This window comes from Lactuca saligna, chromosome 7, assembly GCF_052625555.1.
Source record: "Lactuca saligna cultivar CGN05327 chromosome 7, ASM5262555v1, whole genome shotgun sequence".
Lineage (NCBI taxonomy): Eukaryota > Viridiplantae > Streptophyta > Magnoliopsida > Asterales > Asteraceae > Lactuca > Lactuca saligna.
The window spans coordinates 32142979-32287157 of record NC_136423.1 but is presented as its reverse complement, the minus strand read 5'-3'; the positions used below and the strand labels follow the sequence as shown (position 1 = coordinate 32287157).

Sequence of the window (144179 nt, the reverse complement as noted above, 5' to 3'; positions counted from 1 at the left end):
CTATAAGAGTTGTAAGGAGCTAGAGCTCAAATGATTATATCTTTCTTTATTTTCTAGAATTGAATGCAACTTATTTGTTAAATACATTGAATCTCGTTCACCGGTTGTATCATGACATTATATCTTTTAAGATTCATGGGTTGATTTTTGTTTTGTTTGTGTACTTTAATTTAAGGGGTTTTATATTGTTAATGGTGGAAAAAACTTTTGGACCTTGCAATAGTTTATCTTGGTAATGTTGTATTACTTTTTAAGTGGGGTTCTTTTTTATTTAAATATGCATCTCTTTTTATATTTAAAGGAGTGGTTCTAATGTTTAATGATGCGTTGTAATCTGTTTTTATGGAAGAAACAATTTGTTTTTAGGGCAGTTCTCATCATTCTTTGGTGTTGTTTTAGAACAACAACATTAATAATGGTATTTTTTAAGACAATATTTGTTTGTGCGGCTCAATATCCCCATCAATTAATTATTTTAACCGCATCAATAAAAACAAAAACTTTCTCTACTAGTGTCTCTACAATTTTCACATGGTTATTAAAATTATATTTAAACATTCTTCTTCTATTCACAGCTAGATGATCGATACTTTCATTCCAAGTGTTTTTTTTTCAACTTACCCTAATAACAAACTTATCTATATCTCATGTTCACACAATTAGTATCAATCCTTACGAGGAAGTTCCAATTGTACTGCTTTTAATTTGTCTAAATCGATGACCACCTCTCTCATGCTTGGTCTTTCCTTCACATTCTTCTTCATGCATGTCTTAGCAAGCTTGGTGACAAGAAGAATATCGTCCATCAGAGCTTCATCCAGAACGTGCTTGTCTAAAATTTCAAGCACGCGGTTATGTTTCACTAAGAACTGGAAACGTGAAACCAGACCTTCACTACAATTTATTGAAGATACAACTTTTCTTCTGGTTAAGAGCTCGGTAAGTACCACACCAAAGGCGTAAACATCACTTTTTTCTGTAAGTTGCCCCGAACGGAAGTATTCTGGATCTAAGTATCCAAATGTGCCTTCAATTTTTGTAGTTAGATGAGTTTTGCAGAGAGGTATTGACCTTGAAAGTCCAAAGTAGACACTACAGCTTTGTAGTTCTGATCCAATAAGATGTTATGTGGCTTAACATCCCTATGGAATATGGCTGGGGATGCATATGAGTGCAAATAGAATAATGCTCCTGCAACATCCCTTGCCACTCGCATACGATCTTTCCATGAGAATTTGGAAACCTCTTCCCCATCATGAAGATGTTGTGAGAGGGTGCCATTGGATAAATACTCATATACTAATAACGGGACTTCATATTCCAAACAGCAACCTAACAGTCTAACTGTATTCCTATGGTTTATCTGTGCAAGAATGAAAACTTCATTAACAAATCGTTCTACCTGGTCTTCATCTACTACGTTTGACCTCTTTATGGCTACAATGGTTCCATCTGTCAAGAAACCCTTATACACTGTACCCTGTCCTCCCTTGCCAAGTAACCGACTTTGACTAAAACCAATGGTTGCCTTCTCTATCACTTTCGCAGAATAAATTTTTAGTTTAATTACATGTGATTTATTAGCTGAGATATGCTGCGTCAATAGATATCCACCGTTCCTTTTAAAGAACTCCAGCTTGATCTTATTTTCCTTTCTTCTGCGGAGTTCTTTATATGTCCAATGACCAATAGCACCAATGGGAGTTATTTGCAAAAATGGGGCAGTTTTCAAAAAGGTTAGTAGAAACGGGGCTGTTTTGAATGCCTTTGTAGAAATGGGGCTCCTGGCCCACTAAATGAATACGTAAATATATATTGATCCTCACAGCTTACAACAATAGTCCTTAGTTTTTTATAATATGTTCAAACTTTATCCTTTTATATATTTTTTTCTACATTTTTACTACATCTTATTATATTTACTTATTATATTTACGTAAATATTAAATATACAAAATAGTCCATAAAAATATTCAACATTGACCCTTATTTTATGAAATATGTTACCACTACATCTTATTTTATTTTTTATTTGTATTTTATACATTTACTTAATTTAATAATATTTAATGTAAATATATTATTCAATTTATAACTAATGCTTATTAGTTTTCAATACTAAATATATCTCATTTATACATTTCCATTAATACTAATATTTAATATTATAACAATAAGAAATAAGAAAACACGTAACTAAGATTACATTACTAAAATTTAAAAATCATAATACAAAATCACACAGGAAATACAAGACCAATGAAACATGAAATTACAACACAATAAAACAAAAACATAGTTTACTACTCATTGAATCTTGGTTGAGAATTTGAACAATTTCTTCTATTATGACCTGGCTGGTGGCATAGTGTACATCTACGAGGTTCATCAGGATGACGAATGTCCATCTCATTATGAATTCGATTTGCACGCCTTCGTCCTCGATGAACAGAAAGTTTTGAGTAATCTGCTTCAATCGTCCAGTTTGAATCCAACCAATAATCAACATGAGGAAGTGGTACAAACCCAAAATTATATTGTTGTCTGTATGTCATAGTAGTGTACACATTGTTCACAATGGAAAGAGGGTTGTCCCCTCTATTCCGACAAACTGCAAGTGCATGTGAACATGGAAATCTCTCCATTTGCCACTTACCACAAGTACACATATGTTGAAAATAATTAACAGTCTATGTATTTCCTCCGATTCCATTTATCTGTGACCTTGTGACAACTCTGTAAACACCTTCATTGTAGTGAAACTCAGATAAAACATGACTTTGTGCACGAGTGTCACGTTTAAGAAAGAGACGCCACATACATTTTGGTAGAGGTGTAATGTAGTTCATTGCAATACCACTATGCTTTCTGAAAAGTTGCACAGTTCTATTGAATGTAAGGTCAATACACGCCCTAATTGGCAATTGTCTCGTTCCTCGTAATGCATTGTTCATACTCTCAGAGATATTGGTCGTTAAGAAACCCCATCGGTGATTTTCATCATATAAAAGACACCATTGACTTCTTTTAATTTCCCTCAAATACTGTCAAGCTTCCATATTGATTGCTTTTATTTCCCTTATATACTTAGTGAACTTCCTTTTTTGTGTGGTGCTACCCATAGACCAACAATTTTTTTTAAGGTTTACATTCTTGTACCTTTTCATGAGATTACTTCTGACATGCCTCAGACAAAAACGATGGTATGCTAATGGCTCTTTCCACTCTTCTAGATTTTCCATTGCATGAATGATTCCTTTGTGCCTATCAGAAAGAACACATAATTGTCTATTTGGAGCAACAAAATTTCTAAAATGACCCAAAAACCAACACCAACTATGAACTGTCTCCTCGTCAACAATGGCATAAGAAATTGGTAATATATTATTGTTAGCATCTTTTGAAGCAGCAACAAGCAATTTTCCTTTGTAAGAACCCTTCAAATGAGCACCATCGATAGAAATTACAGGGGGACACAAATGAAATGCTTTAATAGCTGGTCCAAAAGCCCAAAAAATATATTTGAATTTTGCCACTTGTGATGAGCTATTTTGGTTATGAAACCACTTGACAATTGTATCAGGGTTTGAAGCCTGCAAAGCTGCAATATACTTGGGTAACTCAACAAAGTTACTCTCCCAAGTTCCATAAATGGTCTCTATGGATTTTCTTCTTCCATGCCATGCCTTCCAATAAGAAACGTCAACATGAAAATGATTTTTTATATCTGCTTGTACATGTTTCACCGGGTAAGCAACATCTTTTTGAATTGAATGGAGAATGTATGAGGCAATAACTCTAGAGTTTAGATTTCTGTTATTATTTCCAATACAAGATCCAAAACAATTATGTTCATCCATCCAATGTGTAATCTGCCACATATGATTATTTTTCTTCTTAATTGCACGGATATGGTGCATAGAACTAGAGCTTTCTCCTTCACCCACCTCGGTCTTACATTTTGCTACCCATTTGTTATGTTTACTTTCATACACCTTAAACTCTCTATTTTGACTAATAGACCAAAGTATTACTGCATTTTTCACCTGCTGCTTACTTTAAAATTGCATTCCTAACCTAATTTTGTTTTCTGTTTCCTTCCAAACATCTATATGAATGTTGTCCTCTAAATTTTCTACGACATCATCTCCTATATTTCCAACATCATTCATAAAGTCTACAACTAATTTGTCACTCACATCATCAGAGTCTTCCTCAATATGGCTTAATGACTCACTACTGCATTCTGAGTTGGGATCATCAAATCCAAACTTATTATTTGGCTCAAATCTATCATCACTCGGCAAAGGAAATGTTACTTCAAAATTACGAAGGAGATCTACCAAACTAGTATTTGTAGGTATCACTATTTTCTCAATTTCAACACAAACTTGACCCCAATAATTTTCATCAGTCGCAGCTAAATAATACAACATGTCTAAGGTTGAATCATTTATAAGTGGCGCGATATTAGATCTCCCAGAATATTGGTAACATAATGACATATTCAACTTATATGAAGATTTTTCGACTCCAACAAGTGCATAAGCCAAATCTTGAAATTGTTCATACCGTATTTTTTGCCTAATAATGTCTGAAGCAGACATAGTTGATTCGTCGCCCTTGATGATTCCATTCTCATATTCAACATTGCCACCCCAATAGAGAGTAATCATAAATGGACGATTTAGAGCCATAAATATAACTGCAAGACAAATTGTATGATAACAGATGTAAATTAGTATCATATATATAGCGTTTTGACAAAAAAATATGCAAAAATATTTAGAAATTATATATACCTTATGTTTAATATATGAAAGAACTAATAATGTGAATATTATGGAAGCATGAAAGACTGAGAATGTATATTTGCGTGGAAACAATTTTGTAAGAATGATGAAGAACCTTGGCTCGTAAGATCAAATTTATAGCATCAAAAAGTAAATTTAGTTCAATTAAAACTTTTAGACATGACAGTTCATGCAGCTTTAGCTTTTTAAGAGTTTTCAATAAATAGTGACATTTTATTTTGGATAGAGTGTTGCTTTTGTTTTGGATAGAGTGTTTGCTTTTACAGATTCACTATTTGATTTGACAAATCATATATAAATATTACTATTTATTTTTTAATTTATATGATTCTAATAATATTTATATGTTAATTGTATTTGTATAATTAAAATAGTATATAATATTCTAAAATTTTGAAATATAAATGAGATCGTTTGTGTAGTAAGAATAATTAAATGCTATATATAAAATTTAATAATATATTTAAGCTACATAAATTAGGTAAATAGTTAGGTAAATGTAGAAAAAATATATAAAAAGATAAAATTTGAACATATAATAAAAAAGAAATGATCATTGTTGTAAGTTGTGAGGGATCCTTCATTTCAATATACATTTACGTATTTATTCTGTGGGCGAGGAGCCCCATTTCTACAAACACATTTAAAACAGCTCTATTTCTACCAAGTTTTCTAAAAAGTGCCCCCTTTTTGCAAATAACTCCACCAATGGCAAAGATTCCAATTACAGTAGCAATAATTCCTACATGGTGAAGTTGAAGTTGGTTTGAAAATATGTACGTGTATGCGTGTGTTTTTTTGTTTGCATATGTGAATCTGTTTGTGGCTATATATACACGATCAGAGAGATTGTAGGAGTGATTAATTACCTAAGATGATTGATATGTGACAATATGGGGAACTGCACTTGTAGCTCCCAGGTGTATTGATACAAATCTGATCCACTCTACAAGGATAGTTGCTGTGGTTTAGACACTCGTTTATATCTAATTTTGATTATCAAGAAAACATAGACTCGGTTAGATCTTAATTAGTGCTTGATGATCCCTTGATTGTATCAGGTATTCTGGTGATAATAGGGTCATTTTATTATTCCTACATGATATATAAACAGCTGTATGTAAGGTATTTTTGTTAAATGGAAGTTACCTTGACATCCGGTGGGAAGGTATGGGTTCCCAGTGTAACCTTTCATGCAGCGGCAGTTATGTCCCAGGCTGTGGGTTGAGTCAACGCAGCGACTGTTCTGGCCACATACATCGTCTCTTCTCAGGCGAGCTTGGTGGCAACTGGTCAATGAGATAACCCAATTTAAGATAACGGGAAGCCTGTACGTATATTCGTCCTCGAGTTTATAGAGATTTGGTACTATAACATATTCCTTTTCCGCAACAAGAACATTATTACATGGTGCCTCACTGGCATGATGTAAGATTACAGCCTGAAATAAACTTGTTTCTATTGGAATATTACTTTGGCAGCAACCATTTGAGCCATTACAAGTGAAAGATCGAGTAGCAGTAGCTGTTATACAGTTAGAAACGCATCCAACTTCTTTGAAATACCCGTAACCGATTGATAGAAAATGAGCAGATATGTTACATCCCGCTGCTATGTAGACATTTTTTTTATGTGAATAACTAAAGTGTAGGTCCAGTTGAACTACATGAGTTGATATATTTCCGGAATTATTACAATTGAAACGCGAATTACCAGTTACACGTACGGAATCCATGGATATTTCTAAAATGGGGAATTTATTCTGATTCACAAACCAAAGATGAGCAGCATCTGGTGATGATTTATTGCACGAGACTTCAAATGACTTGTGCATGTAACAACCGATCCCAATGCCATATGCCATATGGATATGGGACAGTTACGTTACCGCATGTCTCCTGGCAACCAGGCTTCGCTAGGGAGGCTCGTGCCTCGTGTACCCACAGCAATAATGATACAACAAGCATGAAAGATTTTGGTAGCATTTTGTATGTGTTTTTGGGTTTTGTTAGGATTATTGAGCAAAATGACTTAGAGATAAACGCTTATAGGCAATTATCTTAACTTTATTGTTTGGAAGTATCAAAATACGTATTCATTTGGAAACATTTTCTTTAATCTTCTCGTAGCAACATTGTTTATATTTACAATGAGCATAGGTAATGTGCTCCAAGCTTTGTGATAATCACCACTACTTTTATCACCTACAAGCATTCAAGAAGGCTAAAAGAGCTCTCCACGAATTTGATTTACATCCTTCGACCTCTATACACAAATTTCGAGTTATTTGCTAAAAAAAGGGCAGTATTCAAAAAGGTTGGTAGAAATATATTTGTTTTAAATGTCTTCGTAAAAATAGGGCTCCTCGCCACTAAATAAAAATGTATATTGAAATGAAGGATCTCTCACAACTTACAACAATGATCATTTCTTTTTTATTATATGTTCAAAATTTTATCTTTTTATATATTTTTTTTCTACATTTACCTAATTTTTGTAGCTTAAATATATTATTAAAGTTTATATATAGCATTTAATTGTTCTTACTACACAAACGATCTCATTTATATTCCAAAATTTTAGAATATTATATACTATTTCAATTATACAAATACAATTAATATATACATATTGTTAGAATCATACAAATTAAAAAATAAATAGTAATATTTATATATGATTTGTCCAATCAAATGCTGAATCTATAAAAGCAAACACTCTATCCAAAACAAAAGCAAACACTCTATCCAGAATAAAATGTCACTATTTATTGAAAACTCATAAAAACTAGAGTTGCATGAACTGTCATGTCTAAAAATTTTAATTGAATTCGTTTTACTTTTTGATGTTATAAATTTGATCTTACGAGCCAAGGTTCTTCATCATTCTTACAAAATTGTTTCCACGCAAATATACATTCTCAGTCTTTCATGCTTCCATAATATTCACATGATTAGTTCTTTCATATGTTTAATATAAGGTATATATAATTTCTAAATATTTTTGCATATTTTTTTGTCAAAACGCTATATATATAATACTAATTTGCATCTGTTATCATATGATTTGTCTTGCAGTTATATTTATGGCTCTAAATCGTCCATTTATGATTACTCTCTATTGGGGTGGCAATGTTGAATATGAGAATGGAATCATCAAGGGCGACGAATCAACTGTGTCTGCTTCAGACATTATTAGGCAAAAAATACGGTACGAACAATTTCAAGATTTGGTTTATGCACTTGTTTGAATATGTCATTATGTTACCAATATGTTGGGAGATCCAATATTGCACCACTTATAAATGATTCAACCTTAGACATGTTGTATTATTTAGCTGAGACTGATGAAAATTATTGGGGTCAAGTTTGTGTTGAAATTGAGAAAATAATGATACCTACAAATACTAGTTTGGTAGATCTCCTTTGCAATTTTGAAGTACCATTTCCTTTGCCGAGTGATGATAGATTTGATCCAAATAATGAGTTTGGATTTGATGCTCCCAACTCAAAATGCAGTAGTGAGTCATTAAGCCATATTGAGGAAGACTCTGATGATGTGAGTGACAATCTAGTTGTAGACTTTATGAATGATGTTGGAAATATAGGAGATGATGTCGTAGAAAATTTAGAGGACAACGTTCATATAGATGTTTGGAAGGAAACAATAACCAACTATTAAAGCATTTCATTTGTGTCACCCTATAATTTCTATCGATGGTGCTCATTTGAAGGGTTCTTACAAAGGAAAATTGCTTGTTGCTGCTTCAAAAGATGCTAACAATAATATATTACCAATTTCTTATGCCATTGTTAATGAGGAGACAATTCATAGTTGGTGTTGGTTTTTGGATCATTTTAGAAATTTTGTTGCTCCAAATAGACAATTATGTGTTCTTTCTGATAGGCACAAAGGAATCACTCATGCAATGGAAAATCTAGAGGAGTGGAAAGAGCCATTAGCATACCATTGTTTTTTCTGAGACATGTCAGAATAATATGATGAAAAGGTACAAGAATGTGATCCTTAAAAAAAATTGTTGGTCTATGGGTAGCACCACACAAAAAAGGAAGTTTGCTAAGTATATAAGGGATATAAAAGCAATCAATATGGAAGCTTGGCAGTATTTGAGTGAAATTAAAAGAAGTCAATGGTGTCTTTTATATGATGAAAATCACCGATGGGGTTTCTTAATGACCAATATATCTGAGAGTATGAACAATGCATTACGAGGAGCGAGAAAATTGCCAATTAGGGCGTGTATTGACCTTACATTCAATAGAACTGTGCAACTTTTCAGAAAGCATAGTGGTATTGCAATGAACTACATTACACCTCTACCAATATGTATGTGGTGTCTCTTTCTTAAACGTGACACTCGTGCATAAAGTCATGTTTTATCTGAGTTTCACTATAATTAAGGTGTTTACATAATTATCACAAGGTCACAGATAAATGGAACCGGATGAAATACACAAATTGTTAATTATTTTCAGCATATGTGTACTTGTGGTAAGTGGCAAATGGAGAGATTTCCATGTTCACATGCACTTGCAGTTTGTCAGAATAGAGGGGACAACCCTCTTTTCATTGTGAAAAATGTGTATAATACTATGACATACAGACAACAATATAATTTTGGGTTTGTACCACTTTCACATGTTGATTATTGGTTGGATTCATACTGGACGATTGAAGCAGATTACTTAAAACTTTCTGTTCATCGAGGACGAAGGCGTGCAAATCGAATTCGTAATGAGATGGACATTCGCCATCCTGATAAACCTCATAGGTGTACACTATGCCACCAGCCAGGTCATAATATAGAAGAAATTGTTCAAATTCTCAACCAAGATTCAATGAGTAGTAAACTATGTTTTTGTTTTATTGTGTTGTAATTTCATGTTTCGTTGATCTTGTATTTCCTGTGTGATTTTGTATTATGATTTTTGAATTTTAGTAATGTAATCTTAGCTATGGGTTTTCTTATTTCTTATTGTTATAGTATTAAATGTTAGTATTAATGGAAATGTATAAATGAGATATATTTGGTATTGAAAACCAATAAGCGTTAGTTATAAATTAAATAATATATTTACATTAAATATTATTAACTTAAGTAAATGTACAAAATACAAATAAAAAATATAATAAGATGTAGTGGTAACATATTTCATAAAATAAGGGTCAATGTTGAATATTTTTATGGATTATTTTGTATATTTAATCTTTACGTAAATATAATAAGATGTAGTAAAAATGTAGAAAAAAATATATAAAAGGATAAAGTTTTAACATATATTATAAAAAACTAAGGACTATTATTGTCAGTTGTGAGGGATCTAATATTTCAATATATATTTACGTATTGATTTAGTTGGCCACGAACCCGATTTCTACAGAGGCATTCAAAACAACCCTACTTTTTAACCAGACAAATTTCTCACCACTTTTTAACCAGGGAAGGGTTTATATTATTGCACGGGGTAGCCCGTGTAACTCCTCAAATTTCGTCTTGAAATATAAATTTTTTCATAAATTATTTTTTATATTGCGATGCTACTATGGTAAAAATTATAGGTTACCTTATATAATAACTCTATAATATTTAAAATCCAATTTAATAGACCATTCTTTTAAAATTGCCCAAAATATATAAGTCTAATCGTTTAATGATAAGAAATAATCCAATCCAAATCTTGTACCTATTTAATTAAAAAAAATGATGTGGGAAACAAAATAGCAGGCTCCATCGAACCCTGTTGCCTTCGTGCTTTTGCACAACCCTTCTCGGCATTCTCACTAGTAGAGTCTATCGGCGAACAATGAAGCAAGTATGTTAGTTTAGTTTATCAATTATGGAAGTTTCTTGTTTACCTACATGCAATTTGCTGCCACTTGATTCCAAGGAAACCCTAGGGCCGATTTTAGCATCTATTCCTTCTCTCTCATATTGCCTTCTTGCTTGTGTGGTGTTTGTAAGCCATTAGAGGAGTTACACTTGTGACTCTAAACTCCAAGAAGAAGAGGATCCAAGATTTTGAAGAGGTAAACATCTAGATCTGTTATATCTTGATATTTTCGAAATATGTATGCTAGATTAGGGTTTGTAAGTCTTAGATACAATGCATGTACAATAGAGAAACCTAGATCCAAGCATTAGGGTTTGCATGAGCACATAGGAAAGTTCTTGTGTGTAAAACCCATCAATAATAACATTTGATGGGTACAATATCATTAAATGGACTTGTTCCTTAAAAGAGAATAGGGAGAGAGAGAAAGAGAAAGATGAGAAATTGTACGTCATTAAAGATCCTATTTGTAAACCACCTTCATTGTATGATTTACCTATGCATGATGTATGGTGGATACACAAATGTGATTCTGATGATATCTATGAGACTATTATGGGTACATTCATTCCTAACTTTTGGAAATAGTTGGAAGTCTTGGATGCATTTCACATGTATCGTCAGGTTACAAAGATATTCCAAAGATGCAATGACATCTGTTATGAACCATTTCAAACATTAAAAGAAACCAAGGTTGAAAAGAGTCACCCTATGTGCTCTAATAGGCCTCATTTTTATGGTAGAAACACTTTAGGCCCAAGAAATCCAAGAAGACCCACATTGGTGGATCTTGTTTCTTTTGTGGAAAACTGTACACTAGAAGAGGAACTGCTTGTATTATCTAGAAAGAAAGTCTAGAAGAGACTAGTATTCAGGTATATACTAGATAGAACTCATACTTTTCATATAACACTCAAGTACTTGGTACTTAAATGTTAATACAATATTTGAAAATGGTGTGCATATATTTACTAAAGAGTAACCAGCTGAGCACAATCAAGTTAGAACTACACTCTTGGAGTTTAGTTTATTAATTATGCTAGGAACATAATGTATTCGTAATGTATCAAAATTATAAGTGAAATTTTTTCTTTAAATCGATCAAAACAACCATTCATTCAATTTAAAATCCTAACAGAGTATACAAATGTCATAAAATCATCTGAGTACAAAAAAAAAATCAAATCCTACGGAACGTTGGTGGATGCGATAAAATCATGTTGAGCTCTTCCCATTGGAACCAGAAGTACCTGAAACCATAAACATAAAACCATAAGAACAAAGCTTATTAAGTTCCCCAAAATACCCCATACCATACGTACATATCAACTCGAAACTATACGGGTCTATTTCACCCCCGAGTTTATATCACACCTGATTCTACTTCAAATCAATCGGTATTTTTCAACCGTATTGGTCTATTTCACTCTTGGGTTTATTTCACCTATGAGTCTATTTCAACTTAATCGGTGTTTTTCTACTGAATGGGTCTATTTCACCCAACATACATATAACTTATAGGCATATAAGTAAGAGTCATAAAGAAAACATGTACACAATAAACGAGTCTATTTCACCCCAGACACATAAGCATACAATCATATCAACCATAGTCACAAAGACTCCTAGATTCCTACACACATAATCTAGTGGACCGGCATTGGTGCTTTCGACCTACGATTATAGTGAAGACACTCACCCCTTAGTCGATAATCATCTGCTATGCTTTCACTGCCAAAAATATCGATGTTATGCACCACATATATAGTTACACGAGGTAAGTTCTAATCTCTTCTTCCAAAACTATGAGTTTGACCAAAATTCAACTTAAGCCAAAAGTCAATGGTCAACATTGACTTGAGTCAACTGCCATGTCTTAGCCATCCATGATCACATCGTGGCCCACATACGACAATACAACTAAGCATTTCTTAGTTGCCACGCCATGAGCATTGGGTTCGTACCAACTTAATGGGTTAAGCCATTTCTTCGATTCTAAGTGCTCCAAAGTTCATATCTGGTCCATTCTATGTTCTAAATGGATAAAGTTTCCAACTTTATCCCTTAAGACCCTCTAAGAGATCAAGATCTCAACTCCTAGGTCCATAAGGGCAAAAACATTACATAGCTTACTCATTAAGCACTTAATCTTGAAAGTCTCTTCTCCATCAATTTTAGAAGGGTTCCTAGCACGATTACTTACATAAAAATTCATGCTTTATAGATATTCATGTCTAATGCATGTCTTGAACTCCTATTAGGTTAAAACAAGGATTTTGTGACTATAATTTCATGAATGATACCAAAGTCCATTCATACTTCATATCCAAAACATAAAACAACCTAAATAGCCTGGAGATTCATCAAGTTCCAAACTTTATGATATATCACCACCCCAACCCATCAATACATGAAGAATAATGGGCAAAACTAGAGATCTAACAACTTAGCAAGGAAAAGGTTGAGTCTTGGACACTCGCCAAGGTACATAATATATGTTAAAGGATGAAGATGATTCTTGCAAGGTAAATCACCACATCAAAGGCTTCCTTCTCCTTAAAAGATCACCAAAAGTACCAAATGAGTTCATAAAATGCAATGGAGGTGGGGGTTAGGGTTTTTGATCTTGGGAGGGTGATGGAGGTTGGTTGATCATGAAATCCTATCAATAATGTCCTTTAAATAAGGCCCAAAGCCCAAGGATTACGGCTTTCCCCAAAAACAGCTGCCAAGTCGTGGCACTCATGGTCAGACCATGGCGGGTCATTTAATTCCTGCGATCATAAAATTATCATCTTGCTACGGTGAAGCTTAACATGCCATGGCCACCCAAATATGAAAAATTAACATTTAGAAACTAACTCAAGCCTGGAACAAGTGTTACAGCTCTCACCCACTTTAGTCACACTTCATCCTCGAAGTCTAATGTTGTAAACAAATCGGGGTTATGCTTGTTGGATTAATGTCTAAGTCCATAACTATATTTGGTATGTGCTTGACCCGATTAGCATGGTCCATTTGGGTTGGATGGCATCATGCATTTGGATAGACTAAAATGAGAGAAATAACACTTAAGGTTTATTAATATATTATAAGTTCTAATATGTTAATAAGATTATTTAATTAGTATTGATCAATAATTAATTTAAAATTAATTAATTGATCAAAAGGAGACTAATTAAATATATGGGTTGATTGTCTAAATCATCCATACTTGTATAGTGGGCTAATGCTCCATGGATTATCAAGTTGGGATAAAACCCATAGGATGCTCCATGGTGTTTTGTACATATGGATTATGGAAATGAAAGGCCATGACAATTAGGGTTTACATGGTGTAACCCTAATTGTAACACACTATATAAGCATCTTATTCTTCCCAAAAATCTGCCATTATGAAGGAATGGTGAGGGCTAGCCAATTTCATGAAGTGGTTCATTTGTCTCTAAGTTATTCCAAGTGCATTTGGTGTTGTGTGAACCATTTGAGGTGTCACACTTGGAGCACTAGGCTCTTAAGGTCCATGGAATCAAGCTACATCAAAAGGTATGTCTTCTAACTTATATTATTCCATATGAATCTATGTTTTGTATGCTAGTTAGGATAATACCTTGGAATATTCATATATGCATGTATAATAGAGAAAACATAGATCCAAGGTATTTAGGGTTTCATGTACACTTAGGAGTGTTAGAATGCTCAAAACCCAATAGTGGTATCAGAGCCTAGGCTTGTTTTCTTGTTATACTTGCAAAATTGGCTAAAAAATTGAAGTTTGTTGTTGTCTACTCAGCAGACTCGCCGAGTCCATGAAGGGACTCGATGAGTCCAAGGCTAAACTCATCTAACTCCCCAAGTTGGTTCATGCACTCGACGAGTTAGACCCCCATATAGCATATATTCGACTGTTTTGGTTGGAATTGGACTAGGAACATTACCCTAAGTTGTTTTTCAACTTATAAACCTGTTTTTGATGTAGTAAGGTTCATGCTAATCCAATTTCAAAGATAATTGTCAATAGATTCATGTTTTGTATTAGTTTAATGGTTAGGCTAATTACATGAAAGAGTTTGATTGAATTATCTTGTTCTTATGAGTTGCTTAGATTAATAGAAAATTTATGTGAAATTGTTGTTTTCAATCCAAATTAACCTAAGAGTTGGTGCTAAAATGTGTTTTTGTAACTTGTCCTCAAGTTATATTAAAAGTCACATTTAATATTCATAAAACTCATAAATATTTCCATAGGTTATGAATAAAGAAAAGTCATATTCATTTAATAGTTTAAAGTCTTCCATAACTTGTCCTCAAGTTATGGAACTTGAAGAGTTTTTTGAATTAAAACTACTTTAAACACATAAGTTATGGAATTGAATAGTTTTGAATAGTTTCAAAACTTCCGCTCAAGTTTTGGAATTTGTAAAGTTTTCCCTCATGAACACTTTAATTCCAAGTTAAGCCCTTAGAATTTTAAAAGTTAAAATTCAACCCTTATACATTATAGTATTATAAGTTAATATATATATATATATATATATATATATATATATATATAAAAGAACCAAGTCAGTCTACCGTTAGTAGGCCTCATTCACGAAGTCGGTCTATAAGGGGGGGGGGGGGGTTATAAGGTTAATGCCTATAAAATGGTAGTTTAATAGGTGTCCACTCTCACCCATCGCTTCCTTGACTGGTGGATGGTCGTTAGCCGAATGGGTAGGGCAAGGACTAGAATTCTCCCTTCATTAAAAGTATTAATGATAAATACTAAGTAACTAAACACATATGAATTCCCAATCTTAGTTACTTAGGAAAATGTGAATTTGGTACTAACCTACGAAATTACACTTTTCACTTTGCTTAAGTCAGTTAGCGGAGCACGTGTGGTAAACGATACACTAACTTGATTTAACAAGGTAGGCGAAGAGTAACTTAATATTTATCATAGTATCGGTGGAGCATGTGTGGTTAACCGGCACATCGATTGAGGGGTAAATATTAAAGGTTCCAAGTATATTTTCATGGTTATTCACACCTTGTTTTGTGATCATCGGCATCCTAGTCATAAAATTTGAGAGGGCACAATCGAGATTGAAACATGCAATTGAACAGTTCAATGAATCTCAAAAGGTCTAGGAGTTTCAAATCCAAGTAAAACATAATTAAATTATTTCATTTTCATGGTGGAAATTAGTGAATCATCATTCGCCTACCTTAAAATATTTTATAGCTTAGATTACGGCATCCCTATTCAAAGATATAAAAGTATTGTGTTGGATCCTAGCCTTAATATGTCATATTGGGTGTTATATTAAGGACTTTAGATCAGCTATCTTGAATATCTCCCAAAAAGATATATAATTTAGACATCTATGATCTTCCCAAATCTCTTGGAACTTCACTTCCTCCACCTCCTCCAGTTATTCTCCCTAACCCACAAGTTCAAGGTCACTCAAGCCCTATTGTCAAGCAAGGTCTATGTGTGATCGCATCTTGGAGATGAAGTCACATATTGACAATACGGGAGAGTTGGGTGTCAAAGTCTTAAGAAAGTTGGATGTTCAATCACTTTCTAAGTCACATAGTGAGTTCGTTTGGGACTACTATGGAACAGACTATGACATGACTCTTAATGGTCTTATCTATTTGCTTGGTGCTTCTGAATCAACAATGATTTGGAGGACTAGTAAAGAAAATTTGATTAGAAGATCAACTTCCCAAAAATCCATGGACTAATTGACAATGGTAACATTGGAAATCCAGAAAAGCTTTTCTTTTCCCAATGGAAAGGGATCAGCCATTGTCAACTCGGTTGACCAAATTGTAAAGAGAAAGGCTAAGTCTGAGATTGTCCCATGTACCATTACCAAATAGTCCATATGTTTTTATTCCCAAAAGGAAGGGGAATTGATTGCGAAGATGCCTATTTACCTGAAACATCATAAGGTTGATCAAGTCAAAAAGTTTGACTCTACTTCAGGTAAGATCCACTATCTAACTCTATTAAGTTTCTATTTTGATATTCTTATTACATGATGTGACTGGGTCACATGTTGATGTTTTAAGAATCAAAGAAAAGTGAAGAAACTTAAAGGAAGTATATGCTAATTCTGATCGCGAAGATGGATTTCGATCACATAGTTCGGTGATCAAAATTTTGAGTTGTTGCTTAGGAGTTATGATATATTGCTTAAGAATAGATAACAAAAAGTTTTTCATATGCTTTTGCACTATAAGGATAAGTTTTTCCGCAAAGTTTTAAAATAAAATGAAAATTTTTGATTTTATTAATTCTAAGTATCCTTACAATGGCATTTGTGAAAAATTGTTGCTTATATGATTCCATTGATAGCAATATTAGAAAATGGATTTGTTTCTTTCATTTGTGGTAATGTCTAATTTACCAAATAAGGAAAGATTCTCAACACCCAAGTTTTAATTAGACCGAAACTTGGAATCATGCAAGTTGTATAGTATGATGAGTGAGAATTTTTCATCTTTGGAAAATTAAGACTAATTCCTTGTTCACATGTATATGTGAGTCAAGTGAAGGACCGACATATCGAGTACACATTCTTGTGCACCGATCAAGTCCACCACAAAAGATCTATAAGACTATTCGTCATGATTTACCAAAGTTTAGTAAATATGGTTATACTTACAAGTTTAAGTATAATTCTGAAGCATTGCAAAAGTTTCGATGTATGGCAGAACGAATGAGAATAATCAAATTAGGTAGAAAGATAAAAGTTTCTCAAATCTGAAAAGATGTGAGAGTACTTTAGTATCATGTTTTATGATCATCTTAATGATTATGAAACCATATCACAATTAATCCTCTAGGGAAACCTTAATGCATTCTTATGGCTAAGAAGAGGAGTCGTGAAATGTTGAAATGGTTAAATCAAGAAGATGATTCATACTTCGTTCCAAAACAAGTCTTAGAGTCATACTCCAAGATTGTAACTTAAGTGACACATCTTAAAGAAGGTTTATTAACACTTGTCAAATGTAAGAGTAAAATGTTTTCTACTCTTGTACATTTGAAATTTGTAAGTTGTGATGTTTTGGATAAAACAAAGACCAACTAAGGCCAATTGTGTGAAGTGTTTGTCTTGATAAAGAATCGACACTATCTCTTGAATATTTGGCAAGATAGTCTTATATGTCAAGAGGACGGTGGGAGTCTTAAAGATCCTGAAAGAATTTCAAGATCTAATCAAGAATAAAAAACTTGTAGTTTGACACTAGCACATGACGTAACGTTTATAACCTATCGTATTGACATATTTCTATTTTTGTGCCCATTCCAGTTAAAGTCGACTTTGCATATAAGTTCTGAGAGTTCTCAATTGGCTGCATAACAACTTGGAAGCAATGGCAGACCCTTATGCTGCTAGGTGGCAAGAAATTAAGATTGAGTTCAGTCCATATGGGTTTTGATTTGTCATTATCCTTGTCTTGTGATTATGGTTTTGAAAAATTCACAGGGATAAGAACACATACACCATAAAATTTAAGTGTCATAAGGTTTCTCTCTGATTCATGAAAATGATGGTGAGGAAATACTTTCACTAAGTAGATTTTAAGTAGATAACAGTTGTGATATTTTCATTCTCAAAGTCGTTAGTGGAGCGTGTGTGGTTAACTGACACACTAACATCGACTTGTGAGAAATGGAAAATGTCTAAACAATTGAAACTATGATTACGACATCCCTTTTCATAGTTCTAAAAAAAATTTAGACACACATGTGAGATATCTAAGGAAAGGTGTGTGATTTTGATAAAGTCTTATCAAAACACCTCGTATCAGAAATCTGAACTTTGGTAAGAAAGTCAATAATGTATTGATTTCTAGAAGTTCAACTGATTTCTGGGTATATGTCAAAGCTAGTGGGAGCATAAGTGTTATGCTAATAATCATCATGTTAGTGGGAGCATGATAATTATTATTAGTATTGGAAGATAGCAATGTTAATCATAGAAAACAAAAGTTTCAATTCGTGAAGTTGCAGGGATTGAAAAATTGTTTTGCTATAGTTAAGAGAGAGGAAATTATATTTCATTTCAATTCTAAAATCTTAGATTGAGGTTTTAATCATCTTTTGTGAAGGATATATATATATATATATACATACATATATATATATATATGTATGTATATATGAATTTTGTGTTGGAATGGCTCAACATAAAGAAATTCTATATATGGGTCCATTATTTGCGTTCAAAAATTCGATTACGATTACGGCATCCCTTTTCATAATCTGAATTATGAGAACTTGGCAAATAGAAATATTGTAGCAAAAGACTGGTCTAGTATCATGTCTTTATGTGAGACATCATGAATCGTGTCCCATATGCTTCAGATATAGGATCGATTGCCTATGCTATAATATTCATCTTTTCTAAATTTTCCAAATGCTTAGGACATTAAGAGGGGAAAGGTCTAGAATTGGATATGACTAAATTGATTAAGCAATTATCGAGGACAATCTAAGGTTTATCAAAGATTGGTTGCTCAGGGACAGTTGGAAGTATAATGTTAATTTTGGAAGGGCCATATTGACATATTCTGAAAAGAGGCAACTCTTGTTCAGAAGTGATAGTCAAAATAGGAATATGGAAATGTTTCCATAGGTGGAAGTTATTCAGTTTGTGTAAGATTAGAAAAACTTAATGCAAGAAGGATGTTTCCATGGAGTTGATCTCCATTGGAATACTCTGTAATGTCTGTTAACAAGTCTTTGTGACTTTTTTGCATAATTATTAGAGAGGATATGCATATAAGTTTAAAATCTAACAGATTTTGGTAGATGGCAGAAATTTGGAATTCTTGCATTTGTGGTAAGAATTTGGGTCTGTGAAATGAGAATCATTGGAATTATGTTCAATCGATCTATTTCACAAAGTAAAGATCATATACAAACTTAGTATACATACCTGGTGTATGGTATAACTAATGTTTAGACACACATAGTGTGTTTACTTGGTGTATGGCATGACTAATTTTATGTTGTGGTTATTACATGGGATAGAAACATTTTTAGGAATATTTTGAATCAAAATGGCATTTACGTCTTTTGTACAAAACAACAGATCAATACCTTAGTTTCTGTCCCACATGATTAAACTTTTTGGGTGGGAAAAATGTTGCAATTTTTATAAGGTTAATATTTCTAAGGACATTTGTGATTATGAGAATGAGAATGACATAAACGTCTTTTGTCCCACCTTTTTGCTTGGGATAAAAAAGTGCTAGTTTTTACGATTGACATGAGTCTCGATCAAGTCTAATGTTTTCAAGGGTATTTATTAGTCTTTTTTTCAGATGAGTGGAAAGCAAGTCTCTAACCCCATCCTATTCCACTTTTTTTGTTGGACAAAAGATATGTATTTTTTCCCATTGAATGCGAAAATTTCAATAAAGCTGAATCCGGGTGTATTAATAAGTTTTGGCGGAGAAAATGGATGATTCATAAGTGTTGTTTTATTGTTAAATTAAATATTATAAAAAATATATTTATATTTATATTTAATAACAAATAAACCAATGAACATTTTTATTTACTTGTTCAAATAGAAAGTTTAGGTGAAACCGAGATGAGAAGTGAGATTATGGTAAATGTGGGGTGTGTTTTCTATTATTCAAAATTAAAAGAAAAAAGAATTACAAATATTAAAAAAAAAATAGAGTAAAGAGTTATGAAGTTTCATTTCGTAGCAAAGTGGCAACATAATTTAGTTCCGTATAAATTTTTGTAACAAAAGAGCTATGGATTTTACCACCGTAGCAATATAACTATGTAAAATAGTTTTATACCAAATTTTCGTTGCATAATAGCAATGGAATTTCATTCCATAGCAAAATAACTATGGAATTTGTTTTCGTAATTAAATTTCATAGCAAAATAGTTACTGATATCATTTTGTAAAAAAACAACTACAAAATTTAGTTTCGTGTTAATTTTCATAGCAGAATAGCTATGAAATTTCACTTTATAGCAAAATAGCTACGAAATTCATTTCTATAACTAAATTGTGTAGCAAAATAGCTATGGAATATCATTCTGTAGCAAAATAGCTACGAAATTTAGTTTCATAGTAATTTTTATAGCATGATAGCTATGAAATTTCACTTCGTAGCAAAATAGCTATGGAACTTGTTTTTTTAACTGAATTCAGTAGCAAATAAGCTACAGAATTTAGTTTCGTAGTAATTTAGTTTTGTGAAGTAAATCCACCACTTTTGATAGTATAATTAGGGAAACGGGCCATTAATTTAACAATTTGAACAAGAAATTTTGAAAATGCCATATTACAATTTGATAATAGGCAAACATGAGATCATTTGTTAGATGCATCTATTAGGACCATAAAGTATCTAAATGGTTTAGATGGTGGATGAATACGTATACAGATATCACCTTGAATTCTTTTAATAAATCTAGGTGACTCCCTTTTAATTTTCATTGGAGAATTTTTTATAAATAACTTTCTAAAGGAACCAAATGTACATAGTCTTATGATACTGGATTGAGGGAACTTATGATCCTTTACTTGGTCCCATGTGTTTTGTCAATTATCCTTTGAATCATTGTTAACCTTGAGTGGGCCAACCTATCATGTGATAAACTAGATGTCCTAATATAACAATATTTTTCTTTGACTATCATACTTGATTTAATCATATGTATATATGTATAACACAGACCATAATCAAGTGTTGATAGTTTTTCAAGCACATGGTTTTTGTCTATAATATACATAGATTTCTTATTTTCAAGGGTCGTAGTTTTTGTGTCATATCCTTTTAAATATACGTCATTGAAACTTAGTAAGTTTCTATTAGACTTTGGAGAAAATATGGCATTTTCTATACAAAAGCTTATACCATTTGGAAATATAAAATGGGATTTACCAGTTCCCTTTATTAAGTCTTCAAGACCTGATACTACATGCATGACTGTTTTTGTTGGTACAAAATTTGAAAAATATTTCTTTGATTTCAAAATAGTATGCATATTATCACTATCTTCTATACAAAATTTTCTCCAACCTTTTCTTGGTGTTATGCTCTAGTTGGACTCATATTAAACTTCACATATAAAAGAAATAATAAGCCAATAAACATAACCATAATAGTTATTATAAAGAAAGCTCAGTCATTGTAGGAAAGACATTACATGAAAAACAAAGGAATGAAAAACAAGTTCACAAGAACGATAATTTTTAGTTTATGTCTTCCTTGTCATTGCAAAAAGCAGCAATAGTTAATGGAATGCATTCAACATTATCTATGAGGTTTTCTTATTTTCCTTTTCCTTTTATGGACTCTTGATAAAGTTGACAAAGATGTGTAGGTGTGCGACATGTCCTTGACCAATGGCATGTGCTACCACATCTATAACATGAACTATCAGATTTATGTGATGTCCTAGCAACATGCCTTACCACTTTGGCATTGTATTTTGTATGGATATTGTTTCTTTGTGAAGATTGGTAATTATTCCGTCTCTGGCCGCGACCATGATTATTACTGTGTCCACGACCAGAATTATGGTTCTGATTATGTCTTTGGTTTCAGTTAAAATAGGCATGACCCTATCCTCGACCACGACCACACTCTTTTCCATGTGTATTTTTTCGATGACCATTAGTACTTATTGCATTTTATTCGGGAAGTGTTACTGATCCCATTGGACTAGATTCATGATTTTTCATCAAGCACTCATTGTTTTGCTCTGCAACAAGCAGGCATGCATTTCGTTTAGAATATATTGTGAATTCTGCAACCGATATTATTGCATCAATGTAATGTTTGTTGGAGGAAAAGTGGAGTAAGTTTTCTCCAACATATCTTCATCAGTAACTTCTTATCCATAATACTTGAGTTGTGAACATATTCTGAACAAAGCTAAGTTGTATTCATTTACTTTCTTGAAGTCTTCAGACCTCAGTGTTCTCCTTTCATGTCTATCATTTGGAAGTATAAGTTCCTTTTGATGATCAAATCTTTCTTCAAAAGATTCCAAAGAATACTTGAATCAGTAATATCAAGATATTGAAATCTCAACATTTCATCAATATGCTTACGAAGGAAAACTTGTGCTTTTGCCTTATTTTGTGCCAAGCAATTATTAAATCCATATATAGAATTTAAGATTTCTATGGACTTAATATGCACTTTTACATCTATCATCCATGACATATAGTTTTTCCCACTAACTTCAAGTGCTGCAAACTCAAGCTTTGCAATGTTGGACATGTTGTAACTATAACTTTTAAACAAAACAACAAGATGAAAATTAAAATTCATATATTTCAATATGTATTGCACAAAAAAAAGGGGAAGAAGAATAATCCCACACAAGACTAAGAAAAGGTAAAATAAATTGGGATAAAATACATCTTGTGCAAGATTGAAAATTAGGAAGCTAAGTGTTACAGTCATTATAGTTGCGAGAATCACAACCAGGTGAATCATTTTGATTTTGATAATCCTGAAAAGTGAGAATTTAATCCCTTTTTATGGTAGAAATACATATGATAATGGTGTTATTTATACTAGAAAATACAGTCATTGTTTTTACCGTTTATAACTGTTGCATATATATAGTAGTTGTGTGTGTGTATATATATATATATATATAATAAATCATTTAATAAGACTTATAATTAATATATACTTGGTGTAATTTTACAAATTAGAAACATAAATAAATAGGGTTTAGGTCATTTTTGGCAACTTAACTTTTGGTTTTGTGCTCATTTGGTCATTTAACTCCTTTTAAGTTTTAAAAGGTCATCAAACTTTTGGCCTTGTGCTCATTTAGTCACTTAACTTTTGGTTTGGTCATATTTAGTCACCAAACTTTTAAAATTGTGTTGATTTAGTCACTAAACTTTTTAAGTTTTTAAAAGTTCATTGACTAAATGAGGACAATTTTAAAAGTTAGGTGACTAAATGAGCACAAATCTAAAAGTTAAGTGACCAAATCAAAAGTTAAGTGACTAAATGAGCACAAAGTCAAAATTTTGATGACCTTTTAAAACTTAAAAAGAGTTAAGTTATCAAATGAGCACAAAACTAAAAGTTTAGTGACCAAAAATGACCTAAACTCAAATAAATATTAGTAAATGTTTAAATACAATTATGAAGAATATATAAAATATAAATAAATAAATATTGGTATCTACAAATAGATGTTAGTATACATAAATAAAAATTATTTACATAATTTAAATGTTAGTATACATAAACAAAAGTTAGTTGCATAATATAGATATTAGTATGTTTATTTAAAGTTTGAATACATAAATAATGGTTGGAAACTTAAATAAATATCATTAATTATTAATAATGAATAATTTTCTTAATGGATTATTTTAAATATAATTGTTGTTTTATAAAAAATACACCATTTTTTATTAAGTAATACATACTTTGAATAGGATAGATGTGATTTCCATTTAATTAGAGCTTTCGTGTTGATAACATGCTATAAATTCAACGTAACTAAAACTAAAACTAACAAAACTAAAATCAAACATAATAAAATAAAAGAAGGAGATTTGAGAGGATTCTTGAACACTTAGAATATTGTATGCACGATGGTGTGTTTTTCTCTTTACATTTGATGGGTATTTATATTGCATAACAACCTATTCATATATTATCAAAATAGTAATTCAATAGGTAAATGAAATTATTCAAGGGTAACATGCATTGTCCAACTCAATAATTTCATGTAATTTATAATATATATATATATATATATATATATATATATATATATATATATATATATATATATCCCAAAAGCATCATGTCATAAATAATAGTGCTCCATCCCTCACTCAGTGACTCACTTCTCACTAATTCTCAATCTGAAGAGGTAACCAAGGGGCTCATGAAACTGATCTCCTCCCTTCATCTTACTTTCCTTTCTTGAAATATTATCACTAGTATCATGGTTTCTACCTGCCCAACAGAAAGGTCATAACCTTTCAGATAACCATGTTATCCATAAGACATATGCTTCCTTAATCCCAACATCATCTCCAAAAGAAAAGTTATTAACCGATGGATATTCATATTACCTGATGAATTACGTAAGTACCCAAAGGAAATATGACTCGCTCGAATCATATATTGTAATACCGTAAATTTTCACACAAAATTTTCATTTAAAATCACATAGTTCTCATAATACATTTCACAAAAATCCCATTTATTTAATTTACGAAACACAACCCCATAATTATTTAATAATAATCTAGGATCCTCAAAACATAACTCCTTCTCTGGTGTGTACAATCAAGTCGGTGCCTTCCCGCGATCCTGAGAAACATTAGCCACCCCTTTCTTGAAATATTATCACTAGTATCATGGTTTCTACCTGCCCAACAGAAAGGTCATAACCTTTCAGATAACCATGTTATCCACAAGACATATGCTTCCTTAATCCCAACATCATCTCCAAAAGCAAAGTTATTAACCGATGGATATTCATATTATCTGATGAATTACGTAAGTACCCAAAGGAAATATGACTCGCTCGAATCATATATTGTAATACCGTAAATTTTCACACAAAATTTTCATTTAAAATCACATAGTTCTCATAATACATTTCACAAAAATCCCATTTATTTAATTTACGAAACACAACCCCATAATTATTTAATAACAATCTAGGATCCTCAAAACATAACTCCTTCTCTGGTGTGTACAATCAAGTCGGTACCTTCCTGCGATCCTGAGACAAGCCTGAAACACATAACACATAACACGGTAAGCACGAAGCTTAGTGTGTTCCCCAAAATACCACATACAACACATTAGCCACCCCAGTCTATAACTCTGTAAGACCCTCAAGTCTATGTGTCTCAGTGGGACCCTCCAGTCCCATAGCTTGTTGGACCCTCTGGTCCGGTCTAAGTGAGGACCCTCCGGTCTCACAGCTCATTGGACCCTCCGGTCCGGTTTGGTTGGAACTCTCCAATCCCATGGCTCGTTGGACCCTCTGGTCCGGTCTGGAAAGCTCCGCATAGCATAAATTACAAAGACATAATGCACAACATACAACATAAAACAGGATAACATAATACTCAATGTAAGCACATAAGACCCTCCGGTCACGCATAAGTACCACTCTAGGTAAAGTATAGTGAGAAGACTCACCTCGGATGATGAACAACCCTTATAAATATTGTTGCTATGCACCGACCTCTAATCTATGAGCCAAAATCACAATTAACCCAATTAGGAACTAAGTCCAGAATCTCACTCATTAGATCTAAAGGAAGACCACTAACCAGACAATCATTAGCGTAAAACCCAGTGGGCCCACCAAGGCCCAATAATAAATGGGCTCACTCGAGGCCCACTCTCAAAACTAAATGGCAAGCCCAACCCAAGGGTCGAAGCATGAATATATATATATATATATATATATATATATATATTCTCTAGTCTAATACTCTATTATAACAAGCCCAAACTCCAGGCCCAACACTCAAGGATGAGACTCAGCCCAAAAGTCCACAGTGAGGTTACGCGGTGCGTACCTCCCTTGGTACGCTCAGTGTACTCATGAATTCAGATTGGCCATCGAGGACACTCAGCCAGTCCATAGGGCGTACCGGAATTACGATCAACGTATGTCCATGATTGTTATCTCCACTCCCTTGGTCTTAATCCGTTAAGACCATAGCTATACTCTTAGATCTGGTCTCCATAAAGGCTCATACATAATAAAGCTCATGACTTTAAGCCTTTGCATGGAAGATCAAGTCCCAAACACAAAAACTCTTACTCTTTACTCTGAAAAATGCTCAAATCTTATGCATAAGGTGGTTCCAACATCCAAGGCCTCATTTTTATGAATCCTCTCCACTAGAAACACTTAAAGGGAGATATATTAGGCTTTGGAGTTCAACAACTCATAAAGCTTCAAGATTTGGGACCAAAAACCCTAAAATGGACTCAAAACAAAAACTAGCACAACAATAAGCAAGTTTCAAACTTGATACCTCTAGAAGATGCACCAACAAGAGAAGAACATAGATCCAAAAGCTAGATGCACAAGCTATTTTCTTTCAATGCTCCTTCTTCTTTAAAGGCTAAACATAACAAGTCGTCACCCCATGAGATCCACATGAGAAAGCCACCAAGATTCAAACTTTATGCTTTCTAGAGCTAGATCAATCCGATTAGGGCTTGGATCCACAAGCTCCAAGCCAAGCAATGCTTCCTCAAGGAACTTCTTCTTCCACAATATGCACCAAAAACTCGCTAAATCACCTAAAATGCTCAAGAATCACTCAAATGAAGGCTTAGGGTCAATTTATAGGGTTTAGAGGGATGGAGGCTGAAGATATTAGGGTTAAGTTATGAGATAAGGAGCTTAAATAGGGTCCAAGACCCTAAAATAGGGGTCAGGTCTAATCAGCGCACGCCCAACGTACATATGGTACCCCGGCGTACTCCGAAGAACATTCGTCACCACCCTTGGTCCGTACGCCCAACGTACTCCAAAGTATGCCCAGCGTACATCCTTCTTCACTAGTACTCCCAGCATACGCTTTGTGTAAGCCCAGCATACTCGGCTAAGCCTGAAACCACAAAACTTTTGAAGGCCATAACTGCTTCGTTATAAATCCGTTTCTGACGATCCTTATATCCAAGAAAATGTAAAGAGAAGCTCTACACTTATATCAACTTTATTCCTCCTGAAGCCCACTCGAACTCAGATCCAAAATTCATGAAAAACCCAAACCAACGCCTTTAGCAATACATTTGGGCTCTAAAGCACAAACCGAACTCTTTTATCACACAACCTACCTTACCTACATCCCAAAAGGGCCTAAACATTTCTCTTTCAAAGCCTCAAATCCTTCTCATACTCAGATTAAGGCCCACTGGCCTTAAATCACAAAACTATCCATAACAGGATGTTACACATATAGAATCGACACGAGTCACACAACAAGTAACGAGTCAGATAACGAGTCACACATGATTTCGCGTCGTATTATGAGCCGCCACTTTTAAGGTTCAAAATGGCTTGCCTCGTCACTCGTACAAGTTTGAAAAATATGTTTATAATTTTCTTAATACATCAGCTAATCTCTCTCTCTCTCTCTCTCTCTCTCTCTTATTTGTTCGTACTTCATACAGATTTCAAAGTGGGGTGAATGGATGGTAGTTTTTGCATAACCTTTAGACATCATTCACCAAATTATGGTAAATTATGTATCATACTAAAATGTAATTTACAACATACTCGACGTTTGCAAGTAATTAAACTGTGTAGTGCTTTCCTACCACATGTGTTTCTCACACTCATCATGAACTCACCAAATCATGCACAATTTAAACGTTGCTCACTGTTTGGTTATATTTAATTCATATCCAATGAATCTATACTTCATACTGTTAACTTAATTCAAATAAGAGGCATTTTTAGGAATAATGGTATTTTGAACAATTACCTTTTCCAGTAAACGTATTGCAGTTGGACTCGTTTTCATTCATTATAAATAGGGCCCAATGGTAGAATTACTATGGGGCTAGGGAGGCCATGACCTTCTTGGTTTTTAGCTTTCTTATAGCATTAGCATATTAACACTCCTTCAAAATTCATTTGAAAACCACTGATGAATACATATATTTTTGACAAAACTGCAAAATAGGTCCTTATGCTTTTCAAAAAATTATAGATAGGGTCCAAAAAAATTTCAAATTGCATGGAACGTTTAAAATCAAGTAATTTGTGTGTTTTTGGTCCCTGGACTACTTGAAAAAGACGGTTTTACCTTTTTATTTTCTTTTTTCTTTTTTCTATATTTACGTTAATACATGTTTTAATTAAAAAATAGTCATATCCCACCTTCTCACTCCACAGGTAACACACACCTTTCTCTACTCTCTTTTACACACACACACACACCTACAAATCAAAACACAAACACACACCTTTTACTCAATCCTTCATCTTTTTTCATCATCAAACCCACCCACCAAATTCTTTCTAGTATGTTCAAAACTCTCACTGCTTCCTATAATCTCCAAATTTTGAAGATGATTTCGAAGAAGACCCAGATTCATAAGATCTAGTGTCACCTGACATGAATGAGGAAGGAGAGAAAGAAAGAAGGAGGTGTCTCTGATCTACCAGCTCGCCCCACCATCAGCATCTCACCCGTCACCATCGACACCTTACTCATCACCATTTGCTCCTCCCATGGGAAAACCTCACCCGTCACCATCGACACCTTACTCATCACCATTTGCTCCTCCCATGGGAAAACGAAGGCGTTTGTTTTGGGGCTCCAAAACTCGAATTTTGCCTTTTTTCCTCATATTTGTTTCCTCCAAAAAAATGGTTTTCTAATTACAAAATTATCCATGTCTCTTGTTTATAACCATTAAAAGACAAGGGTCATTATACACTAAATGGTTATGTTTTATCAACAACCCCTAAATCAATTTTTTCACCAATTCGATTTTATCTTTCCGGATACTTGTTTCCTCCAAAAATGGTTTTCTAATTACAAAGTTATCCATGTCAAATTGTATGCTTGTTCTCTAATTACAAGTTACCCCTGAATCAATCAAATTGAAGGGTATAATTCAAAATCAAATACCAATCCGCCCAAAGTAAAGAAACCTATCTAATTACAAGTTACCCCTGAATCAATCAAATTGAAGGGTATAATTCAAAATCAAATACCAATCCGCCCAAAGTAAAGAAACCTAACATCCGAACGAACTATGTTAAATATTAGTATGTCTGTGTGTGAGTTATTCTCGTTTATTTCTAACATCCACAATATTCACAGCTACAATTCTAACATTCACAATAATCACAATTACAATTACAAACGCTTATTCATAATTACAATTATAAACCGTTACTAGGAAGGTCAAGTTGTACTACTTTTAATTTGTCTAAACCCATGACCACCTCTTTCATGTTTTGTCTTTCCTTCACATTCTTTTTCATACATGTCTTAACAAGCATAGTGACCAGAAATATATCATCCATCAGAGCTTCATCTAGAACTTGCTGGTCTAAAATTTCAAGCACACGGTTCTGCTTGACTAAGAACTGGAAATGTGAAACCAGACCTTCACCACAGTTTGTTGAGGACACAACTTTTCTTCGGGTTAAGAGCTCCATAAGCACTACACCAAAGGCGTAAACATCACTTTTTTCAGTAAGTTGCCCCGACCGGAAGTACTCTGGATCCAAGTATCCAAATGTGCCTTCAATTTTTGTAGTTAGATGAGTTCTGCTGAGAGAAATCGACCTTGAAAGTCCAAAGTCAGAGACTACAGCTCTGTAGTTCTCATCCAACAAGATGTTATGTGGCTTAACATCCCTATGGAATATGGCTGGGGATGCATATGAGTGCAAATAGGCTAGTGCGCCTGCAACATCCCTAGCCACTCGTATACGATCTTTCCATGAAAATTTGGAAACTTCTGCCCCATCATGAAGATGTTGTGAGAGGGTGCCATTGGATAAATACTCATATACCAATAATGGGACTTCAGACTCCAAGCAACAACCTAACAACTTAACTATATTCCTATGGTTTATCTGTGAAAGAATGAAAACTTCATTAACAAATCGTTCTACCTGGTCTTCATCTACTACGTTTGACCTCTTTATGGCTACAATGGTTCCATCTGTCAAGAAACCCTTATACACTGTACCTTGTCCCCCCTTTCCAAGTAACCGGCTTTGACTAAAACTGTCCGTAGCCTTCTCTATCTCTTCGGCAGCATAAACTTTTAATCTCATTACATGTGATTTATTAGCAGAGATATGCTGCTTTAATAGATATCCACCATTCCTTTTGAAGAACTCCTGTTTGATCTTATTTTCCTTTCTTCTGCCAATTTCCTTATATGCGTAATGACCAATAGCACCAAAGCCAAAGATTCCAATCACAGATACAATAATAACTGCATGATGAAGTTACGTTTAGTCTGCAAATATGTATATGTCTGTTTCTTTGTGTGTGCATGTTAATCTATGAAATATTAAATATTTTCCAAAGTTTTGTTCCTACTCGTCCTTTTATCCATGTTAAAAGGTGATCACGTGTTTTAAAATATTATTAATTTTTTTAAATGTAACACTTGTCATGTTTTAACATGGGTATCAATAAAAGGGAGCAGGATAGTTCATTTCTCTTAATCTATCTGTACGAGAGAATGTAGGGGTTGTTTACCTGAGACAATTAATATGTGGCGACGTGAGGAAGTGCACATGTAGCTCCCAGGTGTATTAACGCAAAGCTGATCCTCTCTACAAGGATAGTTGCCTGGAATAAGACACTCGTTGATATCTATTTTTGAGGATCCAGAAAACATAGACCCGGTTAAACCTTATGATGATATTAGAGAATTTAAATTACGATGTTATATTGTACTTAAAGGAGTATATGATTTGGACATGGACAATATTAATTGCTTGATTCCATGATTGAAGTGTGATCAATAACATATTGTAATCGAAAATTACCTTGACATCCAGTGCGAAGGTAAGGGTTCCCTCCGTAGCCATTCTTGCAGCGGCAGTTATGTCCCAGACCTTTGGCTGAGTCGATGCACTGACTGTTCTTGCCACACAAACAGCTTCCTCTTAGTTGAGTTCGGTGGCAACTGGTTAGTGTTATAACCCAATTTAAGACCACCGGAAACTGGTATGAACTTTCTGTATAGCCATACAAATATTTTTCTAGAGTATAGTTCTTTTCAGCGATGAATGCATGACTGCATGCGGCCTCGAGGCCATGATTGGAGATTACAGCTTTATATGCATTGGTTTCGACTGGGATACTACTTTGGCAGCAACCATTTGAGCCATTACATGCGAAAAATCCACTGGTAGGGGTTGCAATACAACGAGAAGCGCATCTAGCTTTTCTGAAATGCGAGGGACTCACTGTTTGAAAACTAGCAGATATGTTACACCCCACTGCTATGTAGACATTTTTTGTATGTGAATATCGAAAGTGTGGGTCGAGTTGAAATCTTTTAGCACTTGCTTTGGTTGTTGCGGTATAATTAAGACATGTGAAAGGTACCATACCAACTATACGTATGGAGTCCATGGAGATTTCAGAAATTGGGAATTGATCATTATTTACAAACCGAAGAGGAGAAATGTGTGGTGATGATTCATTGCACGAGACTGCAAATGATGTGTTCAAGAAACAACCGGTCCCCATGCCATATGGATATGGGACAGTTATGTTACCACATCTCTCCTGGCAACCAGGCTTCGCTAGAGAGGCTCGTGCCTCATGCACCCACAACAATAATGGTATCGCAAGCATGAATGATTTTGCTAGCATTTTGTATGTGTTTTCCGATTTGTTGCGATTATTGATGAGAACGAGTTACATGCGAAGAGTTATGGGACGAGTTACATGCGAAGAGTTATGGGACGATATTTTAAGTTTATTGTTGGGAATCTTCAAAAACCGTTTACATTTTTTAATCTTTAAGCAACATTGTTTTCATATAAAATGCGCTTAGGAAATGTGCTCAGCACGCTTTGTGATCATCAACGACCAACTTTTAGCAGTACGTGCATTAAAAAAAGGCCAAAATAGGTATCAACAAACACTTTACTTATATAATCGGGACTTACAAAGGCTTTGGCTTTTATCCGGTGTTAATAATTTAGAAGTAGTTTAACATAGATGGAATAATTTATAATTAATTTAGTATATATTTATATTTACCTTTCGAAAAAATAAATAAATAAATAACTTATATTGGGACTTGAAGATACTCATTTTTCACTTGGTTAATTATATTTCCCATTGTTTAATTTTAATCAACTAACTTATAAAATTACAGAAATATGTTTGATCTAACTTTTGAATAGTTGATAGGTTGTGTTTATGTGATTTCAAACAATTACACTGTTGATCCCTTTTATTGGATGTCGTTAAGACTCGGAAGTTAAGTCTGAGTAAGAGACTAATATACACCTTATTTTTTTATTTTTCCATTATTTTTATCAACGTTCTAAATAACGTAAGATGTGATTTGGTGTCAATGTCAAACCTCAAGCTTTTCTGAACCTTGGTGAGTCATGATGTTTGTAAGACGTGACTTAAGATGTTAATTTTCTATATAACTAATATTTTTATATGTATTTTCAACTATTATTCATTTTTATACACATATATGAGTTAAGGCGGCGTTTTGTCAAAGCTTAACGGCAGGTGCAAGCCTTGGAGCCGTGACGTGCCATGGCGAACTTTTTAGAACCTTGATTTTTATTAAACAAAACTATATGTGTACTTTGAAAAAAAAAACTTTAAAAATGGTCTATATGGTTTTTTATGTGGTTAAAATCCAAACATTTGAAAATTTGTAGATTTAGTCATTTTCAACAAATTTTGTTATGGTTTTAGTCTCTCTTCCGTTAACTTTAACAATTTGGCTGTTAACTCTTTTAAAATAACTAGTTTATCCTCAAGGACTATTTCTGCACAATGAACATTTATACATAATTTCTTTTTATTTTTACCAAATTACTATATATTAATAAATGTTATTTTTAATATATAATTATATACTATTTATATATTAATAAATATTATTTTATTAGTATTAATTTCTTTTAATTAATTTTTTAATTTCTTTATTATCGGATATTTTATTTGGAGAAGTATATACGAATAAATATTATTTTTAATATATTAATAAATATTATTATATTAGATTATTAATTTATTTTAGTTAATTCTTTTATTAGAATAATTATTTTTTATTGGCCTATCATATATTAATAAATATTATTTTAAATTTATAATATTTATATTTTAATAAATATTACATTATCAGATTATTAATTTTTGTAACTTAATTTTTTTAATTCTTTTTTTGGATTAATTATTTTTTATTGGAGTATTACTTTTATTTATTATTGTTTTATGTAATAAATATTATTTATTATGTTACTAATTTATTTATGTTATATAATATTATTCTTTTTAATTTTAGTTTCACCACAAATTTGTCAGAATACGCAAAACCGTCATCATTGGTTGTAAAAGGTTGGTGGGTTTCTATACGACCTTCGATGGTTTGTGATGATCCTGATGATTTTTAATGATGAAAGGCAACGCTTTCGCGTATTCTAGCGACTTTATGGTAGAACTAATAAAATCAAAAAGAATTAATAATATACATTAAAAATAAACTAATAAACTAATAATCAACCAAAATAATATTTATTATATAAAAAATAATAAATTAAAAGTAATATTTCAACAAAAATAAATTATTCCAAAAAATGAATTAAAAAAATAACTAAAAGAAATTAATAATCTGATAATGTAATATTTATTAGGATATAAATATTATAAGTTAAAAATAATATTTATTAATATACATTAATCCAATAAAAAAATAATTACTCTAATAAAAAGAATTACTCCAATAAACAATTAACTAGAATAAATTAATAATCCAATATAATAATATTTATTAATATATAAATATTATATATCAAAAATAATATTTATTCATATATAATTATCAAGTTAAAATACCGATATCAAAGAAATTAAAAAGTTTTAATTAAAAGAAGTAGTAATCTATAAAACAATATTTATTTGTATAAATAGTATAAATATAAAACAATATTTATTTCTATAAAGCCTCTAGTACGCTAGGCGTACTCGACCTTGCCCCCGCGTTCATTTACCCAATTACGCTGGGCGTAACCCAGCCTACGTTGGGCGTACCCAGCATGCTCCTTTTCTTCATACTTGGTCTTCCGTTTCCACTTTTCCCATTAAGAGCCACAATCGATATTATCTTCGAAATGTTGTAACTCCTCTACTCTAAACCCGCTCCTGATAAACTTTACATTCACACAAGGGTGGCGAGAAGCCCTATGCTTCTATCAACATACACCAGACCGAAACCTTCTCGGATAAAACCCATTTCCCATAAAAGGACCAAAATTATCCTTCCTCTTAAATCTCAGGGACTCATAAATAAATACTTTAAGAACGGGGCGTTACAAATATGTTGGGGTGAGGTCATTCAGCGAGTCATGGGGAGTACGAGGGTAGTACTCAAAACGACGAAATTAATTCAGCAGGTTCGCAGCAGACTTTAGACAGCACATAGCCATCATAAGAGTTACGCAAATAGATGTCGGTCAGACTTAGAGTTTCAAGTTTAGAATATGGCACTCCCGAAGGTGTCACCTTGGAAAGGTGTCATCGAATTCAGGAAGCAGGGTAAGCAATGCCCCATGTATATTGGTCCGTTTGAGTCTTAGCCCGAGTGGGCAGGGTTACGTATCTTTTGGATTCGTCGAAGGAGCTTAGTCAGATCCATATCAATGTTCATGCCTCTTAGCTACATAAATGTCTATTTGATGATTTTGTAGTGGTTCCATTGGAGGATATTCAGGTGGATGATCGCTTGAATTATATCGAGAGACTAGTGGTGATTCTTGATCGGAGGGCGAAGACTCTATGAAACAAGGTGGTGGATCTTGTGAAGGTGCAGTGGCAGTGCCGAAAGGGTTCTGAATGGACATGGGAGACTGAGGATGAGATGAGGGAGCATTACCCCGAGTTATTTGCGACATCAAACTTTGAGGACGAAGTCTAATTCAAGTGGGGGATAATCGTAACACCCGATTCAAGGTATTTTTCTTTTTTACCCTTGGTATAAATATAGTTTGCAAAATTGGTCCATAATGGTGTTAAATGAAAAATGTGGAGGACGTATGTAAACGTTGAGCGTACCTAGTCAGGCGACAAACTCTAATTTTTAGGGTTTGGACCGAATTTAAATTACCTTATTTTCAAGGTTCTCTCATTTTCCAGCCTTCACAACCCTTTTGAGCCTCATTTCAAAACCCTAACTCATTTAGAAAGATTTAACCCTTTGTATGTGCTTTAATGGGTGTTTGGTGAACCTTGAAGAAGAAGAAACTTATAGAAGGAGCATTGATCAATTTGGAGCTTGTAGATTTAGAATCTACTCTCATTTCTCAGCTTCATTAAGGTATAAAGCTTCTATTTTGATGAATCTATGTGTTAGATCTAGTCTAGGGCTTTTTTGAGAACATTTTGGTCCCATGTATGAGTACTAGTGGGAATTTTTCACTCTAGAAGTTATGAGTGCTCCTCTTGATGTTCTGAGGTCCCTGGTCCATAAAGTTTGCATCTTGATGGTTAATGTTCAACAATCCATAAGTAAATGCTCATTTTGTGGAAGTAGGATGCAAAACCTAGGGTTTGAGTCCATTTGATCCATGCAAAGGCATCAAGTTGGTAACTTTATTGTTTAAAACATCCCCCAATGTTTGGATCTGAAGAATGGACGTTGGACTGAAGACATTAAGAGCTTAAATGAAGTTTTGGTTTAAGGGGCGTATGTTAGGCGTACGTTGAGCGTACGCAGTTAAGACCCCGTAAGGCCTTGGTCGCGAAGTTGTACGTTGGGCGTACACAACTTATACGCTAAGTGTACTCATCAGAGGCCATTTGGGCTTTTTAATTTGAGCCACTTTTGCACTCTAGGGTTTTAGGCTCTTGTTGGGCCACCACTTTTTCTGTGTTGGGTCATTGTTATGCCTTAGGTCTTCATGTATTTAGGCCTATATTGGGCCTTGAGTGTCTTTAGGAATTGGGTCATTATTGGGCTTTTTGTGCCATTAAGTTTAGGCCACGGCTATTAGGCCAATTGAGGGAAGGGTAAAATGGTCTTTTACCCTAAGAGTCGGGATTAGTTGATTAAAGTCCCCATTATGGTTTGTGACTCAATTATTAATTAGGTGTTATTTGATTGATTAGTGTGGGGATTCTCCGGTTCAGCAGCTCGAGCATCTATTTGATTATTAGCCGACTGAGGTGAGTTTGTTCACTATATTGTAGGACACTAAGGATTGTATATGCTCGTAGTCTTTGTGACTCTTGTTGCATGTGTTGTTCGCTTGTGGGCATGTTTGCTATATGTTTGTGGGGTGAAATAGACTTGGTATAGCCTTGTGCTGACATATGAGTTGAAATAGACTCGAGGGTGAAATAGACCTGGTACAACCTTGTGTTAACATATGAGTTGCAATAGACCAGGATTGAAATAGACCCAGTACAGCCTTGGGCTGATATATTAGCTGAAATAGACTCGGGGTGAAATAGACCTGGGGTAAAATAGACCCGGTACAGTCTTGAGCTGACATGTGTATGGAATGCGGTATTTTGGGGGACTCGCTAAACTTTGTACTTACGTTTTTCAGTTTATGTTTTAGGTACTTTCGGTTCCAAGGGGAAGAGCTCGGAATGATCACATTAGACATACACCGTGATTTTCCGCTTATTTGACTCTGGTGTACTTTAGGGATGTTTATGGATACTCTCTAAATACTTTATGGTTTGACGAACTTGTTTGATTGATGGTTTATTTAATATAAAAACAAAAAAATGGTTTTGAGTTTTGGAACGTTACAATCATTGCTTGAGGAATGAACTAGGAAGAGAAACATTGACAAAAACTCAACTAAATAAATTATTATAAACAAGAAAAAACATATTTTATGAACTTTGCACAAACGCTAACATTAACAAAGAAGAAATTGAGAAGATTTTTACCTTCAAAAGCTAGATTACGAAGAGAAATGACCAAAGCTTTAGCAATTGAGCTTGAAACCTTCAAATCAACATGAAAATGGAGAGAAATCACCAAAGGAGAGCTCAAACTTCATATTTTTGAGAGAGAGAGAGAGAGAGATTATAAGTTTTGAATTATGAGCCCTATACTTAAGATTCTAGTCCAAACACCACCAAATCTAACTAAAACTCTCCCCAACCTCATATTTAACTAATATAACTTTAATAACATCCAATCCTCACATACAAAACACCATAGCTAAATATGATCATAGACTTAAAGTATAGTTAAATTCAAACTTTCTAAAAATATTTCCTACAAATCATCATACAAACCTTTTGTTTTATATTTTCCCTTCTAAAATGTTTATTTAAATAAATTTGGAAAAAAAAATACCGAAAAGCTCAAAACCTTTAGACCAAAAATATGAGTGTTATGATAATTACAAGTTTATTGTTGCTCGTGGGTGCTTAGCGAGATTATCCACGAGCAAATTTATGATGTTGATCGGATGTAAAGTAAATTAATCAAATGTCACCCAGAACACCATAGCGAGCTAACTTTGGAAAAATAGATTATCGGATCTTTTATTCATGATATTCATGGTTATTTTGGAATAAAAACCATTATATGTTCTCATAGTCTTCCAATATCGTTAGCTCTAAAAAAAAAATTAATTCATATACCTTTTGTTTCCAAAGTAAAAATAATTTATTCCAATGCAGGCCGGCCTAAGACGGTGGGTAATCTTCCATGACTTATCTCTCGTAGAGCCCTAAAAATTCTATTGCATGTATTGTTCTTAGACTATTGTCTAATTAATGTTCTTCCTTTAAAAAATAGTCTCATGAGCAAAACCTCATATATTGTACGAAATCAATTTTGTTTCATTGTTATTAAAACGATTACGCGAAGATCAAGACCGAATGAGAAATACATCACATTAAAACTCGGCATATATCACATCGGAACTTGGAGGTTGAAAATTAACAAAAGCTACCAAAAAGAAGAAACGACATGAAATAGAAAATCAACATCTCATACAACTCTAGTCATAATATGTTTTTGGAGTAAGTATTTTTCATAAGTTCATAGAATTTTGTGAAATTTACGTCTTTAAATGAATTTATTTTTTCTCTTGCTTCGGATATTTTTAGACCGACCTTGGTCCAATAACAAAAAGAATTTGGGTTATTTGTGTTGTAAGTCCAAAAATATATATAAATAAAACCACTTTAATATTATATAAAAAATAAATTATTATTGCAACAATTTTAATTCTTGTATCGTGGAAAATAAAACTTTAAACAGAATTTTACCCGTAAACACCTGAACAAAGTAACGGCGGCTTTTACTTTTGGTACACAATGAATTTTTCTTTTAATTTTATATGGTATTTTCCCTTTTTATTTTGGTTCAAATGGGGCACCTCGAGAATAAAATCTTTTCTCTAGATCTCTTTAGAGTCCCATGAAATAGTAAAAGGTTCAAGTTTACAAAAGACAAAGCAAAACCTAAAATACATATATAAAAACATTGATGGTTAAATATTATATAATCGACAAAATTATACAAATGGTCATCCTTGTGGTAAGGATAAAATATCATTGTAAATCTTTTTAAGGAATTTTTAAAATGGTTAGTCCCTTCATGTTTAAAAAACACACATGATGAACATTGCTTGTCATTTTCATATTTAAAACACTCATATGGGTCCTTGTGGTTGGTATAAAATGATATAAAGTGTACGTTTAAAACCTGAAAATAACCAATCATGTTAAAAATTCATCAAAAAGAATTGCAGTTGTATTTTCTATCAATCATTAAAAGGATTTGTGTAATTATGTCTAAATAATTTGATGGAGTTAATATGTTAGGTCGAGTTAAATATATATTTTTTATTGCATATTTTCCACGTAAGCCCACGATGTGTTTGATCCGGTACTTTTACAATTTTTACTATGAGCAAATTAATACATTGTTATCTTGATCATTTATAAACAATAAAACCTTTAATTGTTACATCTTTAGATCCCGAATTACAAATAGAAGATCCCAACATCATCATTCATTTATTTTTTGATACCTATTTGGGCACCTCTTCTTGCTTGTAGTTCCCAACTACCCAATGCCTCATTTGCCAAGTTTTCTCATATTCCATCCCCTCTTTCACCAAGAAGAAACCTTTGATTCTTCCCCAATTATACAAATACCCATTTAAGGCTACCAAAGATGCCTCCTTTCACTCTACAAATTTGCTTATCTTTCTTTTTTGAAACCCGAAATATAAACATCAATTATATACGCTCTATATATCCTCTCCAAAAAACAAAAAAAAAATACCAATACGAGTCGTTTTCGGTGATATGGGTCCAGGAGTTGTTTTGTATTCGATGTTCTTCGTACTTTCGCTTCTTCTCATTCCAGGTGACGTTTATATATTATTTTCATACTTGAATGATTTTCAGTCTGCAAAATATAAAAATCGGTTAAGATTTTATTTTCCTTAGACCTCAAAACTATATTAGAAGTTGATACTGATTGATACTGGTACGTTATGTAATGCTTTTAAGATCCTTAAATATTAGCTTTTACATAGTTGACACTTATCACATATCTCAACTATTGATTTTATCAATATATGTAACAAGTAATTTTCTAGAGGAAACATGCAATCATATTTTATTAAATTGAACATTTTATTATTTCATGGTGTCACCTTCTTGCCAATTTAGGCAACCGTATTTTGTTCTTTCATCAATTTATGCGAGTATCTTACAATTTTTTCCAGTTTCAAGACAAATTAACTATACAAACACATTTTAATCAATTAAACATGTCACTAGTAAAACATTACATCTTTTTATCCTAATATGAAACGTTGGTATCAACTATTGATGTCATTGTAATGATTAAATGATTTTTTTTTTTTAGTTTTAATTAATAACCGAACCTTTTGTATAAGGTTTATGCAAGCAATATATCATGCAGAAGCAAAGAATTATAATGATTTTGTTGGGGTTTTTTTTTTCTTCAGATTCAAGCTTTGGTGAGAAACCTCCATTGGAAGCAATCTCGCATAACAAAGTGCGACACCTCCTTCAACAAGATGACATCCCCATCATTCAACCGACAACTCCCACCGGAACTCCAAACACAGATTCCCCAACCACATTCCCGCCAACCACCACCACCCCCACCGGAAACCCCACATCTTTACCACCACCATCACCAACCGGCTTTCAACCAAACAACCCCACCCCATTTCCAACTACTCCAACCGGAACTACTCCAACATCCCCGATGGGCCCGTCAAATCCGATGGGTCCGTCTGTCCCAACCGCCCCGACAGGCCCATCTGGACCAACGGGCCCAACAGGCCCATCGGGTTCATCGAGTGGATCATGGTGTATTGCAAGTCCATCGGCTTCTGAAACCTCTCTACAAGTAGCACTTGATTATGCTTGTGGCTATGGAGGAGCCGACTGCTCAGCGATTCAACCGGGTTCGAGTTGTTACAACCCGAACACGGTTCGGGATCATGCTTCGTATGCTTTTAATGCGTATTATCAAAAGAATCCGGCTCCAACTAGTTGCTCTTTTGGAGGAGTTGCACAAGTTACCAACACAGATCCAAGTAAGACCGTATTTGTTTTTTAGTGTTATATGGATAAATGATATTTAAAAATATATTTTTTTAAATAATATTTTAATATTTGTTGTAGGTTCCGGAAGTTGTCGCTTCTCAGCAGCCAAATCATCAGGCATGATGACTCCACCAACGCCTCCTATGCCAACCCCACCCACCTCTCCCACGTAAGCAAAACACATCATTGCAATGTCACTGATCATTCAACTGTGTTATATTAGATTTTTCAATTATTAACAACACTCTTTCAAATTTATGTTTCCACTTGCAGAATAAGTTCGCCAATCAACCCGTATCCTACAACACCTACTCAACCGGGCGGTTTTTCTTCAGATCAACCAGGTTACACGTCATCAGAGCCAACAGGGGAGCCCAACTCAGCATCCATGATGGCTGCTAACTTATTCCTTCCATTGATGATAACTATTCTACTTGTATTTATAAACAGAGAAAAATGAACATCAAGTTAAGGAAACAAGATGGGAATTCACTTGGCTGGAATTCGTCACATGTCGAATTGAAGCAACCCCTATTCTTAGATAAGATCATTGCCATACTTCATGTTTAAGAATGGCTTTTAGTTGTAGTAGGAAAATTATAGAAAATGAAAAAAGAAAAGTAATTTATTGGGTTATCTACTTGTTACTTCTTGCAATTATTAGCAGAATAAAATTTGTAGATGAGTCGTATTTCGGTTTAGAATTGTTGTAGGGAAATACATGTTTAGAATAAAAATATTTATTGAAAAAATGATAACAGATATATGGAAGTACAATGCTATAACTGGGTGTAGTTCTAAAAGTACAATGATCACTTAATAAGAAAAAAAGATGAAAGTATAAAACTCCAATAAAAAGAAATAAAGTGAAGATTAAAGTTGAATAAACAATATCACATAGATCACAAGGATTCTCCCTTTTGAGTATTATATTCATTAACAGGAGCAAATATTCTTTACACATGCAAAAAACTATAAAAGCAGTTGAAGTACATTTAATAAACAAAAGTAGGAGTTATAATGATACAACTTGTTGAGATCTAACTCGAAATAGTATACAAACGATCACACATAATTGTTCAAGCATTTTTTTAAAATGATTGTTCATATTAAGAGCATGATTGGAACAGCAACAATAGAAAGTATGGCTAAGGTGGCAATGATTGATCCTTGGTCAAATGCTCCTCTTAAGTTGCCTAATCGTGTGAAATGTTGGAAAGCAAGAAATGCTGCAATGATCAAAGAAAGAGCCACCCCTTCTTGTCTTCCTCTACAATAACAAACATTCACATTACAAAATTACTAATGTTGCCATTTTTACATAGGACAGGGTTCATGGCTAGTACAGTTTGTTTTGTCTTGTGTGACAATAGGGACCTAAATGAGGAAAGGAAGAAAAGAAAAAAAGAAAAAAAAAAAAGTTTGTTGATGTGATGTATTACCTTAAGTTTGCAAGTTGGAAAGGAAACACAATTACCATTAGCAATGCTATAAATGGCAATTCAAGTTCACCTATAAGAAGAGACAAGACAAAGGAATTAAAAATAATAAATGGAATAAAGTGGCATAAAGTAACCTTGTTAGATATGTTTAGGTAAGTTTCCTATGTTTCCTAAATAGAATTAAAATAAAGTGAAAAATATGTCATTTCATCATTTTATCGATTTAGCTTTCTGTGATTAAGCCATTATACTTTTTTTACCATTTAAAAAAAACATTTTTCTAGGTTATCCAATTTTGAAAAAGGACAAAATACTGAAAAGCACAGTGTATTTTCACCATTTTATCGATTTAGCCACTAAGCAATTATTCTTCTCATAATTATTATATAACAGTTGGGTGGCTAAGTTGATAGAGAATAATAATTCAGTGGTCAAATCCATAAAAATGGTGAAAGTATGTTATGTTTCTCTATATTTTTCCCTGAACAAAATAAGTATTTAAATTAAAAAAAACAATATAATGGATTTCATCACCACGTTAACTGTGAAAGTGTGTTGTGCTTACTTTATTTCTTCCTAAAATAAATGGCAATATGGTCAAATTTGTAAAAACTATGAAGGATATAAGAGATTCCATATTTGATATGTACTATGAATTCTTTGTTTGTTTTTTTTGTTAAGGAAATCTATTTGTAGAGTGGTAGGTATACCAGGTATACTGAAGAAAAGGCGAACTAAAAGTGCCAAGAATGCTGTCAAAATCCCATATTCGCCCCTGCAAGCAAATTGCAGAACAAATAGGAAACTAATTAAATTGAAACAAAAAATATAGAAAGTAAAATTGCAACATTTGACAAGACACATAGTTTTATAAAATTGTTAAGACTACAACAAGCTTACTTGATCCAAGATGTAAGACTTGCAGGTGCTTGTAGAGCAAAAAAAGGAACAATAAATGATTTTTGAATTGCTGTGCCTTTTGCAAACATCAAAACCCTGTAGAGAAATTGATTAATCCTTTTGGTAAAATATATCAGTAAAAAAAAAAAAAAAAGACAGGTCCCATTTGATATAAAAATAATATTCTTGTATAATAGTTAATTGTGTATTGTATAGCATCTTGCTTTTATATTTCGTTGTATAATACATTCAAACATCAGCCCTAGTTGTTGCATGAATTCGATTTTGTCAGATTTTGATGGTTGTTTTATTTAATCTGCTTCTATTGCATTATATGTTTATGTTGTAAGTAACCATCAAAATCAAACATATCTAACTTAGTAAAATAATGTTTTGATTAAATAATAGATTTTTATGGGGTATATGTAAATCAAATCAATTGTGTAGTGTCGCAAGTACTATCTTTGACCTAAAACTCTTAAAAATCAAAATGTGTAACAGCTTTAATGAATTAACGAATTCACTACGTCGATGAGAGGCAAAGAGAATAGGGAGCATAGCTTACGCAGCAGATATTGTGCAGATCCATTGAAGGTTACTCGTGGTAAGAGGAGGAGAATAGCAAACAGGGCCAAACCCTCGTTTCCATTTCTGCTTCATCCCCAAATTACCTCTATTTTCCACAGCAGTTCTGCGAAATCCACAAAATTCAACAAATCATGATCACTAAAAATATAATACATCCCTCAATTTAACCATAAACTAATCAGATCAAGTTCAATCAATGTAATAACTGTTTACACAAATGAGTATGAAAGTAAAACATAATGAACCTGAGAGGGTTAAAGAGCTGGAGAGAAGTAGGAGTAGGGAGGTGGGCAGAGCGATGAGAATTGAGAGAGTGAACGTGGGGTTTGAGGCGACAGTGAAGGGTTGGGAATGAGGAGGTGGAAGTGGCGGAGGAGAAGAGAGTGTGTGTTAGAGTTAGCATCTTTTTTTGTTTGGTGACGTTTTAAAGCTTTACGGTGGCCGGCGGCGAAAAGAAATAGACGACGTCGGTGAGAAGGAATAGTCAAGTGAGCGAGCGACGAACACAAATTTATAACTCCCAAAACAATTTTAAAACATTTTGTTTTACAAATTTCTTTAAAAAAAAAAAAAAAAAGTTTATTAATTATATAATGAAACTTACAATTACATCAAAATCTATATTCTGGAATGTGGAGGTGATCAATAGATATTTTGGATTGTAAATTTATAAGGTATTTGATTTCTACCCTTAAATTGCAAACGGGTCAGGACCCCAATATTTTCACTCTTAGGTCTTTGCCTCTTGACTCCCATTCCTTCTTTAACGATCGAGACCTCGGTCATTGTAACAATAGTCAAGTTCATAAGAGATTCAACAACTCAAACAGATGATATAATATTAATCATTGATTCATTGTTATTGTTATATTCATGTGAATATACTAATAAAATGGAATTCTATAAGTTTTAAATAAATTTTAATTATTATATATGAAACCCCTTTGGCCCTTTCTATTCCAAATTCTAAGATAATGAAAACACACATATGTCCAGTCGTTAAGGACAAACTTGAAATTGGTTCAGAAATATCTAAAACTTGTCGACATAGGATATAGGATAAGATTGTTTGCTACTAATGTGTTGCACTCTTTAAAGGTCATATGCATGTTTGATTCTAACATATTATTTTGTTTTATATGTTTATACGGTATTATTTCTTTAGTTGATTAAATTAGAAAACTAAACTAAAAATAGACATCTAAATATTTATTAAAATGCTAAATTATCAACAACACCCAAAAAGTTTAAACACATGTTAAATCTTAGTTTGAAAATAAAGTACGTTATTACCTATCATTACATATGTCTTTGATAGGTGATTTTAGACCGAGGAGTGCGGTTTTATTGCACACTATGCCGAGCTTAGGTGGATCGTGATGGTCTGCAGTGAACATTCACCCGATCTTTTTCACCACTAGATAGAGACACAGAGACAAGGGACAGAGAGAGAAAAAAGTTTAATGATGAACCATATTTAAGGGAATAAACCAATCAACTTTTTATTTAATGTCCATGTACATATCCGTATCTAAAAGATTTGCAAAAAAAATTATGTGCATGTGCGTATGTATATTTTTTAAATGTGCATATATAAATAAATAAAAATTATGAACATATATCAATAATACAATTTTCTGAAAAAAAAATATTATATTTGAAAATATATACTATTTATTCGTTGAATTAAAAAAAATGTATTTTTAATGCATATGTATATTTGTTTTTGCATATGCATATGTAAAAAATGTAAGTATATACATGCATACAGTTTATTTGTTTTTTTGCAAATCTCTCATATATTCATATTTATATATAATATGCGTATCAAATTTTGTGTCAAAATCATATGTATTTAAAAAATTCATTGGTTCTCTTTCTCAATTTATTAATTATTTTTTTAGATAACTAAAATGATTGATCTACAATCAATAGGGATACATGCACAAAATAGATAATTAAATAATATAGCCATATAAAAAAAATATTATAAATAAATTAAAGATCGTAAGTTTATATGGGATGGTGTTATGATAATATAGATTTAAAGACGGTTTTAATAATTATTATTATTTTTACACATCCTTAATCATTTTTAAGTTCATGTTTTCATAATAAAAATGTTAAAAATCATAATTTGCTAATATAAAATAATTTATCATTTATCATTGATTATCATCATGTATTTCAAAATTTGGATGAATTATTTTCCAAAATATAATATTGAGGTGATACAATATCATTCATTTTTCTTATTTTCGCATTTTCACAAATTATATATATATATATATATATATATATATATATATATATATATATATATATATATATATATATATATATATATATATATATATATATATATATGGTGACACTTTACTTATAGATGTGGTTTTCGACAATGTGTTGGCCGATGGTCCTCATTTCTAAGCATTGACTACTCTCACGAAGATTGAAACATATCGTTGCATGTGAATTTGGTTTAAATTCAAGTGATATTTTATTTATTTATTGATTGCTTAGTGATTGCTTAGGTGTATTTTGAAAAGGACTAATATTCTTAAGGGAAATTGAGCGATTTAACCACTTTATAATGCAATTTACAAGAAAATAACTATAAAACTTTTATTTATGTAAAATGACCGCTATATCCGAAATAATTCATTGCGGACCCAAATTTTGTATTCAGTAAATGTGTATAGGATCTGACACGGTAATGTGGTCCCCTATAAATTGCATTTTGAACCTATTTTGAAATCACTTATTTCGGATATTATTTCGGACACCAATCTAATTGAAACAATGTATTCTTCTAGCAATGAAGAGTACGGTTTTTTATATGTAAGTTTCGATAAATGAGTCAAATATGACAATAAACTTCCAAGGAAGAGATCTAAGCAAATAGATGAGCAAGTTTCCAACTTTTTACCTCAAAAGAATAGCTAAACTCAAGGAGATTCTGGATCTATAGATTTCCATTCAATAAGGCACCACCAACTTCAAGCTCCTTAAAAAATGAGACCAAAAGAAGCAACTTGTAACCTCACACACTCAACTTGGGGTAAGATGCACAAATTCTAGGGTTTAGGAATAGAGGAGGCGATTAGGGAGGCCATTAATGGGACTTAAGGCCTTTAAATATGGTGAAACACCCTAAAAGTTAGGGTTTCATATTCAGCCACCAACTCGTTAAGTTTTCCCCTTCAACTCGTCGAGTTGGTCCAAAAAGATCCGTGACCCAAAAACTTTCAACACGTCGACTTGAGGCCATCAACTCGACAAGTTCCAAGGAAAATTAGCCTTTTTGATAAAAATTCTCATACCTGGGAATCGGGATGTTACACTTCTCCCCCACTTTAACTAGGCTTCGACCTCAAAGCCTATTGCGGTGAACAAATTCGGATAATGCTCCCGCATCTCGGCCTCCGGCTCCCAGGTGCACTCGGATCCCCTCTAATGTTGTCATTGTACCTTTACCAAAGGTACCTCCTTGTTACGCATAACCTTTACCTTCCTTTCCAGAGCAACCACCGACCTCTCAACATATTTCAGGCGCTCATCAAACTGAATGTTATCCAACAATACCACTGCATCCTCGTCCAGTACGCACTTTCGCAACTGCGAAATGTAGAAAGTGCTCTTAATCTGACTAAGCTCCTCCGAAAGATCCAATCCATACGTAACCATGCCAACCCTGGCAACAATACAGAATGGTCCGATATATCGAGGGCCCAACTCCCCCTCTTCCTGAAGCGAATCACACCCTTCCAGGGTGAGACCTTCAGCAACACCATGTCACCGACCTGAAACTCCTACTCATATCCATACCGATCGGCATAACTCTTCTGTCGACTCTGAGCTGTCTGCAATCTCTGCATGATCTGTTGAATCATGTATGTAGTTTGAAGAACCACCTTGGTTCGACCCATGACCTTGTGACCAACCTTGCCCCAACAGACTGGGGTACGACACCTCTGCCTATACAACAACTCAAAAGGCGGAGCACGAATACTAGAGTGAAAACTGTTGTTGTAGGAGAAATCTGCAAGAGATAGGTAGGAGTCCCATCTCCCATCAAAATCAATAACACATACACGTAACATATCCTCGAGAGTCTGAATGGTCCACTCGCTCTGTCCGTCGGTCTGCGGATGATAAGTTGTGATGAAATGCAGCCTCGTGCCCAGATCCTCATGGAACTTTGTTCCAGAAATGAGAGGTGAACCGAACATCACAGTCTGAAAAAATATAGATCGGAACCCCAGGGCGAGCAACGATCTTGCGAATATAAACATTGGCCAAATTCTCGGCCGACGAGCTCTCCCGAATTGCCAGATAATAGGCACTCTTGGTCAATCAATCCACGATGATCCAAATAGAATCAAAACCCTTTGTTGTCTTCGGCAACTTGATGATGAAATCATTCAAAATCTACTCCCATTTCCACATGGGAACCTCCAGAGGCTGCAAATTGCCATGCGGCCTCTGATGCTCGACCTTGACCATCCTGCATGTCAAGCATCAATCGATGTACCAGGTGATCTCTCTCTTCATGCATTGCCACCAATAACTCAACCTAAGGTCCCGATACATCTTGGTGACCCCCAGATAGATAGAGAAGCGAGACTTATGAGCCTCCTTCAACACGATCTGTCTGACCCCACCAGATACAGGAACCCACACCCGACCACAACATATCAACAAATCACGACTGTCCAAAACAAACCTGGTAATCTCACCCCTGATCCTCTCAATCTTCAAATTCTCCTCTCGAACACCCTTAGTCTGAGCCTCCCTAATCAAACCCACAAGTGAATAATCTACGAATATCCTCATACATGTCACCTCAACAGAAGGTCCAGTCGACTTGCAGCTCAGAGCGTCCGCCACCATGTTCACTTTACCCAGATGGTAAAGGATCTTGTTGTCATAATCCTTGAATATGTCCAGCCACTTGCGTTGCCTCATGTTCAGGTTCGGCTGATCCATAATATGCGTCAAACTCTTCTGATCTGTGTAGATGGTGCAACGAACCCCATAAAGGTAATGTATCCAAATATTGAGGGCAAAAACCACCGCCCCAAACTCAAAATCATGTGTGGGATACCTCATCTCATGCGACTTCAGCTGCCACAAAGCATAAGCTATCACTCGTTCTCTCTACATGAGGACTGCCCCTAACCTGGTGATAGATGCATCATAGAAAACCACAAAATCTTCAACTCCCTCAAGGAGGGTCAAAATTGGGGCCTCGCAAAGTCTCTACCGAAGGGTCTCAAATGTTGCCTGCTACTCAGTGCCCCACCAGAAATCCACCCCTTCCTCATCAGACGAGTGAGGGGTACTGCAATATTGGCGAAATCCTAAATAAATCTTTAGTAGTACCCTGCCAACCCCAAGAAACTCCTGATATCTGAAGGAGATTTCGGAAACTCCCATTGCATCACTGTCTCGATCTTGGTCGGATCGACCAATATCCTATCCTAGTTACTGAGGTGTCCAAGAAACTGAACCTCTCATAACCAAAACTCGCAGTTTGAGAACTTAACATAAAGCTATTCTCGCCTCAAAACCCCCAAAAGATCGCGAAGATGCTCCTCATGCTGCTATATGGTCTTGGAATATACCAAGATATCATCAATAAACATGTTAACCGAACGATCGAGCATCGGTCTGCATACCTAATTCATCACATCCATAAATATCGTAGGCGAATTGGTAACCCCGAATGACATCACCACGAACTCGTAACGCCCATACCGAGTCCAAAACGCAGTCTTCTCCACGTCCTCCTCCCTCACCTTGCAACTGATCAAAGAGATCATCAATCCGTGGAAGGGGATAATAGTTTGTCACTGTTAACTTGTTCAGCTCCCTATAATCGATGCACATCCAGTGCGAACCATCTTTCTTGCTGACAAATAGAATCAGGTCTCCCCATGGAGAACTGCTCGGACGGATGAACTGCTTGCCTAACAGCTTCTGCACCTGAGATGATAGTTCCTACATCTCAGGCAATGCCAACCGATACGACGCCTTGCAAATAGGGGCCGCACCTGGCACAAGGTCAATCCTGTACTCGACCTGCCTCTCAGGAGGCACACCGAGTAACTCCTGCGGGAATACATCAGCGAACTCCCTGACAAGCGGAACATCAGCAACTGACACCTGATCCCTAACCCGCGTATCCACCACATAAGCCAAATAACATGCACACCCGTGCTGAATATACTGTCAAGCCCTGACTGCCGAACAAAACCTTGAACCCAACCTGGTTCCCTCTCCATAAATAACCAATTCTTCGCCACTCGAGGCTCGAAGTACCACACGATGGCCCTCACAGTCAATCATGGCACTGAAACGGCTCAACCAGTCCATACCTAGGATCACACAGACATCCCCCATAGGAAAACCCATGTTGTTGGCGATAGAAACTCGCAATGGATACTCCAACTCCTCTATGGGTGAAGCAAACCCCCTACTAAAATATCAAGATACAAAGGACAAACTCGCACCCGAGTTAAACAATACAAGATCAGGCAAAGAGTTCACTAAGAACGTAAAACAAACATAATCAATAAGATAAGGGATAGAAACATACCGGTCACAACATCTGGTGCTGCCCTGGCCTCCTCCGTAGTAAGCTGGAAAGCACGACCTCAAGCCCTTGGGGGCTCCGCCTTGTCATGACTCCTGTCAGTGATCATCAAGGTAGCCGGCACTGAAGCCTGCACCGACGTAGAGGCTAACAAGGGACACTGGGCCTTCATATGCGTTGCGTCACTTGATCACAATGGTAACACAGTCTGATGCCTGAAGCTAGACTCAGTTTCTGATAATCCCTCGCAATGTGGCCATGCTTTCCATATTTATGGCAACTTGAAGAATACCGACAAACACTATCATGTACCTTGCCGCACTTCCCAAAAGTGCGACCCCTCTGATTCCCCTACCTGGAGTCAGCGACCCTGAACCGCTTCGATGTAGGTTGTGACAGCATCGGGGCAGGTCTCGACTCCCGAGTCTATAACTCAATCTCAATCTCACACAGCTTGGCGGCCTCCTGCATCTCCAGTAATGAACTGTAGCGCTAAGTAGAAACAAACTGCTTGATCTTCGTCTTAAGCATGCTCAAGTAACGAGTTATCTGAGCCTGCTCGGATGCATCAAACTCAGGGCAAAACATAGCTCTCTCCTAGGAATCGGGATGTTACAACTCTCTCCCACTTGAACTAGGCTTCGACCTCGAAGTCTGTTGCGGTGAACAAATCTGGATAATGCTCCTACATCTCAGCCACAATCATAGATCATGGTTACATAATTAGTAATTTATACACTCATACTAACCAATCATCTGAACATTCCAATATATAATAGAATCAAGAAGTTCATTGTTGCATTTTATGTAGCTCCTATAGGAGCCATCACACGTGAGACATGACTCGGTATCAATAATGTTCCAGCTAAAAATGAAGCATTTTTATTTTTATGTTTTGGCAAATGGTAGCTCTGCAACTACCCTTTTACATAATGTATTTTCAAACACGTGATGACACATGTTGTATGATTGTTATACATGTAGCTTCATATTACATATATAATATTAAACATTTTTAAATTTATATTCCGTTTTTTAAAAGATTCTAATTTAATTATCTCTCTAAATAATATTCAAAGATAAATACTGAAATTTTAATTAATTAAATATTCAAATTCAAAATCTTATTAAATAATAATTCAAATTAATCTAAAATTCGAATATTCAAATTTAAACAACTAAAATAATATTTTAGTTAAGTGGTAATTATCCAAATTTTGAAAAATATTCAAATTTACATTCCTTGTTGCATAATTTAGGAAACTTGTCAACCAAGTTAGGGTTTCGAAACCAATTGAGCCAAAACTTTGAAAATGTGACGCGCCCTAGAGGAGACGCGTCACGTCTATCAACTCGCATGTTTCTTTTCAGTTTCGATTTTAACTTTGGGGTTATGGTTATTAAACCTACGCTTTGGTGAAAACAAATAAAATTAACCACAAAAAAAAAATTATAAAAAAAAAATCGCACCCTAAAACTCTAAAAGCAAACAAGATTTCAATTCACTATATCTAGGTAGTAGGAGCAATCAAAATTTACCTAAGTGTAGATGCGCCTTAGGATCTAGGTATTACTAGTTATAACAATGTACTTTCAAAACTAATACTTAATACTACAAAGAGAGATAAGACTACAAACCTTTAAACAAAATAAAATTTGCTTCTTGAATCTTTGTAGATCTTAAAAACCTTTGAAGCTCTTGGAAGACTAGCACCCAAAGTAGAATGCCTCTAAAGGATCACACCCAAAAGACTAAACACCAGAAAATTATGAGAGACAGGAAGTGACTTGCAAAACTCGAAATCTGAGAATGCAAGAGTGTTATTGACGAAATTAATGAGGGCCATGATGGTCTATTTATAGCTGAGCAAACCTGCAGAGAAAATAGATTTGAATTAGTTAAATAATCAGATTTAATCCTACTTCAAATCCCTACCTTATCAGCAACTATAGACAAAATCCTTTAAGGATTTATTCCTTAAATTCGTCCACCCTCTTTAGGGTTCCAAAATATTCCAGTTGTTTAACTATCGGACAATTAATATTCAGTCTTTGTATCTTTAAATAATATCCTGAATAATTCTAATTAATTTTAAATCAATTCCAAATTAATTCAACTGCAACTAGTTTCTAATTAATTTATCAAACTATTAAAAATTAATAAACTATTTATCTCACTCTCTAAAATACTTTTCTAGTTATTTTAGCTTTCGAGGGCAACCTTAAAAGGATTTTGTTATTATTCCCAAAGTTATACCAATAAGTTATGACATTTGACACCTATTTTGAATAGTTTGTTCACATTTACGATTTTCTATTTTTTGTGATTTGATTTTGAATTGATATTATTGTTGTTGTTGTTCAATTAGTATTTGATTTTATCATGATTTTCAATCGATATTAATAATATTTTTTGTTTTTTACAGTTCAATTGTTGTATCATGTCAAATTTAAGTGATATTGATGTTGATTTCTATTCTTCAACTTTTGAGAAAGAAAAAGATTTTGAAGTTTTTGTGATTGAAGGTATGTTATGCTAATATATTAATAAACAATGCCATTTTTATTTCGTATATTAGGAAAATGTTTAGTTTGTTATGCTTAAAAATATTAGATTGTTATTCTTAATAATCATACGTGATTAAGAAATATATTTATAGTATATTATTATTATTTTTTAACTTTATTAATTTAGATGATGATTATGTAGTCATATATGAATCTCTTAATCTTAAAACTATTGTTTACTCATGATTGATCAACAAGAAAATTAAAAGAAGAATTACCGATTTCATAGAAGCTTGGAGGATTCTTATTTGACGGCCAATTGTGTGTGGTGGGCATCGATGCTCTATGACATTGGAGATGCAAGAAAAAGAGAAGGATGGAGGCAGGTGTTCACTAGATGCAATAAGAGAAAGAACATATAGGGTTAAGGGAAAAGAGGGAACATGTCATTTTTTTTTTCCTTTTTATATGAACATGAGTCGGATGGAATAAGTGCTAATTTTGGATTTATATGCCAAAATAAAATGTAATCAAACCCTTTTAAATCAGATAGATTTAGAGCTATCACTTAGGCTGAACGGAATGAAGTGGGAAGGGTGTGCGGGAGCCATTTCTGCTCGAAGGAACACCGCACCAACGGTGTGGGATAGGAGGTGCGGTGAGGAGGTGGGGGGAGGGGTTGTCGCACTCTCTCTTCTTGTGATTGGTTGTATTATTATTATTTATTTATTTATTTATTTATTTTTGAGTTTTCAGGTTCATAAAGAAGAGGTTTCTGGAAATGGCATATTTGGCCCCCATGTTTTGGTCTTATGGCGGAATACATCCTAACTTTGAATTCTCTTCACAAAAATAGTTTTCGAAAATTACAAAACAGACACTATATTTTAATATTCCAATTATCATTAAAATAATAAAATAAATTAATTTTATTTAAAAAAATAAAAAAGAAAGCAATGGGAGCTTCACGCACACTCCTTGGCTTTTGGTGAAGGAAAGAAAAGTGAGGAAAAAGGTGTTGTGAACTACAAAAAATGAGAGGAGTTTCCCCCACACACTCCAGTATTATTAAGATGCAATAAGAAATAAACAAACCGAACTTAGATCAATCACATATGGTATTTTTGTATTGAGATAATGACTTGAAAGAGTAACGAACTTTCGACTTTGTTCACATTTAGTCACTAAACTTTTTTTCATTATCTATTTGCCACTAAACAAATGAAACTGATTACTTTTACCCTTATGACCGGCTGTTACCGGTCATAAGGGTAAAATGTGAATAGTTTCAATAACTCAGTGGTAAATAGATAATGAAAAAAATTTAGTGATTAAATGTGAACAAGTCGAAAGTTTGTTTCCATGTCAAAAAAGTTTAATGACTAAATGTGAACAAACTTTCCTCTTGTATTATGTTTTAGCAAATTATGTATTTTTGTTAAATTTTAACAACATTTGTTGATGAAGAAATCTATGAAATACAAAAAAAAAGGTACAATAAAACGAAAAACGAAATCATTATTATATGTATAAGTTTTATGTTATAAAACTATGCAATATTATATGTATAAAAATTATTATAATATTATATGTATGAATTTTGTGTTATAAAATTATCCAACACATAAATTATCATACATTAAATCATATACGTTGTTATAAAAGAATACATACATACATTGATACATTATATATGTTGTTGTACTCCATGTATTGACATACATCATATTAGTATATTTACTATAAAAAGGATATCGAAAATGAAAGTCAAGTTGTTAAGAATTTAGACATTTTTAATTTATCCGGACAATTGATTTATATTTGAGATTGTATTTTCTTAAAACGTTTGAATAATTATTGAAATTTATGGTTATTTAACCAGACATATAGAGTTAAGTAAAATCGTTAACATGTTTTATGAAATGTTGCGCCCAAACCACGCAATCCATATTACCTTTACAAAAATATTTGTTTTTAAGAAAAAAAATAGCTATATATTCAACAATTAAAACGACGCTATGGTTGAGAATGATTCATTTTTTTTGTTAAACCAAAATCAGATTGGAAATTTTGATTTTTTATTTTGGAAAATACCAAACCATTGGTTTTTCGATTTTTTTAATATATTTTTTGAGGTTTTGTTTTTTTATTTCATAAATTTATTCATCAATAAATGTTGCTTTAACAAAAATAAATAATTTGCTAAAACATAATATAAGACGAAGTTTGTTCACATTTAGGCATTAAAGTTTTTTTTAGAGGGAAACGAACTTTCAATTTTGTTCACATTTAGTCATTAATTTTTTTTTTCATTCTTTGCTTGTCACTGAACTATTAAAATTGTTCACATTTTACCCTTTCGACCGGTAAGATATCAAGTATTAGAAAACACAAGTAATCAAACTAAGTCTTTGATTAATTGGAAAATAACTCAAAACCAATATTGTTTTTCTGTACAAATCATGACTCGGTATATATATATATATATATATATATATATATATATATATATAACATTCCTAGTCTACCAACTTGTAGAATAAGATTAGGAGACTAAAAGCGACTTGCTTAAGCCCCAAGATTCTTGGACTCCAAATCCTACGTGACTTAGAATTCCAACAATCACTTCTGAATCTCTAAGTCCTTCTAGAGAATTCTTCAATCCCGATCAAGCTCCGCATTTCCTTGAACTTGGTTCGAGCTAGTGGTTTCGTAAGAATATCTACCCTTTGTTCTTCACCGGGGATGTATTCCACCTCCACTTGTTCCCTTTCGACGCAATTACGAATGAAGTGAAACCTCATGTGAATGTGTTTACTTCTTCCATTAAAAATGGGATTCTTCGTTAGTTCGATAACCGATTTGTTGTCAACTCTAAGAATCACTTTCTCTTGCGCTTTGTTCATGATTTCTCCAAGCAAATCTTGAAGCCATATTGCTTGACATGCGGTTGTCGTGGCCGCCATGAATTTCGCCTCGCAAGATGATAAAGCAACTGTATCTTGCTTTTGCGAACACCATGTAATTGGAGATGACCCATAGTAGAAAAGGTGACCGGTTGTGCTTCTTCCATCATCCGGGTCAACATTGTGACTACTATCACTATAACCAATAAGTCGCCTTTGTCCCATCCTCTCGTACTTAATTCTGTATCCCCTTGTTCCTCGTAAGTACCTTAGAATGTGTTTGATTGCACCGCCATGTGATTCTCTTGGACTTTGCATATATCAGCTAACGACTCCAACCGCATATGCCATATCGGGTCTTGTTTGCAAGAGATATCTAAGACATCCTACCACCTTTCGATATTGTGTCGGGTCGATTTCGAGTTCATCTTCTGCCTTTGACAATTTATTTCCTGGTTCTATTGGTATGTGGGTCGGATTGCAATCATGTAAACTGGCTTCTTTTAAAATGTGTTGAGCATATGCTTCTTGGTTTATAGCAATCCCCGATTCTTCTTGCTTAACTTCAATGCCAAGGTAATAAGTCAATCTTCCAAGATCCGACATCTCAAAGTTCTTGGACATCTCTAATTTGAACCTCTTGATCATGCTCAAATTTGTACCCGTGACAAATAAATCATCAACATAAATTGCTAAAAGTAGCAAGTTAGATCCTTCACATTTCTGATACACTGATGGTTCTTTCATGCACTTTTGAAATTTCATACTCTTCAAAATCCCATCAAGCTTCGTGTTCCATGCTCGAGGTGCTTGTCTTAGACCATATAGTGCTTTTGTAAGGCGATATACTTTATGCTCGTTGCCTTTCTTTATATAGCCTTCCGGTTGTGACACGTAAACAGTTTCTTTTAATTCTCCATGTAAGAACGTTGTTTTAACATCCATGTTGTCACACCCCAAAATCGAGAACGGCGGAATACGTTATGGGGTGGAGGACGTCATGTCAAGTATCACAACATATGCAATATAGTAATCAAAGTACAACAACCATTGCATTAATAGTAATAATTTTACATAGGTTACATTTCATAGCAACATCAAAGTAAATACATAACATAACATAGTTGCAGCTTGGTTCTAGGCTGACTTCGCAAAAGCTCCCGGGATGTACCTGTCTATCGATGATATGAGAATACAAGTTATTTTGAAAGCGAGTATCAACATTTTATAATGTTGGTGAACTCATAAGTATTTAATGACATTAGTATAAATACACATTTTTATTCAAAATAACCTCATGAAAGATGGTAGTTTAGAATCTACAGAGCATTAGAATTCTTTCCAGAAAATCCTATATTTTCTAAATAAAATTAGTCTTCTACCAAGACCCAATTGTTTTGTGTTTAAACCAAGGAGTATCTCTATTAAGAGCAGTCTTCTACCAAGACCCAATAGTTTTATGTTTAAGGAGTAATTTCCCCAAAAGTACTATCATTATCAAAATATAGTTTTTACTTTAAAGGAATTGTGAGAAAGGTCACAAGTCAAAATAATAGGGAAAAATAATATTTTACCTCAGCAGAAACACTGCTGGCTAAAAGTGAATAAAACCTAGACTCCAGGCAGGACGCCTCGCAAAGCTTAAAGGTAAATAAATCATAGACTTCAGGCGGGACGCCTTGCAAAGTCTAAGAAGGTAAATAAATACGTAGACTCCAGGAAGGTATCGAATGGACAATACGCCTGGCCCAGTCTAAAGGAGAATAATACATAGACTCCAGGAGGGTATCGAATGAACAATACGCCTGACTCAATCTAAAATAGAATAAAACATAGACTCTGGAGGGTATCGAATGAACAATACGCCTAGAAAAGTCTAAAAATAAGTAAAACCTAGACTCCAGGAGGGTATCGAATGAACAATACGCCTGACTCAGTCTAAAGGAGAATAAAAGGGTGAATGTGAACTCGTATGTAACCATGCTGATTGACGATCGAATCCTTGATGACCATCCAGGTCACGCGTAAAGTTAGTAACATTATGTCACCCATAGGCCTTACCGGCTCGGATTGTAGCTAGCAGTCAGGATGCGGGAGTGTCTATCCCGTATAGATTTATACACATGATGTCCGCTCTCCCTCCAGGAGACCCTGGTTACACGGCGATGACGCTATGAAGCATCATATCGGGAAATAGTGCATCACATTCCATTTAAAGTATTATAATAATAGTATAGACTCATGAATGAACTGACTCATGAGTAATTCGTCGTACTAGAGAGGGAGAGAGAGAGAGATAGAGTGTGAGAGTGAAAGAGAGAGTGAGAGAGTGAGAGAGTGAGTGAGAGAGAGAGAGAGTAAATAGAATCTCCTAACTATTCCTATAATAGTTACTAGTGTTCTAGAACTATGAATAATGGAAGGATGCATTTGCTACCCAAAGGAGATGAGCTGGCTGAGAGATCTTTTATGACCATACATGTATACATGATATATAACTAATATTTAAACGACCTTCGGACGGATAACCGATACCCCAGAGCCACATCCAAACAAGGAAAAGGAGGTAGGGCGAGCTGGCCTTCCTAAGTCCTTTAAACATTACTTATATAACTATACATAAACGGACATGCATTTTATAACATAAAAGCATAAAAGAAAATTTGGTAAAAAACTTTGGAAAACTTATGAATAAGAATTTATAACTTCATATCCTTTTATAAAACAAGCTTTGAAAACCTTTGGAAAATCTTTAATAATCTAAAAGAGGATATTCATACTTTAAAGAGACTCGAAAACATTATTTGGAAACCTTTAGCTGGATAAAGCAGTTTAACATGCAAAAATCTATTTTGCTATACAATTATTAATCATATGTGATTGATTTAATAATTGTATAGTTCAACTTGTATTCCCTCCCATAAAAGCAGTTAAAATCATTTAAAAGGTTAATTCAGGGGTATGAACTCACCTGACGTGGGTGATTCGGATGAACGGACGGTATAGGATGCTAAGTGTCAAGTGAGGACTTGAACACACACACGAATCCTATTTAACATGTAATGATACATTTAAGTATCCAATTAGTCATTTAATAACTAATTATGCAAGTAAAGACATCCTAATACATGAAAACACCTTACCACAAGTGCTAGGAGTACCGAGGGTTGCATATAAAGGGAGTATGGCCTCACATGGAGTTTACTCCTCAAATGGTGGCCCTTAGGAGTGTTTACGGTTTTAAGACCATTTCCCCCATGAGTTTACGGCCGTAAACTCATGGAAATGGTGTCATTGGGTGCTCAAAGGTCTTAAACTACTCAAGGAATTATGCTAGACTCGAATCAAGGGCTATGGAAGTGATTGAGGCTCAAAATGGACACTTTTGGAGTTTACGGTCCTTGGACCATTCCCTTGGGAGTTTACGGTCATAAAAACATGGGTTTACGATCGTAAACACATGTTTATCCATTTCTTTCGTGGTTTGATGTTTCTAGGTTATGCATGCAAGGTTCTAGTCACTTATACGACGAGCATAGGAAGGTGTTAATGGCACTTAAACACCCTTTGGAGGTGTTTACGGTTTTGGGAGGTCCCCAATACGTAAACTCATGTTCTTGAGGGATTTTTGGTGTTTTCAAGTGCTAAACTTATCAAGGAAAGGATTTATGCTAGTTGTCAAGGCTTAGAATGAACTAGGGCACACTTTGGCACCCTTTTTAGGGTTTACGGTCCAAGAACATCTTGGACCGTAAACACCTTGTTCTTGGTGTTTCATGGGTGATTCCTTGATACATGGAAGTATAACACACCTTAATATACTCTAGGATAGAAGCACTTACGATATGCGAAGGTTGGGATGAAAGCTTGAAGATCCTTGGGAGAGAAATCGGGTTTTCTCTAGCTTGAAATGGAAGAAATGAAGGAAAATGGCCAAGTGCCATATATATAGCCTTTGGGGTTTGCGGTCCAAACTCCCTTGTTTGGCCGTAAACACGTAGTCAAGGTGTTAATTTATTTATCGTTATACAAAACACCTAACGGACACTTCCATTTAATTGTTCGTTCGACGAAAAATCTAAATAAAATACTCGAACGAGCTTAAATCCAGCCAAAAATGTTTTGGGATTAATTTGGCTATTTTTTTAATGTGCTTGATTGTGGAGTTTATACGAATGAAAATTTCGGGTTGTCACACATGTGGTGAAGCTCCCACCCATGAGTAGCTGCTAAGGCTATAAGAAACCGAATGGTTTCAATTCGAGCTACTGGGGAAAATACTTCTTGAAAATCAATACCGGGTTTTTGCATGTAACCTTTAACAACTAACCTTACCTTGTATTTATTAATGGTGCCATCTGCATTTTTATTCAATTTGAACACCCACTTGAGTCCAATTGGCTTCACCCCCATAGGTTTGTCATTGGTTGTTAGAAGGAGTTCTTCTAGATTATCAAGATCAAGATCATAATCTTGAAATCATCTTGGAGGTACTCTTGTTCTTGATGGTCTTTGATTTGTAGCTCCTTATTGAACATTATTATTACCGGACTTGGTTGTTCATTATCTTGTACTTCCGATTCTTCTCTAATCTCATGATCCAATTCAATTGGTTCAATTGGATCATTGTCTACATCGTTTCCTTTGTTGTTGTTCACATCATCTATCGGATAGTCCCATGGTATTATGAATGAGCCTGATTCTTCATTGTTGGTTCCTGCTTCTTTAATCCAATCCCACCCTTTGGTTTCATCAAAAATAACATCTCGACTCACGATTATTTTTTGTGTTACCGGGTTAAACAACCGATAAGCTTTCGTACCCGATTTGGAACCAACATGCACTAGTGGTCTTGATCTTGCATCCAACTTATTTAGATTAACCGGTTCAATTTTTGCATGTGCTAGACACCCAAATATACGAACATTTTCTAAATTTGGTTTTCTTTTATACAACTTTTCGTACGAAGTTGTATCACAAAGGACTCTTGTGTAAACGCGATTGATTAGATTTGTAGGGTGATTTACTGCTTCTCCCCATAAGTAGTTTGGAACATGCATTGCCTTCATTATACTTCGCGTCATGTCCATAAGTGTTCGGTTTCTTCGTTCCACAATTCCATTTTGTTGTGGAGAGTATGGGGCGGTAAGATGGCGTTTGACTCCGTTTTGTTCACCAAAAGAATTAAACTCGAGAGAAGTAAACTCACCTCCTCGATCGCTTCTAAACACTTTCAAAGGCTTGCCAATTTCATTCTCCACCAAAACTTTGAATTTTTTGAAGTGTGTAAATGCCTCACTCTTTTCTTTTATGAGATAAATCCACATAAATCGTGAAAAATCATCAATTAGTGTAAAAATATACCTATTTTGACCCTTGGTTGCCGGCGTGATTGGATCGCATAAATCATCGTGAACAAGTTCTAATGGTTGTTTCGCTTTGTATGTCGTCATAGTCGGGAATGACTTTCTTGTTTGCTTGCCCACCAAGCACGATTCACACAATTAATTCTCATGATCAAATTGAGGTAACCCTTTGACTAAACCCTTCTTGGATGTCGTTTTCATTGACTCGAAATTGATGTGCCCAAGTCTTACATGTCATCGCGACGCATCTTCACTTAGTCTCGAATGAAGGCAAATAGGGACACCAATTTGTAATTTTATTTTATAAAGGCAATTTGGTGATATTTGTACTTTCATTAATAAGCAATTATCGTCATCGTGCATGGTTAAGTAGTTGCCTTTCATTCGAATATCACACTCGGCTTCAGTTGCTTGTCCGAGACTTATAATGTTGTTCTTGAGATCCGGTATGTAGTAAATCTCCGTCATCAGCCTTTGTTGACCTTTCTTGCCTTGGAAAAGTATAACACCTTTTCCCTTGATTTTTACACACAAATTATCTCCAAATTTAACCCTCCCGGTTGTGCCTTCGTCAAGCTCAGAGAAAAATGACTGGTTCCCCGTCATGTGATTGCTCGCCCCATTATCCAAATACCACACATCGTTGTCTTGTGAGTCGTATCGAGACGGTATCAACTTCTCTTTGTTCAAAAACACGGTCTCGTGTAAAAATATGATCTCGTCGGTGTCGTCATATTCGGTAAAATTACTTTCTTGTAATTTTTTAATTCGGTCCGGACATTGAGACGCGAAGTGACCCGTCTTATCGCATCGGTAACATATAATTTTGGATCGGTCCTTTTTCGGTTTACTATTCGGATCAGAATTGGGATTGGGCATACTGTTGGATTGGTTAGTATTGGACCGACCATTATTTGGCTTTCCTTGGGCCTGTTTTGATTTAATTTTGCTTGGGCCAGCTCCACTTGATCCGGATCCACTTGAGTTATTAAACCCATGTGTTCTGTTTCCAGACCCGTGAGCTTCCATCGATTTCCCCTTTGATCTCCAGTTGCGATTCGAAGATCCACCATCGACGAACAAGGCTTTTGATCCTTCTCCTCCATCATCTGCTTCCTTCACCCTCTCTTCATACGCTTTCAACCGCCCGACGATGTCCTCAAACCCGACTATCTTCAAATCAAGAACCTGCTCAAGTGACGCCATGATATGAAGAAACTTTCTTGGTGCGGATTTTAGCAGCTTCTTCACCATCTTTGATTCTTCGATGGTTTCTCCCAGTGACGCCGATTAAGAGGCGATTCCTGACAATTTCCCGGCGAAAGAATCGATTGATTCTTTCTCTGACACCATCAATCTGTCGAACTCGGTATTTAGGGTTTAAAGTTGAGCTTCTTTCACCCGATCGGTGCAACATGCCTCGATTTGATCGAGTTCCAAAGGATTTTAGCTGATTCGATATCTCCCAACTACATAATCAAGGATTCCGGTATTGCTTGGTACAACAATCCGATTGCCAGGTAATTTTTTTCTTCATTCTCTTCTGTTCCAGGGTCAATTACACTCCATGCTTTATGAATTCTGATCACTACTTTCATCCTTAGTGCCCAGACGGTATAGTTAGTGGAAGTAAGCATTGGACATGCCACTGTGGTTGTCCCAACCTCTTTCACTCTCACCGGAGGAGGCCGTGTACCGTCTTCTACGTCTGACATATTGACCTAGCTCGTCAATAGGTAAGTAACTCGGTCTCACGACTTCTTAACTTAAGCTCTGATACCAATTCAAGTATTAGAAAACACAATTAATCAAACTAACTCTTTGATTAATTGGAAAATAACTCAAAACCAATATTGTTTTTCTGTACAAACCATGACTCGGTATCTTATATATATATATATATATATATATATATATATGGGAAAAGTGAATATACCCATAAGGGTATATAAGTTTAGGTACCCAAACACACCATAATACGTCGTTTTAAGTAATATATTCATTATAATGTTCTTAAACTTCAACCCCTAACTTGATTTAATTTCAAGATTTTCGAAATTTCACTATTATTTTCTCTTATGTCACATCTTTTTGTCGAACACTTATTAAGTTATATTTATTATAATTGAAAATGAAAATTAAGTAAGAGGAAGATAAATGTGTAATAAATAAAAATAATAGAAGTAAATCAATTTAGAAGTTAAATTATAAGAACATTGCACAATTATAATGTATTATATAATACAAAACGACGTAGTATGGTGAGTTTGGGTACCTAAGCTTATATACCTTAAGGGTATATTCACTTTTCCTTTTATATATATATATATATATATATATATATATATATATATATATATATATATATATATATAACATTCCTAATCTACCAACTTGTAGAATAAGATTAGAAGACTAAAACCGACTTGCTTAAATCCAATATTCTTGGACTCCAAGTCCTATGTGACTTAGAATTCCAACAAGGTAAAATGTGAATAATTTTAATAATTCAGTAACAAATAAATAATAAGAAAATATTTAGTAAATAAATTTAAATAAAATTAAAATTTTATTACCCTTTCAAATCATTATCTTTTGGATTTTCATGAATTAATTTTTTAAAATATATTTGAAAAAAAGGATTTAAAGCAACTGTCCGTCCTAGAATTTTCTTTTTTCCTTCTGACCGATCGGCAAAACGTTCCCACAAACAGTCACTATTCCAACTTCCAAGTTCATAAACGCAATCGGTTTGTCCTTGTAACATACGATCTAAGCACGATGAGATTTTTCAGCAGGAGCACTTCCAATGACTCGTCTCAACAATCACCGTCGACGCCGTCTTCTTCAACTCCTCTTTTTTCACCATCCACTTCCGTCGCTTCTGGCCCTGCCAGGCCCATTCGTCTCGTCTATTGCGATGAGAGAGGAAAGTTTCAGATGGATCCCGAAGCTGTTTCTCTTCTTCAGCTTGTTAAAGAACCCATCGGCGTGGTTTCAGTCTGTGGTCGTGCTCGCCAAGGCAAGAGTTATATCTTAAATCAGGTACTTTTCGATCTCTTTCAAGGGGAGACCTTGGGTTTTGGGTTTTGTAGAAATACTTCATGCCTGATTCCTTTCTTTATGGTCGTAATTTTGAAATTAGGGTTTTAATGTAACCATTACTTACGAAACTGGTTAATTCAGTATAAATGTAGTAATAAGTAGCTAATTGGCACCAGTTTTAGTTGTTACCAAGTAATGAGTAATTGAACCATGATTTGTGCATACTTAATTATTATGAAGCTAGGGTTTAAGGAGGACTATAGAATCATTATTGGGAAATTTGTTACGTTAATTGCTATGAGGTTGATTATAGGTTATGGAGATTAGTTGAATTGACCCAGTACGACAAATTTGGAGTGCCATCTATTTTATTCATAACAGTTCACTATCCATGCCTTTTTCCTTGCTTTGGAGCAAGTTTGATTGTTTTAATCAAAATTAATGATGCATAGCTAGTTAGCTACTGGGTTTGTGGTGTTTGAAGATTTTTTGCTTATTCTAGAGTTAGGGTTTTGGATGGTGTGGCTATGAAGTATGAAGAGCTGGTTACATAGGGCTAAGTTAATAGTAGAAGGTATAGTTTATTAAGAATGCTCTCTATACTTATAACACTTCAGATTTAGTATGCAGTATAGCTCTAGATGTTCGATGTAAGTTGTAATAAAGAACTGCAAAAGCTGTTGGCTGTAATGTAAATATGTAACACACTCTATCCTATTGATAATAAGTTTTAGGTCAAGAAGTGAAGAAATTATACACACAATCAAGACAGAATAAATAAAAATTAAGGGTAAAATCTATAGAATGTTTGATTCATCAGGGATTGTTTACCAATATGAAGGCAATTAGCATATGCCATTTAGTTAATCGTCTAACATCGTTTTCTTCATGAATGGAATTGATATTGCTAAGTTTTGATGAATGTTGATAGAAGTTCAACTACAGGAGTAGTCAAATTATTCAAAAAAATCAAATCAAAAATTGAAACCTTCTTTTCTGATACTTGTGAGGTTCCCAATATAAGTGAAATTCATCAGTTCAAAACGGGGATAGTAAACTTCTTTTTGAGAGACCATGTCCGATTTTACAGAAGCTATTAGCATCTTTTGTTACATAATAGTTAGAAACATGTTATATTGATAGATTAAACCTGCTCTGGTGCATCAATGATCTATAGCTGCAGGTCACACGATGACATAATTTGTAGTATATTAGCATTGTATTTCTCTATTTATGAAAAAAGGTTGACATTTTCACATGTTGCTTTATTGATCTGGATTTTTCGGTACATGTTACATCTATTAGTGCCATGTCCCTTTTATAACATGTTAGTTTCCACCTTCATGATAAGTGGCAAAGTTTATGAAGTTTATTCATACATAATACACTGCATTTTAATATTTGTAGCTTCTTGGAAGGAGTAGTGGATTTAAGGTGGCATCAACTCATCGTCCTTGCACAAAAGGGCTTTGGCTGTGGAGTACTCCTTTAAAAAGAACTGCCCTTGATGGAACTGAGTACAATCTTCTATTGATTGATAGCGAAGGAATTGATGCCTATGATCAAACGGTTGGCTTGACTTTTTGTAAAATATTTTAGAGCCTTTATGTTAAATTGTATGATGATATTCTTTATTTCCTTTTCTATCCATTTCATTTTACAGGGAACATACAGCACACAGATCTTCTCTCTTGCTGTACTCTTATCAAGCATGTTCATATATAACCAGGTTGGTTTTTTTGTTAATAACATTGATTCATTCTATGCATGGTTGTTATTTCATCTCATTGTTCATGTCTTTCTTTTGTCAGATGGGAGGTATAGATGAGGCTGCACTTGATCGTCTCTCTCTTGTAACTGAAATGACAAAGCATATTCGTGTCAGAGCCTCGGGGGGTAAAACCACAGCTTCTGAACTCGGACAATTCTCCCCAATCTTTGTGTGGCTTCTAAGGGTACATTCATATTGATTCATGCCACTTTGTTTTTTTCGACTGCGTTTGTTACACACGACATCTGGACAAGCTTTCTAGGGTTATTTTCGATCATTAGGAGGGCATTTACGTCTTTTGTACAAATGAGAGATCCCGTGTTCTTTTACTATGTACTTTTTTCTTATCACCATGTTCCAAATTGCAGGATTTCTATTTGGATTTGGTTGAGGATAATAGGAAAATAACTCCTCGTGACTACCTAGAGCTTGCTTTGAGGCCAGTTGAAGGTGGTGGAAGAGATGTTTCAGCTAAAAATGAGGTCTTTCCTTCTGCTTAATCTTCACTGCTCAAAATGAAATTTAATATCTTTGAACTTATGTTATTGAAGTATACTCTAAATTTAAGCACCAAAAACCACTGATAAGCAAACTACTACCACACCACTTGGTTCATGTGGTGGGTGGTTTAAACTTTAAGATCATAAATATGGTTCAACTTTTCACATATTCTTTGATTCTTTCTTAATTTTCTGAACAATTGATGATCTATAATTTATAGATTCGAGAATCCATCCGAGCTCTCTTTCCAGATAGGGATTGTTTCACTCTTGTGAGACCTTTGAGCAATGAGAATGAGCTCCAACGGCTTGACCAAATATCAGTAAGTAATCTTTTTCATAAGCATGAAAAGTTCAGTATTCATTATACTTATTATATATCATGTACCTTAGGAAGATTGTCTCTAACATTAGTTATCCCAAATCATACTCACACGTGTAGATGGAGAAATTGAGGCCAGAGTTCAAAGCAGGACTGGATGAGTTAACAAGGTTTGTATTTGAGAGAACTAGGCCCAAGCAGCTGGGGTCCACGGTTATGAATGGACCTATTTTTGCTGGCATCACTCAGTCTTTTCTGGATGCTCTCAATAATGGTGCAGTTCCTACAATCACTTCCTCATGGCAGGTTAGTTCTTTAAGGCTGTGTTTTTTGCTTTATGTTGTACGAGTATCATGTATCAGGTTGATGTTGTATAGTTAATCCAATTTTATGGAAAAAGACACAACATAAGATATTATTGGACATTGAAATGATAGCTTGATCAAAATAACGGGAAAGTTTCCTTTTTCTTGGCTTTCTCTATTAAGTTGTTCTTTTTTGCATCTAGTCAAGTAGAAACATCCATATCTATATTGGATAATTTCAACTTGTCAACTATTCATTTATTTCAGAGTGTTGAAGAAACAGAATGTCAAAAGGCATTGGAGTATGCTACTGAAGTTTACAAGTCTTCTTTCGATCGTACACGACCCCCTGAGGAAGTATGTTTTTTTTTTTAAATCTTCATTAGTTTTTGTTTTTTCCTTTTTTACCCTTTGGTCACCTGTTATAATTATTCACTTTTTTGAATGCTTTTAGGCTGCATTACGAGAAACACATGAAGAGGCTGTTCAGAAGGCTGTGTCTGCTTTTAATTCTACTGCAGTAGGGGCGGGCTCCGCTAGGCAAAGATGTGAAAAGCGTCTTCGTGTTTTTTTCACAAAGGAATTTGAGGTAGCTTTTCTGGAAAAACCATTAGGGATAAATACAAGAAACATACTTTCATTTATTTGTCCATTATAGTATCCTACTTTTATTTCTTTCTATTACAACATTGTACTTTCAGTTTTTTTTTTCTTATAAAGGCATTGTTTGTTGAAAAATCTACCCAATTATAACCTTCTACTTTCAATCTTTTCTTTCTTAGGACATCATACTTTAAAAAGCCTATTTGATTATAGCAATGAAAATTGATTTGTATTTGGATGAAATTGCTGTGATTGGGTAGGCTTTTCAATCCACAGTATTTAATAAGAAAAAATTAAAGTAGGAAGATATAATTATAGAAGCAAATCAATTAAATTACGTTGCTATTTCTTCCATTTTACCCAAACCTCTATTAGATCTCATGTCTAGAAGTGGGAGTGGGTTCATCATCACAAGTGGATTATTCATGGTTGTCTTTATAACAAGACCCCCCCCCCCCCCCCCCCCCCCCCCCCCCCCATAACACAAAAGCAACACTTTATATTTTGATAGTCCCAAAAAATGCAATGCTTAATTTCCTTTTGGAAAGAGTCGTTTCTTTACCTATTTGCTTAATACATGTTATAAACTATTGATGTAGGATTATAAAAGGGAGGCCTTTATGAAGGCTTACATGCAATGCTCAAATGCCATACAAAAAATGGAGAAAGAACTACGAGCAGCTTGTCAAGCTCCAGCTGCAAAGTTTGATAATATTCTGAAGGTAAATTTATGTTACTGACTCAGAAACTACAGTTGGGTTGTTGGGAGGGAAACTCTGACTTTTTTTCCATGATAAATGATGTCTAGAAGTTTTATAGAAAAAAATTGGCATGCTTGAGAAAATGGAAGGAAAAAATAATGAGGGCAAATCTGTAAAAAGTTAGGACCTAATGGAGAAAGCTTCTTTTCTCTAGATTTCTCTATTAGGTCATTGTTTCTGCATTAAGTTGCAGCTAACATCTATTAAATTTTCATTAACCACCGAAAGATAACTAATGGGTACTTTAAAATTAAATGACATTTTACATTTGTAATTCCATCATTTTCATATGACTCCACGGTTTTGAACTTTGTAGTATGCTAATTGCCAAAACCATCTCTTCTTTAACTTTTTTGGGTTCATATTGTTGTAAGTTTTTTTTAGATCTTAGTAATGTATTGATCCTAAAAGTACACAATTATTTTGTTTTTGTCATATATAGGTTCTTGATCAGCTTTTAAGCAGCTATGAAGCAACTGCTTATGGTCCAGAGAAGTGGCAGAAACTAGCTTCTTTTTTACGACAAAGGTTTTTGATTTTATATTTTCAGTCAAATGCAAGAAATAGCAATTTACTTTCATTGATTTTGTTTTATAACATTCTACTTTCGTTTCTTCCTATTACAACATTTACTTTGTAAAATCTACCCAGTTATAGCAATTTCACCCAAATATAAAACAATTTCCACTGTTGTAATTTGGTAGATTTGTCAATGTATAATGTCTTAATAAGAAAAAATTGAAAGTACAACACTACAATTTAGTAGTTTTTTAAAGTACAATGCCTTATTAAGAAAAAGAGTAAATTTCAAAATTGGTCCTTAAGCGTTCTGATTATGCTAAACCCTTTTCAATTTTGGTCCTTATTTGAAGGTTTCATTCATTTTGGGCTCTGAGACTTTCTTTTTGTCTTGTATTACATTGTTCTAGGGATCAAAATCGATATGAAACCTTAAAATAAGGACCAAATTTTAAAAAAAAGGATTCAGTTTTGGACTAAACATGGTGAAAATTAGAAAGCATAGGAACCATCTTTGTAAGTTACTCTAAGAAAAAAATTGGAGGTACAATGCTGTAATAGAAAAAAAAAAAAAGATGAAAGTATAACTTTAAGCTCACTTTCTTTGCTAGTTTTTCTCTAGATTTTAACATTTTTCTTTTTCTTTGACTTTTAAGCTTGGAAGGTCCAGTTCTCGACTTCGTGAAGAAACAGATAGACCACATCACCTCAGAAAAAAGCTCCCTCCTCTTAAAATGTCGCTCAATTGAAGACAAAATGGGATTACTCACAAAACAACTAGAAGCAAGTGAGAAATACAAATCCGATTACATAAAACGCTATGAAGATGCCATTAAAGACAAAAACAAGCTTGCAGAAGAGTACATGACTCGAATATCCGATCTCAAAAACAACTCGAGCTCATTAGAAGAAAAATACTCCAACTTATCAAGAACACTGGAATCAGCCAAAAGAGAATCCATAGAATGGAAAAGAAAATATGACATAGCATTATCTAAGCAGAAAGCCGGGGAAGAACAAGCTTCATCTGAAGTAGCGAATTTGAAGGCGAGGAGTAGCGCGGCTGAAACAAGACTGGCGGCTGCCCGGGAACAAACCGTGGCGGCTCAAGAGGAGGCGGCAGAGTGGAAACGGAAGTATGACGTGGCGGTAAGGGAGGCAAAGAGCGCGCTCGAGAAGGCGGCGGCGGTTCAAGATCGCGCGAGTAAACAAACACAGAACCGCGAGGATGCTCTACGGGCAGAATTTGCATGCACGTTAGCTGACAAGGTGACACATCCCTCTCTATCTCTCTAATGGTTTATCATCATGAGGAGGGCATTTATGTCTTTTGCACAGACAAAACACTTGTTTTATATTTTATAGGGGATAAAGAATTGAAACCTGATTTTTATTCAACTGCAAATGAAATTGTAGGAAGCGGAAATAAAAAGTAAGGCAGCAAAGATTGATCAGGCGGAGCAGCGTGTAACTACTTTGAGGTTGGAGTTGAAGGTGAGATTCTTCTAAATAGCTAACCATAATGGAAATCATTTTTCATGCATTATATTTAATATCTTGTACTCTAATTCTCAGGCTGCAGAGTCAAAAATAAAAAGCTACGATTCAGAAATATCCGCTTTAAAATCCGACATCAAGGAATTAAGCAAACAGTTAGAATCCGCAAACGCAACAGCTCAATCATACGAAAGAGAGTCGAGAATTCTAGAACAAGAACGAATCCATTTACAACAAAAATACAGATCCGAATTCGACCGATTCGAAGAAGTCCAAGAAAGATGCAGAACCGCAGAAAAAGAAACAAAAAGAGCAACCGAGTTAGCCGACATCGCCCGGGCAGAAGCCATGGCTGCCCAAAAAGACAAAAACGAAATCCAACGCTTAGCCACCGACCGGCTGACCCAACTCACAAAACTCCAACAACACATCGAAACCCTTTCCCGCCAAAAAACCGACTTATCACACAAACTAAACCAATTCCAATCCGCTGAAATGGACGCGATATCCAAAGTCTCGATTCTAGAAGCAAGAGTCGAAGAAAGGGAAAAAGAGATAGAAAATTTATTGAATACAAACAACGAACAACGCGCGAATACGGTTCAAGTCCTTGAAAGTTTATTGGAAACCGAACGGGCAGCTCGGGCAGAAGCTACAAACCGGGCAGAAGCGCTTTCGGTTCAACTACAAGCCACACAAGGGAAGCTCGATTTGTTACAACAACAAATGACAACGATTCGGCTTAATGAATCTGCTTTGGATAACAAACTTAGAACCGCTTCACAAAAAAGGTTTCGGGTTGAAGAAGAACATGAAATGGGGACGGATTCGGTTCAGGAGATTGGTAGGGGGAATAAGAGGTCGAGGAGTACGAATAGTCCGTTGAAATTTGGTTTGAGTGAAGATGGTGGTTCGGTTTTTAAGGGGTATGATGGTAATTATAGTCAAGAAACGGAAGATTACTCGAAATTTACTGTTGTAAAGTTGAAGCAAGAGCTCACGAAGCATAATTTTGGTGCGGAGTTGCTTCAGTTGAAGAATCCTAATAAGAAAGAGCTTGTGGCTCTTTATGAAAGATGTGTTCTTGGGAAAGAATGAAACGGTTAGTTTACCTACCAAATTGTTACTTTTTACCCATAATGACAATGTGCTTTGTATTTGTGCTTACATTTCTATACTGATATAGGCAATGTATATTATTTGTTATATTATGTAAGTATGTTGCTCTTATGGGTAAGTGAATTGAATAATTTTTGTGCAGGGTTATTTCAATGAAAGAAAATCTCAACTGGTGGCTGTCTCGTTCTACAGAAATCATAAAACCGTAAATTTATTGACTTTGAGTGTAATTTATTTGATGTATGTTTTAGTATAGTTAAAATTAGCGGGTTTTTTTTTTTTTTTTTTTTTTTTGATCACAGGTGTGTTATAGATAGGTTAATTTATCTTTATATATTCTTCTGGTTTTTGGTGGGGGTGGTAGAGGGTTTTTCTGTGTTGGTTTTTGGTTTGGTGGAGGTGAAGACTGATTTAGAATGACTGCTGTGTAGGATTGACCAATGGTAAGTAATGTTTTCAAGACTTTTTAGACGCTTTTATTTTTTTTGTTAATTTAGTTTAATGTAATTTTGATTTGAAGGTGTGTTGAAAGATGATCTGAGTTGTTATAGACATTATTGTAGTTGACAAATGGATAAAGAATTAAGAAAATGTTTCCACCCGTCATTCGGATTAAACCTTAAGTTTTGTTTTTGGCTGAAAAAACCTTACTTAATGACCACTTTTCTGATTTTTTTTGTATTTATCAGGTTTGTAGGTAAATAGTCACTCACATTCTATGTGGATTGCCCAATTCGATGTTGCATAGTTCACAACGGTAAGAAAGAAATAACTCACGAAGACAAAAGTAGTAATCACCACACAAAGTACATTATCAAAAACATTAAAAATTTGAAAGTACATTACCAAAAAGAATTAACACTCTCAAAGTACATTACCAAAAAGAATTAACATCTTTAAAGTACATTACCAATAACATTAAGATTTGAAAGTACATTACCAAAAAGAATTAACATCCTCTAAAGTACATTACTAAAACAACATCTTCAAAGTACATTACCAAAAACATTAAGATTTTGAAAGTACATCACCAAAAGGAAATAGCATCTACAAAGTACATTACCAAATACATCAATTGAAACTGCAAGTTAGGCAAAGGCAACAAACCTTTTTTTTTTTGACAAAAATTGTAATCCTAGAATGGCCTTGACAAAATAACTAACAACACTAATAAAACCTTAAGATACAAACCACCGCTCAACTTTTGCTCTTGAAGCTTCTTATTTTGGTCTTAAAACTTATTCTTTTGTTCTTCACACTACCCTTCTCATTTTTTTTTGTTTCAACTTTAATTTAAGTTCATTCATTTTAAACTTCTTCTCATGATTTTCTTCCTCCAAAACCTTTATCTCATAGTACATTTCAAGAAATAGATCCTTGTAGCTTTGTATTGTAAGTTCTTCATCAACCCATTCAAAAAATTTAGAGCCTTTTCATTTACCCTGTAAAATAACAAAAATACGAATCTTTAAATAGATTCTACCACTAACCTTGATGAAACATTTCATTATTTTCGCATTCAATGACTAACCTTGAAATTTGGACATCCGTAAAATTTTCTCCCATGATTTTTTGGAGTCCATAATGTAAATAGAGGTTCCCCAACCTCACAATCGCACAACATGGTTGCATCATAGCTACGATTTCTCCTTGTGATGGTTGACATGGAAGAAAAAGCCATGGAAAGGTATAATAAGAAGAGAAAAACATAATATGTGAAACTAGGGTTTCTAAAAGAGGGGTTCATGTTTTTATCAAATAGGGATAACGGGTTATGGTCCAGGTCATTAAATGAGGATAGGTCAACCAGTTCTAACCGGCTATTTATCTACAAACCTGATAATTTCGAAAATTGAAAAAGTGGTTATTAAGTAAGGTTTTTTTCGGGCAAAAAAAAAACTTAAGGTTTAATCCGAAAAAAAAAAGTCAAAATGTTAGGTATTGTTTAAAATTATATATATATATATATATATATATATATATATATATATATATATATATATATATATATATATAACACTCACTATGCTACTCATAAATCTACACCTTTTGTGTTTCGTCTCTAGCGAGAAACCCTCAATCTTTAGGTGAGAGACACCTTTACGTTAACTTTTTGATACCACTATGCTATAAGCTTTTTTGGTATATATGTTTAGTATGATTGGATGCCACGATTGAGTAAAATATAAATGGTAATATAAACACCTTCGTATTTCAACTAATATATGGACAGTAAAATCTGGTGTTGGAAAGTCGGAAGGAGAAGTGTTATAAGCTTTGAATGGAAGCATCGGTTAACGGCGGCAGTAACTCTAATTGTCCTAAGGTAGTGTAATTTCTTGTTGCATAAGTAGCGGCCTGCATGAATGGTGTAACGACTTCCCTTCTGTCTCCCGACATTGACCCGATGAAATTGAATTCTTCGTGAAGCTTCCTCAGTTTGGGGGATTAATTGATTGGATACCCAAGAACAATAATCTTTCTTGGAAACAACTTCTACGACGATAGACATGGGTCATTTTTCTTTGGCATCTGTGCCCCAGCCCTATGTGTAAATAGTTATAAATGATTAAATTTAAATGTAGACACAAATTGCAACCGTTTGTACTATATCTAATTAGAAAAAAATTATTTTAAAATAGAATCCAAGCTCATCAATCTTCTAGGAATTTTTTTATTTGTACATTTACAAACAATGATTACTAACTTATTAAAACTAATGAGACAAAAATTATAATTGTGTCCAACCCAAAAAAGTTGAAGGTAATTTCTAAGCTTCATTGCTGTCTATACATGTATTGATGTATAAACTAATGCATATTGATATATTGTTAAAGACAACCATCTTTTACCCTACCAATATATAGTTAGAAAATTCATCATTTTTTCATTATCTTTTTTAGCATAAAAATATAGACTTCAAAATAAATATCAAAGTTATGTATAAAAAATAGTGCGTAATAAACTCTATGAATTGGGGAATGATATGTTTAGCCAATAAGCTCAAATAAGTTAATTTTAGATACATTTGTTATTTTAAATTTTAAAAAAATCATTATATTTTTTATAATAATTACAATAATCACAATATTTTAGAAATTCGTATAATTATTATATTTTGGATAACCATTGGTCCATTAATGCCTGAAAAGGGGTTGTGAGTTTTGACAAGAGAAGTCATTCCTCGTCGTATATCCTTCCGGCCACCGTAAAATCTCACTGAAATGGACTTGCATGTATTGGCCGACGCTGCCGATGGTCTTTCCGCCATGGAAACTGTGCCTGAAACTGTGCCTGAAGGTGAGTTCTGCGCTTCTTGCAGAATAATTTGAATTTGTACATTTTTTGAGTATCCGTAAAGTATCTTTCTATCGAGAAGGTATTGTTCATTAATTCCTTCAAACGATTCAAACCCCTACCCCTGATACAGTAGCAATGGGCGCTGACAAGCTGTTCAGTGACTAGAAACACCGTTAGGGTTGTTTAGCTGATGTTGAATCTTTGTCTATTTTTATTTTGTGATACGTCTATTCTAAAATCAAGAAGAATTAGATTCATTTCACACACTCACATTCGCAATTTGAGTTTGTTACGACTTCCGATTTACATTTATGGGGTCGTTTTTTTTTTTTTTTTTTTTTCTGACTGAGTTCTTCCAAGTTGATTGAAGTCGGTTAAAGTTAGTAAATACATTTATGTCAATCAATCAGTTTTCTTATAGAAGTATTTCCTCCAAATCTGACCCCAAGGAATAAGAAAACCAGCATCACAATTCATAATCAGTTTTTGTCAAGCACTAACAAAGGAATAGGATTATTTTTTTACCTTATGCAATTAGAAAATAAGAATCTGCATAAGCTTTTGTCAAAAACACAAAATTGATTATTGCAACTTCTATCTCAATGTCCCTTTTTTTGTGGTTTATATGATCCAAACATTGAAGATCTAAAACATAGATACCCATCTAATGTTCTAGGGCTACATGCAAGGAATATCAACATACTTTAACTTATTTGTATTCTACAGCATCTTAACTATATTTCTTTCTATTACAACATTGTACCTTCAATTTATTTTTTCTTATCAATGCATTGTACTTTGAAAATTTTACCCAATAATTGCATAATTTGCGTTGTACTTTCAAGTTATTATTATTTTTTCTTATTAAGCCATTATACATCGAAAAATCTACTAATTTAGGATGACATTGCTATAAATGGTGGATACTATAAAATAATAGGAATAAATGAAATTGGGATGTTATAAGTTATAACAAACAAATCAATGAAAGTACACTGCTAGTTCTTGCATTTAAGTGTTTAACCCTTTGTTCTATTTGCTCCCGTGAATTTATTTTTGTTTGTATTTTGTAATACTTTGAATTTTAATAAATGTGACTGAAAAGTTATTTTGCACTACCTTTCTCATCTCTACGCCATGTATGCATGCAGTAATAACAGGTTGCAAAAATCCTTTCTTTGTGCAAATAACATTTTCTGAATCCTTTTCATCAGAATTATAATTCAAGCTGCCCTATTTATGGATCGAATTATAATGTGTAGTTTGACTGTAATTTCCTTAATTGTTCAGCAGTTGGTTCTCCTGAAGAAGATTATGGAATTGCTGATGGTGACTCATTGGAATTAAGGACTTCACTCATTTCAGAGGTTGAGAAAACCAACTCGGTAAGCTCCTTATTTTGTCTATTGTGCATAGCCAATGTTTATCATTTAACTTTAAGCTTTCTTTATGGTTCATAGTTAATTATTACCTGTTTTTAGATTATTTTTTCGTAAGACAAAATTGCAAAAATGGTCCCTGTGGTATGTATGCATTTTTTCCGAGGTTTAGTCCAAACCTTGATATTTTTGTGTTTCGTGGTCCTTTTGAGCTAGTTTCATTGCATTTTTGGTCCTTCCGAATATTGAAATGACTGTAATACCCTTGGGGTATTTATTTTCCATTTTTCTTTCATTTTTTTAATTTAATATTTATCTAATTATTTTAATAATTAAAAAATAGGAGGGACCAACCACCTCTCTCTCTCTCTAACCTAAAGACTCCATAGCACCAAGAACACATACATACACACTCCAAGAACACATACATACACATTCCAAATTTTTTTATGGTTCTTAAAAACACACAAACACATACACAAAAGAAACACACTTGTAAATGAGAAACAATTTCTGCAACTAAACAAACAAAATAATCGAAACCGAATCTGGAACACTAAAAAAAGACCTAGAAAGTGAATATGAGAGAGTGTGTGTGTTTGCATTTCAAAGAACAGAGGTATGGATAAAACAAGAAACAAAGAGACAAAGGCTTTGGATGTATTTATCCCCAAACGATACGGATGAAAACAAAACCCCACACAATCGGGTTTAAAGAAACAAAAACCCAAATTGTAAGTAATGACTGGTATCTAGATTTCTTGAAAATTCTATTCAATTTCATTTGGGTATCTCTGTATACAACTCATTAACCAATGGATTAGGTAAAGAAAGAAATCACACGACCTATTTTACATGAATGTATACATTTCTTGAAAAAAATGCTCATTACATCTGGGTGTTGTCATCTAAAGCCTTGCGAAACACATAATTTTTGAGTTCTTGGAAGCATTAGAAGAAAACACAATTTTGAGGGAGAGAGGGAATTCGTGAGGACACTGGTCCCGGCCTAGTGCCATATCCACTATGGAAGACACAATTTTTGAGTTCTTGGAAGCATTAGAAGAAAACACAAAGCAGCCCGAGTCAATGCCAAGGCAAAAGAAAATCGAAGAAAAAATGGTGCTGAAACACCGTTCTCACGACACGAGGAACTAATCCTCACGGGGTGGGATCAGTCTGGCAGAAAAATTCTTCTTTTGTTAAAGCTTATCAACCTTCGTTACCTTTTCCTTCTCGAGCTAGAGTGCATTCATTGGAACAAGAATATAAAAAGTTTATGAATCAAGTCAAGGGTATTCCAATCAATACCCCATTTATTGAATCCTGAGCTAAAGTTCTCGAATATGCAAAATTCCTTCAAGATTTAGTTGACACTCGCCAACAATTAGAGAAGACATCTAAGGTAGTTCTTAGTGAACAAAATTTAATGGTGATTATGGAAGGAATACCAAAGAAAATGGGAGATCCGAGACGCCTTACACTACTTTGTGAGTTTGGAAATAAAATTGGTATTCCAAAATATTATCTATACAATCCTAAAAAAATAAGTGTATCAAATATCATCTCAATCAGAGTAAATCATAGAATGCGGAAACATTTGGTGTGTGCTTTGCAATCAGAGTAAATCTAGGGTTCTTACGTATTCCGATTTGGGGGCAATTTCACATGAGTTTGGTGCTTAATTATTGCCTTGTTAGAACGATTTGTGTTGATTGTTCATGCAATTTGTGTTGAATAATACTAGACTAGACTGATTAAGACCCCTTCTTGACTAATTTCGAACTACACCCTTAAATGATTTCAAACCTGCGTAACCTTTTGATTGATCTCGGCCTAGACAAAAGTCAAACAGGGAATCGATTAGAGCAACTGGACGTACGCCCAACGTAATTTTCCTGTGCAACTCCAAATTTTTGTTTTAAAATCTGTTAATGTTGTGATTATTTTGTTGGTTTTTATGTTTGATGCTTGTTTTTTGCAGATTATGGCTCGAAGAAATCAAAGGAGAAACCACCCAAATGACATAACCGACCATCGTTTCTTGCAATTCCCACGAAGTCTTAACAATGAAACTCGTGGCAAATATTTGAACACCTTAAGTTTACTGCTCACGAAAGAGATTGACATCGCACCTTCATTCGACTGGGGATTGGCATCCCAGACTGGACTAGACGAACGGATCCAGAATTTTTTGCAATACACCTACTTGGACGCGAGTGGTGTGTCATTGTTTGTATGTCGAGGTTGGGAAAGACTGTTCAAGATTGAGGAACCTGTTTATCGGGAATTTTTGTTGGAGTTCTATTCTACAGTTTCCTATGACCATAGTAAGACACCCGATGACAGGACGGCTTTTTCCTTTCGACTTGGTGGTATGAGTAGGGAATGCAGCGCAATTGAGCTTGCCGTTAGAGTGGGAATATATACTAAGGATGAGACGAGGAGTGTCCACTTCCCGACATTCCTTGCTAATTGTGTTACGAAACAGCCGGATGATTATAACGAAAATACTTTTTGGGCTGAGATTACTGGGGGAGTTTACATACCATCCTCTGCTCGGGGGAAGATGATTCGGTCCACCACTTACAGATTATTGCATCGTTTGATTTCTATGTCTCTCACACATCATAAAAATAGTGAGAGAGTGCCTTCTACAGATTTGTTTTTCCTGTGGACCCTTATTACACCTGGGAGGCACCTGAACCTCCCAATTGCTTTAGCTGCTTACATGGGGAGGAGGGCTAGGGGGCTTCGCGGGGATAGCCCAATTTGTGGTGGGCACTTCATCACGCGTTTAGCTCGATCATATCAGTTGTTGATGAGGGGGATCACGAGATCTATGGTGTTCTATGATACGAGGCCGATGAGTTTACAGTTGATGGAATCGATGCGAGTACTTCAGCGTGGTGAGGATGGTATTATCCGGATACGACCAGATGATGTGGCTGCTGAGGAGGGTGTAGTTGAGTCAGCACCTGAGAGACGGGGGAGGCGTAGACCTGCTCTTCAAGGAGCGCAACAGGGACCTGAGCCAAAGATAGATATACGTTACCTTGTTCAGCGCATGCACGAGAGCCTTCAGCGCATGTACGAGCGCTTTGATATAATGGAGCGTAGACAGCAGTGGTATATGGATGCGATGACTGCATTCTTTGCCCATCAAGGTTTTCATTATCCGACCCCTTTTCCTCCAACATACCAACAACGACATGATGGAGCAGGCACATTAGGAACACAACAGCATGACGATGGGGATGATGAGTGACCTAGTTATCATTTTTATGTTATTTTATTTTTGGTTTATTAGACTTAGTTTTAATTCTTAGTTTTATTTTTATTTTGGTATGTATTTAGTTTAAATTAGGACGTTTTATTTATTTTTGGTTTATGTAATTTTGTTTTTCATGTTGATGCTCTTTGATTGTTTTATATCTTTGAAGAATTTTCGTCCTTAGAAAGCTGACAGTAAGTTCAGCCGCTAGGACCGACTATTGTTTTATCACGAGAGAAAAAGTCGTGTGAGAGTTTGAAGTTTACAGTTAAGACCCACGACTTCTAATAAGTGTGGGATGTGCGCCGATATTGTGAGAATTTATTATTTAGAAGAGTAGCGTTTCTACCACATCATGGAGTTTTATTTTGACGCGAAACAGAAGTATCATTCCGGCTGCCACTATATGGTTGACACTTTCCTATGTCATGGGGAGTTTTTCATCGCAAGAGAAGGCTGTCATTCTCGATACCACGACGTGGCCACCAATTACCACGTCGTGGCCATGCTATTATTTGCAATATAAATTTTTCCTCACTCGATGACACGGCGTGGTCGACACTTTCCCACGTCGTGGATACTACACATTGCATTAGTTTGCAATTCTTTGCACCACATTTCAGAAGTCGGTGTTCTTGATTTTTTTTCCGGCAAATTTAGAAGCAACAGTTCCAGTTTCTATTCTTCCACCACATTTATGGAGCAACTTTTAGCAGTCCCATTTGATCTCGTCACCACTATCCTAGGGGAGTCTGTTCTCTTTTCTCATTTTTTACCGTTTTTATGTGTTTAATTAGCTTAATGCATACAATGAGGTCATTGTATAAAATAAGTGTGGGGTAGGAGGTCGAAAAATGATTTAAATTGGAAAATTTAAAATTTTATAAACTTGAAATAATAGTTTAATTTAGGAAAATCTAGTAATAATTAAAAAATTTGCTAATATTGTATGGGATGATCTGATGAGAACCCAAATGTTTACCTGAGCCAACACATCTTATAGTGTATTTGTGACATCCTATTTCCTAGTGAAAAGTCATGAGATATGAAATGTAATCTGGTAGTTTATATGACATAATACGTTTTGCAGCTTAAACCTGAAATCTATCCAGGAGAGCTTATGTAGTCATTGCACTCAGACTAATACCTTAACTAATAAATGTTGAAGTTAAGCTCCTTGCTTAAGCATGTAAGATTTAAGTGAAAAAAGTGAGATACATGTAAAAAAAGAGCGATAAATTACCAAAAAGTGAAACAATTTTGGAGTAGTCAAAATATGAAATTTAAAGATCAAAATTCTGAAGAAATCCAAAAAGTTGAAGATACCAAAAATCAATCAAAGAAGGTGGTGAATTCAAAGAAATCAAATATCAAATATTCAAAGAAGTGAAGAATTCAAAGAGCTCCATTGTGGTATCAAAGTTGTAATTTTTCTAGAATTTATATATGCTTGGTTGTTTAACCAAAATATCTTGTGGTTTAGAAAGATTTCTGAGGATTGATTCGGAGGGTTGCAAAAATGAGTGTCGTATAAATTAAGGGGTGAAGATTCATAAGGATTGTGATTATTTATGTAACATCCATAAAAATCATGCCAAATTTAAAGTTTCAAAAACATTTAAAACCCAACTGTTGATACAATTTTTTTTTTCAAAATAGTTCTACATCAGAGTCTCCCGGAAACAAAATCATAAAAGTGAGGAGCGGTACGATCATGCCTTCGCATTACCGCGATCATCTGGGATACCTGAAACAATAATCAATAAATATAAGCTTGAAGGTTTAGTGAGTTATCCCCAATATACCGATACACATACAATCCAAATAACACATATATAGATAACAACATGTAACGGGTCCACGACTTTACAATCTGGATTACCCTGGGTCCCACAGTGTGAGTCTGGATTGCCTTTCGTGCCCGCAACTCACATTTGGATTTCCACCGAGCCCATAGTACGAGTTTGGCATGCCCTACCCGGCCCTCAGCTAGTATCGAGAATGCTCCTAGGGTTTGTTGGCTACCGCACAGAGCAATACAACCTCAACTCATCCCACATAATATGTCGACATGTAACAGATAAATGCGCATACAGATAATAAACAGTATCACAGGTAGTCCTACAGACCTACCAGACTAGCATATCCAACTAACATGCATATCTGACACATACTCATTATAACAACTACTAGGATATCAATCCAATGGGTCGGCCTTGGTGCCTTAGACCCCTTAGTACAATGAGGATAATTTACCTCACAAATGTCGTACTGTAGTGATAAACTCAATCTCTCGAATCACGGCCACGAACTCCACCACCTATTTTTACCATAAAACCTTTTCCATAAATTCCAATTTACCAAAATACCCCAGAAGTCAACTAGTCAACCCTTGGTCAAAGTCTAAGTCAATGGTCAAGGTCAACAGTTCACGTTGACATGACTCGTTGAGTGCAGTTCATTGACTCGTCGAGTCCTTCCTGAACTCGAGAAGTCATGAAATCCCCAGTTGACTTGTCGAGTTTTCCTGAAACTCGCCGAGTTCAAGCATGTCTAAGAGTCGGGGAAACCCTAGTTAGCTCGCTGAGTCACCCTACTGACTCACTGAGTCCATGCAGAAGTCCTTGCACGGCAACCTTCATTGGACAAGTCGAGTTGGCCATGCAACTCGTCGAGTCCCTTCAGTCCTTACTCCATTCAAATGCTTTTTAAGCCATTCAAAAACTCCATATTGCAGATCAAGCTTCCCAAGGCATGTTTATCACGTAAAGTTGCAAACATTACATGCATGCAAGGCTCTAAAGGCTTAGAATGCCAAATCCAAACTTGTAATGGGGAGAGAAGGTCCATACTTGCTAAAGTTGGAGACTTTATAGACATAGAGACCAAGGTAAGTTCAGATCTGAAGTTGCAACTTCGGATCCTAGCCCATACTCAAAATGGCTAACATAAACATGCTAGAAAGCCCTAATATTTAACATAATGAGATCTAGAAGGAAAGAAGGTCAAGGTAACGACTTGTTACCTTCAAACTGATGCCAAGAAGCAGAATAGTCAAATCCACTAGCTCCTCTTGCACTAATCCTCTTATACTTTAAGTATTCTTCTTGCAAAACACCTTCCAAGATTGAAAATCACACAAGAATGGAACACACACATGAATTAGGGTTTCTGGAATCTCAAGGGGATGTAAGGGAGGCTAAGGGAGGCTAATGACCCTTTAAATAGGGTGCAAAACCCCGGAAATTAGGGTTTCATCCTCCAGCTCCAACTCGTCGAGTCAATCCACCGACTCAGCGAGGGCAGCCGGTTCATTTGCTTTTTTTTTTCTTTCTTCTTTCTCCCGTTTTGCATCGTTTTGCGTGCCAGAAGTACCCCGAAGCCCCGGTAATATTCCAGAGCCCCGAAGCAAGTTTCGAAGCCCCGAAGATCCCGAGAAGTGCGATTCCTGAGTCAAAGCTCTGCCCGCGAGGAATTCGGTTTTTGTAGAGATCTTCCAGATCTGCTGAGGATTACTACTTCTGCAAGCCGTAGTGCTGTCCGATCATCTTCTGATCAAGTGAGTGTGTAGTTACTTTCCTTTAACGCATAATTATGAAGTATTTTATACGAAATACGTGTTATGTGTATAATTTTGTTGTTATGTGTGTGAATGTATATTCACTCTCTTCTATCTCATAGATCCGATTTATTTTCTATGAAATACGTGTTATGTGGGTGTGCCTCATATGTTATGTGGAATATGTATTGAATAAAAATGCTATACAGGTTTTAAACTATGTATGAAAATATGTATTTTTATCTACTAATATGTTGGGTAGAACATGGATAGATAGTTGGTGTGTAATAAACAAATGAGAGGCCTCGATGTTGTTGTTGTTGATCTAGTTATTCAGCGGAGTATGGATAACGACCACATACTCTTTCTAGACAGTCTTGTGGAACGCTAGCAGGTTCATAACCTGTAGGTGTTGTGAACGATGTGTTCACCGGTGTACTCTATCCCCCTCATGGTTGCCTTTAGGATATCTATTATTGAGGAAACCCCTTAGCAGTGATGTCCGTCCCGATGAAAATCCTAGATTAGGTCCCTTGAGATAGATGTTGTTTTAGGGACGTATAGTGAGGATAACGGGAATGGGTAATCGGGATAGTGATTGGTTGGTGAAATTAAATATAATTTATTTATTGTGGGTTGAAAACACTATATGCTCACCAGGCTTCCAAGCCTGACCCACTCTGTTTTATTTGTATTACAGGAAGTGGCGCAAGGGCATAAGATGGATGAATCATCGAGCTGTTTTGTTTACAAGTCTGTATATGTATATATTTGTTGAATGACTTGTAATGTTATCGTTTATGCTTTATGGTCTGTATCGGAACATGACATCCCGAGTTTTGATTATATAAATGAAAATGCATCTATTGATGAAATGCTTTGATAAATATTATTTTATCATGTTTTGTTTTGGGAACAAATTCCGCAACTCTTTCAAATCAAAAGGATTTACTCTGAAATTATTATAAGAGCATAAATGAAAAATCGGTCTTTTCTGGCCGTGATTTTGGGGATGTCACAACCACTGCCATATATCACCACGATTCCAATCAACCACTATGTTAAGGTTAATAGAATCTAGGTTGCTCTTTAACTACACACACGAACAATTGATTTTCTTGGTTTGTTTTTAGAATGGAAAATCATTTCTAAATATAAAAAAAGCTTATGGGGTTTAGAAATCGAATTCATTTGTGTATTTTCATATCATTTCTAGGTTTAGGGGTTAATGAAATCAAAGAAGTAGATGATGTCACTGAATCAAATCGAAGCTTAAACCATCCCATAACTCGATTGGGTCACTAGAATTGGAGCTTAAATGAGAGTTTAATCAAGAAGATTGTTGGATTAGTGTCTAAGTCCATAACTATTTTGGTATGTACTTGACCCGATGGTGCATGGTTCTTTTGGGTTGCCTTCACCAAAGCAACTTGATTGGAGAAATAAATAAAGAGAGAGAGGATAATATGATTTATTAATATGTTATAAGAATAATATATTAAAGGAGAAATCATATTTGTTTAATTAATATTGGTCAATAATTAATTAAGAATTAGTTTTGTGATCAAATGTAATTAATTAAACTAGAGGGGCTGATTTATAATTATGTGATAGTTACAAAATAAGGTAAGGATTATCTTATTTATATGGTGGACGAATTTAAGGTTGGAAAGCCTTAGAATTCGAGTATGATAAGGATTCAAGGATTATCTTATTGGTTGCTTAATGGATAATCAACTAGATAAGGATAATGACTGAAACCCTATCTCTACACCTATATAAACACCCCTAGGGTCATGAATTCGTGTATCCCTTTCCAAGAGGTCCTAGATACGAATTCTAACCTCTCACCTCTCTCTTTATACCTTCTCCATTTGCTTATGGTGTTTGTAAGCCATTAGAGGAGTGACACTTGTGACTCTAAGCATTCCAAAGCAAATTCAAGGAGGAATTGGGATTGTTATTGCTACATAACAATCAAGGTATGTTCTAAACCTAATTACATGTTAATATGATTACTTACATGCTAGAATTAGGGTCTATAGTCTTGGATTCAAAGCATGTACAATAGAGAAACCTAGATCCTAGCATTAGGGTTTGTATGAGCACATAGGATGTCTTATGACCAAAACCCATCAGTGGTATCAGAGCCTAGCTTGGTTTCAATTGTATTGATGCATTGTATAACTGAAAAATTCGATTTTTTGGATTGTGGAGGCTGGACTCGCCGAGTCCATGGCTGAACTCGCCGAGTCAACTCGTCAGATAATGCTTATCTCGGGATTTCTTGCTGTTTTTGCATATGGATAGTTACCTTATCATGTTAGATCCATATAAATCCGATTTTATGATATATATGACTATATTCTTGATCTAATTAAAGATAATTATCAATTAACAAGATAATTGTTTCCTTATAAGATAATTGATTAATTATTTTGAGTAAATTGATAAATTGTTTTGCAAGAAATCATTAAATAAATCAAATATGGATAATTATGTGATTAAATGTTAATTTAAAATTATTTGTTATTTGATCCTTGTTGTTATGAAAGGTTTCATATTTTCCCCTTTAAGTTTTATAGTTTAAATTTGAACCCAAAAGTTTTGGAGTTTTGAAATTTAAATAGTTAAAACCCTAATGTTTTGAAAAAGGTTTCAAAACTTGCCCTCAAGTTTTGGAATTTAAAAGTTGATTAAAGGGTTAATTAGAAATGTTAAATTCTAAAACCCTAGTAATGTTTTGAAAAGTTCAAATCACACCTTTATGGTTTTATTAATTAATTAAGGAGTATAATTAAAAGAGGTTTAATAAATCCATAAAAGTTTAGGTTAACCATTAATTGAATTAAAAGTGTAATTGTTAAAGTTAACCATATAGTATTTTAAAAGTGTAAAATACACCCTATACTATATATATAACATTAAAGGTTTAACATTATATATATGTATGAGTAAAAGTCAGTCTTACCGTTAGTAGGCCTCATTCACGAAGCTGGTCTATAAGGGGTGTTTAAGGAAATTGCCTATAAAATGGCGATTGAATGGGTATCCACTCTTACCCACCGCACTCTTGACTAGTGGAGGGTCGTTAGCCGAACGGGTAGGATAGGAAGAAACCTTCCATTATAAGTATAATGAAATACAAAGTAACTAAATGTTTTTCAAATTCCCAATCTTAGTTACTTAGGCAAAAGTGAATTGATGCAATTCCATGAAATTACACTTTGTGCCCTTGCGAAGACGTTAGTGGAGCGTGTGTGGTTTACCGGCACACTAAATGGTTCTAAGTAAAGGTAGCAAAGGGTGACTCAATGTTTGTCATAGTTCGGTGGAGCGTGTGTGGTTTACCGGCACATCGAATAGGTGATTGTAACATGTGAGGGCACCATGTAGTTTGCATGGTTATTCACACCCGCTTTGTGATCCTCGGCATCCCAGTCACAAACAAGAGGGGCATATCGAGATTTAAACATGCCATTGAAATGTTCAATGAATCTCAAAGGATCTAGGAGTTTTCATAGATTTAAAACTTAAATTTCTTTTTCGTTCTTCATGGTGGAAATTAGTGAATCGTCATTCACTTACCTTCAAATGTTCTGCAATTTGGGTTACGGCATCCCTCTCCCGAGTTGTAGGATATTGTGTTGGGTCCTAGCCTTGGAATTTCATTTGGGTGATTTACCAAGGACTCTATCAATCAACTAACTTGAATTCATTTTTTTTCTCCCGATGTCAAAGTTCGACAACTATGGTCTTCTCAAATCCCGTGGAACAAGCATTCCACATGAAGATGATATTCCACGATTCGATCGAGGAACAAGAAATCATGCTTCACTTCCTCCTCCTCCTACAATTATTCTCCCTAACCCAAAAGATTGTAAAATTGAAAAGTTCAATATCACTCAAGCCCTTTTGGCAAGTAAACATAAAGAGGGCAAGTCGGTGTGTGCACACGTCTTAGGGATGAAGTCACACTGTTGGGATCCGTTGTCTGTGAAGAAATGGCTGTTGATTGGGTTCTTCAGTCACTTCCTAACTCATATAGTGAGTTCGTAAGAGAGTACTATATGATGAACCGCGATGTGACCCTTATGGATCTCACCTATATGCTTATTGTTACTGAATCAGCAATGGTTTGGTGCAATAGAAAAGCAAAGTTGATTGGTGAATCTGCCTTCAAGACCTCTATGGATATAGACAATGGCAATGAAAGACATGCAATGATCGAAAAGTTTGATCATAAGAGAAAGGCAATGTCTGAGGTAGTTCCATGTGTTGTTCCAAAGGAGTCAGTTTGCTTTTATTGCCAAGAGAAGGGGCATTGGAAACGAAGTTGCCTTATTTACCTAAGAGATCTAAGAGATGGGAGAGTCAAAAGTATGACTACGCTTTAGGTAAGAATCCACTATCTAACTCCATTAAGTTCATATTCATTGATTCTTAATACATGATGTGATAAGATTGCATTTGAATGTTTTGAAGGATCGGTGAAAAGAAAGGAAGCTTGATAAGAGAGCAAGATGAATCTAATCACAAGAGATGGATCTTGATCGCATGGACTTGAAGATTGGATTTTGAGCTTAGATAGTTATGATAGAGTTGTTAGAAATTTTCTTTTTACATAGTTTTCAATAGATTGTGCATTGTAAGGACAAATGTTTTTCCGCTGCTTTTATAAATAAAATAAATTTTGTTTGACTTATTTATTTATTTATTTACTTCCTTGCAATGAAATCGTTTTGAAAATTGATGTTTGCATATTTCTACAACGAATGGATATGATTCTTAGTTATGGAAATGTCGAGAATTTACCAAATAGGGAGAGTTTCTCATCGCCCAAAGTTTCAAATTGGACAGAAACTTGGAATCATGCAACTTGGTTGCACGATGAATGAGAAATTTCATATTTTGGAAATTAGACTAATTCATTGACAAAGTGTCAAGTGAAGGATTAGGAGATCGAGTACACAAAGTTGTGTGTTGATCAGGTTCACCATAAGAGTAACAAATATATTCGTCATGATTTACTAAAGGCTTAGTAAATATGATTACACTTACAAGATTAAGTGTAATTTTGAATTGATTAAAGGGTTTAGATCAATAGCAAAACGAATAAGAAGAATCAAGTAGGCAGAAAGATAAGAGTTTCTCCATTCTAAGAAGAAGGGAGAGTAGCTTTTATGCTTTATGATAGGTCTTAATGATTAAGAACCATATCTCAATTGATCCTCTAATGAGTCTTGGTACAATTGTATGTCCAAGAAGAGGAATCAAAGATTGAAGAAATGGTCAAATCAAGAAGTCAATCATACTTCGTTCCAAAACAAGTCTTAAAGTCAAGATTGTGACATCTAAAGCTTGTAGATAGTCTTGTGGAAGTGGGATTGAATCGTTGTGTTCTTTACTCAAGTATTTTCTTAATTCTTTGTCGTTGAGTTTCGATACAATCTTGATGTTTACCCTAAAAATCTTGGATTTTTCTTGATTGTCTTCACAATTTGGCGGAATCGAATGATTACCCATTGGAATTGGGATGTTAATGAAGAGTTCAAGCCTGTCTTTTTGAAACTCATTTGGGCTAAAAAGCTTTCTCCGACTATTGTAACTAGGATTGGCACCTGATAAAATGGTGGGGTTTTGTTCGACGAGTTTTTGTTTGATCAATTGGGTAATATCCTTTGAAGGTTTTGGGGATATGTCGACATCATAGTGGTAGATTAGCTATGAAGGGTTGAATTTTACAGGGAAATGATTGGCTAAAAGTGAGATAATTGTTTATTCTGAGCCACCGGAATCCGACCTTCTTGACACCATTAATGGAGGTTATGGTAGTGTTGAAGCCCTAACAGGTCTCAGTTTGTCTTTCTTTTGCTCCCATTGATGAGTTAATTGTTCTTGGAATCACCTCTAGAGTTATTTTGATTACAAATATTAAGAACATTATTGTCGCATTTGATTAAGTTTCAGATTTTTCATAACAAATTCTTCGAGAAATATTATTAAGTGATCAAGATATGTTGTTATGATGGAGAAAGAAAATTGGTAATTAAAATACGACAAATGGGTTTTTGTCTCAAAGATTAGAAGGCAACTAGGAATAGGAGTAGGAAATGATGTTATGAGAGAGAGAAAGAGACCCCTTACATATTAAATTTCATTTTTTTTTGTGATGAAAATGCCCCTCATTTAACGGTAGAAAGCTGATGAAGTTAAACATAAGAACCAAACATCAAAAGTTTTGAAGCCACAAGGACCATCCGTGAGATTTTTTTTCTAGTTACGGACGAAACTTTATATTTTATGAAACCACATGGACCATTTATGAAATTTTGTCTTATTTATCAAGTGTTAGTTAAAGGCCAAAAGCTAACGGAGTTAGCCACAAGGACAATTTGTTAAAAGTTTTGAAACCATAGAGACCATCTGTGAGGTTTTTTAAACTTAATGGCTAAACTTTAGATCTCTGAATACCACATGACCATTTATGAAGTTTTGTCTAAAAAGAAATATTTAACTAAAAAAAATCAAATGATCTAATAGATATTTGAGTAATTTACACAAATGATCCCTATGGTTTGGGGCAATTTATACGTTTGTCTATATATATATATTTAATTTGGAAGATCCTTATTGTTTGTTGTTGTTACACGTTTGATCCATACTGTTTGTTTTTGTTACTCGATTGGTTCATGTCTTACCTAAAAAAAATATTATTTTAAATAAAATAGTGGGGTAGATAAGGTAAGATATGCTTATTTAAATAAATTAAAAAATTAATGGTAAAATAATCTTTTTAGGTAAGATAGTCACCGTGTAAAAAAAAAAAAAATTAAGACTTTCCGAAATAAGTTAAAAATAAGTTAGGAATTTGTTCAACAATAGTAAAAAATATGTCCATCAAGGCATTAATGATAAAATGGGGTTGTGAGTTTTGACAAGAGAAGTCATTCCTCGTCGTATACCCTTCCGGCCACCGTAAAATCTCACTCAAATGGACTTGCAGGTATTGGCCGACGCTGCCGATGGTCTTTCCGCCATGGAAACTGTGCCTGAAGGTGAGTTCTGCGCTTCTTGTAGAATAATTTGAATTTGTATACAATTTGAATATATTTTTCATTTCATATATATATATAAGGATTTATATACAATTTGAATTTGTACATTTTTTGAGTATCCGTAAAGTATCTTTCTATCGAGAAGGTATTGTTCGTTAATGCCTTCAAACGATTCAAACCCCTACCCCTGATACAGTAGCAATGGGCGCTGACAATCTGTGTTTAGTGACTATAAACACCGTTAGGGTTGTTTAGCTGATGTTGAATCTTTATCAATTTGTATTTTGTGATACGTCTATTCTAAAACCAAGAAGAATTAGATGCCATTTCACACACTCACATTCGCAATTTGAGTTTGTTACGACTTCCGATTTACATTTATAGGGTCGTTTGGATGTTTTCTTTTTCAGAGTGAGTTTTTCAAAGTTGATTGAAGACGGTTATAGTAAATACATTTATGTCAATCATCAGTTTTCTTATAGAAATATTTTTCTCCAAATCTGACCCCAAGGAATAAGAAAACCAGCATCACAATTCTCAATCAGTTTTTGTCAATCAATACAAATGAATAGGATTATTTTTTTACCTTATGCAATTAGAAAATAAGAATCTGCATAAGCTTTTGTCAAAAACACAAAACTGATTATTGCAACTTCTATCTCAATGTCCCTTTTTTTGTGGTTTATATGATCCAAACATTGAAGATCTAAAACATAGATACCCATCTAATGTTCTAGGGCTACATGCAAGGAATACCAACATACTTTGAGTTATTTGTATTCTATAGCATCTTAATTATATTTCTTTCTTTTACAACACTGTACCTCCAAATTATTTTTCTTATGGCGTTGTACTTTGAAAATTTTACCCAATAATAGCATTGTACTTTCAAGTTATTATTATTTTTTCTATTTTAAGCCATTATACCTTGAAAAATCTACCAAGTTAGGATGACATTGCTATAAATGTTAGATACTATAAAATAACAGAAATTAATGAAAGTGGGATGTTATAATCAACAAATCAATGAATACAGATTGCAAGCATCCTTTCTTTGTGCAAATAACATTTTCTGAATCCTTTTCATCAGAATTATAATTCAAGCTGCCCTATTTATGTAATGTGTAGTTTGACTGTAATTGCCTTAATTGTTCAGCAGTTGGTTCTCCTGAAGAAGATTATGAAATTGCTGATAGTGACTCATTGGACTTTGATTCTTGGACTTCACTCATTTCAGAGATTGAGAAAACCAACTCAGTAAGCTTCTTATTTTGTCTGTTGTGCATAGCCAATGTTTATCATGTAACTTTAAGCTTTCTTTATGGTTCATAGTTAATTTTATTCATTTATATGAATGTCTGCTATTTCTTGAAATTAATCTTTGGAATTACTTCAGGACAACATAAAAGCAATATCATCAGTGTATGAGTCATTCCTCTCTCTGTTTCCATTGTGTCATGAATATTGGAAGAGGTATGCAGATCACATGACAAGGCTTTCTACAATGGAAAAAGCTGTTAAAATCTTTGAATGTGCAGTGGAATCTGCAACATATTCTGTTGGATTGTGGGTTGATTATTGTAGCTTCAGTATGCTTGCTTTTGAAGATCCACATGATGTTCGTCGGTATATTCTAAACTCAAAATCATTGTTTTTAAAATAATTGACCAAAAATTTGATGCTGCATTCTTCGATAATGATAATGCAACTGTTAGGTAGTGTAATAGTGTTTGATATAATGGAATCAGGGAAGGAATGGAATGGTGATTTCAGTTATCACAAAGTTTAAAAAAACATTTAATTTCATTTTTTTCTTTTTCTACTTTACAGAATATTTGAAAGAGGGCTATCTTTTGTTGGAAAAGATTTCTTATCTCATAAATTATGGGATTTGTACATCAGATTTGAGTTATCTCAACAGCAATGGACTTTCCTTGCTCAAATTCTTATTCGTGCTCTAAAATTCCCAACAAAGAGTTTACACAAATATTATGACAAGTAAGTTTGCATTATCAACCACTTCATCATAACTATGTAAAGGGTATTTCTGGAAAACAATTCTTTCTCTAAACTTGTGTTTGTTTTTCCATCTTTCAGTTTTAAAGAGTTTGCTGCTTTTGTAGAAGAGGACATGTCATGCTCAAAAAGTCGCAACCTTGAACCCTACACAGATGATTCAACCATAGAATTCGCCACATCAGATGATAAAGTCTTGAATACCATTAAAAAGCTGCAACATTCCTCGAGTGTTGAGCAAAGGTCTAAAGCCCTAAATAAACTACTCACCATTGGTGAGGGGTATTATCGTAAATCATGCAAATTGCATGAAGAAATAGATTACTTTGAGAATTACATGGAGAGGGACTTTTTTCATGTGGAACCACTTGAAGATGAAGAGCTGGAAAATTGGCATAATTATTTGGATTTCATTGAGAAGCAAGAGGATTTTGATTGGGTATGGTAGAAAAATAGAAATAGAATAATATGAAAGGTGGATACATGAGTTTTATAAAATATAAGATGAAGTATTTAAAAGGAAATATCTACTTAATACAGGCTGTGAAGGTGTATGAAAGATGCTTAATCCCATGTGCTAATTACCCTGAATTCTGGATGCGATATGTGGAGTTTATGGAATCCAAAGGGGGAAGAGAAATAGCAAAGTTTGCTTTAGAAAGATCCACACGTGTATTTCTAAAGGTGTTTTTTTTTTTTTTTAATTTATGTCTCTTTAATTCTTTAATTTCTTTGATATTTCACATTTGACATGTTTCCAAACTTGTTTACAATGTATAAAACTGATTAGAATCAGTCAAGATATGGATAATAGTCTGTTCCCAATAGTTTTATAAAATAAAATTGTAATTTTTTTTACAAGTTTCCACAATTTATTCGTAAATATGCATTTATAAAACAAAAAATAGCTTCACAAAAAAAATTCAAAAGGGCAATTTTGTCATTGTTTACATTCCAAAATCCAATTCCTTTGGCAGATTTACAAACCAAACAGAAATATACAAAGGAATGGAATTGAACAATCAAACGTGTGACAGATTCCAATTCTTTTCAAAACATAATCAGATGCAAACTAAGTTTAATTTTATAAGAATTAGAAATCTTTTCACATTTCTTGTATATATTTTGTTATACAGGATGTATCAGAGGTGCATATTTTCAATGCAAGATATAGAGAGAAAATAGGAGATATTGAAGGAGCTCGTGCTGCATTTCAGCTTTGTGATACTTCTGAATCTGATTCATCTTTCATTGAAACCGCAATAAAAGAGGCTAATATGGAGAAACGTCTGGTAAACACAATCAATCATCAATCATGACTATTATTTTATTTGCATTTTTAGCAAAAAAAACCAACTGTTTATATTTTATAATAAACAGGGAAATTTGGATACAGCTTTGGACATTTATAAAAAAGCACTCAAAATGGCAGCAGAAAAGGAGAAGATGCATATTATCCCTATTCTCTATATTCACTTTTTCCGTCTCAAATACCTGGTATGCATTTTGTAACAGTTATATAAATTTATTTATAACTGATTATTGTTATATCAGTTTGAAAAGATTTTTGATTATCATATTTATTGCCTGTTTGTAGATCACTAATAGTGCAGATGCTGCAATGAACTTACTAATAGCAGGTGTCCAACAAGTACCTCATTCCAGATTACTTCTAGAAGTATGTTTCTCTCTCTCTCTTCTTTAAAAAAAAAACTAAAATGACAGTGGCTTCAATGTACTAAGGCGGGTACCTGGTTGACTCAGTGCAAGTTTTTTTTATAGGAATTGATTAATTTTGCAATGACACATGAAGGATCAAGACATTTGAAGAAAATGGACCGAATTATGGCGACTACTATAACTTGTGAATCAGAAAGTTTAAGTTCCAAAGATCGTGAGGATTTGTCAAATTTGTATTTGAAGGTTAACAATCTTTTACTCCAAATCACATTATTATTAAATTATATCAATATCTCATGTCATTCATTATACAAATAAGAAGTTAACCATTTTTATGTGTGTGCTAATTATACAGTTTGTTGACCACTGTGGGACCACGAATGACATAAAAAAAGCATGGAATCGTCACATAAAATCTTTCCCTCGCCTAATACGAAGACCTACCTCTTCACACAAACAACCAAAAGAAACACAACCCTCCGTGGTTCATAGTATTGACCATTTTGCCCCTACTTCACCTGATAACAACCCCAAAAATCAAGAACATGAAGTTATATCTGAACCAAAACCAAATGAGCTACAAATATCACAAAATTTAGATCAAAACACAACCAATGAAGCTGAAATGCTTGAGAAAACGGTTTCTTCTGAAAAAGAACCCACCGCCCTTGAGGATACTCAACCGCCTGTAACCGCCAGTCAAAACTCCTCTCCAGTCACCGGAACCACCACCAACCACCACGAAACCGAAAAAGGTTCCTCACATCAACAAAATACTAAAAACCCTAACCCTACAAAAGAAAACAAGGGAACTGAACCGGTTGAGCCTGAGCCACAGGCTCAACCGGTTCAACCGATGGTTCAGTATCCTGTGCAAAATACTGAACCACCGGGGCTTGGTGTCCAGAACACACAAGCTTACAATCAAATGTGGCAATATCAATACCAACAGAATCATAATCAGCAACAATGGCTGCAAAAGCAACAGTCTTATGTAATGCCGCCAGAGCCGCAGCGGCTGCCGCCACAACAACAAGCTTATGTTCAGCAGCAGTATCAGTTGTATCAACAGCAGGAACAATACCAACAGTATTGGTATCAGATGTATCAACAACAACAACAGCAACAAGGATATATTAATATGCAACAATATCAACAGGTGTGTGTTATCTCTTGAATCTTAATTAATTAAAACTTCAAAAATAAAACTATTTATACAACAATATTTCACGTTTTGGCTTTTGCTATAATAAACAAATCAATGAAAGTATATTCCTATTTATGCAGGGTCAAGTTCAAGGGATGATGCCACCAAATACGGGTTTTGAGCAATACACACAACAACCGGTGGGTCCACGTGGACCAATAAACATCACGTCTCCAACTAATCCCCATCAATCTTCCCATGGGGCCTCGTCACACCCTGCAAAATCTGCACGTTCTTCGTCTTTGGAGAGAACTCTCCATACTTGATCTCTAACATTTTACGTTTATGGTTTTATTTGTAATTTTGAGGTAAATGAATCATATTGTTATAAACCTTTCAAAATATATCCAGAAATCTAATATGTGAATTAATCCCACATTTTAGAGGGTGTTATTAGTTTTGAAATTTTTTGGGAATTCAAAATTTGGAGGGAAACATAATTACCAAGGGTTTTCAGAAATTGGAGGGAAACATAATTGCCAAGTTTTTGTAGAAATTGGAGGGAAACATAATTTGCAAGGCGTTTTTTTTCCCTCTAAAAGAGGGTTTCGTCCTTCAAAAATTGAAACTTCAGTGTTAAAATTTTGCATTGAAATATTGCATTCAATCCTTGTTTAAAAAAATATAAACTAATATATATATATATATATATATATATATATATATATATTAAAAATTATGTAAATTTCCGTTCACTAATTTGTTTTAATTAATGTTGATTTTATAAAATAAAAAAAAACGTACTTTTTGACAAATAAATGTTTGAAGTTTGAGTGTTGCCAATGAGACTTTTAGTCAACTTGTGGTCAGTGTTGGGAGAGTAGAGTGAACGCGCTGAAAGGAGATGGTGGATAAGTACCGCCGTCATGTATACGTGTAATCATTTTACTGGTCGATAAGTTATATGTTTGCATTTTCATTTTGTCAACCCCTTATGGTTTGATCAATTGTCACCTAGACCCATTTAACTTATTTTGATAGTTGTAAACCAAACCAATCATTTTAATTGTTTAAGTATACGAAATATTAAAGAATATTCACTTTAAATAAGTTGTTATTTATATCATTGAGCTTAAACTTAAATAAATACTTTTATTTTGATGTTTTACATGTGTTTTGTAGATCTTCAACAAGAATATATTATTTGTGTATGTATGTTGTAGAGCATGTATCTACACAATTATTTAGTGCATAACACCTCATGTTTTTTTATGTTATTTTTTTTTTTTCTCTTCAACTAATTTTAACTCTCATTCAAAAAGCGCATGGAAGTCCTAAGTCAAATTCATTTTCGTTATATTATAGTACATTGAAGATTCATATCAAAGTAGTGAGCTTAAACATAATCACATAGTGAATAAGGATGATAATGAATTGAATATATAAATTAGTCGGTCTCTTATATCTATTATGTCCCCAATATCCGATACATCCCCGATTACCTCAATTATATTAAAATATACTTAAAGGCCTACCTTATTTAACACAATCAAAGTTTCAAGTGCGTTCTTACATATAATACAAGATTTATATCAACTATATATATCAAACATAATCATCCAAGCTAATTATTAAATTCAAAGGATCATAATTTTAACATAGGTATTTTTAGCAAAATAAACGTTGGGATACTTGGAAGAATAATGATTGTGTATAGATTTAAGTGCGGATAAAGAGTTAGAATAAACAAAATTGATATAATAGTCTAATTTCATTGTTTAACTTATGCTACGTTAATGGATATAGATTCATTGTTGTATTGATGTTATTTTCTTCTAATGATAATAAATGCTTATATTTCTTAACTTTATGGTTGCTATTTTTATTTGAGTTATTGTGATGATAAACAAATCTTTTATATAGATTTACTATTATAATATTAGATGAGAAATTAAATATCCTCTTACATTTTGTTCTTATTTTTATTCCTACTTATTTTATTAAAGATGATGAGAACTGTATAAATTTAACATCCCAATCAAATTTAAATTAAATAAAATGATACTTGTCACCATTTAAAATATATAGGAAATTCTTAGACACAAAAAGTAAAAAGATATTTAATTTCTCAATATACAGCTTGATTTGATACATATATAGATAACCTTAAATATATTTGTTTATATATATATATATATATATATATATATATATATATATATATATATATATATATATATATATATATATATATATATATCAAATCAGGCTGTATTTATATATGTATTAGATCAAGTTTCAAACATCACCTATAATTTGATATGGTACTTGAAGAATAAAATGATAAATAATTTAAATAAAGTTTTTAATATGTAGGTTATTTCAAAATTTCAGAGTTATTATCAAAACTAGTTCTCTTGCATCGAATCCCTCCCCACTATACTATTAAATAACCTATTATTAATAACAATCATACAAACGATATTTAGTAAAGGGACTAAGCATGCAACCTTCACAAAGTATAAGGGTCTTGAGAATAAAGAGAGAGCGACTGCATAAAAGCGCGTCAATCACAGAGAAAGGGAGAGAGAAAGAAAGAAAGAAAGAAGAGGACTTGGGTTTGGGGGTTTGATATACAAAGGTAATCAAGAACGCATAATCTTTACTGTACATGAATGATCAGTTTCTGATTATTTGATCTTTGATCACGACGGATATGATTGTTAATTGAATTATATATGCATAAATCTATACATATATGTATGTTTTTCAACTTCATGACTCAACTGCATCGACCAGCTTCGTCTTGATTAAGGTTTGTTGTATTTTCTTGATTCTTTTCTGGAATTAATATTTCGGCTATGAGGAATTCGCTTACGATCATCTTCTTTTTCATCAGTCTCGTCTGTGTTGACTTTGATTTTAATGTCGTTTAGTTGAAATTGGAGTTGGATTATCGTTATTCGTAGTTGACTCGTCTGAATTTATGAACACGGGATCATGAAGGTGAAGCGCGAAACACGACAAACAGTCGCTAATGTCTTGTAGTAGTTTTCAGCTTGTTTGTTCGAAACTTTTCCGTTTCAATTTTTTTTTATATATTGAATTTGATTGCTTGTGGAACTTTGTTTATTGACTTTAATTGAAACTGAAATTAGGGTTTTTGATTGATTTTATGGAATCTATAGCACTAGATCATGAGCGTGAAGGTTGATTCCACACACACATACACGCACACACGTTGATCTCACTTTAATTTTTTTCTTTTCTGATTTATCTATAAGTGAAAGTGATGTATGGAGATGGTCTGATCCAAAAACGCGTTTCTTCAAAATAGTTCGTGTGTTTGTCTGGATCTTTTGATGCATAAAGGTCATGGTTGAATTAGAAATATTTTTCAAAGAAACATATTTGATTCTTTGCAAGATCGTTGAATTATTAATATGTTATCTGAAGAAAACTTCTAATTTTTATGGCTGTTTTACATGATTGCTATTGAACAACCTAATTAAACTATGATATCTTAATGTATTACTTCTTTTTCTTTTGGTTAATTGCAGACATTTGAAGGTATTCTGTTTGGCCACTGATGTTTTTTAGTCAATATTGTGATACACATCATAAGCACAGAACAAATGCCATCACTACAGATGAAGATGAAGTCAACCATGGGGTGTTTGAGAGAAAAGAATGGCCTCCATGTATGTCAAAAATCCAGCAAGATTTCCAAGAACTCTTCTTCACATATCAGGAGTTTCCATCAAGAAGCTCAACTTGAGACTTGTATTTCTAACAAACACGATGGTAATAACCTAATTTAGCAGTTACACTAGATTTTTTATGGGGTTAAATGCAACAAACAACAACATACTTCCATTGATTTGTTTATTATAGAATCCTACTTTCATTTCTCATTAAAACACCATAGTTTGAAAAATCCACCCAAGTGTTGTTGTTTTTTTTTTTTTCTTCTTGTGATCTGATTTTCTTGAGCAGCTAAACATGCTAAGTTTATGTTAATTCTACTCTTGAAAACATCAATCTTGTTGATGATCTTGTTTTCTTTGATCTCATTTTGTTTTTCAGCAGATTCTTTCTGCAATGAAGCAACTATGCAGGACATTAGAAGCGATGAAACTAACTGTTGTGAACATCTAGAAGAAGAAAGTATTCAGGTTCCTAAATTATCTCCAAACTGTGTTACATAGGCTGCATCTGCTACACTGGACTGGACAAGCTCTCTATTTTTGATAATGGGGACGAAAGGGCATTCTCGTCTTTTCTACAAAGGAAATATCAAATTCATGTTCCCCCTTTTTGGGTTGGACAAAAATTGCAATTTTTTTGTCCCATTGACATGAGTTCTGCCTTGTTATGTACAAAGATCCATGTCTCTTGTGTTTTTATCATAATTCTTCAAGATTCCCATTTGAGTTTCTCTTACTTCAAAAAGCTTTACAACTACCAACATTTAGTTATGACAGTTGTAACTGATTGCAGGATCATACACAAACTAACTGCTCTTCAGCCATAGAAGTGGCATCATCAGGAGATGAAGATAGAAACTCATGTGAATATCAAAGTTGTAATGTCTCAGATTTCTTCATCTCAGACATGTCTGTTTCAAGCCCACCCATTGAAAGGAGCTCTTCATCATATGGCATTACAGAAGCCACATGTTTGCCTGATTATGGATGTGATGAATCAAACATATTTTTCGATGATGATTACATGATACTTCCTTTTCTTGAAGACAGCATTGACACTTGCAACAAGGAGGAGGATGACAGCAGAAACAGTTTAGAACCTGTGATGGTTTCAGAAGAATCAAGCTTATATTTAGCAATTCATCAGCTGAGATCATGCAATCAGGAGATTGAAGTTAATAATTATCCTGAATGGGATCCTGCTGAATGTTTGGATCCACAAATGTTTGTTAAAAATCTTCCTGACCTTTCAGAAGTTGAAAGAAAAACTGTCACATTAGCACTTGATTTAGATGGTATGGAAACATTTTGGCAATAATTTCTTTACTATGTTTCATTAACAATAATTTGTTGATTTTGGAATATGCAGAAACACTGGTGCACTCTTCATTGGAACACTGTGATGATGCAGACTTCACATTTTCAGTATATTTTGATCTCAAAGAGCATACTGTGTATGTAAAGCAGAGGCCTTACCTTAGAGAGTTCTTGGAAAGAGTATCAGAAATGTTCCAAATTGTGGTGTTCACAGCCAGTCAGAGCATTTATGCAAAACAACTTCTTGACATATTGGATCCAGATGGAAAAATCATCTCTCATAGGGCATATAGAGACTCATGTATGTTCACAGATGGAATTTACACCAAGGATTTAACAGTTTTAGGTGTTGATCTTGCCAAAGTTGCCATCATTGACAACTGCCCACAGGTAATGTTTGTAATTTTATCTTTTTTTTTTCCCATTCCATTGAATTGTAAAGTTTACTTTTATCTATAACACCAATTCCATTATTTGGTGGTTTTAGGTTTTCCAGATGCAAGTGAACAACGGGATTCCAATAAAGAGTTGGTTTAATGATCCATCAGATTGTGCATTAATTACACTTCTGCCCTTCCTAGAGACACTAGCAGATGCTGAAGATGTTCGTCCAATAATTGCCAAGAGATTCGGTAACAAGGAATAAGTGTCCACCCCTTGTTTCTCATAATTTCACGTAACACCTCTTTCCATTTTCAAAAAAAAAAAAGAAAAAAATTAGATGCTTAATATAATTATCCATACAATAAAACATTGTTGGCACATTGTCACCCATGATGTTTTGTCTAATTTCTGTTTTTCCAGTGTACAGTTATAGAATCTATTAAAAGTGTGATTTTACTACCTTCATTGTTCTTTACACTTAATTTTTTTTTTATTATCTATTACACTAGTTAACAAAAAACATTGAATACTTGCTTAATTATAACATAATAACAATCGTATACTTAATAGATGCACAATTTAGTACGTGTTATCAGGAAGACTGATGGTGGAGGTGAGAACTTAGAAGAACATAATCGTGCACCGTGCGTTAGATTACCATTTTACCCTTATGTGCAGGTCACATGAAGATCTTTAATGGGTTCATTGTCAAATGCCATTCCTATAGGTATTTTTCATTCGTTAATCATTATTAAGTTACAGCTTTTTGTCCCTAAATCACTGTTTCTTAACCTAACCCTTTTATCCTTGTAAAATGACCATTTTGCCCTCCCCACAAATCTTCTTCTTCAAACCAAACTTTTGTGAAACCCTAGATTGTTTGAAGTACTGATGTTCTTGACTCAGGTTGTGGTAGACTCACAAAAAGGTAGACTTTTATTGACTTTTCATGAGTGTTGACTTCTTATAGTGTTATTAACGTCCCCTAAACTTAAATCCCCTAAACTTACTTCTAACAATTTTGTTGGCTTGTAGATTTAAATCCCCTAAACTTACTTCTAACAGGTAGATTTGTGTTTAACTTCTTATAGTTTTAACAACTAAATTTGTGTTGACTTGTTTTCTGTTAAAAATGTAGCAGGTAGATTTGTGCTGACTTTTTTTTTTTTTTTTTTTTTTTTTTTAGATTTTGAAGTTTCTAACTCCCCTCACCCTCTGTATTATATAATGATTATGTAATAATACATACAGGCCCTGCATATTGGCTTAGCTTGTTCTAATATTATTAGATATTCTATCATTCATTGTATGGAGCTGATAAAAATTATTTTACAAGATTTAAAGTGCTTTTATTTTAAACTTATGGTTCTGACGTTTTTTTTTTAAATTTTCCATACCATTAAAAATATCTTAAAGATAAGTCATTTTGCATTATATCAACTCACAAAGTGTGTGCCACTTCTGATGTGTAATTTAGCTCAACTTACATTAGTACTTGTGTAACCTTTAATTAATGATACTAAAATAACCAACAAAATATTTATAAGAAATTAAGAAGCAAATGATCGACCTCCAAGGTCAGCTTGATTGCCCACCACTTTTTATAAGTTTGTATTTCATATGTCAAAGATCATTTATAAAAAGTAATCATTTGGTTATCTGTTTCTTTCCTATACCTCCTTACTACTCCATTTGTATGAGATTATGAGTCTGTTGTTGCCATTGTTACATGGAAACAAACGACATTGTAGCGAAGCTTATGATTTTGCTATTGATTAATGCCCTCATGTTATCATCATCGAAAATATCTTTCAAAAGTTTGACAGTCTTGTACTAGCTTACAAAATTAACCTAAGTGACAAAACTGGCAAATAAATTCGGAGAAACTCAAAGAATTGCTAATAGGTCAATTGCAACTTTTTATCAACTCAAAACGTCCTCAAACCAAAAGGATGAATATAATACTTATGAGATGGTTTAGAAATTAACTCCATATGATGATTAATCTAATTTGTCCATTAAATAACTAAATAGGTTCTAAATAAACCAAGATTAAGCCTAATTAAAACGATTACATTGGAATGCTGTCGTGACCTAGTAAATGAACCCAAATGGATAAAAAGAACATTACATTATGGCAACATGATAATTTACTCCCTACTAATTAGGTTCAAATTTTACTATGTATCCTTTTTAGGTCCATATTGTCAATAATTCAAGGTTCCTATTGTCAATAATTTAAGGTTCCTACAACTTTTTGGATGATACACTATAGTTATGGTTTTATATATTGCGACTTCCCATTTTGGTGCTCATTATAGTTTGATTGGCAAAACACTAGATATGTTTATTAGAGAGAAAGTCTTTTTATATTAGTTATAATCCGAACATATAGTTTTATGCCAACCCCCAAAAAAAGGTTGAATCCCGACAACCGGATCACACCAAACAACCCCAAGATCATTATAGGCGTGTTCGGCAAAACTAGCTGGTAACAGGTAGCTTGTAGCTTGTAACGTTTTGGTGCTCATTATAACTTTTTGGATGATACACTATAGTTATGGTTTTATATATTGCGACTTCCCATTTTGGTGCTCATTATAGTTTGATTGGCAAAACACTAGATATGTTTATTAGAGAGAAAGTCTTTTTATATTAGTTATAATCCGAACATATAGTTTTATGCCAACCCCCAAAAAAAGGTTGAATCCCGACAACCGGATCACACCAAACAACCCCAAGATCATTATGGGCGTGTTCGGCAAAACTAGCTGGTAACAGGTAGCTTGTAGCTTGTAGCGTTTTGTTAAACGCTACGTGAAGTAGCTTTTGGATTTGAAACGTTTCGTTTAAACTAAACTCTAGAAGCTTGTAGTGTCAAACGAGATTTTCTATTCAAAACGGAATATTTTGTCAAACGCTAGAAGCTAGAAGCTCTCAAACGCTTCCAAACGCTCTTTGCCGAACACGCCCTATGTGTTAAGAAATCCAGATACTCGGCAACCCACTATGATTGGGAACTGACCGGCTAAGAGAAACTTCAACCATGGGAAACTTCTAAGCCTTTACACATATCATTCGTGTTATCTTAAACATCAAATGTCACCTTAGAACCAATTAAGTTATGACTCTGAGGCAAACTATATAGCTTTGTTATGTTTTGTATGCATTTTTTCATATACGTCAATCACATATTTACTACATTGTTTATGTATATATGTATGCTAAGCATGTGAATGTATGCAAGGACGCACCCATACACCCATACACCCATGAAAACAAAGGGTTTTATTTAATGGATGTGTGTGGATGTGTCTATACTCTATGTACATGTGAATGACCATATTGTATAATAAACATATAATATACAAGTATTACTCCTAGATGGTTATTCACACGTGAATGACCAATGTACCTATTGTCTTAAGTAACAAATATGATATTATTGAAGATCATTAATGTTTTGGAACTTTGATAATATCACCAATTGCACTTCTTAAACAAATGAATACATTACATAACCACAAGGGAAAATTGCGAAAGGAAAATTTAGTAATAGTAATACCAAAAGTGGATGACTCCCACGGTATGAGAATATTTAGACTCGACTAATATTGTCTAAAATTCACCTAAACTATAATGATTCTAAAGATTCTATAAGCCATCAGCCATGGGAAACTACTCTTAATTTCATATTCGTTTGTGTAAGAACTTGTATAGGAATGAGACCAACTCTTAACTTAGGTTTTCTTTATTTTTTGTATGCAGATCTTCTTGGCCTCTTTTGTCTGCGTCACGTAGACCACGTGCAGACATTAGACTTCACAAATTGTTTGTTTTTCCAAAAATTGCAGACCCAAAAAGGTATGTACGTCATCTTCTTGGCGTAGATGTGAACCAGAGTCTTCTAACCTAAACAAACACACACACACACACACACACACACACACACATATATATATATATATATATATATATATATATCTTTGTTTTCTGTTTTTGTTTTTTTAAACTTAGATATTTCGACTTTATCTATGATAAACAATTTGGAAAAAAAGTAATAAAACTTAAAAGAAAAAAAGGTTTGATGACACAAGCATGGCCTTTGTGACAAATTTATAAATAAAGATTTAATTACAATAACAGTCGTTGGAACTTTTATATAGATATATTAAAAAAATCCTAATATTATCTTATATTTTTTGTGTCAAATTTTATAAAATATTATTTAATGCAGTATCATTGCTTTTTTTGGAAAAATATTTATGGACATTTTTTAATTGATTTAATTGAAAAGGTAAAATAATTTTTTTTTAAATGCATTTAAAAGCAAAGTTTATTTCCATCCATTTTATGTGTTAAAGTTCTTTTATTCTTAATAACAATTTAGGTATAACTTTGTGACCACAGTCTATTGGTTTTTATCAAATATATACGTTAATTCTTACCATATGTTCACTTTTTATACAATAATATATAAAAGTTGATCTACATTTGTTAATTATCTATAATATAGTCATAATATTATTAAAAAACATTTTTAAGTTTTTTTAAAATCAATTTAATTAGATTTTAGTTTATTCTATCAATCTACAGATGTTAAAAAACAAAAAGTATTCTTCTTTCATACTACAAATGTTTGGTCCACATCTTCTACTATAGAGGTCTGCAGATGTGGTCCACAGACTGTAGATATTTTGCTTAAAAAAACAACACCTTATAGTTGTGATTTCAACTTGAAACCAATTTATATGGAAAATACGTGCCACTAACTAATTAGTAATGGTCATTAACATTATATATGGAATTGTTGTCTCATAATCTATATCGATTATGAGACAACTCAAGCTACCAAGGCATCCCACATGAGATAGTTCATGCTACCAAATGGCCCCAACAAATACGTACTCATGATGTTTGGCAACCCTAGTCGGCCCAATTTACATCCAAAGTGAACATTACGTCTACACACACCACTTACAAATCACCTCCATGGCCATCTACATGCATGTGTGTAGGCCTCCCACTAGGAATCCTTCGTAGTTAGTAACTTAGTAAATGTGTTGCTAAAAATGTGTTTGATAAATGTTCATATGAGATTTGATAAATGCTATTGTATTTGTTAGCAAGTTAAAATGATATTTTTTTCTCATTTTAACAAACTTACCAAAAAACATTGAATCATACGTGATATGGTCAAAACTAAACGCTTCGGTTTCTACCAAACTCAAAAACAAGTGTAGGTTATGTCATCCACTATACACACCAATTGTTTGAAAACGAGATGAAAACTGTCCATCAACAACCTAATCCAATCCAACTATTTATTTAAATCTTAATTTCTTTTTACCCGCATACACAACTCAATTAAAACCAATCGTTTATACTTATTAGCAATTTAAAGTTAATATCATTTTAACCCTACAAACTTTTCTCATTTGTTTTAAAAGGTCACTCAATTATTTTTTTTGTATGTTCGAGAAATAAAGTTGAATGTGACCTGGTAAATAAATCCTTAATGTAACATCCCAAAAATAGAGATAAAAAATTTCATTTTATAAATCATCAATCCATACATCAGGTGTCTCAAAATCAATCACAATAAAGTGTATCAAAACCATCAGAGTAAAATAGTAATTAATGCAGAATCATGAGGGGGATGATGTGCGATCAAGCCGAGCCATTCCTTTTGAAACTAGAAGTACCTGAAAACATTTTAAACATAAACGTAAGCACAAAACTTAGTGAGTTTCCCAAAATACCACATGCTATACTAATCAGTAGGCCTAATCATGGGGTATATTCCAACCCAACATACAATCATAGGCCCACCCTAGGCTGTATTTCAACCCAATACATATCAATAGGCCCAACCCTAGGGTGTCTTTCAACCCAATACATATCAATGGGCCCAACATTGGGGTGTCTTTCAATCCAATACATATCAATGGGTCAGCCCTGGGGTATCTTTTAACCTAAACATACATGCAAAAGTCACAAAGACAATTATCATCCAATATAACACAATCTAGTGGGACGACATTGGTGCCTCCGACCCACAAGTATACTGAGAAGACTCACCTTAAAGTCAAGAATATAACAATAATTATCACGCATCCAATAATCGGCTATACAAGTCACCTATACAGCAAACAAGGACCCAATCTCAATCTAGAAACCAAAATTCTCAATTTGACCTAAAGTCAAACTTGGTCAAAGTCAATGGTCAACCTCAGTCAACCTATGCCCCACATACAAGATGTTATATGCCCAATGTAGAGAACAAGGCATCTAAACGAGGCAGAAAAAGGCTACGCGATGTGTAGCCAAAACTATGCCCTATGTAGCATGTTGTTGTCAAACTTTTCCCATTAAGTGCTTAATACATAAAGTTAACCATCCAGTTCTCAGATCTAGTTACTAATAGCTCCATAATGGATAAAGTTTCCAACTTTATCCATTAGTGTGGTCAAACAACCAAGATCTAGTCTGTAAGTCTCAAAGGACCAAAAATGCATCTTCTCAACTTGATCCATTAAGTCTAAGTCTCCAACCTTTAGATCTGAATCAATATGATGTTTAAATGAATAACGTTTCCAACTTTATCCATAACAAGGTCACAAACTTTCAAGATCTAAACTTTATGCACTAAAATGACAAAAAATCCAAACATAACTTGCATGTCTTAATGAACAAGCACCAAAGCACAACTTTTCAAGTCCAATGAGTCCCAAGAGTGTTCCATATAGCTCAAAAGGTGTTGGAGTTCTTGCAACTCCCAAAACACAAGTTCAAGGGACCAAAGAGTGTCAAATATGACAAATAAATAGATCTATGAAACCAATGAGCAAGTTAAAAGAATTTTACTCACAATGGTCCAGGAATGAAGTAACCTTGCCAGATCTATACTTGAACCCTTCTTCTATACACTTTGCCATCACCTTGTTCTTCAAGATTCAACATTTCAATGGAGAAATTTGCTCATAAATTATGAAAAGGCTCAAAACAATTAAGAAGAGGCTAGGGTTTCTCAAGGAATGATCTTAGGTGATGCACGTTGGTCATGAGAGGTTTCCCCATAAGTTAGAGCCCTTAAATAGGGCTCAAACCGAAGAATTGGGGTTTTGATTTGCCGCAATTACGCCCTACACAACATAACCTAAGTCATGAATAGGTTATTAAACCCACGTCTAATATTTCAACATTTACGCCTTGCGTAATTTTCCTACGCCCTGCATGGGACAAAACCCTAATTTCCACTTCAACTTCAAACAACCATAACTTCTTCGTTTTAACTCCGTTTTTGGCGTTCTTTATATGTGTGGAAAGGTATTGAAGATCCCTAGAATTCTATCTAATTATATTTGACTTAGAACATACCAAACTAAAATCCTTAATTCATGAAAGAATTCCAAAACATCACTTTTGCCATTTTACCCTTTGACTCCAAAACACAAACCAAGGGCTTGGATCTCATAACCAATACTATCAACATCAAGTTGGGTCTAAAACCTATTCCCTTAAAGCCCAAGGCTTTTCTTGATCCGTTTATTATCCACAATCCCAAAATAAGAAAGAAACAGGATGTTATAACTCCCCCCCCCCCCTAAACAGGATTTCATCTAGAAATCCTTCTTGGTTTGGATCTTTAAAACAACGCCAACATATTCCATAAGATTCATCTAACCAATCTGAAATAAAGGCATCTTATAAAGAAAACTCCAGAGACCACTCGGAAACCCACATTTGCCAACAAACAACCCAATAACTTAACAACACTCAACCACAACAACTATTTTCTATTGCTAACTGTATGACCAAACTTCCAGAGAAAACCACTCAAATAAGAAACTCTCAGAACTATAACCACAAACCAACTTTGTCAATATACTCCACGAAATCGAGAACCCATCAGTCTAAACTTCAAAAACCGTACCCTAGGACTAATGATCATCCAATCGTCATATGTTTCCGAACTTCAGTCCGATGTCGGGCCGGTCCTGGGAAGTATTTAAGTATGTTTGATGTCTTTGTGATTCATGCATGTATATGTGCTATGTGTCCTAGACTTCGGTCCAATGTCGGGCAATCCCGATGCAGTATATGTGATTATGTTATATATTATGTGTTAAGTGTCTCGGGGTAAGCTCGATATCGGGGCAAGCCTAATGTATGTTAGTCATTATGCCATGTGTTATGTATTTCGGGGCAAGCCTGACGTATGCTAGTTTATGTGTTATTTGTTATTTGTTTCGGGCTTCGGTCCGATGCCGGGGCAAGCCCGATGCAGATTATGTGATTATGTTATGTATGTGCCAGGGGTAAGCCCGATGTCAGGGTGAGCTCGATGCCCGATGTGGTCGGATGTCGGGGTGAGCCCGATGTCGGACAGGAGTCCAGTGTCGGGTAAGCCGATGTCGGGATTAGTCCCGATGCAGTTGGTAATAGTCCCAGAGTTATGTTATTTGTGATATGTGTTTTGTATGGTATGTGGTAGTTTGGGGGAGCTCACTAAGCTTCGTGCTTACAATTTCAGTTTTGGTTTCAGGTACTTCGGCTAGCAAAGGGAAGGGCTCGAGTTGATGGCATGGCACACACCACAATCTTCAGCCTGTGAGTTTTACTCTGATATTTTGATATGATATTCGATATGAGACTTGATATGTGATAGATAATATAACATTTTGAAACACATGGTTTATGATTTTTATACTTTGGCAATGATATTAGGGTTTTAATATTGTTTTAAAAAAAACGAAATTTTTGGGTAGTACTTTTGGGATGTTTCAAGATTATTTGTCCTAAAGAATCTTCTATCAATAAGTAATTTTTAATGTTTATTATCTCTAAGTTGACTAGCCTGAATCTGCAGGCATTACAGGAGCCTAGTGAGCACATAGGGTTTTCAACCCATAATAATTAAGTTCTTTAATTATATATTTCACATCAAATAGTTCACCCGATCATCCATTCTCATTAGTTCATCAATACGCTAGTACTATAACATTGACGACTTCTCATCATCATTTCCTCTTTCATCACCCGTCACTACCCAATATATTTTATATATGAAAATACATATACGATTAAGTCAAGTAAAAATCATATTATTTCATCTAACATAGATATCAAGAAATACAGATAATATACACATATAGAATTTAATCATCTAGATACTTATATCTATGTGTAAGATAAAAAGTAACTATGCACTCACTTGTTAAAGTGGATGACTGGTGATATACGCAGCGCTTCGCCTAGCACTTTAACTTTTCCTTTGATGTGACCTAAGTGTGATTATCACTAAGTCTTAGTATTATATTCCTTGTGACTAATGATAGTCTAGATTCTTCAATAATCGCAATGTTTACTGATCTATAGCTAATAAGGAGCAACCACGTAAGATCATATTGGAAGTATGGTTTGTTTGGTATACAGAGTATACTGTTTGAAAATCCAACTTTAAAAATCTCACTAAATCTAGCCTATAAGACATCACTTCCGTAAGTAGATCAATCAGTATTATGACGTGGAATCACTGATAAATCTTATTTATAGAATCATAATAACGGCTATGAATATAAATATAAGTTACACCTAAAGCAATATAAGTGTAGCTTAACTTACAAAGATTTCTGACAAAAATTCAGAATTTGCACTGGCATAACTCCAACTCGAGAGCATCTAATTATCAGGCTTTCAGATGCTTCAGATCCTAGCTAAATACCCTAAAACCTAAAGGGATTTCGAGCTAAAGATTGAATATTTTCAAAGGAAAGATTCTGAAATGGTGCGAGGAAGAATGAGAGCGTAGGGGAGATTTTATAGGCAGAAAATCGGAGGTGCGCGTTGCGCCCTGACATGGTCGACACTCCTTCCTCCCAAAACGTGACATACATAGAAATTGTTTTTTTTTTTTTTTGGAAAGGGATCTTCCCTAACGAGGGTTTCCGGGCCAGCTTTCGCGCACCGACTAATCCCCCGCTGCAAACATAAAGCTTTGCTTCATGCCCTGGAGTCACTGCAGACGAACCTCCATGGCCACAAGGGCTGACATACATAGAAATTGTTGTGGACCATGTTAGCACCTTCCATAAGCGCACCTACGAATTTCTAAATTTTCAAAAATTCATATCTTCTCCATACGAGCTCCGTTTTGACAATCTTTATATCCATGCATAGTTATCGACGAGTACTACAACTTTCATTTAGATTCCTTCGGCTAATTGTCACTTTATTTTTAAAGTTATATTTTTTTAACAGGCTTAGACTGTTAAAATCCGTATAAAATCATAACCTCTCATATGACCTCTGCTCTCAACTGTCTTTATATCGTGAGATCTTCAACTCTCGTTTAGATTGTTTTGCCTAACAATCGACTGATCTAAAATTCAGTTTTTATGTCTGCACTGTTGTACTAAAACTTCGAAAAATCATAACTTCCTCATATGAAGTCAGATTTAGGTATGGTCTATATGCATGCTCTCGATTTTACGATTACTACGACTTTCATTTAGACTACTAAGACTAATAAGCGACCAATCTTTAATTTGCTATTTACGACACACTTTGTCGTATAGGGTTGAACGCGAAACTTTAAGGAATCATAACTTTTTGATACGAAGTCAGATTCGAGCGTTCCTTATATCCCCGAGATCATCATCACGACTACTTTAACTTCCATCAAGGCTATTTATCTTGATTAATATTTTATTTTTAGCGTTAGTTTTATTCATGTTTGTTACTTTATTATATACACACAAATCACATATTTTCAAATAAGTTTTTTCATTTATTCATAAAAGGTTACAATCGTCAACCAACGTAATTACATCGTCTATAACTAATTCCTAGCGAGAAACGTGGGCGTTACATCGGGCATTCGAAAACTTTACCGATCCAATCCATGTCGGAAAGGCCCACAAGCTCATCTTTTATCCTCTCATATTGTAGCCACGCAGAGAGTACAACCTTCAAATGTATGTCGACAACTAGTAGACTGCTTCGAAGCATCTTCGGATCACCAACTGTGCAAAATAGCGCACATTGTTCTAAATACAGACCATAACTTTCCGATTCAAAGGAAGAAAGAATGTTTCTCTTGTAGAGGTCCGAGATTGATTTAATGAAATCAAGGGGATTAAGGTGAGGATTTACGGCGGGTTCAATAAAGTGTATATCATGGAGCCTATAAGGATGAAGTGATTTAGCATTGACGAATGGGAGTGTTGTCGATTCATCATTGTTCACTGATCTTGGTGATAACGATGAACAGTACGTAGCAGGTGAGATAGATTTTCTTTGGCAACAATGTGTTAGTGGATAAGAGAAAGGGAGGTAAGGAAGAGGATGATGTGAAGCCGACATCAATTGAAAAAACAAGAGGGCAAATACATTGTCGAGGAAAGCATGTTATCTAATCTGACGACTTGGTAATGGTAATATTGACGTTTTTAACACATAAAAATTGAGTTTAAGCTCTTGAAAAGCAATATATATATATATATATATATATATATATATATATATATATATATATATATATATATATATATATATATATATATATATATATATATATATAAAACGGTAACAAAAGTGACATTAACCCAACATTTTACTATAGCCTAATTTTATATTAAATTATTAAAATGTATATTTTCATCGATATGATCTAGTTTTTATAGAAAAAAAAATAAACTAATATTTCCTATATTTTACATAACATTTTATTAAAATCAATTTTAATTATAAAAATAAAATTTTCAAATACATGTAGCATGAAGAGATGGTGAATGCTTGGTGCCATCTATGCCACGCCAATCTTTACTTCTTATTTGTTCCACGTGTGGCGGCCTATTAAACCTGTCATCTTTCCCCCACCACATTCCAAATTACTTCAAATGGATAGATTGGATGTTACCCAGCCCCTCTTTCCGATGTCTATTCTAAACCACCAGTTTTCGGGTTTTCATTTCGTCTTTTACTTCTATTTTTCATACCCAATCCAACGTCACCTGAACCATTTTTATATGCGGAACATGGGCATTTTGGAAGGCAGATTTTGGAATTAGGAGCTTCGTGTTCTAATAAGAATGAGTTACAGATTGTGACAGATGGATTTGTGATTCTCTTCCTTTATTATCTCGGAATCTTCTTTTTCGTCTGTGTAATCCTTTTACCTTTTTCTTGGTCCACACCATCGTTATAAAGTTCCAGTATTTCTCCCTTTTTTTATCTTTTCAGTAAGAAACTGTACTGTTTTTGCTGAAGTTAATCCCGGTTTATTCTAATGAAGAAGCCAAGTGAAATGAAGAAGAAACTCAATCATTTACAACAAGAGTGCTGATTCTATACCATCTGCCAACCTTTTGCATTGAACCCAGTTCAATTTTTTCAAGAAACAGAAAGAAAGCTTCCATAGAAGTGCTCAAAAATGGAGTTAGGGATTAGAGGAGTAAAGCCAGACGAGCCAACCATTAACAACCATAACACCACTGCGGCACCTTCATCATCATCAGGTGGAAGCAACATGAATCCTACGAATAACAACCACACCTTGGCTCAGTATGGTGTTGATGCGAGGTTATTATCAGAGTTTGAGCGTTCTGTCGGATCTGGTAAGTCTTTTAACTACTCGGATATGCTCACAAATGCACCAAATGATGTGGAGGAAAAAGAAATGACTGCTTATTTAGAAGCAATTCAAAGGGGTGGCTTCGTTCAACCTTTTGGTTGTATGGTCGCAATCGAAGAACCCACTTTTAGAATTATAAGTTTTAGTGAAAACTGCTTCAGTGTGTTGAATTTGAATCCGGATGAGCCCAAAAGTCTGCTCGGAATCGATGCTAGAACCCTTTTCACCTCAAGTTCTTCGATTTCGTTACAAAGAGCAGTGGCTTCTAGAGAAATCACTTTGTTAAACCCGATTTGGGTTCATTCTAAAAAGACCCGTAAACCATTTTATGCTATTCTCCATAGGATTGATGTGGGTGTTGTGATTGATTTAGAGCCGGCTAACTCTAGTGATCCCACCTTATTACTTGCTGGTGCAGTTCAATCACAAAAACTTGTTGTTAGAGCAAGTTCTAGAATGCAATCTCTCCCTGGAGGAGATATCGGGGCTCTATGTGATACTGTTGTAGAAGAAGTTCAAAAGCTTACAGGTTATGATAGGGTAATGATTTACAAGTTCCATGACGATGAACATGGTGAAGTTGTTTCAGAAATTAGAAGATCCGATTTAGAACCGTATTTGGGAATTCACTATCCAGCTACAGACATCCCACAAGCAGCTCGATTCTTGTTCAAACAGAATCGTGTAAGGATAATAGTTGATTGTTGTGCGGAATCTGTTCGAGTGATTCAAAGTGACAAATTAAAGCAACCTTTATGTTTGGTTAATTCTACCCTTCGAGCCCCGCATGGGTGCCATGCGGTTTACATGGCTAACATGGGTTCCATCGGGTCTTTGGTGATGGCAATTCTTGTAAATAACAATGAATCCATGAAGCTATGGGGGTTGGTGGCATGCCACCACTCTTCTCCCCGTTATGTCCCGTTCCCACTTCGATATGCGTGTGAGTTTCTAATGCAATCGGTTGGTTTACAGCTTTATATGGAACTTCAATTAGCCGAACAGAAAGCCGAAAAAAGGGTTCTCAGTATGCAAACGACTTTATGTGACATGGTACTAAGAGATTCCCCTTTTTCGATTATAACTCAGTCTCCTAGCATAATGGATTTAGTGAAATGTGATGGGGCGGGTTTGTATTATAATGGGAAAGTTTGGTTACTTGGTGTAACTCCAAATGAATCACAAGTTATGGATATAGCTAATTGGTTGTATAGTGAACATAAGGACTCAACGGGATTCAGTACCGAGAGTTTGTTAAATGCTGGTTATCCTAGTGCGGTTTTGCTTGGTGATGCGGTTTGTGGTATGGCTGCCGCACGAATCACTTCTAAAGATTTTGTGTTTTGGTTTAGATCACATAAAGAAAAAGAAACGACTTGGGGAGGGGCAAAGCATCATCCCGAGGAAAAAGATGATGGTAATAGAATGGATCCAAGATCTTCTTTTAAGGCGTTTCTTGAAGTGGCAAAGAGTCGAAGTTTGCCATGGGAAGTTTCCGAGATAAATGTGATTCATTCTTTGCAGTTGATAATGAGAGCATCGGTTCAAGATAATGCCAATAATGGTGGTGATGGTCGTAAGGTGGTGAAATATGGTCAAGAAAGTGAGAGTATAGGTCAAGGGATGGATGAAATCAGTGCTGTTGCATGTGAAATGGTGAGATTGATTGAAACGGCGTCTGTCCCGATCTTTGGGGTTGATGGATCTGGTTTGATCAATGGATGGAATGCAAAAATTGCAGAGTTGACCGGTGTGGTGGCTAGTGAAGCTATGGGGAAGTCTTTGATTGATGAATTTATTCTTGAAACGTCACATGGAGTCGTTGAAGATCTTCTCCGTAGAGCGTTGAAAGGTACATCTTTTTATAAAAATCTATGTACTTAATTTCAATTGAAGCATTCATAATAGTGCAACTTAGTTATTAGGTTTTTTTTGCAACTTTTTATGTAAAAAGTGTGTGTGTGTGGTGGGTGGGGAGGGGGGGGGGGGGGGGGGGGTATATATTTAAGTCCTTAGTTGTAGCCCATGAAGATCATTAAATCTCGACTCACCCACATATCAACAATCTAGTTTCACCCGTTTTACGTCAAAATATGTATCAAAACGTAGTTATAACATTTTTATTGTTTTTTCATTATTGTAGTACAAGTCCCTTAAATAAGTTGATGGAATCTTGTAATCCATTTGTCAAGTGTCATATCCAATTGCTCTTACATTTGAGTGGCATGGCTCGATCTACGGAGCTAACCCCGTCTCTTTTAACCTTCTAAAGTATGAGATTTCCTCATAAATATACACAATACCCCAACATAGACCTAGTTAGTGCGGGTTCCTAGCAATTGGTATAAACATACCAAAGTGTACCCCTCATGTGTATCTGTTGAAACATTGCCTCGTACACATTGGTTAAAGAACTCAGGTGGATAATCTTGTTGGTGATTTTAGTGGTATTAACCAATATTGCAAAACTCGCTAGGTGCTACTAGGTCGGTCGACCAGGGAGGGAGTAGGGAGTAGTGAGTACTCAGCCTAGGCGGGGAGTACTTGATTAGAATAAATTGTAAAACAACTAATTTTGGGAAACTTTATATATGAAAAAAAATTATAAGGTGATCAAGATCATAACAAAATAGGGAAATGGAAATAAAAATGTACATGTTTGAATGTTACACTAGTTAAAAACTTAAAATAATGAACATTTTAATCTAGAAATTCTTAAAGATGCGGGTGAGAGAGGAGACTATTGAAGTTTTAAATTTGTTCAAAAAACATCATTCAAGTATTACATGTTCAAAAAACACCGTTAAAAAAACACCATTTGTATGGTTTGGGGTATCTTACATGTTTAGTCCCTAAGTTTTTTTCTTAACTTGAATGGTCCATAATGTTTATATTTATTTTGCCTTTGGACCCTGATCCGAAGACTAACATACCCTTATTACTTTCATTTAACATTTATTTTTATTACTTGTTAATTATTTATAAAATTGATATATCTATAATAAATAACAATATAATTTGTACAAATAATTAATAAATGATAAAAATAATGTTAAATGAAAGTAATAGGGGTATATTAGTCTTTTAACTCGATCAGGATCCAAAGTCAAAACAAAATTAAACTATAGGGACCATCCGAGTTGAGAAAAAAAAATTAATGACTAAAAATGAAAGTTACCTCAAACCATAGAGATGATGTTTTTTGAACGAGATACATATTTTCTGAACAAATATCTTAGTTTGATGGTGTTTTTTGAACATATAACACTTGAATGGTTCTTTTTAAAAGAATTTGAAACTTTGATGGTCTTCTAAGTCATTTTGCCCAATAAGATTATCTGGTAAATTTACTTTAGTTTGAGTTAGAATGTTAGATAAAATTTACAATATACATATTAATATCTTGAATTTTTCTCCTTCTTAAGTCAATTTGTATCTTCTGATCGAGTTCTCCTTCTCGTGGTAGTTCTAGTCTCACATGCTTTGTTTATACAGGTGAGGAAGAGAAAAATGTTGAACTGGAACTACGGAAGGCTGGTACAGATCAGCAAAACAACACCACTATATACATCGTGGCTAATACATGCACAAGCCGGGACTACATGAACAATGTAATAGGCGTCTGCTTCGTGGGCCAAGATGTAACAACCGAGAAAATTGTCATGGATAAATTCGTACGCATGGAAGGAGATTATAAGGCGATTATACAAACTCTAAATCCATTTATTCCTCCTTTATTTGCTTCCAATGAGAAGGCCTGTTGTTCTGAATGGAACGCCGCCATGGAAGAGCTTTCCGGTCGCCGGAGACATGAAGTTATCGGAAAAGTGCTTCCTGGGGAGGTTTTTGGGGGTTTATGTCGCCTCAAAGATGAAGACACGTTGATGAAATTTACGATTTTGTTGTATAGAACAATCAATGGTCATGATACCTCCGATATGCCATTTGCGTTTTTTGGGAGAGATGGGAATCTTGTGGAGGTTTATCTGACAGCAAATAAAAAAGTTGGTGAAGGAGGAAAAGTGGTTGGGTGTTTTTTCTTCTTGCAGACTAGTCCGCAAGTGTCTTTTGGTGAAGATGAAGGAGAATTTGTATTGAAACGTGATAATTTGGCGTACATTAAGCAAGAAATCAAGAACCCTTTAAATGGGCTGCAGTTCACTCATAAACTTCTTGAAAACTCGGGTGTTTCCAATTATCAGAAGCAGTATCTAGAGACGAGTGTTGCTTGTGAAAGACAAATTGCATCCATCATTGACGACATGGATATAAGAAGTATTGAAGAGGGGTAAGAGTCTTAATTATCTATGGTGTTTTTTTTTTTATTAAGTCAGTCCTAATTTTTTACAAATTGCCCACATTTATTCTTTCCTTCCATTTCCTCAAGTATGTTGTTTTCTCAAATAGTTCTTAACACATCATCTATCCAGACAACACTTGGTAAGCTAATTTATGGGTGTTTCTTTTTTAGTTAATGCAGACATAAAGACCAAAATTTCCCTCATTTATTTTTTCCATCTATTTCCACGAGTGTGTTGTCATTTTCTCAAGTAATTTTTAAATATCATTTAGTCAGGCAGCATGCACTTTCTCCTGGCTGACATGCTCTTAACATTCAAGGTCAAAGCACATACTTTTTAAATCAAGTATTGATACACAGTTATTATATTTCAGAATACAACCTTTTATAATGCAATATATAGTCATTATCTACATTTCCTTTTTCACTTTCATCCTGTTTAACTGTTAATGGTGTGAAATTTTTCATTTTGCAGAAGCATGAAGCTGAACATGGACCAATTTGTGATGGAGAATCTTTTAGATGCCATTGTGAGCCAAGTCATGATGGTGTTGAAGGAAAAGAATATACCACTGGTTCATGAAATACCTGATCAAGTGAAAAAGCTTGCTCTTCTTGGTGATCAAATTAGGCTGCAGATGGTGTTATCAGATTTCTTGCTCAGCATTGTGCATCATGCACCTTCACAAAACGGGTGGGTGGAGATCAAAGTGTCCCCTGGACTACGGATGATACAGGATGGGCATGAGTTCATTCATGTACAGTTCAGGTATAGTTTATGTCTGTGCTTATCTCCTTTTTATGGCTTGAAGAATCTGAATCAGACAATGAGTTGATTAAACATGGATGCCAAAACAAAATGCTTTTAGGAGGTACTATGTATAAGGATAAATTCAAGAAAAAGAAACATATTTCCATTGATTTGTTTATTACAACATCCTACTTCAAATTCTTTTTGCTGCTATAATTGGGTAAAAATTTTAAATATAATGTCCTAATAACAAAACGAATGAAAGTACGATGCTATAGTTAGGTAGATACTTCAAAATACAATCCCTTAATAAGAAAGTTTGAAATACAGTATTGTAATCGAAAGAAACGAAAGTACAATGATATACTTGGGTAGGTTATTCAAAGTACAGTCCTTAAATAAGAAAAACTGAAATTACAATAACGTAATAGGAAGAAATTAAGGAGGATACTATTATACATTAATGAATGAAAGTTTGTTGCTAGTTCTTGCATTTAGCACTTATGTATATATGAACTCGGGTAGTCCATGTAAAATCTACCCAATTGTAGCAACGTTATCCGCATAACTGGGTACATCTTTCAAAGTATAATGTCGTATTAAGATAAACTTAAAAGCACAATGTTGTAATTGGCTATGCTTTTGAAAGTACAATGTTTTAATAAGAAAGATTTTAACTACAATAGTGTTACAGAAAGAAATGTATGTAAGATCTTATAATGCATAAATAAATGAAAGTAGGTTGTTACTTATTGCATTTAACCTTTATGGATTATCTTGTTCTTGTAGAATGACTCATCCTGGTCCAGGGTTGCCTGCAAATATCATCGGAGACATGTATGAAGACCGAAAACAATGGGGTACCCAAGAAGGACTTGCTTTGAATCTTTCTAGGAAACTTCTTGGCATCATGAAAGGCCTTGTTCATTATGTTAGAGATGATAATAAATGTTGTTTCCTTGTTGAGATCCAACTTAAAACTAGGAAATGAAGATCTCAAATCATGAATTTTGTTGTGTTCAAATGTAAAAAGATCATTACGTTCAAATATAGAAGCTATTAATATTTATTCCAGTTTTTATGATATCTTGATAACTCAGATTACTGAATCTTGATGTGCTGCAGAATTCAAATTCAATTCAAAAGGGAAGATCTTTTTTTAGGTCACACCTAATACTTTCCGGATAGAAAACTAGTGTCGATTTTGAAATTATTTTTCTGCTCATTATACTTGTTATTACTTATTAGCATTGTTTTGGTTTCAGATCTTTCAAAAATCAAGACTCAGAATTCATCTTGATTTTAAGATGAAAATAGTTCGTTTTCACTGCAAAACTCAAGATGTAACCTCTTGCATGAAATGACATTGTCCGCATGTGACTTTGTAGGCAGTGGCGGAGCTTCAAGTGGGGTCATAGTCAAAATTTTATATTATCCAGATTCCCGATAAATGAGTATATATACTTATATTTCGCTCATTTGGAACTCTAAAGAAATCTAACAATCCATACATGTGCCTAAGACTTTGAGTGTTCCTTACAGAATATCTCAATAGAGAAGAAATACCAATACATAAAGTAAACCTAAAAGATATGTGAGATATCCAGATTCTTGATTACCAAACTCAAGTTTTTTCCCCTGTAACACATGTTTCCAAGAATTGATCAGTTGATGATAAAAAAGAGTCAAAGGCATGGTTTTTTAGGAAAACCATATGCCACAACGTGGCACGCCAAATGAAGAGCATGTGTTTCTGATGGACACCATGACTTAGCATGAAGAAGTGTCATGATGTCGTGAACGATGCAGCCTAAGCCTATGATTTTTAGGGTTTCTTCCTTATTTTAAAGCCATTAACTCATGATTTAGGACATCCTTTGCAGTCTCCATCCTCCCTAAACGAAACCCTAGCCCCCATTTCATGTATGTGAGCTTGTTTGATTGATTGGAGGCATTGTTCTTGGTTTTGGTGAAACTTGAAGAAGGAAGTTCATTGTGATGCAAGGAGGTAAGGAGTTGGCTTGGATTCATCTTTCCCTTCAGATTTCTGATTTGTTGGAGGTATAAAGTTCACATCTTGACCTTTGTTCTTCTTGTTTCAAGTTTGAGCTCATTTTAAATTATTTTGGTCCCTTCTATGAATGTTCTTGGAGTTTGAGGAACTCTAGAGCTTGTTGTGACTCTCAAATGGTCCTTAGGTTTTTGAGAATGAGAAAATAGTTATGTTTGGAGCTATTTTGGGTCCATGAGCAGGTTAGGGTCATATTAAGGACGTAATGGACTTAGGGTTGTAGATCTAACTTTAGGATGGAGTCTTAAAAAGAACTAGATCTAAAGTTATGGGCTTTGATTTGAAGGGATTAAGAACGTAATTAAGATTTTGGCATTCTACCAAAAACCACGGCGTGGCCTAGGGTTTGCCACGACGTGGTGGTGCTCAGAATCGTGAATATATTATCCTAGCATTGCCATGACGTGGAAAAGGAGGACCCACGACGTGGAAATTTCCTGTATGTCGATTGTTTTGTCTTTTTGTTCCCACGAAGTGGTCAAGGAGAGCCCACGACGTGGCGTTGACTTTGTGGATCTTTGACCATTGTCTTTTGATCAGTTTGACCATGGGTAAAACTTAGGGGATTTGGGTTGTTAATTGAGGATTTATTTGTTTTGGTGTTAGTCGGTTTAAGGGATTGATCAGTGCAAGGAGTTAGAATGTTGTTGTGCTTCTCCAGTTCTACGATTCAAGTGAGTTTCTCACTATGCCATGTATACCACTAAATATCATTTGCATGGTAGGATAGAGGTATTGTTAGAGTACAAGTGTGCTAGTTGTCTAGGATAAGTTCTTGTTGTGCCTTTCAGTTTAGAACACTTGGTGCTTTAATATGCTAGACTGGTAGAGTACTGCATGTTGATCATATGAAAGTGTTAGGGATTAGTACGTAGTGTAACTGGGAAGGCCAGCTAGCAGGATTATGTATGAATTACCAGCCTGGGACTTAACTGGGAAGTGGTTAATGGCAAGGTAACTAGGGAAGGCTAGTTTTCAAGGATATCTAATATGCTAATATATGTTATGTGTTTATGTTACATGATTCTATGATGGTGATAGTTTAGGTTCTATATAGTCTAAGTTGGATAGCTTGAGAACTCTTGGTCTAATGCCTTATTGTGATATTCTTGTCTCATTGTTCACTCTAGGGTGGATCATCTGTTCTACAATCTATCTGAACCCTGATTACATATGGCTTTGTGGATTGCATGGAAAACCAGGATTTGGCCCCTGGCAGAATACAGAAGACCAAGATACGGCTAATGACAGTGGATTCTAGGTTGGGCCCGTTTACTCCTTGGTTGGGGCCCGTTATGTATGGTTGGGTGAGGCCTGCTATGTGAGTTGAACTCTTGGGTTGGGTCTATTGCATATGATACATGTATCTAGATAGGAGTTTTATTTTCTCAACGCTAGAGTCGAGAATTATATGTGGATGCATTGTATATATGGTGGAATATGTGGTATACTATGGAACTTACTAAGATTTATGCTTACAGTTTTGGAAACATGCTGTAGGTTGTTCGTGGGAAGAGCTCGGCGGGACTATACACATGCATCGAAGATATTCGTTTCCGCGTTTTGGTAAACTTAACTCTGGTTATGTATGGTTTTCAACAAATCAAATGTTATTCACTGTTTTCGAAATAAAGGTTTAATTAGTTAATCTATTATATGAAAAAAAATCTATTTGTAATTTTTGGTACGTTACAGCCCCTAGTTTCGTAAAAGCATATGTATAACATTGATACGCATGTTGTTGTTACTTGTTTTGGGCGGGTTTATCAGAGACGCAAATAAGGGGGAGATAAGGCCTAAGGCTTTATTTAGTTAAATTAAATTTAAAGATGTATTTATATGTTTGTTTTATTTTGGTAAGTATGGTTTTAACTGGACTTTATAAATAGGGCTTTGATTTATGTTTTTTACGTGAATAATAAGAGAAGTCGCAGACAATTTTCCATGTTCCTCAAATTACAGGCAACCGTCAAACCTTAATTTTTGGTTTGGAACCTGAAACATATTATTTGTTATCAGAGGAAGCAGATCCAGCCACATTAAACAATACCACCAAGATTGCCAACTTGGAGTCAAAAGTTTTAATATATTTATGACTTTGTTATAAATAATTAACAAATCTAAATCAACTTTTAGTATTATTGTATAAAAAGTGAAAATAAAAACGGTACAAATTAACTTATATATTTGAAGGGAAAAAAAAACAACAATTTTGGTCATAAAGTTATGCCTAAACATTGTAATTGGAAATCAAAGAATTTTATATATAAATGAATGGAAATAAACTTCAATTTATTCAATTAAATCAATTAAAAACGTGCCATAAATATTTTTTCTAAGAAATTGACGATGCTTTATTAAATAATGTTTTATAAAATTTGGTACAAAAAATATAAGAATATATTATTTTTTCATATTTATATAAACAACTTCAATGACCATTATTGTAATAAACTTTTATTTATAAATTTGTCAAATATATCACGTTTGTGTCGTCGGTTTTTTTTTTAAGTATTGTAACTTTTTTTTCAAAATTGTTTATCACTAATAAAGTTGGAATAAATATAAATTCAAAAAAACTGAAAAAATAAATAAAGTATATGTGTTTTTTAGGCTAGAAGATATCTGAAGATGTTAGAAGACTCTGGTCCACATCTGCACCAAGAAAAGGACACGCAGATATTTTTAGGTTTGCAGTCTTCAAAAAAACAAACAGTCTGCAAAGGCTAATATCTGCACGTGATTTGTATCGCGCAGACAGATGAGGCCAGGAAGATCTGCGGACAAAAAAACAAACATCATCTAAGAGGCTAACAAATAGCCCCTTAGTCTTGTAAAGTTATTTTTATTTTTCCAAGTTTTTCTTTTCATGTACCAATGTAATTGATTCATTTACTAAATTAGTTTAATAGACTCGACTAAAATGGGTCTAAAAAGCCCAAACCGTGAAGTTAAACCGGAATCAAACCGTTAGTAACGGTTTGATTTGGTTTAGTTTTAAATTTTCAGTGGTTCGGCTTCGGTTTTTGCTTGACAAAAACCGTTACTAACGGTTTGGCTTCGATTTGACCTAAAAACCGAAAAAATCGGACCGTAAACACCCCTACCTATTGATCCATTTGAACGACCAAGTATAGATCCGACTCACATACAATCCGACCCACCACCACTAATATTTTTCTACACATTTATATTTTTTTTTGTTTCATATACATAAAAACCAAAAATACATATAAAAAAAAAAAAAAAAAAAAAAAAAAAAAAAAAAAAAAAAAAAAACAAATAGTTTTTAGTTCTAGATTCACCACCCAAAACAAACACTAAAAAACTAAAAAAAATTGTACCATCTATATATAGATTTTCTCATCCCTTTCAATTGAAAAGGTAATTCTTTACAGCCATTTAATATATATTTTTTTACTTTTGTATAGAAAAATGGGCTAAACATATATGCCCTCTCAACGCGCCTTGGCTATATAAAAAATAATATAATAATAACAATAATAAATAAATAAATATGAGCAACTATCCAATCTAAAATATGGTCAAATTCCTTTATTTTAGTAAAATTCCTTTATTTTAATCCAATTTTGTCGTGCAGTCAGTTGCGGTGCGGTGCTGGTATTATCGAGACTAACAGAGTGAAACGAAACATTGGCACCATGTGTGGCGGCAATTAAACCTGCAACTTTCCCCACCACATTCCAAATTAATTCCAATGTGTATCCTAGTTTCTACGCCACCAGTTTTCGGTTTTGAGTTCGTCTTTTACATCGTAACTCGATGCCACTTGAACCAGTTTTATCTGCCCAACAAGGGCATTTTGGAAAGGAGACATTGGAATTTGGAGTTTCGAGTATTAAGGATAGAGATAAAGATAGTGACAGATGGATTTGTGATTCTCTTCATTTTTTTTTATCTCGGAATCTTCCTGTTACCTTTTCCTTGGTCCATGCCATCTTTAGAAAAAGTTCCAATGTTTCTCGATTTTTAATCTTTTCAGTAAGAAACTGCATTGCTTTTGTTGAAGTTAATCCCGATTTATGCTAATGAAGAAGCCAAGCCAAATCAAGAATTCAGTATTAAGAAGATGAGGGTATTGGGAAATGATATTGATATGTGGGAAGTTGAAGAACAAACTCAATCATTTACAACAAGTGTGCTTATTCTGTACCTTCTTCTAATCTTTTGCATAGAACCCACTTCAAATTTCTCAGGAAACCGTAAGAAAGCTGCCATGGATGTTCTTGAAAATGGAGTTAGGAGAGTCTGAGGAGCGAACCATTAAGGCACCTTCATCATCATCAGGCGGAAGCAACATGAACCCAACAAATAAAAACCCGACCTTGGCTCAATATGGTACTGATGCGAGGTTATTGTCAGGATTTGAGCATTCTGTTGGATCTGGTAAGTCTGTTAACTGTTTGAATTTGCTTGCAAATGCACCAAAAGCTGTGGATGGACAACAAATGACAGCTTATTTTGATGCAATTCAAAGGGGTGGCTTGGTTCAACCTTTTGGTTGTATGATCGCAATCGAAGAACCCACTTTTAGAATTATAAGTTTTAGTGAAAACTGTTTTAGTATGTTGAGTTTGAATCTGAACAAGAATAGTACTCTCCTTGGAATCGATGCAAGAACCCTTTTCACCTCAAATTCCCGGGAATCATTAGAAAGAGCCGTAGCTTCTAGAGAAATCACTTTGTTAAACCCGATTTGGGTTCATTCTAAAAGTACCCATAAACCATTTCACGCGATTCTCCATAGGATCGATGTGGGTGTCATAATTGATTTAGAGCCTGCTAATTCCGGCGACCCCACACTACTTCTTGCTGGTGCGGTTCAGTCACAAAAACTTGTCGTTAGAGCAACTTCTAGGCTGCAATCTCTCCCTGGAGGAGACATCGGTGCTTTATGTGACACTGTTGTTGAAGAAGTTCAAAAGCTTACAGGTTACGACAGGGTTATGGTTTACAAGTTTCACGATGACGAACATGGTGAAGTTGTTTCAGAAATCCGAAGATCCGATTTAGAACCGTATTTGGGACTTCACTATCCCGCAACAGACATCCCACAAGCAGCTAGATTCTTGTTCAGACAGAATCGTGTACGGCTAATAGTCGATTGTGATGCGGAATCTGTTCCAGTGATTCAAAGTGACGAGTTAAAGCAACCTTTATGTTTAGTTAATTCCACCCTTCGAGCTCCGCATGGGTGCCATGTGGTTTACATGGCTAACATGGGTTCCATCGGGTCTTTAGTGATGGCAATTCTTGTAAATAACAATGAATCCGTGAAACTATGGGGGTTGGTGGCATGCCACCACACTTCTCCCCGTTATATCCCGTTCCCACTTCGATATGCATGTGAGTTTCTAATGCGATCAGTTGGTTTACAACTTTCCATGGAGCTTCAATTAGCCGAACAAAAAGCCGAAAAAAGGGTACTCAGTATGCAAACAACTTTATGTGACATGGTACTTAGAGATTCCCCTTTTTCGATTATAACTCAGGCTCCTAGCATAATGGATTTAGTGAAATGTGATGGGGCGGGTTTGTATTACAATGGGAAAGTTTGGTTACTTGGTGTAACTCCAAATGAATCACAAGTTATGGATATAGCTAATTGGTTGTATAGTGAGCATAAGGACTCAACGGGGTTCAGTACCGAGAGTTTGTTAAATGCCGGTTATCCTGGTGCGGTTTTGCTTGGTGATGCGGTTTGTGGTATGGCTGCTGCACGAATCACTTCTAAAGATTTCTTGTTTTGGTTTAGATCACATAAAGAAAAAGAAACGAAATGGGCAGGGGCTAAGCATCACCCTGGGGATGAAGATGATGCTAATAGAATGCATCCAAGATCTTCTTTTAAGGCGTTTCTTGAAGTGGAAAAAAGTCGAAGTTTACCTTGGGAAGTTTCTGAGATTAATGTGATTCATTCTTTGCAGCTGATAATGAGATCATCGGTTCATGATGTTGTTGGTGATGGTGGTAGTGGTAAGGTGGTGAAATATGGTCAAGAAAGTGAGAGTATAAGTCAAGGGATGGATGAAATCGGTTTGGTTGCATGTGAAATGGTGAGATTGATTGAAACGGCATCTGTCCCGATCTTTGGGGTTGATGTTTGTGGTTTGATCAACGGGTGGAATGCAAAAATTGCAGAGTTGACCGGTGTGATGGCTAGTGAAGCTATGGGAAAGTCTTTTGTTGATGAATTTATACATGAAACTTCGTGTGAAGTTGTTAAAGATCTTCTACTTAGAGCATTGCAAGGTACATGTTTTATCGAAATTTAAGTACTATTTAATTTCACATGAAGAATTCTTAGGGTAACGAGAAACGCAACTTGGTTGTTAGTTTTAATTAGGGTTTGGACCGTCCGCGTGATGTTGTGGGTACCCAGTATATTAAAAAACGAATCTCGACATGGATAAGGTTTGTGGGAGAAATTTTTGCGCATTTTGGCAAATAACTTCTTTACAAAGTGAATCATAAAAGAAAATAAAGAACAATATATGTAATGGACCAAAAGAGTAACTTTAAAATATATAAGATACTAATAATTTAATCTAAAAGTTATTAGGGAGAAAACTTTTACATGAAAATTAATTTAAAGCTAAAAAATATAAAAGACAATGACGTTCAAGGAAATGAATAGGAATATGTGTGAGACTGTTTGTGTAACTCACAACACATGTTTTCTTTCTAAATCCGAAACGACCCTTCATTCGTTTCTTACATGGATTGCCGTTGGAATGAATAGTGCAATCATCTCACATAACCTACTTTGAAAATTAATTAAATAAAAATTAGTTAAAGGAAAAAATATATATAAAAAGCAAAGGAATGTCTTGTGAGTGTGAGGTAACAATAGGTAAAAATAAAGTCTAAATGAAAGTGGAAATTAAAAAGTTTTCATGTAAAAAGTGATGTGGGGGAATCTAAGTCTTTGTTGGTTCAAAACACGCTCATTTTTTGTGTCATGCTTACTTTGATGAACATAATTTATAGTCTCGAGACTAGAAACTCTCACATGCTTTGTTTATACAGGTGAAGAAGCAAAAAATGTGGAGTTGAAGCTACGTAAGGCTGATATGGATCCGAAAAACAACTCCATTATATACATCATGGCTAATACATGCACAAGCCGGGACTACATGAACAATGTGATAGGAGTATGCTTTGTGGGACAAGATGTAACAACCGAGAAAATTGTCATGGATAAATTTGTACGTATGGAAGGAGATTATAAAGCGATTATCCAAACTTTAAATCCTTTAATTCCTCCTTTATTTGCTTCCAATGAGGATGCTTGTTGTTCTGAATGGAATGCAGCCATGGAAGAACTTACTGGTCACCGGAGACATGAAGTTCTTGGAAAAGTGCTTCCCGGAGAGGTTTTTGGGAGTTTATGTCGACTCAAAGATGAAGATACACTTATGAAATTTATGATCTTGTTGCATAGAACAATCAATGGTCATGATACTTGGGATATGCCATTTGGGTTTTTTGGGAAAGATGGGAATCTTGTGGAAGTTTACTTGACAGCAAATAAAAGAGTTGGTGAAGGTGGAAAAGTTTTTGGGTGTTTTTTCTTTTTGCAGACTAGTGCACCACTTAAAGGAGATGGTGAAGATGATGGAGAATTTATGTTGAAACGTGATAATTTGGCGTATATTAAGCAAGAAATAAAGAACCCATTAAATGGGCTGCGTTTTACTCATAAACTTCTTGAAAACTCGGGTCTTTCGGATGATCAGAAGCAGTATCTAGAGACGAGTGTTGCTTGTGAGAGACATATTGCATCAATCATTGAGGACTTGGATATAGAAAGTATTGAAGAGGGGTAAGAGTCTTAATTCTAGCTCTAAGGTGCTGTTTCTTTTTGACTTGATCTAGTATGCGACTTGATGCTCAAAGAATGACTTAATACAGAAAGTTAGGGAGATGTGGTTATCCCCATTAAGTCCTAAGTTTTTACAAATTCTATCTCCTTTTTTTTTCTTCCACTTCCCCAAGTGTGTCATCATTTCTCCAATATATTTTAAGCATCATTTATTCTGACATCCCTTTCTTGGTTGTTTGTTGCATGTTACATGTTGCATGGTGTGTGATTTTCATTTCACAGTAGCATGGAGCTGAACATGGACCACTTTGTGATGGAGAATCTTTTAGATGCCATTGTGAGCCAAGTCATGATGGTGTTGAAGGAAAAGAATATACCACTGGTTCATGAAATACCTGATCAAGTGAAAAAGCTTGCTCTTCTTGGTGATCAAATTAGGCTGCAGATGGTGTTATCAGATTTCTTGATCAGCATTGTGCATCATGCACCTTCACAGAACGGGTGGGTGGAGATCAAAGTGTCACCTGGACTACGGATGCTACAGGATGGACATGAGTTCATTCATCTTCAGTTCAGGTGTCGTTTATGTCTTTGCTTTTTTTCTTTATCTGAATCAAATAATGAGTTGATTTACATGAATGCCATAACAAGATATTTTTATGAAATAATATGTGGAGAGTTAAATGCAAGAAATATAGCAATGTACTTACATTGATCTGTTTATTATTACAACGTTGTATATCAAAAAATCTATCCATTTATGGCAACATCATCCGCATACAAAACAATTCACTGCTATAATTGGATAGATTTTTCATAATACAATCCCTTCGAATAGGATAATACAAAGAAATGCAAGTAGGAGGTTATAATACACAATGAAAGTACATTGTTATTTCTTGCACTTAGCACTTATTGACCATCTTGTTCTTCTAGAATGACTCATCCGAGCCCGGGGTTACCTGAAAATATCATCAGAGACATGTATGAAGACCGAAAAGAATGGGGTACACGAGAAGGACTTGCTTTGAATCTTTCTAGGAAACTTCTTGGCATCATGAAAGGCCGTGTTCATTATGTTAGAGATGAAAATAAATGTTGCTTCCTTATTGAGATCCAACTTAAAACTAGAAAATAAAGATGTGAAATCAAGAATCTTGTTGACATCAACTGCATTATGTCCAAATGTAGACAATCAACATGTTTAAATGTGGAGGTTGTTGATTTTTATTCCAGTTTTTATGATGTTTATAATTTAGATTACCAAACCTTGATGTGGTGATGAAATCAAATCCAATACAAAAAGAAAGTTGGCTTTTTTGAGGTCAAACCTAGTGCTTTTTTGGTTGAAAACCGGTGTCCGTTTTGTGATGAAATCGTTGGGAGTCTGTTTCAGCTTATGATACTTGGTTATGAGCATTATTTTAGTTTCATATAGTTAACAGATCAAGACGCTGAATCCATGTCAATTTTAAGTTGAAAAGAATCTTTGACTACAAAACGGGAAATGTAACAACTTGTTGCATGGACTGTTTTTTTTATGATGAGATAAAAAGGGTATTTACATTTTTATTTATGAGATGAAAGGGCATTTACATCTTTTAAACATTCATCCTCAATGCATACCAAACACAGTATAATTTGCATTGTTCTGTGTACCATAACAAGGCCCAAAAATCTAAGCATGGTTATAATATAATACACATTTTAATACATCAAATACAAGTCATTACATCACAATAACCACATATTCAACCTGTAAAATGGCTTCTACAAGAAACAGTTGTTCCTCTAAACATGAAACCTGCTCATAACAACTAAAAAGATTGGAGCAATACCACCATAAACACAAAAACAAAGATTTTTCCAACTTCAGTTCCCATCAGTTTTTCGTCAAATAGTGAACCAAAGATGAGATTTAAAACACATGAAAAGTCAATTCTACCCCCCACAGGCCCTCACTATACAATTGGCAAGAAACCCTTTTGAGACTTTCACCATTTTTACTCCAATAAATACCAAGAACCCCAAAACGAAGAGACGATGAACAGAAGATTCAACCAATCGGCAACCTCCACCTGTACATTGCAATCATTCGCCTCTTCCAAAAGCCAAAACACATATTCCTTTTGATCATCTGGTTTCTTTTTTAAATTATCTTTCCGAAAATACACAAAATCTGCACCTTTTTTTTTTCTTTTTCCTTTTTGGTGCGATTTTCTCCTAGTTCTTCTATACACTGTATGTACTGATGAAAAGCAGCAGTCTTGGGTAATGAGTATTATTTAGACACTAACAAGACTGCTGCTTCACCTGCTGTCAGCTCTGCTCAGCTGCCCCATCTTTTGGAGGGCTGCCCGAAGAGTCACCCGAGTCTGACCCATTTGACCGATGCATTTGTATGTTCAAACTACTTGATGATAGTGGTTCCTGTAAGATGCATATCAGATATTACATACAATAGGTATAATACCACTATAATTTATGTGCTTTACTCTTTTTACCAATATAGCTACTTTATCTCTTACCTGCAATAGAAACATACTTTCATTTTTACGGATAATAGCAATATATAACATCAACTTATAAACTGTAATATCTCTTTTCACTCATAATAGCAAAACATACTTGTATTTCTTTACCGATAATAGCAATATGTAATTATGAATAAAAAAAAGTATAGTATGTTACTATTATGGATAAACAATAAAGGGCGAAATACAGAAAACACAACATACTTTCACCATCATACCTTTTTACTATTCATAAAAACACTTCTCCAAGTTATGCAGTTTGTTATCAAGGAAAAATACAGAAAACTTTCACCATTTTATCGATTTAGCCACCCAACTATTACTATAATAATTGTAAAAAATAAACAATAGGGCTTCTATTTAGTATATATTTTTGGAAAAGAATATTTCACCTGATCAGTAACCTCTGAGCCCTCTGAATGAAAAAGAATAGGGCGACAACGTTTATCTTCATTCATCAAACTTGAGTTCTGGAAATGGGTGACAAGAGCTGACTTTCCTTGGATTCGAGCATAAGCCAAGGAAGCAACTTTTTCACTGTTGAACTTCTCCCATTTTTTCCCATTGAATGCCTAAGCCAACCACAATTCACATAAATTAATTAATAATTATAAACCTTTCTTTCAGTGTATTTAATAAAGTTAAAGATAGCAAAAGGTAGGAAAAAAACCTGGTAAAATGGGACTATGTGTGTTGGAGAAAGCATGTTGATGAATGCATAGCCCACATTGCATTTGTTCTACATCAAATAATGGGAAGTTTGTCATGTTTATCATACCAAAAATAACATATTCAACTAGCAAGAAATGCGTAATATTATACCTTAAAATCGATGGGTAAGTAAAGAAAATCATAAGTTCCACTATGATTTTCATCTATAGCAGCGAGCAGCATTTTTGAAGTATACCTGAAAGTACAAAAAAATAATCAAGCTCAAATCTTTAAAGACAAGACAAAACAGTTGATGGACCAATGTCAATGAGAAAAAAAAAGTTTGCAACTTTTTGTCCCACTCAAAAAAGTGGGACAGGGACACCTTCTCGATATCTCTTCTGTGAAAAAGACATAAACGCCCTCCTTATCTTATTCCATTTTTTTGGGTAGGACAAAAGGTTGCAATAAACTGGAAGGGGGAAACAAGATCTTACTTGTTAGGAATGTTTTTAATCATCAAAGTTGTTCGAGTATCTTCCCCACTTGTGATTTTATCAAGATCAAGCTGAAACTGTTTCTTACTATCCGTTTGACTTCCATTCTGGTCAACCCGACGATTCCGTCCACGGTCACTCATAGTTTCAGCAATCGTGGGCCCCAACCCAGGATAATGACCATTTCCAAGAAACATGGGACTAAGCCTTGGACTAAAACTTGGAGAACCATTTTCAACAGACCCATGAGAACCCAAGAACCCGCCTCTATCAATATGACCCAAACCCACACCCACACCACCTCCAAAAGCTGGTGGACTCATGAACAATGTTTCAGGAGATTCATGATACCTACCAAGACCAAAATGCCCCTCAAACGGGATCCCAGATGGAGCCGATCCAACATGATGTTGTTGATGGTGGTGGTGGTGGTGTTGGACTTGGGTCGAACCAAGCAAAGATCCATGGCGGGCGGTGATGGGGAACCCATGGGTGGTGAGCCCCTTGGATGTGGTAAACGGGTGACCCATGGATATTGATGGGGTTCGGGTTCGGGTTGCAATAGGAAACCCATGGTTAGGTGAAGGTCCTTTGGGTTGTTGGGGTTGGGTTTGTTCAGGGTATATATTGGGACTACCCCATAAAAACTGTGGGCCCGATAACGTTTCGATTCCTGAACCACCACCGGTTGAGGTTGAACCACCACCATTGAATGAGGATAAAGAAATCGATTCATTAAATTGGCTTAATTTGGATTCAGGAAGAGAATGAGAGTGTTGAAATGTGTTTGAATTTCCATTGAAAAGATTTTGTTCAAGATGGTTTCGGTTAGTGCGCGTGTGGTCTTTGCCAATTGGTGCTATTCGGGCCGGTTGAGGGTGCAGAATGGAAGCCAGGCCCGGTAGGGTTGGGCTCATTGAGCCCATGACAGGTGACTTGCTTAGACTTTGAAGTGGGCTGTGTTCAATTGGGCTGCCAAACTGTGGCCACACACCTGCTAGGTCAAAATGGTCAAAGAAAGTCAACTCAAAGTCTCGATTTTGAATCATGTCATGTATAATAGATTCATATCCCACAAAAGCTCTTTTTACCTGGAGGAGAGTTGGCCATTGAGGGACCCACTTGAAGTCGGAAGCTTCGGGTGTCATCCTGTTCGAATTCTTGACTCAATTGCAACATCAGGCTAAGTAACAAAGAAAAAAAACAAATCATTATGATTGATATTCAACTTTTTCAGCCATCTTATTTGTGTTTTTATGAAAATATAAGTACTTTTAGCGAAAAACAACACTATTCTTTGTACAAATGAGGAATTTTCAATAAATGGTGGAAATGTAAACTCAAAAATAACATTACAATGGTTCACAAAGCTAAAAACTCATGCACAATCTATCGTCAATGAATCTGGTTGTATAAGTTAAAAGGCAGTCATTAAAAATGTGAAATATGTATGAAAACAAAGGTATAAAATTATAAAAACAAACACAAAATTTATAAAACTTACTTTCGGCGGGCTCCACCAGGGCGACTAGGTTCAAGCTTTATGCGTTTGCCAGCTATGTCACTCCTGTTCAGGGATCTAAGGGCTGCTTCTGCTGCTCTAACATCATAATATTCAATGAACTTGTGGTGTCTTTTGTGTGGTGTCTCCCTTATCTGTTATTTTGCAACAAAGTTAATAACTAAATGTATATTTTTCAAGATCCCAAATAAATGGTCCCACTATGTGTTAGCCAAGTGATTATATTTCATTCATATTGATCGACTATTCAAACCACTTGGCTTTTTCGTAGAAAACAAGTCACCATGCTTGTGAAAATGCAAAAAGAACATATTGCAACAACCACCTCAGACAAAAAAAAATAGAGTAAATGCTTCACTTAGCAAGAGCTGAATGTAAGAAATAGCAATGTACTTCCATTTATTTGCGTATTATAAAAGCCTAATTTCATTACTTTTTACAGCAGTGTACTTATAAGGCTTTTTTCCTGTTAAGACGTATTTTGAAACTACCAATTAATAGCATTATACTTCCAATTTTCTTCTTATTAGGACATTATACTTTGAAAGTTTTACCCAATTATAAGTTTATAACAGTGAAAATTGCTTTGAAAGTGGATGACATTCCTGTAATTGGGTGGAATTTTCAATACACAAAACTGTAATAGGAAGAAATGAAAGTAGGATGCTATAATAAACAAATCAATGGAAGTACATTACTAACTCTTGCATTTAACCCTTCTTGCAAAATCTATTGTTTTGGAATCTACACAGTAATGATAATTAGTTTGCAATTAAAAGCCAAATCTAATCATTCAAAACCTTGATCACTCTTTTTTTCCATTAGAAAGAGCATTGGAGAGAGAAGAAAATTACCTCTTTAACCTCGCCATATGCCCCAAAGATTTGAAGAAGATCTTCACATGAAACCGAAGGATCCAGATTAAAAACAACTAAAGTTCCTTGATTTATATCTTTGTCTGACGGGTTATCCTAGTACACAAAAGAACATAATATATTAACTTACATGATGAAGAAAACGGAAAAAAGAAAATGAAAATAAAAAAGAAAAAAAAACAAACCTTTGGAATTGAATAGTGAATGTCTAGCTTCCTTCTTCTTAGTGGCTTATTCTGTAATGCACGCATGGCAGTTCTTGCAGCACGAATATCATAGTAAGATATCATCACAAAACCCCTGTGTTTACATGCTGTGTACAGTGTCCGTATATCACCATATTGCTATAAATGAATACAAAAAAAACAAAATTAGTAAATGAAATACATAAAGATTTATCTACACATGGCTTAAATACTTTCAATATTCTTCTATAGTAATGCATAAAAGATTCTCTTCATTGATAAATCAACAACACCACCCAAGTCACATAAAGCCCATAATGAGGATATAAAGTAAAGAAGCAAAAGGGTAAGCAGGTAAATTCACAGATACACAAACAATGAAAGCAGATACTAGCAATAAAGCAGAAAGCAGATAAATTTGGATAAAATTAGGTACCTCAAACAAAGTTCTGAGCTCTGAATCCTCAACATTACTATTTATGTTACGCACGAATAATGTTCTAGAAGGATGTTCTCCATATGGATGCTCACCAGCAACAGTTGCCACACCATTTGCAAGAGTGTAGTGGGCCACCCCATTGCCAACAACCCCATCAGTCAAACCTACCTTTGACATGCTAACATTTAAGGTATCCATGTCTGATTCAAGTTCCATACCCCCTCCACTTCCAAATAGATCATAATCTTCTAACTCATCTGCACGACTAGGAAAAGTATTGAGGTCAAAACCGTCAATTACACCTGCTAAAAGCTCATCTTCTTCAGGTAACAAGTTTCCAATTGCATGGTCTTCAAGTTCTTCTAGCAAATCATTGCCTTCTAAAGATTGAAAATCATTCTCTGTGTTATTGGATATCACTGCATTTTTTAAACCAGAAAGGAAAGAGTAAGGTGTTGTTTCTTTTTGACTTAATGGATACAGACTACAGAGGGTGCATACACTTCTCATGGGGTAAAACTGGTAATGAACTTGAGAAAAGAGTGGTATCACTTGAGGCATCATTATAAGCATCAGATCCAGTTAACATGTCCCTTGCCCCACTTCCAACCACTTTTGAGAAACTCATTGATGTTATCTTTGAAGGACCTGTCACAAAACAGAGTTGGTTGGTTCTCAATGCATTTTACTCATTACAAGTGTAAATAAACAGCCAATGATTAAAGAACTTCAAGCTTACCAAAAGCAAAATGCTGTGAAGAATGTTGCATTGTGAAACACTCCTGTCATGTAAATTTAAGTCAAAAGTATCAATATCTGCCAAGAATAACGAAATTGACAGCATTTACATTCCTAAGGTTCATCATTGAGATAACTGTGTGATTAGCTAGCGATCCCTAGGTTTAAATCATTCAAGTTGTAATAATCAGTTTCAGTTTCAAATCGCAGAACCAAAAAAACCCTAGGTTTAAAATCGCTCCCGAGTCCTGACATGAAAACTGTGAATCATGATCCAATCAAGGAAACAGAGTTTTAACCTGAATGATTGTTGTTTAAGGTGTTTATGTATAATAACTAAAGAACACTAATCTAATTAAATGAACAATCGACTACAAAACTACAAGGCCATATGTTTAAAGTTATAATGAATCATCAGACCATAAAGAAGTTTGAAATGCTTAAACTCAAACTGAAATAAACACAGATTTGTCCGAAACAGAATTGTGGTAGTCTGATCATCGAGAGATTATGCTTACACAAACAAGTACGTGCAAAATCTTTGCATTTAGATGGGAAAAAGGGGAAAACTTGGAGAAATTATACAAAAGTAGTGTGAAGTGTTCTTAAATTCGCCATTGATAAGCAATAATTGCTCGAATTAACAACAAAATCACAACCAATTCGGTGATCCGCAAAAACCCCAATAAGGAATCTGCAATCTGTACACCGATCGCGACATGCAAAGCAATAAAGCCTCGTAATTTCACAATAACAAACAAAAATTATGCTAATCCGAACTAAACCCCAATTTCCCACCCCATAAACTCGTAAGAAATCACAAACCCCGTTTCAGAATAAGCACGAGTATATCAAAAAAATCGAAACCCCAGAAACAATATCAAAAAAAAAAAAAAAAACGAAATGGGGTTTACGATTTTTACACACAGAAACATGTGTTTTATGTGTGTGTGAGAGAAAGAGGGAAAAGGGTACCTGGAAAAAGGTCAAAGTAAAAAGAGAAGCGTAGAAGAGAGTAAAGGGTGTCTGAAGACGAACAAGAAGAAGAAACAAGAATCAAAATCGCATGTGAATCTGCAACAGATTCGACGGGAACATCATCTCCATGATCGGATGACAGAGAGAGAAAGTTTCTTGCTTTTAGATAGAGAAATAGTGGAGGCGTGAGGGGAGAGAACTGTGTGTATATGTATGTGTGTCTCTGTTTTTCTCTCTCTAGAAAAAAAGCACAACACAAAAACACGTACGGAATCTATAGATACATATATTGTGTATCTATATGTAGAGAGAGAAAGTTTTGATTGGAGGAACAAGTGAAAAAACTTCAGGGAATGATTGAGAGAGAGATAAGATTGTTTATAAACTGTATTTAAATCTGTTTTGGTGTCCGTATGTTCATTTTTATATTATGCAATTACTATTCTGCCCTTGAACAAGGATATATTACCATATCACTTTATTATCTTTCGGAATTATTAAGGAGCAATTAGTTGTAGATTAATAACAAATATCCGAGGTAAGATTGTTTATTACGAAAGTGTATTGATTGAAATTATCTTTTAATAAAGTCATTTAATATACTAAAAGTTGTCGAAGATGATCAGATAAATAAATAAATATCTACAAATCAATTAATATTTATAAATCAAGAACTCTCTCATCAATATCTCTTACAAACCTTTCAATTCTAAAAAAATAGGATTGGAACTTATGAAAGGTGTAGTTCTTGTCACTATCTTGAAAATCGAACCTGACCAGGAACCGATCAGTTTATCATATTTTTCAGACCAAAAACTATTTATATATAAATCACTTAAAGTTGTCCGATTTTTACAAAAAGCAGTTTAATTGGTACCGGTTCAATTACTACAAACCGGTTCGTGAGAATATATATATATATATATATATATATATATATATATATATATATATATATGTGTGTGTGTGTGTGTGTGTGTTTTCTTAATTTTTATGCTTCTTAAAATTAAACACGATTTAATTTAATTGGAATTTTGTGTACGAAGTGAAATCATGGTTCTTATCTCTTGCCTCTTTAAAACTTATTTTCTGAGGTTTTTTGAATTATTTATAAGTTTTAAAATAATATGATGTAATAATGACATCATTTGGTTTTTTGGACCTGTCTAACGTGTTGAACCATCAAACCGATAAGACGATCATTTCGATGACTGGTCCGGTTATCAAAACTATGGTTTTTGTTTGTGCATTATGCACATGAAACTTACATTTAGTATGTATCTTTTGTTAGGAGGATAACAAACATAAAACTCTAATTGTATTATAGTAGTAATCATTTTGTTTTAAGAAAAAATCATATTAAATTAAACTTTATAAGGTTGTTCCAAATTGTTAGCGAAAAATGAAGCAATGAGACCGGAACATTAACCAATTCCATGAGAGCTGCAAAATGCATCAAAGGGTTGTGAAAATTGGTCGTTCACTTTTCTATTGTTTGTTATGTAAATAGATATGAGAAAATTGGTCATATGTATTGAAAAATTATAATTTCTTGTATTGAAAAATTATAATTTCTTGGTGTAGAATATAATCATCTTTCGTACTACGAAATCTTAAATTTTTATTTGTATAATATGACCATTTCATAGTGGGGTGCTAAGAAATTGTCATTTCTCAATGTATAATATCACAATTTAAAAGTGTTATGTAAATTTCAATCAAGAATTTATTAAAGACAAAACTACACGATTGGTTCTTGTGGTTAGCTGAAAATTGTCACTTTAATCCAAAAAGTTTGGACTAACACCAGAGGTCTAAACTTTTCATTTTGTTGTGAGTTTGGTCCGATTTTGTTTTAACTTTTTTAAAAAGATGATTTTGCCCTTTATTATTTATATTTTAATTTTCTTTTATTACAACAATTAAAAACAATTAAAAATAAAAGAAAAAAATACTCTCTCTCTCTCTCTCTCTCTCTCTCTCTCTCTCTCTCTCTCTCTCTCTCTCTCTCTCTCTCTCTCTCTCTCTCTCTCTCTCTCTCTCAACAAACACCCATTCTTCATTCCACCCTCATCTTTTTAGATCAAATATCCAGTTTCCACTAAAATTTATTGTTCTTCACATGTTTATTTTTCAACAAAGCACAAATTTTTTAGTTTTTTTAGATTAAATGCTTTGACCGTTTTGATTTGTTACGAGAACCCAGAATCCATCGAACCATAAATTCAATTAGGAGCTCATGTATCACTTCGATAAACACCAAACAATCATCATCACCAATAATTTTCAAATCAAACACCATACCTAAAAAGATTTCAGGTTCTTGATTGTTCTTCAAATATGATCGCACACACTTCAAGGTTCAAAGCTTTCAACCAAACAAAAAAACTCTCACACATACACATAAGCAAAAAAACCCAAATAAACCCTCCATCTCCATCTACCATCAATCTGTATACAGATTCAAGTAATGAACTTCTCAAAAAACCCAGTTCGTTTGCAACAGCCATCACTGGTGTCCTCATAGAAGTGGGTTTACATCACAGAGGTGGGTTTAAATGGTTTTCGGATCTACACCACATCACAGAGGTGGTTTACAATGTTTTCGGATCTGACAAAGAGGATGAGAAAGGTTATCAGATCTTAAAGAGGTGGAGATAAGGGCGGCGATCCGAAAACACCATCCTATGTCATCGGAGCTATGGTTTTTAGCGGTGGCTTCCTATGTTAGAGGTAGAGATCTGTGAAAACCCTAGTAGCGATGGCGACGACTTAGGGTTTCATTTGGCGATATCGGTGCAGGTAGAGGGTGGCGTTCCAGATCCAGTTATGATGAAAATAAGGTGTGAAGAAGATGTTGGTGGTCGCGTTCTTGAAGGTTGTTTGACGGTGGTTGTTGTGGAGACGAAGACGGTAGCTGACAGTGGTGATGACAGCGGCTGGTGGTGGTGTATCGGTAATTTTCATCTTCCTGTAAGTGGTAGTGTATCGGTGTATATGAAAATGAAAAAAGATGGTGTTACAGACTTTAAGAGAGAGAGAGAGAGAGAGAGAGGTATTTTATTTTTCTTTTACTTTTAATTGTTTTTAATTGTTGTAATAAAAAATTAAAATATTAAATAATAATGGGCAAAATCATCTTTATAAAAAATTTCAAACGATATTGGACCAAACTCGTAACAAAATGAAAAGTTTGGACCTCAGGTGCTAGTCCAAACTTTTTTGGACCAAAGTGACAGTTTTCAGCTAACCACAGGGACCATTCATACAGTTTTGTCTTTATTAAATAATTGTGTATAAATAACAGAGCACATAAATATAATCAAATAACAATACTTATACTATGGTATCTAAATCTACACATTACATAAATATCATTAATATTTTTAGTCTTGTTTGTTTATTTCCAATACATATCAAGATTTGTGAAACTTTTAACATTCAACGTCTAAAATCTGCACAATTTAAAAAAAAAACAAAAAACTAACAAGTAAATGCGAAAATAATCATTTATCAATATGGTCAATTCTTAATGGGGTAGTGAGAAAATGTTATTTCTTATTGAGAAAACATTTTATAAGTATTACTACAAAAAATTTAGTCTTACACTAACGCAATATTCAAAACAATAGTTTCAAAAACATTTTTTTACATCCCAAAATACATTCGGGTTTACAACATATCTTAACCATAATTTTGAAGCAACAGGGATATACAAAATGAAATGTACATCTAGTTCATGTCCTTGGTGCTACTGTCCCCTCTCGTACTACAACTACTACATGAACCTACAACACATGTCAAACTACAAACATCAGACAACAGGTTTGGTGACTTATAAATCATTCTATTTACATATTCTCATATTCTACTATTTTCTTTTCTCATTAAGACCTAAACGGTCTAGTCACATAAAGTAACTATATCTATCATGTAGAGTGACGTCATAGCTCCGACCTTACCGGTGTACAATCATCTGGACTATGCCCTTTTACTTTGATCCTTTGTGGATCCTTCACATTTCTTTTCATAAACCTCGCGTCGACTCCAATGATCCCTTACGGATCCATTATGTATAATTGTTCGTAGATTATAGTGATCCCTTGCGGATCCATTAATCTTTCTACTTGTTATCTTCATCTCTCTCTATGTCATTATCTCTTTCTGTATCTCTATATATTCTCATTCTCTCTAGATCTAACTCTTCTCATTCCTTCTATTTATTCTCGTCATCTCTTTATCTATTCTCATTATGTATATCTTTATCTATTCTCATTCTCTTTATCTCGGCTCATTCTCTTTACTTATCTCATTATCCCCATATCTTCTCATTATCTTCATATCTCTTCTCATTATCTTTTTATCTCTTCTCATTCTCTCTATCTCTATATCTTCTCTCTATCTCTATCTCTTTTCATTATCTCTTGATCTCTTCTCAATGTCTCTCTATCTATTCTCATTTTCTTTATCTTTATATTTTCTCTTTATCTTTGTCTTTTCTCATTATCTCTTTATATATTCTCATTATCTTTGTCTCTATATTTTCTCATTCTCTCTATCTTTTCTTATCCTATTTATCTCTTATCAATCTCTTTATTTCTTTCATTCTTTATCTCTATAAACACATATTCTCTTTCCCGAAGAAATCACATATCTCTATTCCCGAAGGAATCACATATCTCTACTCCCGAAATAATCATATTTATTTATTCTCGAAGGAATCACATATCTCTATTCCCCAAAGGAATCGCATATCTCTAGTCCCAAAGGAATTATATATATATATATATATATATATATATATATATATTCCCAAATGAATCACATATCTCTATTCCCGAAGGAATCACATATCTCTATTCCCGAAGGAAACATATCTCTATTCCCGAAGAAATTGCATCTCTACATTCTCAAAAGCATCACATTCCTCTATTCCCAAAAGAATTATCTTTCTACATTCTTATATTATTTCATGTGAATGTTATGGTCTTCCCATAGTATTCCATGCAAATGCTACGGTCTCCCCATAGTTTTTCACATTACTTGGCATATCAACATTTTATCATATCTTTTTACATTCTCATAGGCTTTTATGCTACTTGGCACATAAACAATCTATCATCTAATTTCATTAAGAAATCTTATATTATCCATTTAGTACTCAATTCATTAAGTACTTAAACTAAACATTCATCTAATAATGTGTAGGTATTTAACATAATACCACTAACATCTAACCATGTAATTATACATAAGAACATTAACATCTAACCATGCATTCAACTCATTCATAAGATTATAACTCATATAATCATACTCTATTGGAAGTTATAACTCACCTTGTTATTTAGTTAAAACTAACTACCATCGGCTCCAATTCTCCAATTGATGCACTTGATCAGTCTTCTTTGCCAAGACCTATTTAAACAACATATCAAGTTCCTTAGAAATTCTCATAACTAATTAAGAGCTAAATTACTATCTATATAAAAAATGATCACTCATTTGATCATAATTTGGCATATTAACTCTCTATCTCAAAATCAATCATTATTCACATATTAAACTTCTATACAACTTAATTCATTAAGTCCTAGACTTAATTCTATCATATCTTCTCTTTTACTAGTTAGGGTTTAAACCCTAATTATCTATAAATGGATTTCACCATGAAAATAACATTCAAATCTTGTATAAAGCTTCTAAACACTCTAAATAATATACTAATCGAAGATAAGTTGACTAATTCAGGTATTCTAGCCAATCTCATAATTTCACCATTGAAGCTCAAGCCTCCATTAAAGAGGGAAAACATTACCTTTAGAGGGAAAGGGTGTTAATCCTTGCAATCCTCCATCACTATCTCATATTGTCAAGATTTTATCTTCAAAATCTCCATTCCTCAACTCTCAATCGAATTTAGGAGAAAATGGTTCCAGAATGAGCTCTTAACAGGCTTAAATCTATTTCCTTACCTCGTAACTGAGTCGCGGCCAACAAACCACTGCATTATGGTGCCTCAAGTTACGTCGCGGTTTCTCTATACCATGTTGTGGTACCATCCCATTATAGTATTCTACTTTCACTTTTCGCCCTGCGGTCAAAGTACGTTGTCCTATACTTATGATGAAATATCGTCTGCTTATTGTCTCACAAACCATTGTGTCGCGGCCAACATGCCACCGTGTTGTGGTTGTTGCACATCAGCAAACCCTTTGTTGATTCCTTTCCAATCTTACTTGCTTTCTAATGTAATCTTCAAAGATGCATATCTTCTTATTTGATATCCGTTTTCTACAAATCTTATATCCATACGAAGGTAGTTCTATAACTCCATTACGTCACTTCGGACTGAATGTCTACGATTATTAATCCATTAGGCCACAAACTTGCCATTTAAAGGCATAAAATTCTCATTTTACCCTCTTTTTGGTCTAACTGCACAATCTTTTGCCTTTCTTCTCTTGAATCAACTTATCTCATCTCATAATAGTGACTTTGACTTATCTCAACTAATTTCACAAAGTTACATCTTCCAAACTCATGAAATACTTCTAAATGACCAAATTTCACTTTTGGTCAATAACCCACTAAAAGTCAAATCTTTCTAAATTTAGGTTCTTACAAGGAGTGTCTTTGAGGAATTCCAAACAATATATTGTAGCTAATTCATCAATTGAATATAAGTATATATTCATGAAACATCATTATAGTTTTAAGGTCGTAAAGAATATAGACATTTATCGTTAGTAGAGTTGGGAACTTGGTTGACCCATTTCCCACCCTATTGTCACAAACCAACACATGACTCTTGTACAAAGTCTATGGGCGTTGGATTTGGAAACGAATTATAATGAGTGTATTTTTTTATTTGATGTTGCGGAAATTATACAATATGCAGTTTTATGATGTAATGATTATTATGTTGTGATTTTAATATATGCTAAGAGTAGTTAGTTCATTATTTCATTATTGTGTTCTATTTTCATGTTCGTTTACTTTCTTGAATACTAGTGTGCTTGAAGTTTCCACATTTGATCATTATTCTTAAAAGAAAGTGGTAAACTAAGACTGATGTGAGGTGTTGGTTAATTATCCATGGCCATGGATATTGTACTAAGATGTGACTACACTCATATGTACTTTATAAATATCAAGTGTTGGAACAACCTACATTTAGATATTATTTCATTAATCATTTCACAAGTAATTATAAAAGGTATATTTGATGTCAATAAAATAGAGATGCACAAGGTTCATGACTCACAGTTTGTTATGTTTTGGCATTCTCCAATTTTGTTCATAATAGGCAGTTATACAAGAAATGTTAAGGTGTGGCATAATAAGTGAGTAAGGCATATGTATTTATTGTTTATTTGTTCGTTTTCCCTTATGATATGAGCGATATATGTGAGCCTCTCGATGGTTTAGTGTTAACACTAAATGCAGGGCCACGACCAGACTGGATTTATATTGGATTAATTGTACAGTTTGTTTTTGTGGTCACCACGAATCTTTTTCAGAAAACATAATATTAAACTTTTTAAGAGTGACATTGATCCATTTCTTGTGTTTATATGAATACCAACAAC

The 144179-nt window shown here is 34.3% G+C and overlaps 11 protein-coding genes and 2 pseudogenes across 16 annotated transcripts; 7 read left to right on the top strand and 6 right to left on the bottom strand.

Annotated features, from left to right (window-relative positions):
- Window positions 1-665: 665 nt before the first annotated feature.
- LOC145006809 (wall-associated receptor kinase-like 1 pseudogene) lies at window positions 666-2645 on the bottom strand (annotated as a pseudogene).
- A 26934-nt stretch (window positions 2646-29579) lies between these two features.
- LOC145006808 (putative wall-associated receptor kinase-like 16 pseudogene) lies at window positions 29580-32046 on the bottom strand (annotated as a pseudogene).
- Window positions 32047-39596: 7550 nt separating this feature from the next.
- On the top strand, window positions 39597-41628 carry LOC145004079 (uncharacterized). Its single transcript, XM_078962980.1, has 4 exons — window positions 39597-39772; window positions 40383-40982; window positions 41071-41161; window positions 41266-41628. The coding sequence occupies exons 1-4, from the start codon at window positions 39712-39714 to the stop codon at window positions 41450-41452; spliced, it is 939 nt and encodes a 312-aa protein (XP_078819106.1). The 5' UTR covers window positions 39597-39711; the 3' UTR covers window positions 41453-41628.
- A 262-nt stretch (window positions 41629-41890) lies between these two features.
- Window positions 41891-44436, bottom strand: LOC145006334 (cold-regulated 413 inner membrane protein 2, chloroplastic-like). Its single transcript, XM_078965427.1, has 6 exons — window positions 44168-44436; window positions 43900-44025; window positions 43335-43430; window positions 43145-43209; window positions 42435-42504; window positions 41891-42262 (listed from the first exon to the last, which is right to left on the bottom strand). Exons 1-6 carry the CDS (start codon window positions 44323-44325, stop codon window positions 42097-42099), a joined length of 681 nt encoding a protein of 226 aa, XP_078821553.1. The 5' UTR covers window positions 44326-44436; the 3' UTR covers window positions 41891-42096.
- Window positions 44437-48443: 4007 nt separating this feature from the next.
- On the bottom strand, window positions 48444-48815 carry LOC145006807 (uncharacterized). The gene has a single exon (XM_078965853.1). The coding sequence runs from the start codon at window positions 48813-48815 to the stop codon at window positions 48444-48446; it is 372 nt and encodes a 123-aa protein (XP_078821979.1).
- A 12719-nt stretch (window positions 48816-61534) lies between these two features.
- On the bottom strand, window positions 61535-62554 carry LOC145006805 (uncharacterized). The gene has a single exon (XM_078965852.1). It carries the CDS (start codon window positions 62552-62554, stop codon window positions 61535-61537), a length of 1020 nt encoding a protein of 339 aa, XP_078821978.1.
- Window positions 62555-63970: 1416 nt separating this feature from the next.
- On the top strand, window positions 63971-72275 carry LOC145004457 (uncharacterized). The gene is made up of 15 exons (XM_078963383.1): window positions 63971-64345; window positions 65753-65914; window positions 66009-66074; window positions 66157-66300; window positions 66485-66598; window positions 66838-66939; window positions 67059-67244; window positions 67511-67600; window positions 67698-67832; window positions 68446-68568; window positions 69050-69135; window positions 69783-70395; window positions 70543-70620; window positions 70702-71725; window positions 71885-72275. Exons 1-14 carry the CDS (start codon window positions 64082-64084, stop codon window positions 71719-71721), a joined length of 3183 nt encoding a protein of 1060 aa, XP_078819509.1. The 5' UTR covers window positions 63971-64081; the 3' UTR covers window positions 71722-71725; window positions 71885-72275.
- Window positions 72276-74868: 2593 nt separating this feature from the next.
- Window positions 74869-79829, top strand: LOC145006011 (uncharacterized). Of its 3 annotated transcripts, none has more exons than XM_078965108.1 (3): window positions 74869-75042; window positions 76336-76427; window positions 78406-79829. In XM_078965108.1, the coding sequence occupies exons 1-3, from the start codon at window positions 74967-74969 to the stop codon at window positions 79687-79689; spliced, it is 1452 nt and encodes a 483-aa protein (XP_078821234.1). In that variant the 5' UTR covers window positions 74869-74966; the 3' UTR covers window positions 79690-79829. The 3 variants fall into 3 exon arrangements, with proteins under 3 accessions (XP_078821234.1, XP_078821233.1, XP_078821235.1); XM_078965107.1 differs by having other exon boundaries at window positions 76333-76427; XM_078965109.1 differs by lacking the exons at window positions 74869-75042; window positions 76336-76427 and adding an exon at window positions 77239-78310.
- A 10345-nt stretch (window positions 79830-90174) lies between these two features.
- PRP39-2 (Tetratricopeptide repeat (TPR)-like superfamily protein) lies at window positions 90175-95591 on the top strand. Of its 2 annotated transcripts, none has more exons than XM_078964862.1 (12): window positions 90175-90312; window positions 91472-91569; window positions 91709-91938; window positions 92143-92310; window positions 92410-92767; window positions 92869-93012; window positions 93465-93620; window positions 93709-93825; window positions 93926-94006; window positions 94111-94251; window positions 94364-95167; window positions 95296-95591. In XM_078964862.1, exons 1-12 carry the CDS (start codon window positions 90249-90251, stop codon window positions 95479-95481), a joined length of 2547 nt encoding a protein of 848 aa, XP_078820988.1. In that variant the 5' UTR covers window positions 90175-90248; the 3' UTR covers window positions 95482-95591. The 2 variants fall into 2 exon arrangements, with proteins under 2 accessions (XP_078820988.1, XP_078820987.1); XM_078964861.1 differs by having other exon boundaries at window positions 90176-90312; window positions 91469-91569.
- Window positions 95592-97689: 2098 nt separating this feature from the next.
- Window positions 97690-101867, top strand: LOC145004649 (uncharacterized). Of its 3 annotated transcripts, XR_013662419.1 has the most exons (7): window positions 97690-97796; window positions 98716-98959; window positions 99242-99330; window positions 99656-100157; window positions 100232-100569; window positions 100667-101290; window positions 101750-101867. XR_013662419.1 is itself a non-coding variant. In XM_078963611.1 (6 exons), the coding sequence occupies exons 2-6, from the start codon at window positions 98791-98793 to the stop codon at window positions 100823-100825; spliced, it is 1254 nt and encodes a 417-aa protein (XP_078819737.1). In that variant the 5' UTR covers window positions 97690-97796; window positions 98716-98790; the 3' UTR covers window positions 100826-101022. The 3 variants fall into 3 exon arrangements, 2 of the variants coding, with proteins under 2 accessions (XP_078819737.1, XP_078819736.1); XM_078963611.1 differs by lacking the exon at window positions 101750-101867 and having other exon boundaries at window positions 99245-99330; window positions 100667-101022; XM_078963610.1 differs by lacking the exons at window positions 97690-97796; window positions 101750-101867 and adding an exon at window positions 97816-97970 and having other exon boundaries at window positions 100667-101022.
- Window positions 101868-112452: 10585 nt separating this feature from the next.
- Window positions 112453-119418, top strand: LOC145004220 (phytochrome E-like). Its single transcript, XM_078963109.1, has 4 exons — window positions 112453-115052; window positions 116696-117488; window positions 117976-118269; window positions 119041-119418. Exons 1-4 carry the CDS (start codon window positions 113000-113002, stop codon window positions 119240-119242), a joined length of 3342 nt encoding a protein of 1113 aa, XP_078819235.1. The 5' UTR covers window positions 112453-112999; the 3' UTR covers window positions 119243-119418.
- Window positions 119419-123976: 4558 nt separating this feature from the next.
- LOC145004364 (phytochrome E-like) lies at window positions 123977-129398 on the top strand. The gene is made up of 4 exons (XM_078963259.1): window positions 123977-126595; window positions 127373-128168; window positions 128451-128744; window positions 129105-129398. The coding sequence occupies exons 1-4, from the start codon at window positions 124564-124566 to the stop codon at window positions 129304-129306; spliced, it is 3324 nt and encodes a 1107-aa protein (XP_078819385.1). The 5' UTR covers window positions 123977-124563; the 3' UTR covers window positions 129307-129398.
- Window positions 129399-129841: 443 nt separating this feature from the next.
- LOC145006325 (protein MEI2-like 5) lies at window positions 129842-136925 on the bottom strand. The gene is made up of 13 exons (XM_078965419.1): window positions 136585-136925; window positions 135611-135653; window positions 135373-135519; window positions 134869-135290; window positions 134433-134591; window positions 134227-134343; window positions 133355-133506; window positions 132942-133033; window positions 131851-132844; window positions 131525-131609; window positions 131373-131441; window positions 131095-131274; window positions 129842-130598 (listed from the first exon to the last, which is right to left on the bottom strand). Exons 2-13 carry the CDS (start codon window positions 135639-135641, stop codon window positions 130488-130490), a joined length of 2559 nt encoding a protein of 852 aa, XP_078821545.1. The 5' UTR covers window positions 135642-135653; window positions 136585-136925; the 3' UTR covers window positions 129842-130487.
- Window positions 136926-144179: the final 7254 nt, after the last annotated feature.

Coding starts and splice junctions, on each gene's coding strand:
- LOC145004649 (XM_078963610.1), top strand. CDS start 98,791: ATGCCATCACTACAGATGAAGATGAAGTCAACCATGGGGTGTTTGAGA. Junction 99,331..99,655: donor TAGAAGAAGAAAGTATTCAG/GTTCCTAAATTA, acceptor AACTGATTGCAG/GATCATACACAAACTAACTG. Junction 100,570..100,666: donor TCATTGACAACTGCCCACAG/GTAATGTTTGTA, acceptor TGGTGGTTTTAG/GTTTTCCAGATGCAAGTGAA.
- LOC145004457 (XM_078963383.1), top strand. CDS start 64,082: ATGAGATTTTTCAGCAGGAGCACTTCCAATGACTCGTCTCAACAATCA. Junction 66,940..67,058: donor AACGGCTTGACCAAATATCA/GTAAGTAATCTT, acceptor TCACACGTGTAG/ATGGAGAAATTGAGGCCAGA. Junction 70,396..70,542: donor CATGCACGTTAGCTGACAAG/GTGACACATCCC, acceptor ATGAAATTGTAG/GAAGCGGAAATAAAAAGTAA.
- LOC145004364 (XM_078963259.1), top strand. CDS start 124,564: ATGTTCTTGAAAATGGAGTTAGGAGAGTCTGAGGAGCGAACCATTAAG. Junction 126,596..127,372: donor TCTACTTAGAGCATTGCAAG/GTACATGTTTTA, acceptor TTGTTTATACAG/GTGAAGAAGCAAAAAATGTG. Junction 128,745..129,104: donor TTCATTCATCTTCAGTTCAG/GTGTCGTTTATG, acceptor TTGTTCTTCTAG/AATGACTCATCCGAGCCCGG.
- LOC145006334 (XM_078965427.1), bottom strand. CDS start 44,325: ATGCTAACTCTAACACACACTCTCTTCTCCTCCGCCACTTCCACCTCC. Junction 43,431..43,899: donor ATCTGCACAATATCTGCTGC/GTAAGCTATGCT, acceptor ATTTCTCTACAG/GGTTTTGATGTTTGCAAAAG. Junction 42,505..43,144: donor CCTTTTCTTCAGTATACCTG/GTATACCTACCA, acceptor CTCTTCTTATAG/GTGAACTTGAATTGCCATTT.
- PRP39-2 (XM_078964861.1), top strand. CDS start 90,249: ATGGACTTGCAGGTATTGGCCGACGCTGCCGATGGTCTTTCCGCCATG. Junction 93,826..93,925: donor TTTTCCGTCTCAAATACCTG/GTATGCATTTTG, acceptor GCCTGTTTGTAG/ATCACTAATAGTGCAGATGC. Junction 94,007..94,110: donor ATTCCAGATTACTTCTAGAA/GTATGTTTCTCT, acceptor TTTTTTTTATAG/GAATTGATTAATTTTGCAAT.
- LOC145006011 (XM_078965107.1), top strand. CDS start 74,967: ATGGACTTGCATGTATTGGCCGACGCTGCCGATGGTCTTTCCGCCATG. Junction 75,043..76,332: donor GCCTGAAACTGTGCCTGAAG/GTGAGTTCTGCG, acceptor TTAATTGTTCAG/CAGTTGGTTCTCCTGAAGAA. Junction 76,428..78,405: donor AGGTTGAGAAAACCAACTCG/GTAAGCTCCTTA, acceptor TGTTTTTTGCAG/ATTATGGCTCGAAGAAATCA.
- LOC145006805 (XM_078965852.1), bottom strand. CDS start 62,554: ATGGTGAAGAAGCTGCTAAAATCCGCACCAAGAAAGTTTCTTCATATC.
- LOC145006325 (XM_078965419.1), bottom strand. CDS start 135,641: ATGCAACATTCTTCACAGCATTTTGCTTTTG. Junction 132,845..132,941: donor AATGGCCAACTCTCCTCCAG/GTAAAAAGAGCT, acceptor TTGACCTAGCAG/GTGTGTGGCCACAGTTTGGC. Junction 131,442..131,524: donor ACTTACCCATCGATTTTAAG/GTATAATATTAC, acceptor TATTTGATGTAG/AACAAATGCAATGTGGGCTA.
- LOC145004079 (XM_078962980.1), top strand. CDS start 39,712: ATGGGTCCAGGAGTTGTTTTGTATTCGATGTTCTTCGTACTTTCGCTT. Junction 39,773..40,382: donor TTCGCTTCTTCTCATTCCAG/GTGACGTTTATA, acceptor TTTTTTCTTCAG/ATTCAAGCTTTGGTGAGAAA. Junction 40,983..41,070: donor AGTTACCAACACAGATCCAA/GTAAGACCGTAT, acceptor TATTTGTTGTAG/GTTCCGGAAGTTGTCGCTTC.
- LOC145006807 (XM_078965853.1), bottom strand. CDS start 48,815: ATGGTGGCGGACGCTCTGAGCTGCAAGTCGACTGGACCTTCTGTTGAG.
- LOC145004220 (XM_078963109.1), top strand. CDS start 113,000: ATGGAGTTAGGGATTAGAGGAGTAAAGCCAGACGAGCCAACCATTAAC. Junction 115,053..116,695: donor TCTCCGTAGAGCGTTGAAAG/GTACATCTTTTT, acceptor TTGTTTATACAG/GTGAGGAAGAGAAAAATGTT. Junction 118,270..119,040: donor TTCATTCATGTACAGTTCAG/GTATAGTTTATG, acceptor TTGTTCTTGTAG/AATGACTCATCCTGGTCCAG.